We start from the raw sequence: 142,810 nt of genomic DNA, 5'->3' as shown, positions 1-142,810 counted from the left end.
TGTGCATCTCCAGCAGCTTCCTGCCCACCCTGCAGATGGGGATGGACACACAATCTCCACGAGGCAGGACACATGCTTGAACACAAGAAATACCTATTTTGAGATGATTGCAAAGAGATGGCTACATGATAGCAGGAGGGAAGAGAGAGTTCTGCCTCGCACCAGCATTAACTGTAATTTGCCCATCCCTCAACCAGCACTATTTCAAGGCAGTCTGATTCTGCCACAACCCTTCACTTAATTAAGAAATACAAGATGCAATACATGTAGTACAGGCGCAAACCTACCCATCACCTTATTTTCCTTCCCTTCTTCCTCCTAATCCTAGCTCGTGCTAAAGTCAACCCAAGCTTTAAGGCGGACATTAGCGGGAGTTGGGTCAGGCCTCAGCTCTGCCAAACCTAGGAGAGATTCGGCGCTCAAGAGAACCCCTTCACGCACATTAGCTGACGTGGTTGGGTCAGCCCAATCGTGTGGGATGCTGGTGGGCACCAGCGCCCTTCGCCGGGCTGTCCTCGCACGCTGCATCACTTCTGCATCCGCAGCCTTGTCACCCGGTCCCCAGCACCCGCCTGCAGCTGTAAAGCAGCATCGCTCAGGGCAGGGCTGGTCCAAACCTCACTCTGGGCATCAGGGGGAGAGCTGAGCCCGTTCAAAGCTCCCCGATATTCTGCTCAAAATGCAGAAGTGGTGCTGGTTTGAGTCCCGCCTGGTGACTAAGGAAACGCTCGATCAGGCTCTGACTGAGATACGGCAGCTCCTCACATGCCTAAAATTCCACGTGGCCCTGAAAAATAAAGAAATATTGGAGTATATAACAATAATTTTTAAAAAGCAGCACAGCCACCTGTAAAATATTAATAACAATAAAATAAAAATTATTAATCATAAAAAATAATTAATAATAATAATAATTAATAATAATTAAACCCCCAAACACCACACCTCTTCCGCTAAAGGGAGGAGGAGGAAGCTCAAGCTTACAACTCTAGCACGTTTTATTTTGTGTAAATTTATAAAGACAACAATCCTAGTCACGATTGTCACATTGTACAGCACATACCAATACAGTTGCAAACAGAACTCCACACAAAACTAAGCGCTAACAGTAGCTTGGATCACTCTTCCTGCGATTGTCGTATCTAGACTAACAGTATTACGCTAACACTGAAGAAAAAATAGTTCACTATAAAACAGTGATAGAACGTTTTTATAAAATATATTCCATTCCAATAGCTTTTCTACATACTGTATACTATAAAACTCTCCCACAAAAATTAGTGTCTTTAAATATACATATTTAATCTGAACTGCACCAAGATTAAAAACAATTAAAAATATCAATGAATTTTTTTTTTTTTACATTAACTTCACAGTATTTGTTTGTAGCAGAAGACAAATCCAGTGTTTAAAATGCAGAGCAGGACTGTCCCCTACAGACAGTAACCACCCCACAGTGAAATAGTTTATGAAGACACAAGCGTAAGTGTGCAATGTTTTTAGTACTTCTCTGTAGAGTCATGAGCCATTTTGAAAACATGCTCCGAGCTACTGCAACTTAAAAATGAGAGAGACACACAGATAGCCAAAAAAAAGTCACCTTAAGAACAAAAATAAGTGCAAACATTTTTTTACTTTAGAAATTCAAGCTATGAGGAGTGGGAACACAAATACCAGACTACGAGAACAGCATGTTCATGATGTAGTAAAGAATGAGAAAGTCTTTTTTTTTTATCTTTTTTTTTTTAAAAAAAAAAAAAAACAACCAAACTTTCGCCCCATATTCACTGCAGTACAGAGCATGCTCATAGCATCAGTTTAATGAGTTTTTTCTATACTAAGATCAGACACAAACTTGTTTCAACTTTTCCCTGCTCCATACGCTAATAATGTTCTTATGGCACATCCTATTTTATGAACTCCTAAAAAAAAAGAAACGGTAACTGAAGACTGAAATGCAAAAAAAAAGTGTCACAAGAATGCAAAATTAAGATTACCAGCTTCAGTAACGCTGACTCTACATTAAACTCTTTACATGTTGTTCAACATGCAAAACCCATGGTTATAAAATTTAAAGTGAAGTGTAAATTAACTAGTTCTGAAATAGATTAACAGTAATAATTCCACTTCAAAAAAAACCAAACTAATAAATACTATATCAAGTATCTTCAGGAGAAAAAAAATAACTTAATTTTAGTAGAAAGAAAAATAACTTAATTTTAGTAGATTTTGTTCAGTGCTATTTCCAATCACAGCAAAAAGGAAAAAAAAAGGAAGATAAAACTGATTAAGTAGAATAAGACCACAGTACCAAAGCTACTTATGTTCAAGATACAGTACTCTCCCACAACTTTCATATGTAACAGGTTCAGCAAAATATTTTACAGTCAAGAAATTAGACTGAAAACAAAAAAATCCAAAACTATAAATATAAGCAAAATTTCACATTACATGTACATTCATAGTTTAAGAGATGAATAACAAGAGGAGGCTGTAACAAGCAGATCTTGATTTTCTTTAAAAGAGGAAGTACTTATTTAAAAAAAAAATAAAAAAAATAATAAATCCCATACTATTTATGTAGGTAGTGCTCAGTTTTTGGACCAGAGGGGGAAGGCATTGGGAAATTTTTTCTTCATCTTGCTAATGCAGCAGAACGACATTCAAAACCCTCAGATATTATTATTATTATATTTCAGTCCCGTGTACATGTACCTTGAATGGGTAATTTGACTGGAAGGGAATAATCTGGTATTTACCAACATGCACAGACCAAAGGATGCTCTATTAGGCAAGTAATTGAGTTATTTGGAGTAAAACTGGTTATAGTTACAGGCAGCCTCAGTTCACAAACTAAAAAAAAAACCCCACCTAAAAATACCCCAAAAGCCTCCCGTGAAAAGGTGGGACGTGGGGGCAAAAGTTGGGCCATGTCTTCCCTCCAGCGGTTTATCTTCATCCTGCCCCTTCAGAACACCGGTGATTGCACAGAATTTGGCCCAGAGAGAATCACCAACTTCCAAAAAAAAAAAATTAAATAACATCCTGAGCTGCTGATTTTAGCGTAGCAGCAAACTTTTCGGACCAGATAGCAGGGCACCTCCTAACACACGTGGTATGAGTTACCTCGGACCAAGACACCCCAGGAGCCTGATACCGATGCGGGTTATTTAGCTGCTTGAAGGCTGCTGTCCCCCGCCAAGGGGGACAGGATCAGCCCCTGGGTGTTGATACAGGAACGAAAATATTCACGTATCATATGATTTTTCCTACGTCCTACTGTGCATCCTTCAATATTTTGGGAGTGAATACGCTGCAGACAGAAAGAGTTTTTCCGTCAACGTTTTATGCTCAAAAGCAGCTTTTCAATAGGTCAGTCCACGGAGGAGGATGGGAGGAAAGGAAAATTTAAGTCAAGTCGCGAGGCAAAAACTTCACATTCAGATTTTAGGACCGATTGCAGAACTATTCTAATACCATAAAGAGAATAAAAAATGACCAGTACCAAAGACACAGCCAGGAATCCTCAACTCCCTTTCTAATTGGGGCCAATCTAAAGTCTCATCCAGCTCTATTAGAGTACGGCCGCTTCCTCTGCGATAGGCAGACAAGTTTCTCAACACTGAAATGTATTTAAATCATAGTTCATCTCTTCGGATGTTTCTACACAACACGCAGCGAGCATTAGGGGAGCTTAAACGAATCCAAATTTTTCTCCAGAATTTGCTGATAATCTTTTTTGAAACTAAAAAAAAAAAAAAAACAAAAAAAACCCTGACCACGAAGCAAGTACTTCAGCATGAAAACGGATGCTAAATCATTGCAGAATTACTTAGATCACTTCACATTAATAATGTAACATGGGTGCGCAAGAGAAGACCTAAAGGACAGGGCTGGGAGTGTGGCAGGGGAGGGGGGGAGGGAGATGGAGAGGTCGAAGGATTGCATTAAAAGGCCTCTGGAGTGTACACCTCTCTGCATCTTTTAAAGATCATATACCTGAAGTGAATATCACCAAAATAAAATAAAGGAAGGGGGAAAAAAAAATAAAATACAGATGCTGCCTTTTTTTTTCCCCGTTTTGTTTTAAAAGGGTGGGAGGAAAAAAAAATTAAAAAAAAAAAAAAATCACGCATCTCAAACAACCAAGGACTTTACAAGGCCACAATGAAATTTGCGGATATGTCTGTACAAATCCCCAGACTGCGTGAACCGTCTCTCGCACCACTTGCACCCGTGGGGCTTCTCCCTGGTGTGCACCACTGCGTGGCGGCTGAGGTTGTGGGAATACTGGAAGCTCTTTCCGCACTGGCCGCAGGTGTAGGGCTTCTCCCCGGAGTGAGTCCTCTCGTGCCTCTTTAATGTGTACATGCAAGAAAAAGTCTTTCCGCAGAGGGTACAAGTGGGGACGGAGCCGTCGGGGGACAAGCGGGTCCGGGAGCAGTCCTTGTCACGGAAGTGAGAGCTCAGGTGCAGCTGAAGGATGTGCGGGCTCGGGAACACCTTGCTACAGAGGGGGCAAATGCAGATATGCCCGGGAGGCACGAGGACGCCCGAGGAGATGTCCGACGAATCCATGTCGTCCTCGCTCTCGTCTCGCTCTTGATCTATATCCTCCTCTCGGGCATGAGAGCTGCCATTCCCCGCAAACATGTGTCCTAACCCTGTCACTAGGCTTTTGGCTGAATTCCCAAAATGCTGACTCTCCGGACTCCTGGCTTCACCGTCCTCCTGATCTGACAGGAAGTCTTGTTCATCTTTAACAAGTGGCTCGGTACCCTGCTGCTGGCTGTCGGAAGCCAGCTGTCCAAAGACATAGGAGGGGTGTAAGGAATCTCTCCCCGGCACGGGCTTGAAAGACAAATCCAGCGCGCAGTCCACATCGCTCGAAGCCAGGGGATGGTTAACAGACCTTTGGGACAAAGGTCCCGTGGAACTATTGACATTAGCCTTTGTTTTTCCAGCTGCTGCGGCGCACGGTTCTGCCTCTGTCGGCACAGAGCTGCCACTTAGATGATCAGAGGACCAGGCGGGGTGACTGCTGACCTTTTCTTTGCCTGCTGCTCTCTCGTATTCTGCAACGCTGAATTTTTGTTTGTTTCCTGGGTCAAACTCGTGGACCAGGGGCACTCCGGCATCTAGAAAATGCTCCGCTTTCTCCAAACTAGCCGCCTCATCATTAATCTTCTCTTCCGAACATAATTCTTTATCTTTCAACTTGCCCTTGCAGACTTTCACAATGTCATACATGTGAAGGTAGCTAGCTGCAGCCAGCACATCTTCGACCGGGAGACTGTTGAATTCCAGCTTCCCCTCGTACATGAATTCGAGCAGCAGGCTGAAGGCAGGGGCTGTGACAATGTCACTGTTCAGATGCACAATATCCCTTTTGTCTAACTGGTCCCTGTAGAAAAGATGGAAGTACATACTGCAAGAGGCAAGAACGGCTCTGTGAGCTCTGAATTGAGCTTCTCCAACTAAAACAGTACAGTCACACAGGAAGCCCTGGTGACGCTGCTGACTCAGACACTGCAGCAACTGGCGGCTATGGTCTGGAAACTCCATTCTTCCTTCATAACCTGTTCAAAACAGGAAAAACTTGAATGCTACTGTAAACTAAAGCCTCCTAGCAGCTGTAACAAACAGATCGGCTTTTTGGTAACACAAGCCAAAGAAACAGCCTCGGAGATAACGTTTACTGTTAATTGTCTGTAATAGTTTTATTAAGGGAGGGGGAGAGAGGAAAAAAAAACAACACAACATGCTTCTCATCTTTTCGCACCTGCTCCAAACAGGAAAAACTTGATTGTAAGTAAACAAAAGCTAGTAAAGAAGCAGCAGCCCCTCCAACCTTTGTTTCTCCCACTAAGCACTTTAATAAAATTAAGAGAAGGAAAGCGCACACACACACAAAAAGCATAAACTCCCAGGCTGTCTTCCCAGCAACGCTAACTCGGGGCATCTTTTAATAAAGCGTATTACCCACGTCACGCACATCCACACACGCACATTTAAACTTTATCCTCAGTCGTTATGCACCGAATCACAACAAAACAGCGGCGGCTGGCGCCGGGGGAGCGGCGTTTGTGCAGGGACGGAGCCGGGGGGGGGACACGGGGCAGGGTGGGGAGAAGCGGCCCCGGCCCCCGCATGCGGAAAGCGGAGCGGGGGGATAAAGGGAAAAAGTTTCCCTTGAAGTTATTAAAAGCCAAGGAGGAAAATAAGCGGCGTTAAAGATAGCGAGAGGGCAGGGTGCAGCCGGCTACCTGCGGCGGGAGGGCGCTTACCTTCCCGCGGGGCGCGGCGGAGCCGGCCGCGGGCGCGGAGCCGGGCGGGCAGGAGGGAGCGCGGGTGCGTGCGCGGGTGCGAGCGAGGCGCGGCGGGAGGGAGGGAGGGAGGCGGGAGGGAGAGAGGGAGGGAGGGAAGGAGGAGTGCTCGGTTTGCTAATTACACCGCAAGCTGGAGAGTCAGCTGCTCTGACTTCACTGCGATGGAAATGCTACCTCCAGCTGTGCGCCTTTTAATGCCATATGTTACTCCAAATCTCGCTACCAGCCAACCACAGCTTGCTGCCTTTTAAAGTTCCAGCAGCCCCATTTATAGCCCGCGATTAAATCCCACAAACTTGCCCCGAGCCCACCCCCCCCCAACATACTCTCCCCCCCCACACCACCACCCCGGACCCCACCTCCCGCCGCAAAGTTGCTCCCCGCAGCCCGCCGCGGTGACCTTCGCCAGCGCCCAGCTCCGCGCAGTGCGGGGCGGGGGGGGAGGGCACCGCGGAGCCGCTTTTCGGAGCCTCCCCCTTTGCAGCCGCGCTCCCCAACTTTGCAGGGAGGACTTTCCCTGGGGGGGGGGGGAGGTGGGTTTCGCCCTCCCTCCCGGTCGGCTCACCGCGTACTTACCGTCGTGCGGCGGCGGGGCTCGGCGTCCGCATGTGCGCGGCGCTCCGCGGGTGCGGCGCGGGGCCGGCAGCGCGGCGGTGTTGTGGAGCAGGTTGTTAGCCGGCCGCTCTCGCGATACTTTCCCTCCGAGCCGCGGGTGTGTGTGGAGTGTGTGTGTGTGCGTGTGTCCCCGTCTGGTGCACACAATAGCCCCCGCCGCCCCGGCCAGCCCCGCCGGCGGCGGCCGGTGCGCGCTGCCGGCTGCGCCCTCCCCCCCTCTCCTCCTCCCTTTCCTCCTCCTCCTCCCTTCCCCTCCCCTCCCGGCCGCTGCATTGGCAGTGCTGCCGTCCCGCTCCCAACTCCGCTGCGCCGCCGCGCAGAGGGCGCGCACGCCCGCTGCAGCCCGACGTGCCGCGGAGGGCAGCGGGATGGGCTACCCGGAGGAGAGCAGAGCCGCCTCCGCGCCCGCGGAGGAACGGGGGGGGCGGGAGTGCGGCAGCGGGAGTTGCGCGGTGCCTGCCCCGCGGCGGGGATGGGGCGAGCGGTGAGGCTCTCTCCACCCCCCCCCGGATTTATCTTTAGTTGCGCGTCAGCTGATAAATACCAGATGCCTACGGATTTTTCAAGATGACCTTTTCGATAGTTGATTTGAATTTTAAATTTTAATTAGCTGTAATCCCATCAAAAGTGAGCGCTTTCAGAGGGAGAGAGCGCAGCAGCGCAGGGCCGGCGCCCGGCCGCGGTTCCCTCCGCAGCGCCCGGGGTCACACCGGGCCGACGCCGAAATCCGCCGCCGAACTCGGGTTGCCGGAGCCCCGGGTGCCTCCCCCGTCCCGCTGGAAGCCGGAGCGGGGCGGCGGGGCCGGGATATCGCTGCCGGGGGTCGTCCCGGGAGGCTCCGGGCTGCAGCGGCGCCGGGAGGGGAGGCAGAGGTGGGTGCAGACGTGAAGCATTGGATTTGGGCTTGAGGTTGATGTTTAGGGGTTTTGCTGCCCTTGTAAAGAAAAAGGGATGAGTCTGAGAGTTCTGTTAGGGTCGGGTGAGTGGAGAGGGGAGCGGGGCACTGGGGTCACTCCAGAGCTCCCCTGCAAACACCCTGCGTGGTGCCAGTCGGAGCCTCCAGCCCGTGCTTTAGCCTCCGACAAGTAAAGCTGGGAAACTCCTTTCCCTTCCTTCCCCAGGTTGCCTTGTCTAGGTTATAATATCTGCAGGATAGCAACTTTTTAATTTTTTTAATGTATGTCTTTTCTAATGCACAATGATAGCGTTAACACCTTAAAACACCGGTGTTATTGGTTGGTATATTTGTTCCTAATTTAATCCTCTCCTTTGACATCTGTCACAGAAGTCAGGGTCTACATCGCCGACACCACTTTTCTCTCACAGACCTCAGCTATTTAATTCCATTGGCAGTGAATGCCAGGATATTTGGGTGGTTTTGGGGCATTAATAACTGCATCATCACAAAGCTCTTCTCAGGTATTTGGTAATACTATCATCCAGAGTGTTGAAACTGGGAAACTCCAGCCCAGAATATGGAGGTGCCCAGCTCCAGTGAAAGAGTTAAAGGTCCTGGGGTTAAATCTGTCACCGTTCTGTAAAGCCAAGAGCTTTATCTATTTGTCCACAATCTGGGAATGGGAGCTCTCCGTCCTTTTAAAGACGGTGTTACCCCACAGCCACAGCCACATAATACAGCCTCTACCAAAAGTGGAGCAATTTCTTCCCCCAAGCGCAAGTGCAGTTTCCATTAAGTTACTCTGTGGGTTTGTCAACTTGTAGGGTTTTGCTGTCTTTGTACACTGGAAATGTTAGGTAGTCTCTTGTATTCATATGAATTATGCTGCTTGGCAGAAGTCCCTTATTTTGTGTAATTCATTGTTCGTTTTTTCCTTTAATAATAAGGGGAGAAAAAATAAGATAAAAAAAATAGCCAAGGTTTTAATTCCTGTTTGGGTGCTGTAAGCTAGGAATAATTGTCTACAATCTAGCAGTGTCTTATTTTTAGTAAACCAATTACAATTTCACAGTAAGTCTGCGGTCATTAACCGAGTTTGAAATGTCAGAAAACACAACAGCGTTCCCATTTTCTCTAGGTATCCATTTTGCACGTTGTTGGCTTGCTTTTTCAGGACGCAGAAATACTATACTCACCTTCACACCGAGGCAATGATAGATACAATACAGGTGTTGTACTGATTTAACTACAGTTGTATAAAATACTGGTAGTACAATTCTCTAATGTAAACAAGCCCAAAGTGATTACTGGAGACAAGGCAACAGGAAGAACTGCCCCAGAAACTTTATTCTGAGAGCTCCTGCGTTCCTGAAGGCCCCCGTGAAAGCACGACATGGTAAGCAAACTGTCTGCTCTCATCTCCCTGGCCCGAGCCCTTTGCAAGCTGAAGGCTCCCCGACCACGAAGCCGAGAAGAGGCTCCGTTTTCAGTCCTTCCCCAAGGGAATGGAGCCAGGCAGCAGCTGCTCGGCTGATATGAAACTCTCCAACCGGCATCCACGCTCAGGGGACATCACGACCATCGTGCCACCGATCATGAGGACAGCTGAGCGTGAACGGGGACTGGTGGAAGACATCGGGAGCCACCATGTTAGATATCCTTGTGCGGCCATGTGCGTTCCTGGGTCCGGCTAAAACGCTCTGGGTGCCAGCAAGCCTTTTGCTGCTTACAGAGCCTTCTAGAGTTGAACAGAAAGCCCAGGTTTAGGGCAGAGAGAGTAAAAATCAGTGGTTCTGGCAGGGCTCTCATTTGCCAAGCAAGGCTAGCCCTGCTCCTGGTTGTTTATGCTGCTTGGACACCAGCCAAAGCCCACAGAAATTAGTAGAAAAACCAACTGGATCAGGTCCATGAAGCCTGAGGACTCACTTCCATTCTTACCCCTTTGATCCAACAAAAGTATATATTTACCAAGTGGGGCCTCTCTAGCCTTCTTTGTTGGCCAAATGCAGAGGTGGTAGCAACAGGTTTTTCATGCAATTTAATTGTTTTCTCTCTCACCACATTGGGCAAAAGCCTCTTTGTGTTTGTTTCTACATGATTTCAGTGCTTTTATGTTCTTTTTTTTTTTTTGTAGGGCACCTTCTTTGTGGTAGTCCAGTTGCATTTCAGAGGGAGAGTCAGGGCCTGAGATTGTTTGATACTTGCAGAGACTGAAGATATTTTCAGTGCATTGGTCATAGCAAGGTTTATTTGCAGAACTTCTTCCAAACTTTTCCAAAGGTTGATTTATCCTATGCAGACAGCAGCGGGCATTAGAAGGACCAAATGCTTCATTCCCTCCTCTGAAACAGGGAGGACTTTGACCCCAAAGGAAGCTGAGCCCTGTGGCATTAAGAGAAGGAGCTGCCATTGGCGTCCACGGATCTTCCCCCATTTGCAATCTACTCCAGCACTTACCCTGCACTGAAATCCAAGGTCAGCATTCGGGGGGTTGCTCCATTGGCAGTCAAATCATAAAAGTGGGCATGACCTTCCCAAAGACATTTTCAAGTACGTCATCTAAGACTCAAGGAAGCATTAACTTGCACTATTGCCATTCCAGACATTAATCAGAGCATATATTGCAGACAGTCTCCTGAGCAGTGTGCTTATGTGAGTTGTATTTGTTTTATGGCTGTCCTGCTGATTTCTCCCTGATAATGAGACCCTGTGTGTGCACTGGAATATTTGTGAGTATGTATTGTAGCAGCTAGGGCCCTACATCTCCATTGTCAAATCATCCTACCAAATGGACAGGCTCATAGCACTATGCTGCATATATAAATTACATATTAACTTGTATTTGCTGTAACACGGCTATCAATAAGGATACACCAACTTAGTGATATGCATTGAGCGCAAAGGATTCTGCAGTGGTGCTGCTGGCGCGGGTCACGTTTGACTCCACGGCAAGAGCTTGCAACGTCCCCGTCCGAACCAGCCAGGCATTTAATATCACACCTGGACTTCAGCTCCCTTGTCAGCAGCTGGGAGACGCCTTCCTCTCGGTTATCCATCTTTCATAGTTTCACTCATCTTGCCTAACCCTCAGCTCCTGGTTGTTTTTGTTACAATCTGCCATGTTCTGGATTTCTACAGATGGTAGTAAATGAAGGTACTTTTTCAGCCTTTAAAAATACATTGTTTTTTTTTTTTTCCATAAAGGGAGCACACTTCTTGGTTTGCAGTGGTGAAGGAAATTTGTGTGGCATTGATAAGGCACACTCTCCTCTTTGAGAGGGTTTTTTTTCCTCTTTCACCCTTGCTAATCCCCCTGGCAGCTGTATTTTAATGTTGCTTGGGTTTTCTTTGGCACATTCAGAATATAACATACATTTACTTTAAAAAATCTAATGCAATTAAGCAAGTTATTTCCTTTTTAATACTTGTTTTATTTATTTATCTACCTGTCCATCCCCAGGAAGAAAATCTGAGAGCCTGTGTTATAAATTAACAGGTGTATAGAAGTTTGTAGCAGGATATATAGAGAATGACAATGAAAGGCCATAAATAACAGTGGACACTAAGAGACAAAATTGGTGTCTGCTTTGGGACCAGGCATAAGATTTATCTTATGGCCCAGACAAAGGTCTTTAAATCAGAAGCTGATGTATTCTCAGATAAGCTGAGCAGCACTGGTAGGGTCCAGTGCAGAGTTACTAATTTCTTATTAAAGGAGAGGTTCTTCATTGAAATTGCTCTATTTGTAAGCAAATAATACACCATGTTAACAATGCACTTTATTTTAGTAACTCCCAGAAGAAACGAGGGCTAAATGCTGCAGAAGTGTTTTGCTAGATTAGGACTGAGAAATCTCGCAGTGGAAATCCTCGCTAAGCAAAAATATATCCTAGAATAAAGGGCTTAGTACTAGCTATGTGCTGGTGCCAGGTTAGCAGCAGTTCCTCAGAAGATGTTTTGTCCCAGGATAAACCAATTTTACCTCCAGCTATTACCCTGAGCTTTGTAAGGTGGAGAGTTAGTGTACTTATCTGCCTGTAAAAGGTCTCTTAAGCAGGATCCTCTCTTGGGGCTTGTGGGGTTGGTCAAACATATTCTTAGACCAAGCGTTGTGATCCTCATTAGATAAATCTGCAATCTCAGGGCATAAAAGACTCTGTCTTTTCCCATGTGTGTGGCCTATAATCTCGGTCGTCTCTTGATTTTTGCTTTTCCACGGGGTTTCCGAATCAACCCAGCCTGTGCAAATACAAACAAGCACAAGCACCCCAGATGTGAGTTAAAAAAATAAAATCCCGAACATCTCACTTTTCTCCGTTCCCCATACTAAAACCTTCATGTGCTACACAGTTCATACCATCATTGCTACAATCCCTTTGTTTTTGGCCTTAGTCATGTCCACTTCTGCCCTCTCAAACCCATCCAGACAGCTACAGCAATCACCTCTAGTATTTCTTTATCCTTCAAAACCAAGCTCCTTGTTCCCACCTCCAAGACCCTCTGTAATTTGGAGCACTCACAGTGGCATCATCTTCCAGCCCCCTTCCCTACGCTCCCTGGACATTTTCTTCTTCCCTCACCCCTGTATCCTTTGTGTACTGTCCTTTGGGACTAGAACTGCTTCTCTGGCTCAAGGAGCCGCACTTCTTCCATTATAAACACTATTTCTGTCTCCAGATACATAAACTACCAATTTTTAAACATAGTGGGTCCCTTTAGCATGAGCATCTGTCCCCCACTTCGCCATGCCTCAATCTTTCTTTGGTGACGTTCTCCTCAGTCTACTCAGAGGAGCTGCGATGCGGATTTTGGGAGAGGCAGCTCTGGATGGGAAGGATTTTGGGGTGAGTCTGGGAGCTCTGTGCAGAGAGAAACTGGTCTCGGCGTGCTCCCAGCCTCTGCTTGATTCCTTTGGTAGCCTGGGTGCCAAACCCGCATCTCTGAGAGCAGTCCAGCCCCCAGGAATGGAGAGAGAAATGGGAGGCTGGGCATGGGGAGAGCAAAGCAGAACATTTTTTCTAGTCAAAAATAGCTGCTGTTGTCTCAGGGCTGTATAGTAGCCATCACACTGGTCGCTCCACTTGCCTCTGATGTATTCCAGGTGGAGGGGAGGTCCAGAGAATGTCATGTAAGAAATGCAAATAAAAATATCTTTCTAGACTTCCTTCTCTTATGCACTGTCTGCCAAAACCTTCACTCCCCTCCTTTATTGTTTTGCCTATGGATGCGTTTTATGCTTTTTGTCTTGCTCTTCTGGTAAAAGAAGAAGTACTTGCTGCAAGTTTACATAACTTGCCTTTTACTGCTCTGGAAATGAATGTGGAACTTTGGTCTTAATTAGACTCTCAGTGTAAGTCCTGTTTTAATGAATCACCGAAATATGTGAATAACATTAAGCTTAAGAATATGGCTGCAGAGTCGGATACTTAAAGCTGGTTGCACGACTGGGTCTATGGGGAGACAGGCGCTTAGCACCCAGGTGAAGGTGTAGTAAGGGGGAAGCGACTGCCTGAAACTAGGGCATAGGTTTGAATTTAGCTGCAGGTAGACCTCTCTGCCTGTGGAAGAGTTCTGATTTCAGAGCCGGTGCTTGTGTACTGAACACTGTTCCTGCATCACAGCTTCATCGTGCAACCAAGTGACAGACTTCACAACATCAGGGGTGCAGGCTGCAGTTTGAGATCCAGGCTATTATGTTACTGACTTCCTCTTGCAACACGGCAAAGAGCCTGAGCTCCACGTGCACCCATGGAGAAGAAGGTTTTTAGTAGTTTGCTCTTAGAGATTAAATGCCCCAGAATATGAGATGGTGGAGGTGCCAGCAAACGTGAAAAACCTTGTGAAAAAATACCAGCTCATTAAGACGCACTCCTGATGCTTTTGAAAAGTGTTGGTCTTGTCTGGCAAATCTGGTGACACTTATTAAAGAGCATTTGGAAAAAAGGCTTCCAGAAGACACTCAGCACCGGAGTGTCTGGAGGTCAGCCTGTAGCAGTTAATAAGTGAAAGGAGACAACCTGGAATGGCAATCACCTGCCGGGGAGCTGTGGGCGTCACTGGTAGGATGTCTCCTGGTCAAAGCAGGACAGCATGAATGGACCACTGTCATGGAAAGGGTGCTGGTGACAGTATTTTCTGTTTGGTATACAAAGGGGTTTTGCAGAAGTTGGCACGACGGTGAAATATTCATTTGCAGAAAACAAAAAAAGGACTAAACTAAAACTAAACAGACTAGGAGAGTTGCAGAAGTAGCAGTGGGCCAAAACCCCATGGGTTTTACATCTCCCTTAGTTTGGCTGACCTTCAAGACCCAGACTCGAGGATGTGCCTAGATGGTCCATTTGGCTGTGTGACTGTAGGACCTTAGTTTGCGTAGCCAGCAGCATACACAGAGTGATGTGCTGCTGATCGTGTCTGCCTTTAATTCCATAGTCCAAAAGGCTAAGTACGTGTTTTCAGCCGAGTGAAGCAGAGATAGCCTCCAGCTCAAGTCCAGAGCAATGTCCAAACTACACCTTTGTAATCACGATACTCTCAGGCTCTCTGCTGCATCTTGGGGATGACTATGGGGGAGGATTTGTGACTGCATATATTTAGACCAGACTTGTAAGAAGGCAGGGAAAGAAAAGGAAAGCAGATGTCCTTTTAAGATCACTTATGGTAAAAAAACCCTGGAATTCATTTTTTTGTTTAGTTATTGGGAGTTACACCTGAACTCTTGCAGGTCTTCCAGCATTTGATGCAGAATCAATACCAAGAAGACCAGTTCTCATGCAGAAACTGAAATCCAAACAATCTCTCCTAACTAGGAGATCAAACTGCCGATTTAACTCAAGTCTACAGGTAAGGTGGGCAAATGTAGAGAGATTTATATAGAGGAGAGATTGGAAAGAAAGAAATTGCAAGTTAAATGGTGTTTGAAGTGATAGGGAACTCTGGGGAAATAGGCAAAACCTGAAGAGCAGCGAAAGGATAAAAATCATGAAGTTCTCTAGAGAGGCTGAAAAAAGTACATTTTATTTACTGGAAAAATAAGATGGGTAAAGGCTAAATCCCACAATCCCTTACTCATGCAAGGAATCCTGTTGACTTCAATACTTGTGTCAAAGTATTTCTGTGGGTAAAGGATTTGTTGGACTGCATCCAAAACCAGGTTAAGGTTGATGTTTTCATAGAGACGTCAGTCTTTCGTATGCCACCCTGAGTAGTAAACGGCAATCATGGGACATGTTTTACAGGACGCACCAAATAAACAAATAAAAAAAACCCCTTTGCTTAAGTGCGTGGGAGGTTCAGGGTGGCAGGGGCTACGAGGAAGGGGACTCGGTAACCTGGGAGGCAGGGACAGTGGTTATGACTGTGCCACGGCCGAGCGCGGACCCTCTGCTGCAGAACGCTGCTGCCAGCACAAACTCACACAAGTTGTTTTGGCGCCTGGCCTGGAACAACACCGGACTGTTTTTTCCCTTTTGTGCTCGACTCCGTTGCACTGGGACAATGTGAGATTTTTAATTTTATACACAGAAGGAAGAAAGAATACAACCTTTTTCTTTCCCTTTTCTTTTTCTCCACTGTACTTTGTGTGTGGCAATGTTACAAAGCCAGGTCAGCAAATATTTTATTCCGGTGACAAGTTCTCATGCAAAGGGCACAAGGGAGGGACCCGGTGAGGGACCAGGGCACCTGTGATAGTCACAGACAGAAGAGAAACCCCAGGATGTGCTGCCCCTACCTTTAACTTTCTGCAGTGGGTTCTTCAGCTGCGGGCTGCCAGGTCAACTGATGGAGAAAGGGGGAGAGACCAACAAGCAGAGCAGGAGAAGAGAGGTTTTAGGTGCTTAAAGCCTGGCAGACAAATGAGAATAAAAGCCCTGTCTCCCCCATGCCTTGCTCTTAGCTCCAAAGACTCGGGGAGCCAAGTTGCAAATCTTGCACTTGTCCAGGTGTGCCTGGATGAAGATGTGCCTGGCCATGAACAACTCGTCCCACGTCTTCAATGCAACCGGCGGGTGACCCTTGTGCATACCTGCCCCGCAGCACCAGAAAGGGCTCCACTCTGCCTATGTGAGCTCAGTCTGAGGAAGCCAGAGGAAGACTTGCTCATCGTCCTTATCCTCCTCCAGGACGTTGCAGAAGGTGCCGTGAACGTGCACAGCTCCAGTGTCATTGAGGCTTAGCGCTAGGCAGGTGCTCCCCGGACCAGGACATAAATGGTTAATTTTCAAGTGGCTTCTTAGAGCAGATGTTCCCATGTGTATCCCCTCCTTCCCTCTTCTGACACATTTCCTACACAAGCAGCAGATTGCATTGCTGCTGTCCTTTTGATCTGCGGGAGGGGGAGGAAAATCCCACACAAATGATATTAGTTCTCTTTTCAGGCAGGCTGGTGACGGTGCGTATGGGCACGTGCCTCCTTCCCACCTCTCCCTGCCCAGGTGTCTTTTCTGGGACTTTCTTCTTCAGCTTCTGCCCACTTCAGGAGCTGCTTTTAAGGTTGCTTACCTTAAAGCCTGGAAGGAAAGAGGAGGTAAGGTTGGGCAAATTGTGGAAAAATTGTGATTCCAAAACATTGCCGTCTGCCTAAACACATACAGAGGCTGGGGAACAGGCTGATCTGTCTGCTGCCATGCTGCTGGCACTCGTGTGGTGCCTCACACTTGTGTACCCGCACTCCTTGCGGGAGCTGATGAATTAAGCCACACTGCCTGGGTGAGGCTTAAGATCTTACCAGAGAGGAGACTGTCTTTGAGCTTGTGTCCGAGACCATTCTCAATCTGGAACTTGCTGTCCAGGCTGGTGGGATGTCCACCCGCATGCCCACCTAGCCCTGTCATAGGGGGACGGCTCTTGCAGCCTCGGTGCGAGGCGGCTCAGGGAGGGATGACAGGAGCCTGCAGGAATGGATCAGTCTGGGGACATCAGTCCTTCCCTCTTTCTTCCAGGATAAGAACCAGGGACAGCAGATAAACTTGGCAAGACAGCATGTTCAGGATGAACTAAAGGAGGTGATTCTTTTTAGGATTGTAGTTAAGGTCTAGGTCTCCTTGGTACAGCACCTTCAAGGTGCCAAGACTGCATGGGTTTGGAGGACCATGAGAAAATTTCATGGTCAATAAATTCACCAAAAGGCATTAAACACATTGCACTGGTTTTGGCTTAGAAAGCCACATGGTGTTGAGAGTGCAAAGAATATTCTGGGGAAGTATCACTGATTGCTCACCCTGTTCTCACATTCATCCTTCCATATCACTGCTGTTCTTTGCTGGAGAGAAGACACTAGACTAGGTATACCTTTGATCTGCCCCAGGATGGTCTTTTTTATGTTATTATCTCTAGATCAAGATCGGGGAGAAAGCTTGCTTCCACTCTGCTACTGGCAGCAGTTGCAGAAGCCCTCCAGACGTATGGTGGAGATGATGGAGGTGGGTGTGGTGGTCACCAGTTTTTCTAGCATCCTCCTCCTAATTCCTTCCTGTGACTTGTCTGGTGTGAAAAAGGCAAACAGTTCTGCCTGAGCTCCTTCCTAAAAAGACCAGACATTGTTGTTCAGGAAGGGCCTTTGGGATGGCTGGGATGTTTAAAGCTGCCGGTATGGCTGGCCTCGCCACAGCAGCTGGGTGGATGCACCGACACAGGGCAGGACACGTGCATGAACCAGCCTAACTCTGAGCTGGCTGCCACTGAGAAATCTAAATGTAGCCAGTGGAGTTTCGGAAATGGGATCTTTTTCTTTATTTAATTTTGTCTTCTTTCCCTGCTTTAGCATCATCCTCATTTCTAACCCCCAGCAGTAGGCTTATAGTATCAGGGCTCTCTCCTGTTGTCTTTGGAGGCTTCTATAACAAACACCTGATTATTATGAGAATGATGTTTCTTGAGGCAGGGGATGGGAAGGCTCAAACGTGACACTGTGACCAGCCAAAGCAGCAAGCCCGGGAGTGACTGATTGAAATGCTCTAAATAACAAATTCTTTTAAACCAAAAACAATTCCAAAGAGACTCAGCATATTTGCAGATGTTATTCATATAGAGGGAGAGTCAAATATCATCAAATAACCCACTAAGCCTGACTTGCTCACTGGCTTAGAGAGGATACACTGAGCTTTGTGCTTGATTTCACTTGGTTTCTTGGGCTTGTAACCAGAACCAGGCAGTTTGCAGCAGTCAGCCCGCATGTTCAATTCAGCTCCTTCTCCTGTAGTTAAAATTGTTAAAATTGCTCAAGAGTATGTAAGGTACCCGTGGCTGTGTGGCTGTTCACCAGCATTTCTGCACGGGCTTAAAGTACCCGTGGATGCTGGGGGGGTCTGTGCGGTTGTGTGTTATTGGGGAGGGTGCGTGCAGCGATGCAGTGACACCTCCCCTGTCCCAGCGCCAGAACATCTGCCCTGGCACAGGGCATCGGCAGTGAGCAGTGCTGCTCTGGGGGTGAGCCCAGCCCTTTGCAGCAGTCGGGCAAAAAATACACATAGCAGCAACCAGCCGCAGTGGGGAAAGGAAAGAAAGGACTTGTCACACTCCTGGAAAGAAAAGTGCAGGTTGTTTTACTTTCGTGGTGTTTCAATTGTTGCAGCTTTTCCAGGAATGTCCAAGATATTTCTTAGATGGTGATTTTCTGTTATCCTTGGATTTAGCAAATTTCTGATGTTTAGTGTTTCACCTTGACTCCAGGGGAAAAAAAGAAACCTGCCCAGTTCTTTGTCTTCCCCATTTAGATTTTGTCATTATTCCTCCATTGCAACCCATCAAGTGAGCCCTCATTTCAAAAAGTATGAGGGCAGGAAAGCTAGAGTTTGCTGTACTTTCATTTCCCTGTAAATTTTCCAAAGCTGATGAAATGATGAGAAGTTAGAGACTAAAAAGAAAAGCAGTCAGGAAAATGGCGACAAATGAATCCCTCCCACTCCTCACCCTGGCATCTCCCCAACATCTTCCATTTTATTTTGTTCAGCAATAACAACAGTAAGAAACAAGAATTATTTGTCAAGTAATCAAATGTCCTTTGTGAATGCTCAAAAAAGTGATCTTTAGGTTCATTTCCATAAGTATTGGGCTTCGCTGCTATACATTCTCAGGGCTATTTAAAAGGGAGGTTGTTTTTTGGGAGAGCACATTTCATTGAAAGGACACCAGAGATGCCTGAAGCAAATTCATTTCAAATTCAGATGAAATAAGGTGAGGGAAGAGGAAAAATGGGAAAAGTTAAAAATAAAAGCTTTGGAGAAAAGCAGGTTATGGTAGGTGCACCCCAGGGCACCAGGAGCTCAGGCTGAATATTGGAGATGAGGATTCGCCCAGAAGCATGGGAAGAGCAGAGTCTCCACAGACCATGCAGGTACACTTGCTCTTACATATTATTCTGTCCATCAGATCATATTCTTTGTATTCTGTTGCCTCTTCTCCCGGGCAACTAGCATTAGGACAAGAGGACACAGCCTCAAGCTTCGCTGGGGGAGGTTCAGGTTGGACATTAGGAAGAATTTCTTCTCAGAAAGGGTTATTAGACATTGGAATGGGCTGCCCAGGGAGGTGGTGGAGTCACCATCTCTGGATGTGTTTAAGAAAAGACTGTACATGGCACTTAGTGCCATGGTCTAGTTGACATGGTGGTGTCAGGGCAACGGTTGGACTCGATGATCCCAGAGGTCTCTTCCAACCTGGTTGACTCTGTGATTCTGTGATTCTGTGATTCTGTATTATATCAGTAAAACCTAAAAGCAATTTCATTGTTTGTGCCTTTCCCAAAGTTACTGGCATCCCTCGTTCCCACCTCGCAGTTGGCCCATCATGTGGTACCATCTCTCCTTCCCAGCTGCTTTTAGAGGTCATCTGGGAATGTTACCAGAGCTCAGGGCTTAGATGTTTGCTGGTCACGTCAGGAGACTACGATGCATTTCAGCATTTAAAAAGATAATTTTATCAGTTCCATTGCCCTGTGTGTAATATGTATTTATGAAGTGTGTGTCCATATGATTTCTACCCCTGAGCTTCTAACCCTGTGGCAGCCCTAAGGCTTAGTAGCCTTACACACAGAGAGACTCAAATTCTTTCCTTTTAACATCAAATCGTTCGTTACTGTGTGATTTATTCAAAGGCTACAGCATGGAAAGTAAGAAATGCCCATTGTTGCCAATAATATAATCACATGTGGGGCTTAATCCTGTAAACATGCACAAGTCAAGTTACTTACATATCTCAGTCCTTGGTGCATGCAGCCATTTGAATGTAAACTCCTCAGCCTGAACGTGCATCTGTACAGTATTTAACGCGAAGGGTTTGAGCCAGCCTGGGGTCTTTGTGCTAAATATATAATAATTATTATAATGAGGGTATTAATGATTTGTTTGTGTGCTGTTCTTACATCTAGTGCCAAATATTCTATAGAATGTGTATCTGGGAAGAATTCAGCCCTTCGTATTTTATATCTGTAATAATCCATGACTGAGTTGCTGGATTCCATCTCATTTGTATATGCCATATTTTTTTCCAGAACATCTGTTTAAACCCACACTGGATAGCTGCCAGATTAGTGGAAAGAATACGGTATAAAGAAGACTTTTGTTTCCTCCAAGCAAGGAGAAAAAATAAGTTACAAGTCAGTGCATATTGCCGAGAAGAAGCAACTTTTTCTCTCCAGAAGCAGATGTCCTGTAGTGTTTGAAAATGAAATGTTTTTGTGTCTCGCAGGCAAAGGTTCTGCGCTTCAACAATATTGATTGTCAGTTAGTACAGGCTGTCAGCCTGCCGTGGTTAACCTACCAGTTGTTGGAGAGACAATCACGAGCAATTAAGAATCACATTTCGCAGTTTCAAATGCATCCATATTGCCACTTTATTCAAAATCCTTTTTTTCATGTTGGAAAGTACATTGGTGAGAGAGAAGGAGTTTTCTTTTTTTCCCCCTGCCAACCATATTTTCATTGCTGGCCAAATTAAGAGAGAGATCTATTGCTCATAAACTTACTGCAGTTTCTTGATTAAAATCTTACATGCAGCACTCCTTTCAACATCAGTGAGTAATAATAAGGAGGGAGCACGTTGCATTGCATGTCTTTGTGTTGTGCCTTAGATGCAAAGCACCAGGGAAGCATCAGGGAAAAATTCATCTGCAGAATGTGCTACAAGCAGTAGCACAATGAGAAAAGGACAGTTCTTTGCAAGGACGGACCTTGGCGGTTTGAAATGGGGAAAAAGATAGGAATATTAAAACCACAAAGGGCTGAAGTCTTAGCAGCTGAAGTTACAAGGGTGCTGGCTATGTGGTGATTATGGGAATGGCTGATGGAAGCAAGGTAGCAAAGTGCTGAAATCAACCTGTTATGCCAAGAAAATCAGCCCACAGGAGAGGAAGCACGGAGTGGTATGCAACCCCCAAATCAGCAGTGCCTGGAAAGCTTGTGGCTCTTGTCACCTCTTTGCCAAGCACCTTTCAAGGCTTTGGTAGCTGGTGACCTATTAGAGGTAAGTATCAGAGACACTGGGTCTGGGCACTCTCTCAGTATAACTCAATGTGTTACAGCACCTGTGCCAGGCACTATGCACATTATGTTGTCACAAACTGCATGCATAGAGTCACCTTGGCTGGTGGTTTTGGTCCAAATACCTGGGAACCATCTCAGAATCATGAGCCAACATGACTTAGAAGGACTTTAGGCAAAGACAAATCCTGCCTCCTTTTCCAGAACTTTTCCAAACCAAATGATTGCCTAAAAGCAACAAAAATCCATCAGTTCTTCCAAGAGAGCACACCACTCACTGCCTCAGAAGAGATCTCTGACCATCCGATGACTCCCTCCATGGGGTTTCTCAGCATTCTGAACCTCAGAAGCCCTTCCCACGCCTCTGCCACCCACCTCTCATGACATCCATGCATGGTCTGGGTCCATAATGCTCAGGGGAATGGGAAGGGGCAGGTTTCGCTGGTGGGAATATGCCCCTTGCAGAACAGATGAGGTTCTGCCTTATATACAGGGAAGGCAAATAAATGTCAAGTCCTAAACAAAACCATATACATCATTCAGAAATTGTCAAGAGCAACTAGTAGAAACTGTCAGCACACACTTCACTATTAAGAGGCTCAGAAAGGCAAGTTGTCTGTGAACCTGTCCATGGAAAGGATTTCTTTCCCACCATGCATTCCCCTCCATCCCATCATCATTACAAAAACCCTCAAACCCTGAGCAACATCAAGACAGACCAAGCCAGCAACGGACCTGAGCCAAGGCCTTGGCATTGCAGCGCTGATGGATTAACCAAGTGAAATCTTCATGAACTAGGATCTCAGCAGAAGTACTTCAGAAATAATCGACAATTTGGGGCAGCATTACCAACAAATGAAAGGTGCTGAAAATGGGGAATCACAAGAAAAAAAGGGAAATTAGGTAGCTGAATAATATTGAGAAATCATCTCCTACGCACAAATGTACACAGGTTCTGATACCAAGGCTGGTATGCGTATAAAAGTGAAGAGTTTCATATTTAGTAAGACTTTGTCAATTCAAAACTTAGGTTAAAGGGATTTCTGCACAGTACCTCTCTCTGACCATCTTCTCTTCTGTACAAAACACAAGTTCGTGGTTTCACAATCACGTTTTCCTATTTTTAAAATATGTTTTCCCTGCCGTCTTGCTTTGCGAGAAAGACACTGAAACTGCAAGAGAAACTGTCTTGACAGAGGAAACTGAAATGTCTTCGTGTATGACATGTGAACAATGGAACAAAGTAAACACTGACAAAAATAGAAAGCAGTGCTTTATTTTCTCTCTGATCTTTCATTTTTAGGGGATATTTGTGCTTATGAAGAACTTGCAATATTTCAGGCAAATGGGAAATTTTTAAACAACTGATGTAATAGAGAGTTTAGGTGTTAGCATGCAATGAAACAATATCTTATTCTTACTGACAGCAGGACACACAGATTTCATGTATTTAGGACTCTTCCTGAAACTAGCAAGAATAATGGATAAAGGTCTTTAAATGGACTGCAGATCACACTCAATCACTAAATGCTCTCTCTCTTTGGTTCTTCTATGATTAAACATTCGAGAAAACTAAACGTGCTTTTCCCCCCTCTCATATGTTTGCCTTTGACTTGAGGAAAAGTTTTCTGTCAAGCAATTCAAGCTGTGGAAAATGTCAAGTACCCCGAGCCCCTTACTGTGACGTATGATCCCCCAGATTTTGATCCTGATACCAGAGATGAGAAACTTGGGTCTGCTTTGAGAAAATTATTTGATCTTATGCTAATCTCGATCAAACTGTTGACACTGACATTAAGCAAACATAGTAGGGTGTAATTACATTTTACACTGATCCATGAAATATTCATGTAATAATAACGAGTCCATACATGCAATCATACGATATCACCATCATAAACTGTGGTCAAATACATACGATATTTGCAATGCTTATACCTCGTTCATATAAATAAATATTCATTAGAACTGAAACTAATTACTGCGTGGTCGATGACAGCTGAGAATATTAAGCACCACTACTGAACTATGCCTTCAAAGGCAATTTTGAAATGACATTCCTTTTCAAGTTGTGGGTCAGTTTATTTGTCCAGCTATGATAATGGTTTTTTCCAATGGAAAGAATAATGTTTATACTAATTGTCATGAGAATGTCTAAGCATTTTCTGTGACTAGTAGTCAAATTAGGGAGTTGCGAGTGTCTGTAAGTACACCAATGTTAGTCTATTTTCAAATTTAAAGTTGGCCTTTCCCACAGCTCATTCAAGTTTATGTTCTAGCCACATGTCCCACAGATAAATAAACAGATGCTCTATATAAAGAGTTAGATCATATTCCGAATGAGTGAGGAACATATGTCATCATTAAGGGAAGCTTCGGTGCCAACGCTGGCATTAAGGTAGAGAAAAGAAAACAAGGAAGAACTTGAAATAGAGCAACATAATCCCAAGGAAGTTGTCAAAATCAGAAGAGAGGTTATTTGCACTAGAGTTGGCAAGAAAATGTTGTTCGGCAGTTTTTGCTGAAAAACAAAACAATAGCAAAAGGAATTTTTGATTTTTAATTTAAAAACATCCTCTGTTGTTGGCAGCTTTGGGCTGCAACAAAAAATTACGGGTTTTTACCTCAACATGTCAAACCCCTATGTTTTGTTTGAACAGAATTTTTTGCGAGGGATTTAAGGTGCCCAGTTTTCCAACGAAAACAACAACAAGTCAAGTAAAACTGAAATTTCCCAAGAATATTTGCCTTTGTTGGAAATCTAATTTTTTTTTTCAGAAATTTTCATGGAAGTTTTTTTCACATGCCACTGATGAAAGGAAGATATCCAGATATAGCTGATAATAGATCTTTACTGTCTGAATGCAACTAGATGAGATTGTTTTTACTGTTACTATTGTGTTGTGTGCTTCATAAATAGAGACTGGAAAGACGCTTCATGCCCAAGAGATCATTGTAATCTAAATATAAGTCTAGAGGCTTTATTTATAAAATGTACAGAATCAGGGCTTTTAACTGCATGCAGAAATATTGTTCAGAGAAAAATACTGTGCACTGTGCACACATAAAAAGAGTTTTAGTTCCTAGGATTTGGGAAAATCATAAATGAAAAATCATGCTATAAGTGAAAAAAAAAAAAAAAAAAAGGAAAAAGTTGTCTGCAAATGCCTTCACCAATTTATCTGCAATTTGACCATAGCAGATGAGCAGAGGACTAACATAGGAATTGCTCCTTGAAATACCAGAAAAGGGAGGGGAATCTATGATGGGCAGAGGAGAGATCATTGATGCAATTAGAGGGTTTATGTAGGATGTTGTTTCAGGTGGCAGTTGATTTCCTAAATCACAAACTTCCTAAGATACACCTGAAGGTGCAGTGAATAATAATGCGCAAAGCACTGGAAGGACAGAGCTGCTGTTGCACCAACTTTTATCTCTAAATTCCCTAAAAAAGAGTTTAGTTCTTGGATGAAATCCACAAGAACTGGGGGATCCAAGGGTGGGAAGGGAGAGACTGTCTTGAGGAAAGGAAAAGACCCGTTTCCCTGCTATCGATGTAGCACGATGGGATCAGGAAATCGGGGGCGAGGCTGGGGAGCCTCTGGCCGGTGGTTGGCAGGGGTGATGGGACATTCTGCATCTGCACATCGTGCACCAGCTCTGGAGGAGGTTGCTGGATTTAGCAAGCCACTTTTGGCTGCTGGTTGCGCTGGCCAGTGGCAGTGTGTAAAGATTTGGCAGTACGTGGCCAGATCTGTGTGAGACTTGGCTGCCTGCACCATCTCTTTATGCACTTAATTTGAGAAATGAGTACACGACTGAAATCTCTGATGGCCTGATGCGACAGAAAACATCCAGTGCTCTGTAAGCTGAGAATGTCCTATAAGGCCCCAGATTCAGGTGTAGTCCTATCTGAAGGAAACACCCTCCTAGCACTCCGCATTTGGAAGAAAAACTACTGGGGATTTGTCAGAAGATTTTTTGGAGCAGGACCATTCACACCAACAAGCTTCAGGCTATTTCTTGTCCACGATTGTGCAACTGCCCTTCTGCCCAGGTCTTCAGCACTGCCACTGAACAAGTCCCACACCAACCAGCCCTTGCCAAGGGGTCCCAAATGTTTGGGAGTGAGGGAAAAGGGCAGCCTGGTCCAGGGTGGCCACTTAAATTGTCTTCTCCCAGTCATTGTGGCTGTCACCACCTGCTCTGGGTCTCTTGGATGGGCAGGTCTTCTGAGGTTGACTGGAAGGAGGGCAGAGCTGTGGTTTGGCGAACGCAGTCAGTGGGTGCTGGCAGCTGGTTGGCAATCGGGTATGTTCCTACCTCACTCCAGCTATTTCATTTATGTGACAGTTTGTGGGAAACATCTGGCACTGCATCTGACTGACACGTCTCCAGCTACAGAAAGCTGAGAAAAATCAAAGCAGCCACCAGGGACAACAAAATGCAGTTTTATGCATCTTAAACCTCATTTTCTTCTCTTAGCCACCAGACCTGAGCTGGGGTAATTCCACTAAAGTCACTGAGGGACAGGCTAAAGATAGCATGAACTTTGGTTGAAGTGTTCCTGCCTGATGAGATAATCCTTGAACCAGGCCATCCAGGTTCCCTTACTTGCACCATCACTGATTGTGTGTACGGCCCTGGGCAAGTCATTTTTCTTTCCCTCACCTCAGTGTGTCTCCCTGAATGAGGGAAATAAGAGACTGCTTTGGTCATGCATGTTTATATCTGCTGGTGCAGTCTAGAAGAGTTAAACATAATTACAGCCATTCTGGCTCCATCGATGATCATACGTAACTTCTGGTAATCATCCAACAGCCAAAGGTAAAACAGGGCCAGGAGCTGGAGGGTGAAACTTTTTCAGTTCATCCTGAATGTGTACAGCACGTTTTTAGGGCAGATGATGAACCACTGCAACAGCTTACTAGTGACCATGGTGGATTCTCCATGCACAGTATCTACAGGCGGTCTAGGGGGTTTTCTGACATTAAAAATCAAGGTTCTAGAGGACTAGAAATGTGTTTTAACATTGAGTTTTCCTTCATCCTACACCTGATGTTATTGTTACTATAAATTAAAGATTATACTATTATTTGAGGGAAACCCAGGTCTCTACAGGACTCGGATGCATGATCCAGTTACTGCGAGTGAACAAGCTACCTCACGTCAGCTGAGATGTGGTAACTCTGCGGGTACTTGCTCCTACAAGCAGCAACAATAGCTCCCTACAGCAACTGTGCGCTATTTCAGTTTTGCTTTCCCCACCACAAGAAGTGCCATTCCACTGCCTTTACAAGAGACAAAGTGTGCACACAGTTATAACAGTTGCCCAGCTCAGTTGGGCTGACAAGCGCTAGCTTGTCAAATGGCAGTAACTCGATCGAATGTCTGAGCACTAGTATTGAAACTCCACTGAAAATGAGAAGACCTTTTTGGAGATGCGTTCATTCTTAAGACGTGGTAAAAGTGGATGTCGTTGTACGGCGGCGAAGTTCAAACAGGTAGCCCGCAATCTTCTCCCCGGGTCTACGTGAAGCTCTGCAGCTTCGTAACCAGTCACTGCTGCTGCTATCCAAAGTCACTGCGTAAAACACTCTCTGCTGTTGGAATACACCAGAACAGCCCTCCTCCCACATCCAGCCCCCATACAGAACAATCTAAATGTGAAAGAAATTACAAAAAGAGTGTTTTTGGAAATAATTAGGTCAATTAGAATGTAAAAAGGAGAGTGGTCTAGACATAGATGGCATTTAAATTAGCAACAAACTGCTCCATTTGGGTTCTTCACCTATTTAATCATCAATTCATCTATGCTAATTCCTAGCAAATTAGAGAATTTGCTAATTTAACATACCCTGAAGGTTGTGACTAAATTATGTATCAATGTCACTGATGCCTGCTCTGTCTACAGAGTAAGAGAAATGCATCCAGGCTCTTCAGAGAGGGGCTTTGGTGTCACACGCTCTCCAAGGATCACACAAAATGCTGTGGTTTAGAAAGGTCCATAAGGTTAAATAAGTCACTTTAGTTCTGCATTAGCCAGTCTGAATTTCGTTTAAACTTTCCTCGCTGCAACCTGAAGCCCAAGCACAAAGCTGCTGATAAAAGTGAGGGAACTGAAATAAATTTCACTCTCAACATGTCCTGTACTCCAAAGTTGCAGGTCGCCATTTTTGAAGCCAAAGGTAATGAACAATAATCACTTTTGTAAGTGATGCAATATAAGCAGATCTAAAAGTGGGAGATGATACAGGAAACCGTAGCGTCCTTTTATATGATATGCTGAGAAACTAATCCTGTGGCTTGTATAGCGCTTCTCGCAGGCCATACAAGAAGCCATGAGTCTCTCCTAGTGAGGCTAACCCTTACCTGGGGTGAAACTGGCCCCTGTGGAAAGCCTTCACAAGAGTTATTCATCACTCAGGTCACTCCTCTAATTGCAGGTGGCACATAAAAAAAAAAAATCTGTTCTGGCTTTATAATCTGCCCCGCCAGAAGCCTAAGTGTCCTTGCTCCGGGGCCCAGACGTGATCCTCTCACGTCCTTCTTGCGGACCGACCCGGACCTTAGTGGGATTGAAATCAAGCGCTGAAGAAAGCAAGTGTACAGTGCATCTCCAAAAGGGATCTTTGCAGAAAACATGGGTGGGGAGGGAATGGAAGATGAGGAAGCTGGATGGGGAACATACCTGGGAGGAAAACAAAACTGGAATTTTTGAAAAGTCTAATTTTATGCTGCACAACCTACATGTTTTACCCTCTTTCCCATTCACTTTCATTTTTGACTCAGTAGTTTGAGGAAGCCCCTGCTGTGTAGTCAGTAACAGATTGAGGATTCAATCTTGGGCTCTGCCTAGAGCAAAAAAGATGATATTATTTGTCACGCACAGTAGCTCTGCTTAAACATTCCCTAGAAAAGGGCATAATCCTGTCTGGTGAGACCAGGCTGACAGTCCCAGAGATCCTTTCAGATATGGTGGATGGAGTGGTACCTCTACAGGTAAGAGGCAGCATCGTTCCAAGGTGAGGTGCGCTTTGTCAGCACACTATCATCTCCAGGGGTTTCTGAGAGGTTACGTGGTGACTTTAAAACAGGCCTGCCGTCAAAGGGTTCAGATGCTTCTTGAGTGGTATTCAAACGCCTAGAGATATAGGGATGGGTGCAGCCTTGGCAAGATTTTAAAAGCAAGATAAGGAGAAATGAATAATTAGGCATCTGACTGGAGCTGAAAATTCACATCTCTCTTCAGGATTGGTGAACTGCTTTGGGTAAAATAAGATGCAATTTGAATCTTTGCCAGTTGCCTGTATTAAACCGAATCCATTTTTTTTTTCCCCTTAAGATCAGAGATTGCTTTGTTCAATGTTGGAGCACGTCAGAAATTCTTCTGTGATCCTTGGAAGTCTAAGTGAGGGGGGATGGAGAAGAAAGAGTTACCATATTGCCGCATCTGGCACCGGGTGCAACCGAGTGAATGCTGCCTCCAGGTCTGGGTCTGTGGTTCAGCAGGGATTTTGATAAATTAAAGAGGCTGCACTGATGCAGGTACCCACCTTGCTGCCTCTCCATGCCTGTTTTAGGACATTTGGCTTGGTTAAATATAGAGTCCAAAGAGAGGGTCCCTCTGCTCACCCCGGGGCTGGCTGTTTTCGGAGAGATTTGCCCTTCAGCCCAGGACCTTGCGCAGAGACCAGCTTTCTTCCATAGCAACTTGCTGGCTGTAAAATGACTTGTTCCCTTCCCAGATGGGCCCAATAACAGCAGGGAGCTGGCTGGCCCCAGGCCTGTGGGGTTGTAGCAGGTTGCAAGCACCACCACTGCAGCCCAGAGCAGAACCAGGTGAGGGATTACAGCAAAAACTCCCTTTGACTTCAGCAGAAAGTGAGATTATTTGGGCAATAAATGAATACAGCAAATATATGCTAACATGGCCAGATCTGAAATGAAAATAAAGGCAATTTTATAATTCCTTTACAGTGCCTGATTGAAGAATTTGGTCACATGGCAGGAAAGAAGGTCACTGAAGAGAGCTCTTTTAACAGAAGCTCATTCGTATTTCAAAAACTGGTCACATGCCTTTTCATTTGTGTCTTCTCTGACGTGAGTCTCCTCTTCCTTTATCTTCATTTACATTGATCTGTTTTCATATTTTGCTTTGAATTGCAAGCAGACTTTTATCTACTAGCCAGTTTGAAAGGGTGGCAGAGCCATCCCCACTCAGCTCCTGTTCGCCCCGTGTCTGAGAGGAATCATTTTTCCTAATGGCAATCGCATCGACAGGATGCATTTTATGCTGACTGGCCAAGATCAATCCCAGAAACAAACTGTAGCACGTGAGTGTTTCTGCTCTTCCATTTGTCTCCGCAGTCAGGCACACGTCAAATACATTCCACGTCACGTCGCGGACCAGAACAAAAGGTTTGCATCTCAAGCTGTGGAACTCGTAGCTAACGTTACCAGAAGTGTTATATAGTGATGCCACTGTAGCAAAACACAGATTTCTATGGGAGAAACATCTATCATGCTCAGGAGGATAGCGGTGTTTGTAAAAGTATGCAGTACATAACGAGGAGAATTTCATCATGCAGAGCAAGGAGACGTGTCAGTGGCTACAAAGCAACAGATTTAATTCATACCTGAGAACAATTTGATCTTCAGTTTTCCCCCACACTACTTACTATGCCCAAACAGCTTGTACGAGCTATTGATGGGCAGAAATTGTTGGGGAGTTATGGCTTTTTAAGATCTGACTTTCTCAGCAGTTGCAAATGCAAGAGCAGAACGCTGATTAGCTCTAAGATGACATATGCATAAAAAAAAGGACCCCAAGAATATAATAATTCAAGGCTACTTAAAATGAAGTGTATTACGCAAATAGCGATTTGGGGTATCTGAGCCCTGAGCCGAAAGCCAGGCTGGATGCATTTCCAGGGAATGCACAGTTAGTACCTCGACTGTGATAAGATTACAATGAGCATTTTCGACTATTGCTAACTATAAACAGAAACTGGAGCGGTGTCTGTAAACGTGGTGAGTCAGCAACCAAAGTTACTTCGTCCTGCTGCAGTCAGAGGACTGCAGTTTGGTTTGCAGCACCACGTTTAGGATTTCCAGGGGGAACAGGAGATGAGTCAGGGAATTAGAGCAACCTTGCATTACTTAACTAGTGCTTGTGGCTTGATCAATGGCACTGGGAAGGCTCTGGTGTAGGGAACCCCTGCAACAGTGTCGCAGTGTGCTCGCTGTTACAGAGCGCTGTGGAGGCTGCCAGTGCTGTCAGATGTGGGGGGGGGAAACAGGGGAGAGAAGGAAAAAAATATATAGTCAGCAAATAATGTGAGAATTTACTGTAGCATCACATGGCAGATAATATTTACCCTATTGTACACAAACTGACACATACCATATCCCAGCTGTGATGCAGGGAGATGCAAAATTTTATATCCCATGGCTCAAAAATGCTGTTATTTTCAAGGTACAGCAAATCACCAGTAAACTGGAACGCACACAGAACCCATAATGCTCCTAGAGCAGGAGCGCGTCCTCACCAGTCAGCTGCAGCGTCAGGCAGGTAATTAACAAATGCCTGGATAAAATGAGCAAGGTCTTGTTTATCAATCAACATACTATTAATTAGCTCACGTGTCAATTTTAATTGAAGTGATTTGTATTAATAATGGTCGTCTGTGCAAGTTGTATGGCATACTTGCAGGGATCTATGCTTGCTCCTGGGCTTATTTTTTGGCAGATATTTTAACCTAGGAAATAACTTCATGATTTCAAAAATGATAATTTTTTGAGAGACAACTAGCTGTGTAATTGATGGCTATTTATTAATACAACAACACATGGAAAACCATCACCTAACAAATAACTATGTCTGAAATAAAAACAGAATAGCATTGTTATGTAAGAAAATGTGTAGCTGAAGACGTCATTAAAAAGCTCCAATGACACACATAAAGGGGGTAACATTATTTGCAAATTATAATAATAGCTTTCCACATCTGTTCTCATGACGAGGGAAAACTGTGTGGCTGATGGTATTTTATTTAAGGTTTGAATCCATCCATTCTGCTTTACATTTTGTAAAAAATCTGACTCTCTTCATTTTACCTTTTCTTACTTTGCTATAGGCAACGCTGTAGCTCAGGTTACTCTGGGGTTGTCGTCATCCCAGGATCAGGCTGAGCCTCTTCTGGAACTGAATCCTCCCAGGTGTGCTTTCAATTTAAAAATGACACTATGAGGACAAATATTAGGGCAACCACAGCTGCTTCTGTGCTACTGAACATGATCATTATTTTATCATTTATAGGATTGCCAGAGCTCCCTGGTGCTGTGCAGTGTCCCGGCACCCCACAAGAGGCAACGTCTGCCCCAGGGAACCTGTAATCAAAAACCAGAGAAGGGGCTGGGGGAAGGGAATTAATCAATGATTGACTTTCTCTGCATTAAATACAGGAGTGTCTGAGGTATGGAGATTAAATGACTTGGCTAGGTTATGCAGAGAGTCTATAAAAGAATTGGGAATTGAAAGTAGCCCTCTTCCATCTAAATTCAGACGTGTTGAGTCATCAGTCAATAACAAGACTGATTTCCATGGCAGTAGCGTTTGGAGGCTTTAATCAGGTCTCATGTCCTATAATGCTGGGTACTGTGTAAATATAGAATAACAGATACTCTCTGCAGGCATGTCCTTAAACAGATCCCCGCTGATTTCAGTGGAACTCTACACGTCCAGAAGGGTACCCTGGGGTAGATCTGATTTTCTAAATAGGGATGAGATGCAGTAAGTGGGAGTAAAACCTGCAGGATTTATGGGGAGCAGATTACGAGTAATGGGATCACAGGGGTGCCTGTGTACGGTATGCAGTGTTGCAACTTTGTTGATCACTTATTTTATTTTGGAAGAGGTTAAATGAACAAGGGAAAATCATAAACTTTTTCAGTGGAAGTCTGGTACCTATATGCTTTGAAGTATCTGACTACTGTTGTTTTACTGAATTGCAAGGTTTTCCTGCCCAAGAACAAATCAAAAACACTTAAAACAACTGCAGCAAAGCTCTTTTCCATTTTTTCACATAAATAGTCTTTAACAAAGAGTAACCTCTTTGCTAACTTAAAAGGTGGGATGGTGATAGGTAAATGGAAAATAAAGATGCTATAATGGGAAGAACCGTGAGCACATTTGGAGGACATCTGCTGAGATGTTATCGGTGGCAAAGAAGCCCTGCCCATTTGGTGACATCATTTTCTACAACTTCCAGCGTGTCCTGGCAGGCTCAGGGGCTGCAGCAGGAACGCTGTGTGAAAGCCAGGCTGGATGCGGCAGAAAAATACAGTGGACCTGATTCCCTCCAGGCTGGCAACGAGTATCTGGCCGAGGAGCAGCTAGTTCTCCAGCCAAAGGCAGATGACAAGGCTGAGGGCAGTGAAGACCGCAAGGCAGGTCAACAGGTTGATTTCTTTCACAGTTGCCTTTATTATTTTAATATTTAGCATGTATGTTAGACAAGCACCAAGAAGCTCCTGCAGAGCCTGTGCTCGGCACTGGACATGGACATGCCAAGAGGTAGGTCCTGTCCCACCCAGTCCCAAAGGGATGGCCCTGTTATGCACAGGCTCTTAGTGGTCCCAGCTTAATGCGTGAGCTGTTCTGTCCAAGGCTGGGATGGGAAGTTCAGCAGACAGGCAATGTTTACAGTCTTGAGGTCCAAAAAGCCAGTGTCGTGCTGAGCGAGGTGAGGAGTGGGGAGAGAAGCAAATAGGTGCTTGTTGTATCAGCGCACGTGCAGGGTTTTTTAGCCTGAATTTTGCAGTGTTTGTGCATATGCCTGATTCTTATCCCTAATATCTTCTTAAACAACTTCTTCTTCATAGTATCTTCTTAACTTCTGGATACCATCAGCTCATGTGGCAGCAATGTTTTCAATGCCTGCCTCTACATTAGCATGTTTGAATCAGGAGTGTGCTTTTGAAGCGAATCTCCTGATCGTGCTGATTTACTGTGCTTCGGTTTGTATCATGGACCAGTTTGCATGAACTGGGCTCCCTCCCAGCGAACCTAAAGCAGTGACGTCCTCCAGACCCGTTCACGTGAACACTGGGCACCACTAGGCATGCAGTCCAAGGAACCCCATCACAGCTAGCCCAAAGCACCCCCACTTCACTGAAACACCTTTGGTGTGGAGACAGGGTCCTCAACACCAACCGAATCACCCCAGAAAACCACTCCTCTAGGACCCTACTGCTCACACAGACCGAGCACATGTCGGCTTGTTGCCCACAGGAAACTTCAGGCTGGGGGGGAGAGGAAGAGGGTTGGGACTTGGAGAGGAGCCCTGCCCCTCCAAGCAGGATGGACATAACTCTGGCCACAGGGTGCAACCGCCACAAACCTATGTGTAGGCACAGCAAACAAAACCAGCGTAGATGTAGCCAAAGGCTAGTAAAAGCACTCGGAAGTTTTGTGACAGTAAGAAGTCAGGCAGAAAAGGAGACCTCCGTGATTTCACTGAGGGCAAGCGGTAGTATGAGCTCAAACCTGAGTATGAGCTCAAAGAACTACAGGAAAGAGATGCTCTAACAGCAAAAAAAAAATTGTATGTATATATTTTAAACATATATATTTTATATATATTTATATAAAATATAAATTATTACCTATGAAAGCTCTCCTTTCATAGGGCTGCTTCTTGTACTATAAATAAAGCAGGAACTCCTCTCTCTCGTTGCTTCATAATCCATTGTTTTTTGGTTGGTGCCTGATCGGCATGACTGCAGAAACGCAGATGCAGCAGGGCTCTGAAGTAAAGAGAGCACCAAAGATACGAGTTTATCTTTCCTCTCTTTTCCTGCTTTTATTCATGGTAGAGTCATCTCTTTTACCTATGAGGTGTGAATACAGATGAAGACATCACTAAAAGTGCAATTTTATGGCTGCAGTAGCCAGAGGGGCAGACAAGAATGATGTTGAAATGGTCACTTCTGCCCTTAAAAGTTTCCAAACTATACAATTTTGAGTAGGTAATTCAAAGGGGAGCAGATTTTTGCATGCACGTAGATGCCATTAAAAATGCACTGAAGAAATTAAAAGCAACCCCTTCTCTTCTAGCAGTAATATAGAAATAATAAAAAACCCTGCCAGTTCGCTGGATGTCATACGTATATACACTTAAAGGATCTAGGAAGCCCCTGTCACCATAATGCCTAAAACTTTTAACAGCTCAGTTACAGCTCTTGATCTCAAGGAAACTGAAGATGTCATGAGGAAGACTGATCTGCTCTGCACTGGCTTTCACCTGGAGCTCAATGCAGCCAGAACCAGTGCCCCCAAAACCCATTGCTGTGCCCTTGCTGATGTTCAGCCATGCAGCTGCTGCTCCTTCCATGTTTCCATGTGAGGATCTGCAGGGGTCATCAGCCACTGATACTGCACCCAAGTTAATATGCCCACATTATGCTTAACTCTGCAATTTTAGTTGAAGAGCATAATCAGCGTCAGGTGTGTGAGTTGGAAATGCAACAGGAACCTGAAAGTTTTTACTTTTGTTTTAATACGTGTATACAACTTCAGTGTTCCAATCTCGGACGATTTGCCTTTCTGACTGTAGTTACGATCCTGATGTTTCCTCACACAGATCATTGGAATTTCAGCACTTTCAGGTATCTTCCCAGAATTAAGAACTCATGACATGTTACTTTATAAGCAAGGAGGAAAAGCAGTGGTTTGAAGCAGACTTCAGTCCCTTCAGATCAAAGACTGTGTCTTCTGATGTGTCTCTACAGTGTCTAATGGTGCCTGGTCCAGACTGGGACTTGTGGTTATTGCTGTAACAACAAAAGCAGCTGTGGTGGCGTATGGGACAGAACTGATATCTTTGCTATTTTTGTACGTTCTATATCTAACTAGCGCATTTTCTATACAAACCAATTCGGTTCCTGTTTATATACCAAATTCCCCATAGGGTGTTTGCCGCCCCATGTCACAGCTATCATTTTTCCTGGTGAAGAGGACTGTACAGCTCTCACTTCGGAGTTTGTCAACACCATTCGTGACTCAGCCAGAAAAGCTCTTTGCAGGACTGTGAAGGATGGCTTCTTCCTCCTGCTACAGCTGGAGAAAACACACTGCCATCCCAGGGCTGTCCAGCTTTATCACCCCGGTGACCAGGAACATAAACTGGAAACCAGACCTAGGTCTCCTGTTCAATCTCTCCCAGGGCTTTCAGTGAGCCATCGGGAAGAGCTCCCAAAAATGCTTCAGCAAACAGGCACCATTCAGTTCGCTGCTCCTTAGCTGACACTTAGTCTTGTAGGAAATTCATTGGAGAAGTACAAACGAAATCATACATTTATTTATTCACAAGACGAATTTCTAAAAAGAAAAATGACAATGTTTCAGTATGACTATATTTATTATTTTTTCCAGATAGCCTGCTATTCTTTTGCTATTAAGACATACACCTTCAAACATTGGATTTGTTCAATTTTAGAAGCACAACTATGTTTATTATATTTGGGACTGTGAAATGCACTTTTAATTTGTATTTTTATTGAGATAGATTTTTCTCTGAGATCAAACCTGAGTTGTTTAAAAGCTGTTAATGTCTAGACCGAGATGCTAGCTCTGTAATTCTAACAGGATGTCATATAGTCTCTTCTTTTGAGTACCTCTGAGTACAGCCCACCTTTTAAAAAGGGAGGAAGAAATTTACTGTTGGCCCATAAAGGTGCTGTCATTACTTGCAGTCATGGAACAGAACTTGTTCTACTCAGGGTTAACTCAATAATTCCACTTCATCTTACTGTGCTAGTCTTTCTTTTTACGCCTGACTGGATAAAAAACATTTTTATTCAAAGCTGCAGAATTTCAACATTTAAAAATAACATTAAAAAGTTACATCAAATGATATGTTACCTACATATTTGTTAAAAATGGATGAGAACAGGAGTGGTTGCTCTTCTGGTGTGGTATTGATACACTGGCAATCAACCATTCTTTGGCACTAACCCCTACTTTCAGTATTTTCGGGTAATATAATACCAAGGAACAGTTGATGCACCTTATCCTGAAGCACTTAATAAACTAGAGTCAACAGATGTGAAATTTGAGGAAGCGCTCTGGGAAATCTAGGGACTTCCCTGAAAATTAGGGTTTATAGACTATAATCCCATTGATGATAACTGAGTGACAAAACCCACATTGTTTGCATTTATAACAATTCCTGAGTGATTTCATTGTTCTCAAAGAAAAAAAAAAAAGCTGCTTTTGTTCATTGTTGATACAAAGTCACTCTTGTTGCAGACCAGACACTTCCTACTTTACCTGGGTATTTTTATCCACAGTACTTTGCTGTGTTCAAGAGATAAGCCCTTACTCCAGACTCCGAATCGCACTTTCCCCTCAAATTTGGGGAATGTCAGATCCAGATTGGAATCCAGACTTTCTAGTTTGGGCCTGTCTTTCATCAAGGTAAATCAACTGTCGGCAAATCTAAACAATCTGTTCGTGTTGAAATTTTGGGTTTTTTTAATTGTACTTCCTTTCTAGCAAACAACGGAGGTTTAGTTTCTTGTCTTCAGGACAGAAAACTGTTTACTGTATGACCTTATTTTTTAACCTGCTGCTTCGTTTGCAGGGGGAAGTCCTAACGACCTTGCTCACCACGCAGCCTGGGAGCTTATCAATCAGTACAGGGTTTGGCAGGAAGGCAAGAAAGCTCTCCTGCAATCAGATCTGTTACCAGAGATCCCCCTGCCTGGACAGAAGTGTCTTACAGCCAGTGAACTCCTGTACTTACACACACTCTTTATTGCTAAGTGTGACTGCAGTCTGAAGACTCAAAATTAGTTCATAAATGGATTTTCTTCTTTCTTTTGTTAAGTTCTATACATGTCCTCTGAGCTGCCTGCAAACTTTGCACACTGATGATTAATTTAATTTTATCTTTAATGCCTACCTACATTTTAATCTACACTAAATATTCTGAACATAATGCACGGTAGGTTGAAATGTGATCACAAACCCAGATTTTTCCTTTCTGTTACCTTTACGTCTTAGAAAGTTCTCACAGTCATTTCATTCTGCCCTGGTATCAACAGAAATCTTTCCACTGACTGCAGCGGATGAGGATCTGACCCTAAACTGGGTAACTGGGCCTGTACCACGGAGTCTGCTTATTCCACTAAGTTGCCCGAATGGTACATTTTTAAAACTGTGCTGAAACATGTCCCAGTAAACCTAAAGGGGAGCCACAGAAAATTACCACGCTGGTGTAGCAGCTCTGCCAGGAGGAACTGGTATGTTCCTTGGTGGGAAAGGAGGTCTTGCTCTGTCTCCCTCCACCATGAAGAAGAGTGTAGTCTTTCCTCCTCTGTCTCATCGTTGGCTCCTCTAGCACACTGGTGTACCCCAAATCCAGCGATCCATGTGACACTCAGGAACCCTTGTGACAGATGTGATTAGACAGACCTAGATGATCAAAAATGGAAGAAGAAAGTTTATTTCACTAAACGTGTACAATCATTCAAATGGTGTGGCAGAAAAATCTCTTATTATATCGAATAGGTTTGCTACCAGTGTAAATGGAGTCATTTACTGCTGTAAATGCATTTTATGCACCTTTATGTTGTTAACAGTGCAAAGCTGTGGGAAGATGTGTTGTTTTCAAAATTCCAGCTAGCTTCCCATTGCAGAAATGCCATCATCAGTGGTTGCACGTTTCTATACAAATCCAATCAATTCTTACAGCCCAGTTAACGTTTATGGCACTGTCAATTAGAAAATAAACAAAATCTCTTAATGACCAAAGAGGGCAAATTTTGACACTGGAAGTGTGGAGAAATAATAAATCTGTCAAAGGCATTTCCACAACATCGTTTTTCAGAGCAGAACAGCTCTTAAAAATCTTACAAAATATTGCTGCCCTGTAAGCAACAGTTCAAGTAATTTGTGCTGTTTTGAGCCATTCCTGCTGTGAGAGCACGACGGTGCGGAGCACAGCATCCAGCCTGACGGCCGCGGCCCCTCCGCCACCCCGAGTCCCCGGGCAATCGCTTAACCTTTCCGTGCCTCACAGCCAGCCTGCTGTGGAAAGGGATATTGAAATACCCTCCAACGTACCGTGATACCTCATTATTTAATCAATCGGTATTTCGCGGGCACAAGGTAAAGCTCGGAGCACAGGGTTTGCGGACTGGCACCCCATGCTTTCAGGGAAGCTTGCTGGGGGCACCCCAACAAGTTTATGGGTGCTTGGCCCTTCCCAGAGGTTGAAATGCCGGTGACCGCCCGGGCCACTGCCCTACGGCGGCGGCGGGCCCCAGCTTTTTGGGGTAAATTGTCCACATTCCGGGCACAAGGCTCCTAACGCCGGCGGCTTCCCGCAGGGCCGACTCAGGAGAGGCCACATCACCTCGCGGGGTATGGCGTCCCGAACGCCCGGGTCAAGGGCCGGGGCAGTCCCGCAGAAGAGGGGGGGGGTGACCCGGGTCGGGCCGCCCGGGGCCAGGCCACGCCGGGGGCCCGGAAACACCGCCCTCGGGGCCTGGGGCCGGCCTGGCGGGTGGGCGGAGGTGGGCGGCGGGAGGGCCGGGCCGGCGGGCGCTGCCCCGCCGCGCTGAGGGGAGCTCCGAGGGCAGCTCCGAGGGCGGCGAGGCCCGGCGACTGCGGACCCCTTCCCCGGGGAGCGGCGCGGCCCCTCGGCACGGCGGGCCGGGCGGGAAGCGGCGTGGCGGCGGTAGGACTCGGCAGCCGCTCCCCGGAGGACGTGAGCGAGCGCCGCGGAGACGCGTGTGGGACGAGCTCGGCCCCGGCTGCGGGAGCTCGGCCCGGTGGCGCGGGGTGAAGCGGCGGCGGCGGGGAGGCGGCTGCTGAGCGGGGCGAGGGGCGGCCTCCCCCTCCCGGCCGGAGGCAGGGCGGGGGCGAGGCGGAGCGGCGCGGAAGGCAGGCCGGCAGCCGGAGCGGGCGTGTGAGCCCCATGGGCCGAGCGCCTGTGAGAGGGGGAGGAGGAGCCGCCCCGCCGCCCGCCGCCCGGGGATGGTGAGGAGGCGGCGGCTGCTGCCGGGAGCCCAGTGAGGCCTTCGCTCGGCACCCGCCGGAGAGCCCGCCTCGCCAGCCTCCCCTTTCCCCCCGCTCGCTGGCTCGCTCCCCCCTTCCCTCCCCTTCCCCTGCCTCCCTCCCCGGCTCCCTTCCCCTGCCGCCGCCACCCTCCCATCACCTCCTCCCCGGGCTCCAGCCATGTAAGTGACCCGCTCCCCCGGCTGGGAAGGGCTGGGGGAAGGAAGGGCCGGGGCCGGGGCCTGCACCGCTCGACCGCGCCGTGCCCGCCGCATTGTGCGGGGCCGGCAGGGCAGGGGAGGGGAGGGGAAGGGAAGGGGGGCGGCCGCCCTCTACCTTCCCCGGGCGGCGGCCGCTGACCCGCCTAGGCCGCGGCGGCGGGCGGGGGGCTGCCCTGCTGCCCCCCCCCGGGCACGGCCGGGCTGCGGCGCCCCAGGGCGGGCGGGGGACGAGGGGGGCCGGGCTGCGGGCGGCCCCCGGCCGGCGTCCTGCCGGCGGGCCCGGGGCGGACAGGAAGCTGTTGGCTCCCCCAGGATGCGGTGGATGGGGGGGCGGGCGGGGGGCCTCCCCCGGCGGCCCTCGGGCCTGCCCCAGCACCCTGGGAGCCGCGGCCGTCCAGCGCCGGCCGGGGCTGGGGCCGCCCGGGACCTGCCCGAGCATCCCCCCAGGGAAAGCGGGGTGGCGGGGGGGTTATTTCTAAAACTGTGGAAAATAAAGTCGCCAGGTGCCCCCCGCTTCTCCCACCTCACCCGTCCCCATTTTCTCCCCTTGTCTTCTGTAGCCGCGTTGTTCAGCCCAGCTCCGCTTTGCGGACCAGTAAGTGTTTGCCGACGGGGGTGTGATTGCCTCCGTGGGCGTTTGGCGTGTGTAGGTGGCTGTGCCGCGTTGGTGGACTTGATTTTTTTTTTTTTTTTTTTTGCAGTCGTGTTTTGCAGAGCTGTAGGGAGCTGTCTGCAGATGCCCCCCGCCCCCCCCAGGTGAAACTCTGCTGTTGCCAAAATGTTCTTGGAGACTTCTAGGAGTTTTGCTTCTGTTTCTTTGTAAAACATAATTATAATCAAGTATATGAATATGCTTTTTATATATTTTACTAACAGTATGCTACTGACGCTAATGCAGCTTGCACCTTATCAGTACCCCCACCCCCCTGGGGAAAATATTTAACTGTTTTTCTTTTTGCTTTGTTTTCCTACCACCTCTAACATGTAAGAAGCAAATCCCTGATTTGCTCTTGTTTGTTTTATTTATACCGCAGGAGGGATGTGCATTTCAAAATGCAGTTATAAAGGGGAGTTACTAACACTTAATTCAGAAGAATATTTGTTTACAGGTAAATAAATTTGTCATACTGCATGACTAGTAATTACTTTTATGTAGTAGTTAATTTAGTGATGACAGCCACAACATTTGTCTGAGTTAACAGATTTAAAGACACTGTGGAGCTACCTTTGATTTTTTAAATAGGAGAGTTTTTGTTGCGTGTGATGTTTATAGAACTGTTTTTGGTGTGCAGCAGTGGTAAATCAAATTTAAGAATTGATCCAATGTCCACAAGTAACTTGTAGCTCCAGCATTCACTTGCTGGCTTATAAAAATGTCCTGTAAGTGGTTACATTAAGAATTAATTAGGTTCATGACTGACTTGATTTGTTTGGGGACAGAACAAAACTTCTGTTATACATACTTTAAAATGGAATTTGATTAAATGCATCTCAGGTTGGTACAGAAGTTCTGAGCAGCACAGTTCTTAAATTATATGAGCATAAACTGTAAAAGGACTTGTTCTTGTTTGGGAACATAAAGAGGATTTTGTCTGGGCTGTGTCTTTGACAGAGAGGGTATGAAGAAGTCTCTTTTCTGCCATCAGTCAGTTTTGAAATAGGCAGCTTAGTTTGTCCTGTCAAACTATAGTTGTGGTTGCAGCTTGGACAGCTGGATGTCGTAACTCTGGCCCCTCACCTGAACAATATTAACCTCCTGGCAAAGGGCATGATCAGCAAAGGCATGAGGGCACAAGTATTTCAAATTACAGTTTTGTAAACCTAGATCAGGCTGAGAGATTGAAAGAAAAGTGGATGTGGCTTTAGAGATTTTTATTTTCACTTACCATTTTCTCTATATCTCTTAGTATCAGAGAAGCCTTTCTGAACCTTGTGATAAGCTGCACGTGCTGCCGTGAAATACCAGTTTAGATGTGGTGTCATTCGACACAGAACATATAGTAGCAAATACTAGTGGTCACACCTAACTCGTGGCCCACAATGCGTTTTTGTAAAGTAAGCTAAGATGCTGGAACAAGCTGGTCCTTCTAAGCTTTCTTGAAAGCTGTCTGCCCAGATTTGGTAACTGGGTCATGGTGCAAAGCTACTAGTGTGCTTACAGGGCCTTGAGCGCGTTGGAACCGCTGCCACTCCTGCGAAACACCCCAGACAGGATTTGCATAACGCAGGAGATGTACTTCACTGGTCAAAGCCTGGTGGGGACACCTATCTGTACGGTCTGCTTGAAATGTTGGCTGGAGCCCAACTTTGTTGTGTCTGTGCTGTTCAGGTGCAATTGGCTGTCAGCTCTGAGCTTACGCTGGGATCTGGGATCTACTGTGGGAAGAAAGCTTAGGTTGCTCATGATATCCCATGTAATGGGCCTAAACACACACCCCTCTGCCCCCCTCCAGTTGCTGGTGATGGTGCCCAGGGGCAGCTGGATCCTTTTTTGCCTGGTCCTGCTGTTGTGCCTTATAAGAACATGTAAGGATGTGTAGCACATTAGGGCTCAGGATGTCCTGGGAGCATCAGGACTGTGCCACAGCGGGGCAGTGGGCATCGGTAAGTGGTGGTGTGATGGGCAAAGTGTTAGCCCAGGAGTATGTTTTCCTGTAACCTGCTTTCTGATTTGGGCTAACTAGTGCAGCCTGGACACCGTCTAACATGCCAGGTGAGGCAGCAGCAGGACCAAGGTTGATGGATCTGATCCTCCCTCAGTCCTTGCTTACTCTCCCTCATAGATGAGGTAGTTACCATAGATGCTCCTGCATCCCATAAGCTTAGGTTTCATCTTCAGCGTTATGGAATAATTCCTTTTCTTCCTGCTCTGCTTTAGGGTGTGAGTAGAAACAAATATAAAGTTCCATCTTGGAAACAGAAGGACAATTCATCTCTCAATCTGTAGAGACAAAAGAAGGTGAGCATAGTAAGTGGGACAGAATGAGAGAAGGAGCTCTAACACGACTCTCCCAAATACGGAAAAGATGGTTCTGCTCCACCTTCTGTTGGACGGTTGGTTTGACTGACTCCTTAAAGCAGGTTTCACTGCTGCAGTGCCTAGGGAAGAGAGTTATCTCATTATTTATGTAGAAGTTAATAACCTTTAAGGAATTAATATATGCGTAAAAACAGCGTCACTGTGATATGACGCTAATGTCATGCCATTCATGATTTACTGCACTTCAGCCACGTGAGGAATACTTTGGTGTTGAAAAAGGTATTACAGAAATGCATATTGAAAAACAGGCAAACAGAAGGCTGAGAGAAAGACGGAGTTGTTTAGCTTTTGACAGTATTCAGTCATGTGCAGACACAGGCTGGAGTAGCCAGGTCATACTTACCTCAGATGCCCTCTGTTCACTGGGAACCGTTCCTAGATGGCCATAAATGAGGACTGTAATCATTCTTTTTTTTTTTTTTTCCCCTCTAAGGATTTTATGGAAAAGGAACTTTCTCTGGTTTACGCATCTTCAGTAGTACGTTGACCTGTAGTTAACTTGCTCTTCTATTCCAAGGAATTACTCTTACTCGCTGCCACTATCTTTAATAGCGGCTTTTACTAAAATAGATACATGAGGCACAGCTTGAATGTGTGTTTTAAAATATAGCAGATAGAACAGGTTTGCTGCTGTTGGAGCTGTGTCTACGGACATCTTGTTGGACAGGGAGAAGGAATCCCCAGCTCTTCACAGTGTGAAGAAAAAATAGCTTGAGTTCCCCCTTACAAAATAAGTGCTTTGGCATAGCTGACTGAAGGTCTGAGATGGAGCCCGTGCTGCAGGTTGGTGTCAGGGAATGTTTAGTGTTTTCCTACTTTGTTGTGCTGTGCTACCCAATCTTCTGTGCATGGCTCCTTTATAATACTCCCTACGCCCTTCACCATCCCTCTCCCCTTGAAGGAGACGGGCAGGTAAAGACACATCCCTGATAAGAGGGCTGCAGTAGCAGGTGGAGAATGTTTCTTGGGTAGAAATTGTAGGGAAAAGGCAATCCAAACATTTTGGACATCACAAAGATTAGAAAAAGTAGTTCCTCTGAACTTTGGATTTCTTTGTTGATCTGCTTTTTTGGGCTGTATTGTCATTGAAATTCAGATTATGAGATGACAGTTTAGCTGATGACAAGCAGGAGGTTGCCAAGTGGTAATCTTGGCAAGCATTAACCCAAAAAAACCTGGAGTAAGTTAGCTGCAGTTTGCAGAATTTTGGGCCTTTGCACTTTTTTCTGTTTTTAATAATAGGATTGTCCTTTCTACAGACTAGTTTGGCTCGTAGCTTCCTTTTTTACATGTGGTTATTGGAAAGGATATTGATCGTTCGATGCAGCTAAATTGTTGAATTCAGGACGCGGAGGTAGGTTGCACAGTCTCTGTGTTCTGTTATGGCACAATGTTAGAAGCGTTAACTTTCACACCTGGGTGTTGCATTTCCAGACGTAAGCTGTGATAATCTTAGGGGTTTTGTTCAACACTCTGCAAATTGCTCGATGCTTAAACGAAGCCTATAAACAAGGTCTAGTCTCCTCTTGGCATCAACAAGTAAGCCTAGCTCGCATGATTGTTGCGCAGGCAATTTTGAAAGGAGAACGAAAGCCTGCTGTGTTTGTCAGGTTCTATTCTAATTGCTCTGGATCTAAAGGAGTTTGTACCAAGATAACTCTGGCAGCTGTGTGTTACTGGTCCCTATTCTGCAGCATATGGTATTCTCATATTTATTTATGAAATTAAGGAATTTTTACATGTCTCTTGTTCCAGTGTCATTTTTTGTGTGTTTTCTCTCCCTCAGGCTAACGTCTTATCTGTTTCTTGGAGTTGATAATTATAACCAGTGAGAGATGGCAGATTCGTAATTTGGAGAAAACAAACAAAACAAAACAACTTGTTTCTGGGAAAAAACTAGAAAATAAAGTGTTACTGGAAAAGCTGAGGAATAGTGATAAACCGTGAAAGTTCATAGGCAAAGTATCAGGGGAGTAACCTCCTTTCTCCCAGTCCATATCTGCTTGCAGTGATGGAATTTGTTCAAGTTTGACCTCCTTGCTTTGAAGGCTGCCCGTTCTGAGCACTGGTGATGTACGGTACAGAGCCCTCTGTCTCTGCTGGGGTTTCAGTTCTAGGCTGGATTCATTTTAACCACCTGTTTCTTCCACCCAGAGCTGTGTCTTAGTGAGTTATGGGGAATTAGTTGCTTTTTAATCTAGTTTCTGATGGATGGCTATCACCTGCATGCGCAGAGATAATTGATGCACGCGTGCCAAATGCATGCAGAGACAGTATGTATTTGTTAGGTGGGAATGTGATGTCTCTGTGGTTGGAGAGAGACTGCAGTAAAAGCCAGGTCTTTGGTGGCGGGTTACAAATGCTTCTGGGTTTTGTTTTATTAAAATTCTTGGTTACTGCTGGGAATTTGTCACCAGTTACATTTTTTGATCACCCAAGCAATACCAAATTGAATGGCAGTATGGACACTTTGGAGAGCACAGAAGTCATTAAAGAAAAACAAACAGCGAACATTTGTACCACAAGCAGAAAAATAATCAGATTCAATTTAGAAAAATAATAAAAGCTAATGCATTTGGGAAAAGATTAGTTTCAATGAGGGAGAGAAACGCAAAGAATGTTTCTGTGGTAGTCAGCCACGAGCTAAACACATTTTCAATAAGATATGTCAGTTTTGAGCTATGTGGGCAGGGACTTCAACTCAGAAGGCAGATGGGTAAAAATCGTGAGTTGCACTTAGGTGTGTTCATTGCGAGAGAGACAGTGGCAAACCGCAGTGCGTTCAGGGAAGGGCAGTAAAACTGATCAGTCTATAAGGGCAGATTTAGGATAACAGAAAAGTATGTGAGCTTATCTGAGATGTTTTTTGTACCTCTAGGAGAGGTAGGAGTTATAAATGTCAAAGGTAGAGAAGACACTTTTTGGGGGAGTTGAGGAGATCTGAGTGGGATTAACAGGATGATGCTGAAGGTAGGAAAATTTGAAGCAGAGTATTACGAGTTTTTACTCAGAGGTTTATATCTCTAAGATATACTGGGTGCTAGTTGATAGACTGGTATACATCAGGCTGTAAAGAAACCTTCCAGAAGAGGTTCTGGAAGTCTTCTTACTGGGAAATATTTAAAACTGAACTTTGTGAAATCTCAGAATTCGTTGTTGTGGAGAGTGAGATGGTGTTGGAGAGATGGAGGTCTACTGGGCAAGGTCTTGCATCCACCTCTAATCCAGGAAGCGTCTGGTGATGTTGTGAGTCTGCCCACAATCAACCTGCTCAGTGAAGAAGCAGGACTTCAGCAGACACATATTTTGGCACCTCTACCCACCAAGATATAAAAATCCTTGTGAAGAGCTAAGCCCTTGTTTTGATTTTGTAATAATAATAAAAAAAAAAAACCCAAACCAATAACCCAGCAATGAAAGCTACTCCCTGTTGTATTCCTTACTGTACATATGTGACATGCTTCAAAATGATGGTGCGCTCTTCTTTTGATCCTTTTAGAAATAGCTGAGAAGGAGAAAAACAGCAAAAAAATCCCCATCCTTTGTGTGGAGCCTTCTGCGGGAGTTCAGGAATTTCAACAGAGTGATCTTTCGGCATAAACTGTTTTTTCAAGAGACATTCCTGCCATTATGAATGAAGTAGCAATAGTGAAGGAAGGGTGGCTTCACAAACGAGGTAAGTGTCACTTCCCTCCAGGACAGTAGATTGGCTTTCTCTTGCACAGCGATGTGTCCTTTAGCAGCATATCTTCAAATAGTCTGTTATTTTCCTGTTTATCCTAATGGTAAGTGGCATATAAGGAGCGTGCGTGATGTTCTCTCAAGTTTGAGAAAACACACATATAAGGGGTTTTTTTTTTTGGGTGTGTGGATGTGTGCGTGTTCACCAAAAACTGCGTCGACTGCTTTGAAAATAAAGATAGGAATTGAAGGAGATGCTACTTAGAGTGTTAAAGGTTAAACTGCAGCAAATTATTTTGTTTTATATATAGGTCTGTAGCTTTTCTTTGTGTTAGAATGTAGAATTGTCTTCAGGTGAATCTTCATTTGAACAGTGAAAAATATGCCTGTATTTTGCGAGCAATGCTGTGCTCTTGCAGAGACTTGCTAGAGAATGTGCTGTTTTGTTTGTGTCTGAACTGCTCTTGGTACCAGTGTCCTAGATGGGAAGAACAGCCTTGAGTTTGTGCACTCTGTGCATTTCTGTTGTACCACTAATGGAATTTGATTTTTATAAAAAGTTTTTAGTCCTGACTGGGTGGCAAAACTGAAATAACATAATCACGTGTACTGTTATGCTTTTCGCATTCTTAAATGTTTTATTCCCAAAACAATGGGTTTGTTCTTTTTTTAGGGGTAGAGGGGCGTTTGTTTTCAAGTACTACAGCATTGCTCCTATAAGGTACTTGACTGACCTGTTTCTTTGTATTCTACTGTTGTTTCTTGGAAAGGAGAGAGTGGTGTTAGGTACTTTCCTTAATACCGTCATTTTTTTGGACCAAAAACAGAATCTGTGTGCTCCAGCAGTAGGGAAGCTCACATGGTTCTGCAGACTCAGGATTTTCTAAAGGATTTGCAACAGCTTGCCTGAAGGTGCAAAAGTGTAGTAAAATTATTTCTGGAAGAAAATGGAAATACTTTATCATAACCTTGATAAAGGCTGATGGTTCTTCTGCAACAATAAGAAGTTTTTAAGAATTTAGAAAACGTTGATAATCCATGTTTTAAAAGGGTAGAAACATAAATTTCTAGATATACAGCTTAGTTTAGCAAATTGTCTGAAGCTTGATGTAAAAATGTTTTGATAAAGTTTTTTGCGTTTCGTTTTGTTTTGTTTTGTTTTTTATTGTTCTGATTTATTTCAGTTAGAAATGCCTTTCCACTCTTTATCTTAAATAACTCATTTGATAATTCTGGTGTACCCAGACTACCTTGTTCTGATAAAGTATTTGAGAATTATGCTGTGTTTGGAAAAAACAGAAAAATGAAACACAGAATTATGCTTCCCATTGCATTTATGAATCTAGAAACTCTTCAAATCAAATAGATATGTTTTTAGTTTTAGATGATGTTTGTAGGCTGAGTTTTTTTTTTTTAACCATTTATTGTTACAATTCTTTCCGCACTTACCTGTAACTTTTAAAAAAAAAAAAAAAGAGTTGTGTTATTTTGAGGAGCACTGTACAAAAATCTGGGGGAGAAACATTTATTTTAAATAGTATGAAAATGGAATTTTATTGTCAGGATGATTCGGAGGCAGATGTGTCTGAAACTTTAAAACAATCATGTTGTATTTCAAGCTTGTCTGTGTTTACTCTTGAGAATTGAATTTTCATTGTTTCTAGGATTACAGTAAAACTACTTTCAAGTAAGGAGACCCCAGAGGTCCTAGTAAAAGATACCTGGATCTCCTGATCTGACTTTTTTTTTTTTTTTTAAATTACCTTAGAGAAACAGATTATTATCTCTGATGGTTTGCTGATAATATTATGATGAGATTATCTGCTGAACACATTTCCATTTCCAAGATGTTACTCTGCATGTTCTGTATATTTGAGACTGCAAATTTGTGCCCAAACACACAAACTGTTAAACGTATCTTGGCGTTTTTGGATGCCAGATTTCCTCATCTTTTTAACCTGTTCCCCAATGCCTTTTTGCCTTCTCGGTATGTGTGGTGACACCTATTTCATTCCACTTTATTGACTTTGCAACTGTTAATTTGGCATTGTCCATGTGAGGAGGGTTTTAGAAAGAAGGGCTATCTGTCCTTCTCAGCTTGCCAGCGTGTCAGCTCCGTTACTCTCTTGGTTTTTGTAGCTGTTTTGGGATCAGTTGACGTTCAGTTCTTTTGGCTGGGGGTGCATGTGGGGGGAGCTGATCCACTCGTGTGCGTGTGTTTTGTAAAGGATTTTTTTTTTTTAAATCATCTACATTTATTGCCAGACCGTATCGGTTTGCTGGCTCTGCAAGATCAAGTGCTTCAACCACAGGATGTTTCCAAAACTGATGTCTGATACAGTGAGCTTCTGAAGTTAAGGCATAAACAGTAATTACTGCAGGGAGGGACTGCTAAAGGAGAATTTTAGATATAGGAAATGTATATTGTTTGTCTTTTGTATCATTTATAAACCCAAAAATTTCACTGTGTGTGTTCTTTAAAGATCCTAAGGCTTTCCACATGCAAATATTTTAAGTAATAACTGGCTGAAATCCATATTGGGCAATGATGTTCTCTCTACCTAACGTTCCCCCGTAGCTTCGGTTGGACATGGTGTCTGTCAGTTCACGTCCTGAGCAGTTGAACAGCATGGCTCTGTGCAGTTAAACACTTGCTACATCTCACCCAGCAGTGGCTTAATTTTGGTGGTTTTAATGATTTGTGTACGTATAAATCAGGCTGCAAAGTGCTCTGGAGCCCTTCTGGATGGCAGGTGTATGTAAGCATAAAGCTGTCATTAGCAGTAGCAGGTGTTTTGGCCTGGCAGGGAAATAGCAGGGCTTTCTAGAATTGTGGGGTTGTTTTCTTCTGTCAGCGTGCTTTACATTTCTGTTTTTGTTTCCAAGATTAAAAATACAAATGGAGAAATGAAATTAAACATCGCTGCCTGGCCGAGAGCTCTTGGTAGTTCTGTCAGTCAGTCGCTTAAAGGAAGCTCTACTTCCAGTAGCGCAGATGTTTATGCAGAGGCCAGAGTCATCTCCATGACACGTCAAACCTCAACCAGGCAGAAACAGAAGAATTCATGAATGAACTTTTTTTTTCCCCTTTTCCTCACTGTCAGCCCTTGATGCTGTTACTGTAATCACAGTGAGGCGATAGACTCTTGCATGAAGACAGAAGCAGTAGTTAAAATACTGACCACTCTTCGCCTAACTGCGTGGCTGAAGTGTTCCCACGCACACGTAGAAAACGTGAAGAAACCCAGATTTGGGGTTGGTCCAGAATATGTGGTTCTTGGTTGTATTACATTGAAGGTTTGTTTAGTGGGAAAGAATGGGGAAAATGGGTCGATGCAGAGGTGCTATAATTGTGATTGAATATGAGGGGGAAAGGAGAAAATTATCTGCCCAAATTGCTGCTTGTTGAGTTCTGAGATTACTGGTTTTCTGGATGTATGTCATGAGTATCCTTAATTTTGGTTGTGTGTTGTGGAACTTTTTGGATGAGAGGTATGTCTGAGTGTATTTTATTTACTTATCCATTTTAAAGGTCTTAGTGGATTTCTTGCATCTTTCTGCTCTGGTCCCTGTTTATAAAGGTCCTTCTATTGTCTTCAGTCTTCATCCTGTTTTGTTTTGGTTTTTTTTTTAAAGTCTTTCTGCAAGGCTAACAAAGAGGGGGATTGTGCGTTTTGATACTCTGTCATCTCTGTCTTCCCTAGTATGTCCGGTTTTCTTATTAGGGCATAAACTCATATGGAAAAAGGAGTCTTTTGGAGGCAGGGAAAGAGGGGGGAGGGAAAAATGTACACTGACATTTAGAAAAGGAAATAGAAATCTTGATTTCTCACTCTGAGACTCTGAAGCAATTATAAGCAGCAGGAGAGACCTGTGTATTCGTCCATTAATATTTAGCAGTAAATATGGAGCTACTTTTTGCTTTTGTTTTTAAATAGTATATGAACACCGCACGTTAATTTTAACTGTGAAAACCAGAACGTGTCCTCCAAATATCAATTTATGTAGACTTCAGGCAGGTAAAACTGTTTGACTGGGTGGGAGTCTGGTTGCAAAGCTGATCAAAATTACTAGAGGTCCTTAAATGAGAAATTATACAAAAGGTACTTATTCCACTTATGGAAATACTACTGATTTTTTTTGTTAAAGAATTGTTTCTGTAATGAAATGGAGTGATACGGATGTCCTAATAAATAACCAGTAGTCCATGGTAATTTGTCTTCCTATAGCTTCATTGCATAAAATGAATGCAGGATCCATATGGAAAATACAAGCCAGGAATTAAACGCTGATTGTTGCTCTTTTAACTTTCTCTAGCAGAATAGCACAGACGGTGAACTTTAGCCTTGTTATTTTGAGCACAGGTTCGTACTTTCAGTGTTCTGTTAGTATGAATCAAAACAGGATCTTGCGAGGTATGACCAGAAGTTAACTTTTTTTAAGCCAGTGGGTATCTCGTGTTGCTGTTTTTCTTCACCTCTTCTTTCTTCTCTCTTTTCTGTTCTCACCATGTTCCCTACCTCTTTTTGTATACGTGTGTGTGTTTTATTTTGGGGTGTTTTTTATTTTTTTACCTTGGCTTCTGACTCCCTGGTATGTAGCAGTGCACTTTCTTGATGACCTGTGTAACCAGAACCTTTGAGGTTCAGATTAGTAGAAGGATCGTCTGGCTTTCACGGTATTTCGGAGTGGCTGTGGCACTTGATACAAAGGATCCTAAGACACACCTGAACTCTGAAGATACCAGCTATAGAGGGCACAGCTGCTTCAGAGGAAAAGCTGAGGGGAAGAGGAAAGGTAAGAAACAACATAGGGGCTGAACGGAGCGGGGAGTTTGTAACAGAGGGAAAGAAGCTGATGCTGCTTCCAGAGCTGAAGAGCTGGGTTTATAGGGAAATCTGTTGTTGCTCTTATTGGAAACAAAAGATAAGCTGTGTCAGTTTGTGGTTTTCCTTGTGTGTGTCTTTTTCAACATAAGGGGCAATAGTTTTGCAATGCTCGCTCTCGGTTGCTTTCATTTTGCTTGCCCTGTTCTGGGAAAAGGGGATTGGGGAGGAACCAGGAAATCGTCAACCAATAAATCTGACCTTGGTGGTAGGCAAGATGCTAGAGACATTAAGAAACGATGAGATCACAAAACATCTGGAGAAATATGAGCTGATAATGGCTAGTCAGCTAGACTTTTGGAGGGTAAATCTCATCTGATGGAATTATTTGTGGAGAGATCATAGAAAACAGGCTGGATCCAGTGTACTGTAAAAAGGCTGCTTTGGATGATAGGGAAGTCAGATGCTGAGATTACCTAGTACAGTGTAACTATACTGTACTACATCTTTGAAAGAGCTAGCGTAGCCTAGAGATTGCTCATCTTCCTTCCACTGAGCAGACTGCTTAAGTCTTTGACCATCTTTGTTACTTTCCAGTGTCCTTTTAGAAAAGTCTTTCTCCCAGAACATTTTTTTGTGTAGGAAAACCTGTTCTTTAGCCACAGCTTCACGTTTTTGAAGGATGAAGTCCAAATGTTTCTTTTTTCATTAAAAATTACTTCCAAAAAATCTTTATTCCAACATTTCTGCCCATGTTTTTTGCTAAATACTTTTCAGTTCTTCAGAGAAGTCATGCTAGGTTAAATGTTTTTCTCTGTTTGTAAACTGACTGTCTGGAACTTACATGCGAGTGACACCAACCACTCTCGCTTTGAATGGCAAAGAGGAAGAGCTCAGATGTTGATGCCCATGTTATTTATGTCAGTCCTGGAAGTTTGCTTTCATATTCTGTTTTATTGTACATCAGAAGCGAAACAAACTAGGTCTCAATTTTATCTCTAAAAGTCGGGTAGCGTCATAACTTACCGTTACTTGTCATTAAAAGAGATTTGAGAATGAGGGATCTAGGATGTTGCAAGCCCTGTTAAAGCGAGCCTGGGAATGCTTGATACAGTTGATCACGCAGGGACTGCCTGCATTGGCTTTGACCTTCTCTTTCATGGTTCCTTGATTTTTGAGAAGGAAAAGGTAGGCCTGTGCAAAAGAAAAAAAAAAAGTTGTCCACGTGTGGTTTTCTGTTTTTTTTTTTCTCTCAGTAGGCGTATTGAGAAGTCATCAAATTTGGATTTAGGAAGAAAGAAGTATTAAGCGAGTATGCTATTTTGAGGTAAAGAGAGCAAGACCGTAAAGCTTGCTCGTTGTTGCACAAGTGATTTTAGCCAAGGTGCTGTGCCATGCATTTTAAATTTGGCGCCTTGTCCTCAGTTGAAAATGCAGCCCCTGTGTGGATGCCAGAAGGTTCCTTCCCTTCCAGAAGTCCCTGCTGGGCTGCCCCTGCCTCAGCACCATCAGTTGCACTCCTTGCCTGTGCCCCCAGCTTCCCCTGCCTAAACTTGCTCTGTGTTAGCACTTTTAGCCCTAGGCTTTACCATCTGAAAAAGCCAGTGAGGACTTTGATGCTCTTAGGGCAGTACACGGTGACATGTAGTGTATCTCCTTTTATCCACTTTTTGTGTGACTAATAACTCTCTTAAAAAATTAGGGTTGTTGTTGGTCTCAGACTCATTCAGAAAACAAACCTTAATATGTGTTGGAAAGAGGGATTTGCTTGACTTTTGAACATTTACTTTAACGCATTTTAAAAGACAGAGCATTGTAAAAAAACAAACAACTGTCAGCCTTGTGGGGTTTTTTTCCCTTTTACATATTGAAGTAACTGATTTACTAAGAAAAAAAAATGAGTTAAATCTTGTTTTAAAAGTCATCTCTCATGGGGGGAAGACAGAGGATGGATTATTATTTTCAGATGCATTATGTTGCAGGTACAATGTGCCTCTTAAAGAGGGAACAAAAACCAGGAAACTATGTGAGGAAAGAGGAAGAAAAAGAATTGAGAAAGAATAGCACCATATTAGGTGTGAAGTAGTGTGCTTCTGTGAGAAATATTTACTGCAACTGAAAGGAGGAAATAATGGAGACTGACTTTGAGTGCAGTTGGAAAACGTGTTGTAGAACTCTGGGATTATTCTCCCATCTCTTCAAGTTGAACCAAAAATGTGAAAAAGATAGCTGGTCAAACAATATTGTGAAATTTGTCAATTTATTCAAAAGTGCATGGTCATATTTGAGGACAGCCGAGGTAAACAATCATCGCAGACTGCAGGCAATCAGTTACTGTTTTCCTGAGTCTCCTGGGTAAGGTGGGAGAACGTGTTTTGAAGTGCTGTCCAAAGCCCAGGCCTTTGGTGAACTGCATATAGGAACACTTTGGAGTCAGTGGTTCTGTGCATGACTGTAGTAGTATTTTGTGCTAACATGGAGGCTGAGCGCAGCATCTGAATCATTTACGGGGCTAAAAATCAGTCTCCTCTGCTTGTGCTTTACTAGTGTACTCGTAACGAAGACCACAGAACATGCACGCCAGAGAAGTGGGTTTTGTGTTGATTGTGAACCACGGCTTTCATAGGAGGTACCTGTTCTGGGAGGGAGCTACAGTCTTAGAATGGTTTGGGTTGGAAGAGACCTTTAAAGATCATCTAGTCAACCCCCCTTGCCTTGTGCAGGGACATCTTCATAGGAGATAACTGTTCTGGGAGGGAGCTACAGTCTTAGAATGGTTTGGGTTGGAAGAGACCTTTAAAGAACACCTAGTCAACCCCCCTTGCCTTGCGCAGGGACATCTTTCTCTAGACCAGGTTGCTCAAAGCCCCATCCAACCTGACCGTGAACACTTCCAATGATAGGGAATCCATAATTTCTCTAGGCAACCTCTTCGAGTGTCTCACCACCCTTATAGTAAATACTTATTTCTTTTTATATGTGTAGTCTAAATCTACTCTCCTATAGTTTAAAACTGTTACCCCTTGTCCTGTCACTATAGGCGCTGGTAAAAAGCCTCTCTCAGTTGTTCCTATAAGCCCCTGTTACGTATTGAAAGGCCGCAGTAATAAGGTCTCCCCGGAGCCTTCTCTTCTCCAGGCTGAACAGCCTTTCTTCATAGGAGAGGTGTTCAAGACAAGTGTTATTATGCTGATATGAAACTCCTAACTCATGAGGCTGACACTGGTGTTACTTGAGCAGACTTCAGGTGCTGATGGAGGTCAGGGCTGCTAATTCTCAAATTTTAAGTGCAGCCCTTATGTTTGTGGTGGCTTTATAAATCAGTTCCCACCTGTAGAAGTCACAAGATTTTGTAAGTTTTGTCCTTTTTTCTTTCTGAAGCAGAGGAGCTTGCTAATCCTCATGGTGTAGAGAAAAACTGGAAAACATAACCTGAGTGCCTTCTTCGCAGTTCCAATTAAGGAGAAGAAGAAGGGCTATTTAATTACTTTTAATGAAAAATCTCAAAAAATAGAGGATTTAAAATAATTTATAATGTGTGTGTTTATTTTTCTGAACTCTTAGCCTTAGCAGTATACCCTACTGTTTCTGCAGCTGTGTCAAAGGATTTGGGGATCAAGAAATGCATCCTGATTACACTTCACAAAGCAAGTGATATGAAAGAAAAACTTTCTCATTTTCTGCAAGAGGCTCGACAAGTCAAATGGCTAATAGAAAGATACAAATGAAACTGTATTTTGACCTGCTTTTTTATCCCATCAAACTCCAGTTAAACTAGATCTCTAGATTTAAGAGAAAAAAATACCTATTGAAAAATTTTTGCTGTGTGTTTCCATATGAGCCTTTGTACATGCCATATTACAGCTGCCAACATAATGCCGTCTTGTTGAGAATGGTGTAGTTACACTGATGTGGAGAATACTTGCACTAAGTAGGGTTTATGCCCTGAAATACAAGGGTATACACTATTTTGTATATTCTTGCCATTATGCCTAAGTTGGAGCTTCGCAGCTGGAGTATCAGTAAAAAGTTCCAGCCTTCAACAAACCTGTGAAGCAGTTCAAAATCTATTGTCAGGCCTCTTTGTAGCTGCATCGTGGCAATACTATGCTTTATTTGCTGGTTGCTTTTCAGGGGCTTCCAGGCATGGATTGTCTGGACTGGTGTTTTTTTTGTCTATCCTACATACCCCTGCGCCTGTCTGTGGTCTGTAAACCTTCTATAAATAGCAGTCAGTTAACTAAATGAAAGTGTTTTCTCTGTAATGCAGATTTTTGAGGGTTTTGGCTTTTTTTTTTTTTTTTAAATTTTTAACTTCCGATCATGCAATCTCTTTCCCCTCCTATCCTCTTTAAGCAGAAATGAAATTTTGGGAATACCAAAAGAAGAGAAGGCATTTATTTCTTAATTCAAGACTTGACTTAGATGTGTAGTTGCATAGGTTTAGCTATATTGTATGTTTATTATTCTACTTCAAGTTTATGCATGGAGCAGACTAGAATCCAGTTGTGATAATCTATGGTGACAGTTCTGGTTGTGGGGCTTGGAAGTAGTTTTATAGGTGGAAATTGATTTCTGGACATAGGATATGAATCCTTTGCCACTACAAATTCAGTAATCACGTCGTTCCTCTGATAAGCATTCTTTGTGCTGCTCTGGCAGTGGCTTGAGAAGACCATGCTTCAGATTGGGAGGTTAAACAGCACTAATCATCATGGCTTTTTCTTCAGTAATTTTTTAAAAAAAGAAATCTTGCCTTTTCATGGAGTTCTTAATAGAAAAATGGTTTCACCGCTTTAATGCGGCCTTTGGTGATATGTTTCAGCCAGTGAAGGAGCAGGATAGCAGTTGACTTTTTCAGCTTGAAATTTTCTTTGCATCAGAGATCATTGTAGTTCGAGGTCTTATTTTCTGGTACAGATACATTTTTGCTATAGCACGAACATTTGAAGGTGTATAGCTGATGTATCTCTTGGTGTGGAAGCTGAAGTTGCCTTGTTACTTGCATGATAGAAAGAGTATTTATTCTAAATAAGAATTATGGAAAAATTACTTTTTCATACATGGAAAACCACTGCAAACTTGCCAGCAACAGCCTTCAGCTGACTTGCAGAGATATTGCCTATTGAACACTATTGTGACAGCTTGTTTCTGTCGTTTTTGCTGAAGTTTAGCCTGTAAAGTCAAGAATCTTGATCCGAGAGATGGAGAGATAGTTAAATTACATCATCATGGAAGAATACCAGCATACTTCGCTTTAAAGCCATTCAAGACTACATTGGCACCCCTTTGTTATACAGTGTAGCTGAAAACGAACTGCAGCAGTAATGAACCAATCCATCTAAATCACAGCAGCTGAACAACTGACTGTTCTATCTCGAAATGCAAATGCCTTGTACAGAATGGATTTAATTGTAAATGTTTGCTTAGTAGGGAATATGAGCCTTTTAGTTTGCGACAATAATTGTGAATACAAAGACCCACAAAATTTTAGGGTTTACATAGCTTGTTCCTGTTCTCATAACAATATTTCAAAGTCAGTTTTTTAAAATGTACCATTTGGCTCTTTTCTAGCCAGTGAGTAGGACTCTAAATGTCCAATCTCTAAGGGGTGTTTCAAAAACTGAAAGATAAATTTAGCTTTATGTATTTAGATCAGGCAGGATTTTCTGTTGTATTTCTTTGAAATCTATGTTAGGGTCTTTATATGGTTTCAGATAATAAGAGGAAAAAGTGCTGACTTTCAGAGCTTGGATTTATTTTTGCAGTGCAGAAATGTGAGTGTAACTTAGAGTATTAGCATCTTCTTTGAGTTTCTAGTAAGGTGCCTCTCAAACAATTAAAAGGTTACTGTTAGGAATTTCTATTCTAGTAAAAAAACCCAACCAAACAAAAAAAACCTCTCCGTATTAAAATCTTCATTCTTTGTTAAATTCTTGAAACCTGACTGCTGAATGCAACTCATGAGGATGAATCTCTGTCACCAATTTGAATAAATTAAAATAAAATAGCATTGCCATTTTATGGCAAGGAAAGGAAAAAGCTTTCAGAGCTTCACTAGTAAAAAGAGAGAAAGCAGAAATACCTGCCTCCAGGCTGTTCCTAGGTACCTTTGTGTGTAAGGAAAGACAGGTAAAACTACGAAACACACACATGCACAAGAAGTGTGCATGTTTATGCTTCTGTTGGCATTTTGTGTGTTCTTTAATAGCCTTCACATGTGGATTAGTCCTGAAAAAAAAGGCAACCAAGCCCCCTGAAGAATAGGCCTTTGTGACACTGGAGAAGTTTACTGCGCCAAAGTTATGGTAAGAATTTGTAAATTTTGGCTGCTGGAGTACTTCCTTCCCCTGCTATGTTTTTAATGTTGGAAGCTTGTAAGGGTGGAATAGAGGGTGTTTTTTGGTTTGTGTGTGTGGTTTTTTTTTTTTTAAATTGACAATGCAAACATTCATTTCACAAACTAAACCGCCCGTTCACATGACGCTGCTGGCTGTATATAAACACCCTGTTGATCTTGTTCTGCAGAAGTCTTCGTTGGGCTTCCTGAGTCATACAGAAATGCTCCTCTGCTCTTTTTGGGGCTGTGCTGTGGACTTAGGTTGTATCTGCTCAGATTTAGTTTGCCAAATTAATGTCCCTGAAAAAAATGTTTTTACTTGGAACAGGGCCCTCAAAGCTGAGTTGTTTTTCTATGTCTCTTTTTCTCTGTGTGTTTAAAATATTTCATTCTGCTATCTTGGGAATGGTTTTTGTTTTGCCTGTATTCCTCAGATAAAGCTGAACCTGTCGGAGAGATATTTAGCGTTTCTTAGTTGCAAAACCATCTTCCACTTACATACAATGTTGTTTCTTCTCACTGATCTTATGTTGAATGTTTTAGTTTGTGGGGAGGCAAAGTAGCTTGGGATGAGAGAGCCCTGCAGAGCACAGAGGGCTGAGAGGACGCCGGTGGCTGCACTGCCAGGTGAGCCTTCCTGGCGGGCTGGGACACGGGGACGAGCTGTGCAACACAGTTGACTTCACAGGGGTTTTCTGGAGGAACCAAGGGCAGAATTCAAGTCCAAGGCTAGACTGTCATGGTGACAAAATATTTAGAAAACATTTTCTTGCTTGAAACAAAAGCTTGGATTGTGCAACACGAAGTACCGTCCCAGTGTAATAAACGACGTTGTGTATTTTTAAACGGTTCTGTGTGTTCCCTGACTGTCGGCTCTTGCCAGATTCAGCATGTTCAGGTAAAACGAGGCATTTTTCCTCTGGACTGTTGCCTTTACAAGCTGGGTTAATTCTCTCCCTTTGCACGGTGGGGTTGCAAAGATGTAGCAGCCAAATGTAGCCTTACGTTTTGAACATAGTGGACAGCCCTGTCAGAGACAGATGCAATGGAGCAGCTTCTTCTCTTCAGCTGTGGTGGCTCAGCTGCTTTAAGAGCAGTTGCTTAAAACTTACACCTTGTCGTTGGCATAGACTGATCTGCTTCCGAGTGAGCTCTAGGACTAGGCTTGGTGATTGCTTTTATTGGGTTAGAACATGCTGTTCTTGCTGCAGTAGGAACCTTTTGTACTGCAGGTGTTTCATCCTTCCATAATAACTGCTATAACTTTTATTTTTTGAATGCCTGAGGTTTTGAGATGCCCTAGCCTTACTGATGCCTACCCTCTGACTTGAAAGGAAGCCAGAGGTCTGAAGTGGCTGTAGTAGATTGTTCATCAGGGATAATATAAAATGATTTTAAGATGAGCAAACCTGTGACAACTGAGTGAAGACTACTAGCCAGCCGTATGCAATTCAGTTCAGCATAACTGCGCCATTTAGAGTTAATGCATTTTTTCCCAGTCTAGTCTGTCTTCCTGGGTAATATCAGTGGTAATTTTGGAGAAGAGCATGATTTCACATGTATACTGCCTTCTCTGCTTAGAGCAGCAGGTGGCCAGATTTCTTTCTGAAATAATGGCTTGTCTCGGCTCTACAGCAACTGTAACCAGATTGTCTGCAGAGGCTGTATTTTTTGATCTTCAAAGAAGTTGGTGTTTTCAAAGTTGCAGTAGTTGTTGGAGTATACTGTTATTCATGAAAATGGAAAACAAAAGCAAAACATGGAGTGGGGGGAATATACTTTTCTAAGGTTTGCATCATCTTGCATCTTTGTATGCTTGGCATGTATCCTTGTCCCATTCAGGGTGCTGCTCTGAACAGGGCAGAGCTCGTTCTTTGGGCTGCTGCTTTGTTACTGTCTACTAGTTCCTCTGTTGCATTGAGCTGCGAAACCAGCTGCTTTTGCTTTTCATACCTATTTTTACCATCTCTAATTTGCTATTAAGATGTTAACTTCTGCCTCCAGTTAGCCTAGCGCGTCTCTATACTGAGACTACAACGTGGGGGCAAGCAACCACTTCTGTGCTTTCTCTTGTGCTACCCTTTCACGCTTGGGAACTGGTCCCTGTAAACAGCTGCAGTGCTGCTTTATTATCCTCTTTAAAAGCTCTCGCTCCTTGTGTGGCTTATAAAAGGCCTTGACGAACTTGCAGGGCATGTGTACTGAGACTGCTGTTCACTGTGATGCCCAGTATTGGTCCCCCTTTTTTTTTTTTTTGTGACTGTCTGTCTGTCCTTCCATGGTCCCTGTCCTATGGCAGTAAACTGCAGAACAGGGACTGTCTCGTGGATTTATTTGTGCAGCAGGTGGCTTGGCTGCAGATGTGTACCTGAAGTTGCAGTGTACTTCAGTAATACAAATCATTATGGTATAGAAAGCTCGATCTAAAATAGGAAAGAAAGAAAAAAAAAAAAGATAGATCAGATTTACTGTGATTAGTTTTGTGCATTTTTAAGGGGTTTTTTGGGTGTTTTTTTGTGCATAGTTTGGATTTTTTGGGTTTTTTTTTGTGTGTTAATCCTCTGACAGATTACTGGCAGGAATGTGCAAGAATCAGTATACATGAAGATTTCTTCCCACTTTAGGGAATCCTCCTCCCTACAGCCAGAGGAAAGCTTTCTTCTCAGCAGCAGCAGCTCCAGTCTACTAGGGACAGACCACTTCAGAACAGCTCTTGTTGGTGTCTTGGAGAGGTTTGTTTGCTCCCTTGCCTAGACTGGGTGTGCTTATGGCAAAACCTCATGTTTCTGGAGACTTTTCTCTTTTCAGGCACCATTTTAGAAGCGGAATGACACACAACAGGATGTGTGGTTGTAGATACACGTTCACGCTTTGGAGGCCGTGCGTACCTTTTTGACAGTCCTGTGCTATTTCTCTCACGATTCATGTGGTGAAATAAAACACAGAGGAACACAGAATTAATTTCTCCTTTTTATGCCTGGTACACACAGAGAATATATATTGATATTAGTCTTTCTGCTGACTCTTACAATCCTCAAACCAGTTACTGGAGGCAGGGAGATTAAAATGAGGGGAAATGGCCAAGCAGACTTGAGGTTTTTGTTGTCAAATTTGATTTGAAAGTTGCAGTTTGAGAAAGTTGCATTCATTCTGGTTTTTGCCTTTATATTTTTATAGTTCTCCTGAATTATCTATGTGTACTATTAGCATTAGGATTTCTTTTGTAGCGTTTTGAATGGCTCTGCTTTGAGTGGACCAGATCGCCTCTAATGGCTCCTTTCAACGTAAAGTATTCTGTGATTCTTGACCAGTTTGATATTGGGAATCTCATGCAAAGCCCAGCCTGATTTTGAAGGAGAATAACAACCCCATTTGTAGAGGTGTTTGGTTTTAGTTTTGATATTCCTTGTGATGGCTGTCAAACAGAAAATAAATAGCAGTTCCTCGGTTGTCGACAGGCCTGTTCATTTTTCAGTGTTGGCTGGTCTGTTCTAATACAGAAGTTGGGATTTTTCAAGGAAAAGGTTCAAATCATGGAATAATAAACAAACCTCGCTAAGTTACTGTTTGTTGTTAGTGTTGTGGGTCTGTGCTTTGGAACCAAAAGTTGCTTTTTGCTTTAATTACTAGAATGTTTGGTTTACTAAGATTGCTATGTAGTTGTGAAGCTGCTGGGAGTTTTGCTTTCGTTTGTTTGTTTGGTTGGTTATTGTTGCTGTGAGGCTCGCTGTCAGAAAGTATAAATGTTTCTAACCTCATCCCAGCGGCTCTCCTTCACCCTTTTGTAGTCCTGGTGTAAAAGAAGGGGGAAAAATAGGGGTAGCAGGATGTGTGATGGGGCTGGTTCTGTTCTTTCTGGTTCTCTCCTAGCAAGGCTTCAGGTATTTTATGTCACTGATGGAAGTTAAATTAGGTGCCTTGAAGGTCACCTTCAGCAATAGCTGGTTGGCTGCAGCTCCTTTAGATTCTGACCATGGCAGAGGAGGTGTGCCCTAGACTCACATTGTGTTGCTGGTTGTTGAAGTTTACAGCAACAGCTTATTATAAAAGTAGAGGCCTGGGCCGTAAGGTCCAGCTTCTCAGCAGAGATTGACAGAACAGTCTACTGATAGCAGAGGTGGCCTGGAAGCCGCGCATGGCTGATCTGGTGCCCTCAGATAGCACTAACACACAAACTTCTTCCTTTCTCCCAGTCAGAATAGTGACCGTGTCCCTCATCAAGGTCTGTTCGTGATGGCATAGTAGCAGTCTGTCATCCTTTGGCCATTATGATGAGCGGCCACCTTTTGGAGTCAGACTCAATAAATCAGGTGATCCATAGGGTGATGGATCACTGCTGTTTGTAGCAGGGTAATAGTCACCTCAAACAGTTGACATTAAATGCTGCTTTGTGAATGCCCTTAAGTTGTAGAAGCTTGTTTCACAACTGGTGCTCTGGATGGCTGCAACTGGAGTCCCAAAGGACAGAGTAAATTTTGGACCTGAAGTGCCATTTTACTCAAAAAAGAGAGCCTTTGAGGGCAGGGTTGAAGTCTTGCTCAGCCAGAAATGGGAAACCGTGAGCAGTCTCTAGCCTCTGGAACTCGTCTCTCTGAGACAAGATTGTTGTGTGAAGTCTGGAGCCAGGGACCCCATATGAAGCTACATCAGATCTGCCTTTAGATCTGTGTCTGAAACGAGATAGCTGTAGTCCCAAAGGGATTGTTTTTGTTTCTTACTGCTTTATAACCTCAAATGTCCAGAACATGGAGCTTCTTGAAGGGTACATGTCTAATACCAGCCTCCTATTAAACCTTTCACTAATTATTTTAAAATTGTACTTATGACTTGCCATGGATTTTTTTTTTTATTTTTCTACTTTGAAAACATGATACGTCTTCCTTCCTTTTCCCACAATACCAGGATAGTGCTGACTGTTTTGGAAATTGTTTTCTTTGTTCGGATTTGGACTTTTGAATGCAAACAATGCCTGCATCTGATACCCTCTTCCATTTTTGCTGGGCTGGAAATGCTGTTAATAAAAGGTGTATAGGCATTCCCCATTTCTTGTTGCCCAGGGGAGATAGGTAGGTAGATCAAACTGAAGGCAGAGCATCTAGAAGCTGAAGAGGTGGCTGGTGTATTAGAGTACTGTCCTGGAACTGAGAATCGAAGCCAGTCTTCCCCTGCTCTGCCACAAACTTCCTCCTATATGATCATCTCGGATAAGGTTATTTTTATTTCTCTGTGCCCCAGTTCCCTATCTGTAAAATGGTGATAACAGCACTTCCCTACTTCACAGGGATGTTGTGAGGACAAATGCAGCTCAGGCTGTGGGGCTCTTGGATACTGTGGTAACTGGGGGCACAGATGGAAGAAGGGAAATGTTCCGCATAAAAGCTTTCTGTTCTTTTAAGCCCAGCAGTAGGTTACAGTACTAATGTGAGTGTGGTTTCCACTGAAGTCGCTGGTGCTGTGGTTTCCACTGGTGCCATGTCTTTTCCCTGAATGTTTCCTTACTCTACTACTGTGTACATACCAGCAAAGCACTTAACGTCCTTGCTAAACGCTATTGTTTGCATCCTTGGCTGCAGGCTCTGAGAGCCCGAGAGCCTGGGTGAGACTTCCTACTCCTGTGTTTGCTGGTGTGGGCTGCTCGCAGTGACTCAACGGAGTACGTGCTTCTGGCAACAGCCTCCCCATGCATTTCAGACTCACTCAGATCCTGGAAGGAGTTAAAAATATTTATGAATGGATTTTCACTTATGAAATACAGGCTACTGTAGCAGTTACTCTGAGCAAGCCGTGGACTGCAATCTGACCAGAAGAAAGCAGTTGTCCTTGACATAACTGGTTAAATTTCATAGAAACCACATCCTTTGTGTTGTCACTGACAACATAACATTCCTTAACGTTTGATTTCAAGTGGTGCTTTATTACCCAGCTGTACATGCAAACATACTTTCTTTGGAAGAATTTCTGTCCAAAGACACCACAGAGGAGTGCAAACCTCTTTCCGTTTTAATGTGGACTTTGTTGTGCTTGTTTATATATAGTACAAGCAGGTGAGAGACAGGAAACCTATCTGCTTAACATTTGCATTGTCACATGTCCAAAGGGAAGGCTGTGGTGAGTTAAATATTTGTTCAATCAAATCTCGCTCATGCAAATTGAAGTGTGTTTTTGGGGAGCTTTTTGGGCCAGAAGGTAGGAGTGTACTTCGTTTATTGCTTGCTCCTTGTAACATGCGGCTCATGTCATCTTCCTTGTTCACCTGCTTTGATAAATTCTATATTTAGTTGTCTCTGCCCATCCACTTGAACAGGACAAAAATAACTTCAATGTAATCCATCCTCTCTGTCCTTTCCTCTCCACCCCTTCCCTCTCCTTTCCTGCCACTGGGTTTAGGGCATTCAGTTGTTTGGGAAGTGGTGGATTTTTTGTTTGTTTTGCTTTGTTTCCTTACGAGAAGGGTTGGGGGGCAGGAGAAAACATTTATACCCTGCAATAAAATTGTTGTGAAGAGTATGCAAACTGTCAGAAACACTTCCTCCTCTACTATAACATTTGCTGAGGGGTCAGAGTGTGTGCAGAGTGCGTGGAAGGAGGTGGAGTAGAGAGGTTGGGAAATGACTTGCATGTGGCATACATCTGTCTGTCAAAAAGCCAACTGTGCCAGGGGATAAATGGACAAACAAATAGTGTTTCAGTTCTGAACTCGGAGGTTGAACCTAAAGTTTGCGCAGGAGCAACTCTTCAGATAAGTTTCTGATGGACCTTGACTCTTGTTGTGCAAACGTGTGTAGTAGCTAGCACGGAGGAGACTGTCCTCTAAATCCCTGCTCGGGAGAGGATCTACGCACAGCCTGTGCTTTGCGTGGCTTCTCCTCTGTCCCATGATGGGCATATATATTTATTGTCATAGAATCTGACACAAATCAATGCTGGCCCAAACCCCCAGAAGTATTTAAGCGCCTAACCCCTTAGCTGTAGCATGAATTAAGCACCAAATTAGTTAAGCACTTGTTAATCTAGCTGTGGATGTTGACTGTTTTTATCTGCGAATTGGATAAAGATGTCCACTGAACTTACAAAATGTTTGCTGCCTATGTTATCTGGAATATTAGTGTCTTCCACTATTAAGGTGATAGGGATTTGAGGAAAACTGTATTGTTTTGGTGAAACTGCTTTGAGATATAACCTGCCAAGCTGTTCTGTCTTGAGCTGAGTGTTGGGTGTGCTGTTGTTCCTGATGGACACATTGTCTGGAGATGTAGGGGAACGGTTGTTCTCACAAAAAAATTCTCACTTTTTGTAACTGAAGTGATGTTAGGTTGTGTTAAAGGTGGAGATGAGGAGCAGAAAGACTGAGGGAAAACTTCTTAATTGATGCACAGAAATTCAAGTTGTTTCTTGATGAAATTTTGGATTTAGTATTTACTTTTCAAAAGAAAGTGGGAGTTTTATTTTTGCTTTCATAGAATTACTGCAGGACAGGAAGAAGAATGAATTGGTTTTGAAAACTGGTCATAATTTTGAAGATTAAAATTTTCCTTCCTTCCTCCCCTTTTGCCTACGTGCTGATGAAAGCCCGAGCCCTGTTGCAGTGGCAGGGTGGCAGTGCTGCCCCTTTTTGTCACCCAGGGTGACACAGCCATGGAGGACAACTAACTGGAGGACACCAGATCACATAGGGACTTCTGAGACGTGAAGCATGCTGAGCGGTATGGTGGAACTGCTAACCAAACCTGGCTTTCACTTAGGAGCCTACATCACAGTTTGAACCCCCAGGCTATGCATTTGTAATGGGACTCACTACCCACGCCTGCCTTGCCACCTCACCTCTGTGGGGTGGCATCTGAGTGCCTTGCCCCCCATGCTCCGTCCTGCTTTTAAAGCAAAGGGTCTTCAGTTTTTAGGAATGTTAATTCTTTACTTTGTAAGCACAACTACACGCTCTGGGTGTTTGAAAAGGAGCGGGCCCTGAATTGAGAGCACGCTTCTTGTGCTTCCACCATGGTGTAATCCTGTTAGTAGTCTGGGTTGCTGCGATCGTACCGGGCGGGCCAGGCTGCCTCACAGGCATCTGCTTCTCTGCCTATTGAGTCAAGTCAGTATCCTCAAAACTGTAATTTTCACGGTAATGATGGATTACGCTTGTCACAGTTTACAGAAATTTGTCTTGCGTGTTTAATAAAAGAAAACAGATTCTAATGCTTATTATTTCTGAAGTCCAATACATCTGAACTAAAGCTCAGCGTATGTAAGACAAACTACACTTTAATTTTACAATTGTCTGATGGGACTTTGCGATTTATTTGTTGTTACTTCCTTAATGATGTTGCAGTCAGAGGCACTGTTTTGCTAAATGTTGTGTAAAAAGTAAATTGTAGCACAGCAGATGTTGGTATTTGGATGGATGTCGGTGCAATGGGGGGACAGCAACAGTCATCTCTGTCAGCTGTCTTCAGGCTCGGCAGGCCTGCTGCGTGGTTACTTTGGTGTGTAAAAACAGCTCGTTTTGCAACTGGGAAGTTTGGCATTACATTTGGCACCGAGCCATGTAACTGGGTTAACACAAGTGTTTATCCAGCGATTTTCTCAAAATTGGTAACTTGGAGAAAATGTTTATTAAACTTCAGTACAAAGAAAGGGGGAAATACGGCTGGATCGCTTCTTTTTAAAAGGTATCAACGTTTGTGATATGGTCTAGGCAATCCTGCCCCGGCAGGGGGATTGGACTAGATGATCTTTCGAGGTCCCTTCCAATCCCTAACATTCTGTGATTCTGTGTGATTCTGTTTGTAATGTTGAAAACCTTTTTCATTTTATTTTTATTTCCCCCACCCCATCTGTCTTTGCTGTTTTATCATCAGTGTTTTTGCAGCTTACTGTTTATAATTTCCTTTTTAAAGATTGAAACAGAGAAGCGTACCTGATGAAATAGAAAGTATATAGAGTGTCGTGACTACCTTTCTCTCCATCCTGTGAGCTGTCATGAATTAGGTGCAAAGAATTGAGGACTGCAAATGAAGCTATTTAATTACCACCACCCCCCATTTGGTACAAATTCCAACAGCAGCATGGAATGGGAGCCCCGATCTGCAGAGCAGTTGATTTTTGAGTGATAAATTACTGTAGATTTTACCTTTGGGTTAAGTACAAGAATCTCTGCAGGCCATCAAGAATTTTTTGTAGAACTCCTGTCAATATCGGACATATTTCTTTATGGAAATAGCAATTTGGACTGCATTTTTAGTAAGGAGCGGGGGCAGGAGAAGGCAGTAGTTTTGCAAATCAGCAGCAGTTTCAATCAGATTTTATACCTGAAATTGTGAACCTGTTGATTTAAGGCTCAGGAGCCTTTATCATTTAGTTTGATATTTAGTTTGGATTAATTTTTCTAATTAATTTTAATCCCTGTGATTAAATAACTAGGTGTCTTTATTGCTTAAAAAGGCTCCCATTTCTTTTGGAAAAGGGAAGATGATTAAACTAGGAAATTTGGATTCTCAGGCTAGTGGAAAAAAGTGCGTAGAAAAACATATTCTCAAACCAGTGATGGTGACCCAGTAGTGGTCTTCTGCTTAGTTAATTTTGTAGTTGAACTGCAATTTTATCACCAAATATAATATCAGGACAGTAATTTTCATGGGGGTCCTTTGTTCTCTGTTTTGTTTTGTTTTTATTTTAAAGGGGTGTTACCTATACCTTCTAATTTCTGTACCCAAGTGTGGCTTCATTTAGAAAACTGTAATTTGCAAGAAGGTCTGCCCACTAGAAAGATTCATTTAGTGTGATGTGGGTAAATGAAAATTGCAGATTAGCCACTGCAAGGGTGCAGTGACTGCTTTTTGGAAACTTTCTTTTGTCTCTTGATACTGAAACTGTAATCCTGATGTTAAAATGGTTTTCTCACAGTACGGAGGAAGGTGTGTGGAATAAATACATGAAAGCATTAATTTGGGAACAATCTAAACTTTATAGCTTCCCCAGACCACAGGGTGGGCTGAGGCTTCGTGGCCAGCCTGACTTTTGGAAGGTTTCACTGTGAGCGTTGGCCCTGCCTGCGCTTGCCTGTGAAGGAGCAGGGTCAGTTCAGCGGTGTGTACTCAGGGCCAGGCTCTACGTTAGCTCTGTATGATGCACGTACATGTGTGTGTGTGTATTTAAAGGCTGTAGCTTTGCTATTTAAACTTGCTCGGATTTGGCCATGTTTCAAGACCAAGGTCCTGAACTGGGGAGCAGTACTCTCCCCATGGGCTGGGCACAACCTGCCCTTCCAGCTGCCCCTGTTGCTGCTGGGACGGGACTGGGACCAGGACTGGTGATGGCCACAGGCACAGCTGGTGTGGCCTGGGGTGAGGGTCAGTCTGTCACCTCTCTCTGCCCTGCCTGTGCTCTCAGCAGCCCAGCGCCATTGCCTCTGCTCAGCAGAGACCCAGCGCCGGGGACACCCCAGCTTGTCCCTTTGTCAGCATCCTCCTCTCTGATGCAGCAGACTCCAGCCAGAATTGTGGTAGCCACATCTTGGCTTATCTCTACCACACTATTCTCCTTCCATGAGGTGCCTCTGTCCTCCCCCTTTCTCTTCTTGCTTCCCTCCTTCCTTGCTGGCAACAGCAGCAGGGTTTTCAGGGTGGCTGGCCTTGCTTGGCTTGACCCCTGGGGCAGCAGAGGAGCCCCTAGCAGCTGCTGCCTGAGCTGACAGCATCAGATCAGGGACCAGTGGAAGAAAATGCTGTAACCAGAGTGTGCACTAAGCATCGAATGACAAAGCAGGGTTTGCATGCAGGGTTTTCTGTACGTGTGCATGTACCTTCCTTTGCAGAAGTCCCTGAGGCACGAGTATGGCTCCAGATGATCTTCTTCAGGAATGCTACCTCTGGTGACCTGTAGATTTTTTCCTCTATTTTTTAAAAAATATTTTATAAATGAGACAAAGCAAAAAAAAACCCTCATATGAGTGTAAAGCTTTATTTATGGCTTTCTGATGTTCTCACACTTAAAATGTGGGAATCTAACTTTCCTGGACAGCTGCTGTAGTTGTTGCAAGATCTTCTACAAACCTGAAGGGTAGCTGTGACCCAGCTGGTCGAGGGATGTGCTTTGGTGTTTGCTTTGCTTCTGTCTTTGGGGGCTTGCTAGTAAGAGTGGGAAGATGGACTACAGTGTGTGGACTGTGCTTAGTTATGGGACGGGGCTTTTAGGGTTCAGGTGATAAAGGGGATGTGCGCGGCGAGGAGCAGTCACATGGTGCGCTGTGCTTGGAAAATTGGGTGCAGAGAAGAGGTGGGGCTGATGCGGCGGTCCCTGACCTCTGAAATCCAGTGGGGCAAGTGCCAGGTTTGATGCCCATGGAAACTGGTATGAGTCTGGGGGTAGGGGGTGATGTTTGTTTTTCCCCTGGGAATAGGAGTAGTTTTAAAAGAGGAGACCGGAATTTTTGCCGTGTCTTCCCAAAACAACAGTATAGGGCACTGCAGTCTGGAAAGTGTAATTCAAGCTCCCATCTTCTTGTGCCCATCTGGTTTTTGCTTCTGAGCAGTATATACCTTTCATTTTTTTATGCTTTTTTTTTTAAAAATGAAAAGTGGCTTTAACATACCAAAATGCTGTTGCAACATGAAAATTCATGGTAACAATGTCAAGGTAGGTGGGTCTTTATTCAGGTGGGTCTTTATTTCATTCCTCCTTGAGTAAGAAACAGATTTCCATGTGACTGACTGGCATGCATCTCAGTTGGAGCTGTTAGGGATAGGTACGATGAGCTTACTATAATAGATGACTTTGGGGTTCAAAAGATAATAGTCACGATTATGTGTATGTGTGTTTAGTAGTACGCATGTGTATTTCAGTGTTACAAGACTAAATTGTGGTAGCACTGAAATCCAGCAGGAATTTTGCTGTTTGATTATATTGAGACTCAATATTTTTACTGTGTATTGTAAAAATAAATGAATTTTAATAGTGGTTAAGGTGACAGGAGTGTGTCTAGCTGAGCCTGTGAGCCTGTTGAGGCAGCAGTGTGGATTGTGCTCCACTTTACGGTGATGACACACCTCAGCTGAAGGCATAAAAATCCTTGGCAAAGTTTCTTTTGCCTGTGTTACTTGGCTAAGCTTAGCACCAGAGCTATGGTGCCTGTTTGCTCTCACGTTACCCAGTGGTGAAGTTGCTTTAATAAATTCTCTGTATGCGATTAAGTTACTTTGCAAAATTCCTCTGAACTGAGGCAGGCACTCCTCTTATCTGGAGGAGACTTCCATTGCTGAGTTTGGTGTAGTGACTCAGTAAAAGTTATCTGTGGAATACTAAATTTGGAGGCGTAACCAAGAGGTTGCCATGATAACAAATATTAGAACTTGCTTTCTGGGAAGTCCTTCTAATTTTTCCATTGATGGCCATCAAATGGCTCGAGATAAATGAAACTTTTTATTAGAACTAACATGGTCTCCGTGTGCTCCTTCAGGGTTTTGCAGACTTGCTAGTGACGAAACGAAGAAGGGAAATCCAAATTAGCCCTAGCCATGTAAACAGCACACCCCTTTTTTTATGTTGAATCTTATTTTTGCCATTGAAATATCTGCTTGACTTTGCTTTTATGCATCTTTCTATGAAATATGTACCCAGTAATAGTTTGTATAAACATGTTTAAAATTCTGCATTGATTTTTTTTGTTGTCACTTTTAAGAAATTTCCTGACGCACAGCATGGGCACACAATTACTGGGAGAGCTTTTATTGTAAGTGGCCTAAAACAACTCTGTGTATTTATGTTGAAAATTAGGACTCAAACCCAGAAGCTAAAGGATAACAATATGATGTGTTAATTTCTTACCCTCCATAAATTGCTCATTTGTGAAAGTCCATGTTCTGCAGCTTAGTTTTTACAAATAGAGCTGCTGCTTTTTTTTTTTTGTTTGTTTCAAACCACCTCTGAAGTTGGTCCATATCATCTGTTTTAGAAAAGCTGCTGTTCCCATAAATCTCCCCTAATGTCCCTTAGCCTTTTTTCCACCATTTCTTTACAATTCCCCAAGGTTTTGATTGGCTTTGTGAGTGACACAATGATCTAGTAATGGGAGCCTAGAAGAGTGAGCCGGGGACTTGTGAGTCCTCACCGCGGCTGTTTCATGCTTTTTCCCTCCCCTGCTCTCACTTTCCCATGTGCACCCACCCCGGCAAGTTCCCAGCTCACCTCTCGGCTTCACCAACTTTGGAGTTTTAATGGGGAGCCTCTGCTGAGAACTTTTCAGGTTTAATGTTCATGAAGCAAATAAATGCATCAAAAATGACTCTCGCCTGAGTCTTTGGCTATCCTAATTTTTTTTTTAATGGGGCAGAGTGGGGGAAGTGACCTACAATCAAATTTTATTCAATTAATGATGCTTTTCCTGAACATCCTACAACCTAAAACTGAACTTTCAGACTTACTTTGTTTAATTTCTAGAAGAGCTTTGGCTTGTGTGCATTCCTTTGCTTTGTCCTCTCTTTATCCCCCACTGTCGGTCTCTAGACAGGATTTACCGAAGAACAAAACTGGGTATGTAATATTCAAATAAGGTGTGTGTTCAGATAGGCACAAGAGTCATGGCTAAGGATGCGTATGCTAAGAGGTAAAATAATTAAATCAGCTTTTAGATGATGTCTAGAAAAGCCCTTCCCTGTTCAAATACACTGGGGTGTGGTGTATTTGGTGGTTTTGGTTTGTTTTTTTTTCTTTGTATTTTTAGTAGAGATCATAAAATCTGTGGAGGATTAAGTCACGCCCTTTATATAAATACATGCAGTGCATTTAAGAGCCTGATTTGCAGAAATACTGATTGCATTAACTCCAGATTGAGCTCAAGGAATAGTTGTAGGTATGTCCCTCTTCTAAGGAAAGATACTTAAAAAGTTGCAGAGACTTATTAGCTTAAGTGCCTTGTTAGCTGCTTGTGCTGTTTTCCATCATAGTGTCAAGGTAAAAATTACTTGGAGAGAAATAATTGTTCCAAGCATTCTTAATTCAGTTCAGTGAATCTGACACCTACTCTGTCATTTTTATTTATTTATAAAAATGAGAGAGAGTTGGGCACCTGTCAAAAGCAGAGGAATACGTGATGGCACTTTCTGTTACAGGAATGTTTTATTTTGTTAAAATGCTCTAGCTGCTTGCGAGCATATTGCAGAAAAGGTTTTTCCAGTTGTGTTGGATACCTCCTGGTAGTTTTAAGTCCTTTTTTCTCCCACTGTGAGGTAGCAGAGACGCGATTTACCCTGAGATCGTTTTCAGCATAGCTTAAGAAATCACTTTATACTTTCCTGTAATTTATGTAGCTATCCTTAAAACTGCTGTTTTTAATGAAACTTCATTTACATCTTCTCCCACTGGAGACAGCTGTAGGTTAGGACTAGCCTGACTAAGCTGTGCCAAAGGTAGGAGTAAGGAGTTTTTTACATGCTGATTAATTCTCTTTCGCTCCTTTGGGAATATCTGGTATTGCTTAAATTGATTGCTGTAAGCAATATGGCAACATTTTTGACCTTCTAAACTGAAATTCAGAGAAAAAAAAAAAAAAGAAAAAAGGTGAACCTCTGTGTTTTGGTTTTACATAACCATACAGTTGAAATACAGTGATGAAAAATACAGAGGTGTCATCCTCTGTAGTGGTGGTGTTGGCTGGTGATCTCAAACCCTTTGACAGAGATGGAATCAAAGTACGTGGTAGCTGTCCATCCCCTGCATGGAGAAAGTATTGGGTGAGAATCTAGTTTTCGTTCTCCGTAATCTGACTTCTGATCTCTCCCATGGCCGAGCTTTGTGAATCAGAGCACCCATTCCTTGCCTTCCTCAGGTGTTTCCCATCTGCCCTGTTGTGTAACTAAAGACAGAGGTAGCTTCCAGTACGCTTATTTTTCTGCGCAGCGTGCTCGCAGAGCTTTGTGGGAAGCGCTAAGCCAAGGCTGTTTGTTGCTTTCTGAAGCTAATGTACAAATGTGGGGTGCCAGGTGACCAGGAGTAGTCCTCATGGGACTCCCTTTGTCACTCGAAGGCCAGACCGCTCCGCCATCCCCCTTCGCCCCACCTCCAGCTCCCCTCTGCCTCCCCTCCCTCCCCAAATTCCCCCAAGATATGATAATGAAGCAGGTGCCCTGTATTGCAGCTTTGTGTGAGCGTGAGAAACCGCAGTAGGTTTAGAAAAGCCGGAGCCGGGCTGGAGGAGGAGGAGGAGGCATTTCTTCTCAACCTGTTGGCAGTCACGTCAGTCACGGCCACGCGGGCCGCCGGCACACCGTGCGCCCGTCCAGCTGCCCGAGGGAGAATAAAGCGGGGAGCGGATTTGCTGTGCCCCAAATTAGCCCGTTGCGACCGTGGGACCCCGCGTTAGGGCCATGAAAGGCGCGGAGGAGCCGGGCTGCGAACTGGGGAGCCTTGGCCTGGCGCAGGCTGGCTGCGGGCTGCGGGCCGACCTCCCCGCCTGGGAGCAGCCCCGGCGGCGGGCACAGCCGCCTCATTGAGATTCAGGGCACAGGCGCTGTCTCCGCAGCTGTACGCTGGAGGTGGCGGCCGAGGAGGCATCCAGAGAGGGGCCAAAAAAAAAAAAAAATCATCAAAGAACCGGCCCCCTTCGCTGCGCCTCTGAATAGGCAGTCAAACCAGAGGTCCTTCTCTCTCCGCGAGCGTGTTGGGAAAGACATTAGCATAACCTTTCTTTTCTTTCCCCTTTCTTTTTCTTTTTCCTTTCCCCAAGCTGCCGAAAACCTGGCACTGTGTTTAAATATCTTGTTTTGACAGTTTGTTGATGGAAGGGAAGAGTGCTGCACCAGCCTGGTGGGTGTCTGTGCAGCTATTTTTAAAAAAAAAAACAAACCATATTCGAACTGAGAGGTTTCATTCGGGTCACCCTAGACTTCTTTAATTGTTTGGTGTCAAGTCGTTAAGATCCAGAATAAGCTCCTGGAGTTTGGAAAGAGCTTCCTTCCGAGGGCTTTAGCAATGCAAAGGCGAGTTTTCAAGCCCCACTTTCTTTTTTCCAAATCTGTTTTGATTTCAGCTGGTTTTGAAGTGAGCGGACACGTACCCTATTTACCCAAGCAGCAGAAACTAACTGTAAAACCCCATCCCGCTCTTCAGGGCGCGTGAGATGGCAGCTCCTGAAAGCTTCACGTCTTTGAGGAAGCTGGCATCTGTTTTGCCGAAACCTTATTAGGCCGACAGGATGCAGACCACTGCTCGCAGCCATTGAAGGCTCCGAAATGAGTCATTTGCCTTTCACTGGTGACACGTTAGCGCTGCGATTGGCATAACTTTCATGTTTGCCTGGGACGGACGGTTCAGGGCCGTACAATCGAGGAATGTCGTACGTCTTCGGAGTGCGTGGGAACGTAGCGAAGGCTTGCGTAACTCAAAAGCGCTAATAATTTGAGTGTTAACCTTAATTGTAATTAATGGTGCTGCTTCTGATGCTCAGAGCAGAAAGTTTAATGCATTATTTATCCATAGATTTGTGGTAGCCACTTGAGTGCATTTAATGTAACTGAGACCTTGTTTTCAGTCGGTGCTCTGGGCTTGTTCTGGTTACTTTGGGGCATAAGAAAGTTAATAGTTGGTCCGGTGCTTTTGTAAATATCAAGGGTATCATTGGATGCTGACTTGGTTAACCTAATGTTTTTTTTTCAAACCATTGGTATATATGAGTTGATTAAAAAAAAAAAAGCAGAGGCTTCTTAAATATAGTCTGTTCTGAATTAAAGGGTGTGGTGTTGGCTTTGAATGAGCTTGATGCAGCAACAAGCATGCAGCAGTTGGTAAATAAAGATGGATTTTCTTTTGTTCTGCTGGTGCTTGCTGCTCATTATTCTCCACTTACCCCATGAGCTTCCCAGGGAGTGGCAGCTGTTTCTGATGTTAGACACTCTATCAGTGGTAGACAGCTCCAGATTCGGTGAGATACTGTTGTGGGAGAGGAGAGGAAAATAACCTAACCCTGCATTATTGTAAATCCTCAGTAGAATTAACTTTTCATGAACCAAAAGAGTTTTGTGTTTAACTTTTTCTGAAATATTCAGGCATAAGCGTGCTTTGCAGTACGTGTTACTGTGAAAAAGCTTTTCTGGCATAAGATGGATTTACATTCTAAGTGTGTCTTAAGTATTTTAATGTGCAGTGTGTGGGGGCAGACACAAGGCAATAAAGGGAAATCGGTCTATAACAATCTTGGTGTATATTTCCAGATATATACAGTTTGGGAATCTTTGCAATTTGGAAATTGCTTGGAGTAAACAGAATGGTACATAAAGATTTTAAATAATAAAGCTAGCAAGCTACAGAGGAGTCTGTTTGGTTCCAGGATTTTATGTGTAGGATTTATAACCCATGCTTTTGCTTTCCTGTCTCTGCAGTGTTAGCATTCTGTTACTGAAAACAAAGAAGGCTCTGCCAGAGCATTACACAAGCAATGAATCACAGAGGAAAAAATGTTTTGCTTTGTAAATTGTTCACTTTTCCATGGTGGATCATTATTATTTTTTTTAGTGTTGTCTGATAGAATTTGCCACACATGCTTGCATTTACTGTATTTGGTACAATTCTTCTAGTGTGACTAAATAACTATTAATATTAGTGACTTCAAGTAACTTCTTGCTTATGATTCTTAAAAACAAAACCACAACGGGAACAAAAAACACAGGGCAAAAATTGAAACAGCTCGGTTCACCCTTCAGGCATGTCAGCTTACTGAGTATATCAGAGGAAGGAAAAGGTGTTAATGTTTTTCAGTCAGCTTTGTCCCAGCGGTTCCACATAATTATTTTTTGTCTGTGTTGACAAACTCCTTTTCTGCCTAAAATACTTGGATTTGCTGTCGTGATCACCGTGGTCCTTCTCACAGGTTGTAGGAAGTTTATAGTGTTTTAGCTGATCATAAAAATATAAACTTGTTTCTTAAGAATATGCACTTTGTACATTTTCTTGATGATTGTGTTGGTGTATTTGTGTTTCCAAATTTCTGTAGAGGAACAATAGTTTATGTAAACTTGAATGTAAAATTCTACTTACAGATTATCTGATTGGGAAGTCACACACCAGGCAATATCTTGCCACTTTGCTGCAAGATGCAGAAGTATAACCTCAGTGTGTTATATAATAAAATTTATACCACAGATGCTGCAGAGTGCCTCATACTGTCCTTGGCAAGACCAATAATTAATAATATGTATGCTTGCCGTATTACAGGATTCATTAAGCTCCAGATGTGTGGAAGAAAAAGTTTAAAATCATGTTACTTATTTGCAAATTCAAAAGGTGGATCAGGAACCAGGACCAGCTAAAGCAATGGATAAGGGAAGGTCCAAATAGAATGGTCTTTGCAAAATGCCTGGCAGTAATGAAATCCTTGATTTTTTTCACACAGGAAGAGTGAAGAAAGAGTGAGTGTGGAGGAGGATGCTATATATGCCTGGAATACACCATTTTAAAGACTGTGTGATTAATCCTATTAGATGATGTGTTTCTAACAGAGAAACAGATCAGTGGAATAAAGCTGTAAGAAAGTGTGAGAGCCAAACATAAGCATCTAATCGAAGAGGAAGACTCTCTTGTGACAGTACAGTGTAATTTTGTATAAAATTATGCATACTTCACTGAAAATAACCAGATAATAATTTCAGAATCTGCAAAAAATAAATGTCTTCTCTGTAAATACTGACGGGGAAGACGTGTGGCATATATTAGGGAGTAAGGGAAATGGAAACTCTCTGTCTTGTCCCTTTTCAGTTATTTTTCATCCCACCCAATCTGGATTTAGTCCTAAACGCAGGTATGATAAGGGGTATGTGATGGTTCCTAGGTCTCCTGGATCTGCTTTATGCAAGAGAAGAAAATACCAACAAGTCAGGTACGTAATAGTGCATTCCAAAATCGTGATAGTCCAGGCAGCCGCCTTCACAACCTGCTTACCTGGCAAACCTCTCGGCAAGAGCTAGGCTGAGCGCGCCGTGTATCTTCTTGTCCCTGTAGTCACATCTGTGATGTAATAGTAATGAGATTGGAGTAATCTCACTGATCTGGGCTGAGTTGGACTGATAATTTAAATGTGAAAGGCTTCATAATCTCCTGCTGATCCCAGAAAGTTTGCGGCTTTTAATTAAGGTCAGAATTAAAAAGATGACGACAACAAAACCTTCTACATTTACTGCCTTGCTTATAAATGTTAAGCCATGCCAGCTATAGGTGAGTTCTTCTGAAATGCCTAAAGCGACAATGACATTTTTGTAAACCCCTTATAGGTTAGTATAACACTTGCAGCTGTAACAGATGTATCTAAAGAAAGACTGAGAAGGTTTGTGCTCATTCCTTTTCCTCTCATCTTCCTTGCCCCATGCCCTGTTTCATCAGTGCAAATGGATGTTTTCTGCAGGCATGGCCGCTGTTGGAAATATAGCTCTGTGTGATGCTCTCCTCCGCTTTGGTAACTCTTAGTTTTTTGCTTTAGATGAGAAAATTAAAAGCCTAACGAGGGCTAAACAGGTGAAAGCATTAGCCAGGGGTGCACATGCCCATGGCCGTGTGGCGTGGGCATTGGGATTGCATGTGCTTCTGTGTGCGGGAGAGAAAAGTATGAGTCTGAATGGAGAAGAAATGACACAGCTGATGCCTGAAGCAGGTTGAAACTGCACTGCAGAAGGAGAGGAGGTCTGTGGGGAGAGGAAGGAGGCAAAGCAGCTGCAGGGGAGTTCCTGGGGCAGGGTGCACCTCTCTGGGAGAGAAACTACTGGCGAAGGAGAGCCGAGCAGCAGGAAGAGAGGGTGTGAGTGGAGCCTGGGAGAATGGGAGAGCAGCAGAAGGTTGCCAGAGCCAATAAATCTGGGGAGGCTTTTCTTGCTGCTCTCGGTGGTGGTTTGAAGAGCTCGCCAGCAAATGAAACTGTGGGCACTGGGTACCAGCTGCTGCAGGGGCGGGCTCATGGGGTGAGCAGGTGTGCTCCTGCTGCGGCAGACCAGAAAGAAGCTTGGCTCCTAGTCTGCTCCATCATCCTCTCCCTGATGTTGAACAAACAAGTGAGACACCATACTGGAGGGAGGAGGGTATAGCTGCTGCCCAGCTGTGCGTGCTTTGTAGTGACCGCTTCAGTGCTTATAAAATTTTTTAAATTAGTTGTTGGAGTGACCAGAGTTGGAGAAGTGTGGCTGGTACACTGATTTGAATAGCACCTTGAGTGAGGCTTTTGTGATTTGTCCAAATAGAAACATTACTGCAGGATCTTGTAGGACCTAGAAGCCCAGCTTGACACCTATTCGAGGCTCTGGAGAGGCTGCCTGAGAAAATGATAACGTGGACAATGAGCAAGGGGGGAAACTGAGGCACACATTGACAGTGTTACCCAGAAGAGTCACAGGTGGAATCTCTATTTTCCTTTCCTGAAGCCCAGTTGAGTAAATCCAGTAAATAACTGAGGTTTTGATCAACTCTTTACTTTTTATTCTACTGCTAGAGATTTTGAGCATGGCTGTATGCAGTTAAGTGACTATTACCTGTGCAGGTTACTCGGATGAGCAGTAGTATGGTGTAAGCAAGCGCTGTTTTCTCTGACAAAGAAAGGTGCAATATCTTTCAGAATAGATGTTTGTTTTCTTCTTTGTGGTGCCTATACATCATCCAGTGTTTTCCCCTTCATATTGTGATATATCATCTCATGTTTCATGCTTGAGATGTTATGAGAGGAGTGAGTGATGTTATGTAACTTAAGCAGAGAATTATCTTCTTATATTCTAGAAGTGACTGTTGGTTTGATAAAGCAGTTGACTAATTAGTAAATTACCCATTGTTGTTTAAAATACTTGCGCTGCAAAATGTAAATGAAAAAAATTTCTCCACTTGTCAGTATGAAAAATGACAGTAGCAAAAATAATACATAGGACATCTGCTCTGATTTTTTTAAAATTTAAAATGCATTTAAGGCAGATGTTGCAGAATTTGAATGGGAAGCGGAGTAGATGGAAGAACAAAACATAGCTGTTTACCTTTTATGAAGTCCCAATTTATGGTTAACATCGCTCGCAATATCTGACTCAGTGCCTGTATTTTTCCCCTGTTTGTATCAGAATGAACTGAATGTTCTTAAAACTGCTGCTATGTCAGGATGACACATGGTTTCAATATTAAAAAAAAAAAAATTATTGGTGAATCAGTATTTTGGGGTGTTTTCTGATGTTCTCTCCCATTGCCCATCTTTTCTTTCCAGGAGAATACATAAAAACATGGAGGCCACGGTATTTTCTTTTAAAGAACGATGGCACATTCATTGGCTACAAGGAGCGACCGCAGGATGTCGACCAGCGGGAATCACCTTTAAATAACTTCTCAGTAGCTCGTAAGTGTTTTTACATGCTCCCTCATCCAGTTTGGGGGTTGATGTCTTCTTGTAATCATAGCGCCAGTAAGTTGCATCAGTAACATTCAAATCTGCCCAGACAAGTGCACGTAAACGCTAAATGTGTTTATTTGATTAAAAAACCCTTCTATTTCTTCAGTAATGACTGTGATGTGGAGGTTTGGTACTTAGCTTTTTTTTCAGTTTTCAACTAATTTACCATTTCTGGTTGTAGAATAAAACAGGTTTATTTGTTAATGTTTTGTATGTCTGTTATTCAGCAAGTTGCTTTACAGTGAAAATTAACCCAGGCACGTGTCTCGGTACTTGGCAGGTAGGCACAGCTGAGGCGTTTCAGCCTCTGTTCTGCCACCAGATCTGGATTCAAGTGGCATTGACATAGGTCAAAGTTATATGATTGTTAGCATAAGAGACCATGGAGTGAGCACCACTTTTAATGAAAGACACTCAGTTTTTCTTAATTTTGAACACAAAACCATATTTCTTCTATTAGAGCCAACAAAAAGGTTTGGAAATCATAACATCTCCTAACCTCTGCATTCTGTCCTATGCAAACATTTCCGACTTTGCTCAGGTGTTGCAGCACAGGGTGTGATGGAAGACTCTGAAGATGATTTCATTTTCTTGCTCATGTTTTTAACCTTTCTTTGTATACTGCCAGCTTTTCTCCCATTCTTGATCTTTCCTGTCTTATAATCTGCCTCTGTCTCGTTCCACCATTTAAAAATAGATCATTGTGGCACCTGTTAATAACAGTGATCTGTTCCGTGTTCCTGGTGACTAGTGGAAGTGAAGTTCTGCAGAGAGAAGGGTAGGGGCTTTCCCTCTTTGTTACAGGGTAGCTTGAAATATATGGGGTTCATCTTTATAGTTGACCTTTAAGTAGGCAGATTTATTTTGGAACACCCTGGGCCCAGAAGAGGGCTGGGCAGCACTAGGAATTAATGCAAATGTTCATTTTTTTCCACTGGTAGCAACATATACCTGTTCTGACTGATGATGGAAATAAATAATGGACATGCTGTTGCCTGGTGCCTCTGTGCAGGATGCCAAGAGTGCTTTGGGGTTTTTTTGTCTTCTTTGGGAGAGGAAATTGTTGTAGTGTTTTCATTTTGGTAACGACGTGGTACTTTCCTCTTTAGACTAGTGTCTCCTTATGGATCAAGAAGGTAAAGAAAAGCAGCAGAAAGCCACTAATTCATAAATTAGTTCAGTACTTGGTTTATAGCCAGAGGCTTTTAACAAATGCACTTTTTGCAGAACACTCCATCCTGTTGCTGCTAACTGCATTACTTACGATAATTATTTGCTACAGCTCAGTGCTAAGGAGTAAAAAAGGATGTGTCCATTGCCTTCTGTTTATCCAAGTTGCCTCCAAAAAGTGTTACCTTAAATCAGTTTTCACAATAGGAGTATGGTGCGCTTTTTTGGTAGATTGAGCCCCTCAGTCCTGGAATTTACAGACAAGTTTGTTACCATGGTATCAGAGCATGGTCAAAAAGATGTGACGCATATAGAGTAAGGTGTAGCCCCCGTAAGAGGGATTGCGGGGACGGCGGTGGGTGGGAGGATGTTCCTAGCAGTGGCTCTTGCCTGGTGAACCAGTGGCAGGTTGCAAAGCCCTTGATGATTATGGGGAGGCCTCCTTGCTGGGAGACGTTATTGTGGTTTTGGGCTCACTAAGGCAGCTGTTGCCCCACCAGGATTTAATTTCTCATGTAGGCACTGGCATGCAGTGCTGCCAGCACCTGGTGTGCGGTTCCCTTCTGGGTACCCTCCACTCTTATATCATTTGGATGTGTTCTGCACCACAAGTTTTCCCTTTGAACCTGCTTGCCTGGTACTTTCATTTGGGTTAACCTGTTGAGGTAGTGTGAGTGAACTCCAGCTGCCTCTGGAGGAAGGCTCAGGCCCAGGACACAGCCTCGCGCCGCAGAGGCAGCCTGCAGAAGCCTCCTGCCAGTGAAATGTGGAGAGAATTTAGCTTAAATGTTTTGTAAGAATTCATCCTCTTTTTTTTTTTTTTTGAGACACCATGATAGTCCTGACTTCTTTGTTAATTAGTGAACTAGATTTTTTATTTTTTTTTTTTTTAATGAGATGGCAGGCTGTCCCTGTCAGTCTGTTCGTTGGAAGTGGCCCCATGTTTCTGATTAAAATCTTTACCCTCTTCTACTGTAAAATAATGCAGGGGTTTTTATCTTGGCAAGTAAAAGGTTTTTCATTGCTAGGGGACTCTTCTTACTTGTAGTGTAAAATACATATTACGTGATTTTGTCAACCCATGAGAGGTAGGAAATATTCAATTCAGGAGAAAACGGTGAAAGAAGATAACATCTAATGATGATTTGTCTTTTTCCTTAACAGATATGAAGAAACTATTAGCAATAAATACAGAGTGTGCTTTCCATGTGCTTAACAATCTCTTCTTTCTCCTACATTAGCCTTTTCCTTTCAGTCTGTGAGGGTTTTGATCGTACATCTTTGAAAACTTATTTATAAGGCCCTCCATGGGTAAAGAGAGGCTCACTTTTTTATTTAAGTACCTTTTTCTCCACTAATTTTCCATTTAAAATAGCCATGTCTATGTTTGTAATTTAGTGATATGTTTAAGGAGTTTAGTTTCCCTGGAAGTTACCTGTTGGTGATTTATTTAAAAAAAACCCAAACAAACACAAAACCAAACAAACAAAAACAACAAAGCAAAACTTCTGAAAGATGGTCCCTGAGCATTTAACTGTGATTTTTGAGTTATATTTGTGTTCATGTTCTGTACTTCACCACTATTAAGATAGAAGGAATAAAAAAGCCTGTACCTAAATAGTTCTGTTCCAGAGACCCTGCAGATAAATAACCAATAGAGCCTGTGTTGTAAATCTGCGAGATAAGTAGCCTTCATACCGATTGTAATCTCGGATTATCATGTATGTCTGCTTATTAGGTTATAAGCCTTTAAAACCATATAGCTGAGAAGAGCAGTATATTATGCAAAACCACATGGAGAGAGAGGCTATTCCTGTTAGAAAGAAGGGATTATTTCTCCGACTGTCAAAAAGGAGGGTGGGCTGTGGTGGTTACGTTGCATAGGTGAAAACACAAATGCTCAACAGTATGAGTGCTCGTTTTGGGACAGGACTGTGTCTGCAGTCAAGCGTTTATCTCAGGGCACGGGATGAACAGATAGGGGACAGGTTTTCTGTGTCTGCTGTTACTAGGGGCCACCTTAATCCAGGTCTGTGACTTGGGGCTCCCAGCTCCCTGGCTTTTGCCATGCTGAGCGGTTTGGGGGCGAATTTATCCAGTGGTGCTACCTGAAAAGGAGCACTTCAACATAATATTCCTGTTTGCCTTTCCAGAGTTTTATTTATTCATCATTCTTCTTGCCTGATTTACTTTTTTTTGTTCTCCCCCCACCCCCAAAGAAACCAAAGCAGGAATGGGAAGGATTCTGCCTTGACATTATTGTTTTAAAGTGTGATGTCATTATATAGGGAGAAGAGTTTGACACTTTCATCGCAAGTAGTCTGCCTTTTAGTTTAAGTGCTGGGGAAGCAAATATTGTGACATTTTAGAAAGTCACTGGGATAATACTAAGTGTCTTTCAAATACAAAATGGTAATTTACATTTGAATGCCTTGGTGTCTATTCCTGTTAGGAACAATTTCTCTGTCCTCCTTATTTTAAAAGACCAAATGCCAGGAAAGAATCAAGAGGTTCTTTAGAGCAATTTAAACCATTTTTAACAGGCTGCTGTTTATAGTAGTTACTTTGTTGCAAATGAGGAATACTAACATTGGCCTGTTTGACAGAAAAACCTGTCTTCAAAGTGGGTAAGTGACCCTCAGCCCCTATTTGAAATGTGAATGTTTTTATAGCAGAACCCCCAAACGTGCCATGAATCAGACCTAATATTATACAGCACCTGTGTCTGTGCTCTGCTGTAGTGGTGCATGTTGCGGTACATGATTATAGAAGGCAAGTTTGGTGCTTCTCTGGCTTGCCAACTACATTAAAGAGCACAAAGCCAGTTTCAAAAGTAAGAAAAAAACCTACTGCTTCATCGTTCTGTTGATAAAATCCATGCGATTGTCGTATATGGGGAGAACTAAGTGGTAGCTTTAAACTTTCTGAAACCTATGTGGTACAGCACTTTGGTAAAGCAATTTGAAAATAAAGCCTTCTGTATTTCTTGATATGTGCTGTTATGATTGAGCAGGGTAATTAGACAGCATATTGTTCACTAAACAAAACACTTCTATGTGACATACTTGAATTATAGTGGTTATTAACTGACAAATCTCTATTATTCATCTTGCTGTATGCCTTAAAGATTGCTGGATCAGCAAGCTTAACAAATATCAATGGGCAGTGCTGATTTAGGGGGGAAAGTGGTGATGCTTAATTGGTCCCCTTCTATGACAGAAAATGCCTTGTGTGGTTTATTACGCTGGAATTAAATGGTTAAAGTTTAGTGTTCATGTCTAGTTTAAATATCTCTGCTGCTACTTCAGAATACTTAATCTGAGGAACTAAATGTGAATTTAAAGGCTGTTTTAAAAAAGTAAGCAAAACCTTTCGGTTTATTTCTTCCTCGTGTTGCGTTCTGGATAAGTAAAGGAGAACAGCTCGGGATTTGCATGAGGTTAGAAAGAGCCTGATTTTCTTCTTCAAGTCTTTAGCCAAATTCGGTATCTGATAGGGCTGCATTGTATAGGCTCATAGAGGAGAACCCCAGCCTTCATCTGGTCACGTTAGGGAGACAAACATGGGAGGCAGAACAAACAAACAGCAAAAAAAAGAAGAGCAGCTCAGCTAAGGTGCATGATCCAGGAGCAGGAATGAGATCTCTTGAGTTGAATTTATTGGAACCGAGCTTACCGGGCTGCTCCAGCTCGTGCAGTTGTGTTCAACCTTTACTGCCATTCTGCAAAAGAGGATGTGGAGGTAGCTGGGAGGCTAAACACGGCGCTCTGCAAGCATGGCTGCATCGCCCCGTTGAAGTTCTTTAATCTCAGTGAATGAAGGAGTGCCGTTTATCACACTAAAACCTTTTCATGACTCATTAATAAACTTTCTTTTATCTAATTGCAGTGCTTTAGTAGGATGCAGTATAACCTCAGCGTGCTATTAAAGAAAAATTAGATTTTCTTGTCATGAAAAATGCAAAGTTATTCATTGAAAAGCTTATAATTCCAGTCGCAAATGAGGCATGAAATATATTGCCAAAAATACGGCACCCAAAAACACTGGCGGTAAATATTTTATCTTGGTGCTAATTAAGAGCTTGAATTTAAAACTGAGCATTCTAAATTTTCACAATAATAAAATTAACGTAACGATACCAGTGTAGCCTTAGTAACGTGCACTGTTACTCTGGCTGGATTCTGTCCCCGACTTGCACATTGCTGATAGTAGAGGATGTTCATAGCTCTAGTAGTAAGCTGAAATTTCTCCTTGTTTTCATAGTGCCTTTTTATTTACTTGGAAGTTGATTTAGAACCTGAAGACCAAATAATAGCGAGCTTGTGGTTTCAATAACTGCAAGGAAAAGTGTTCAGTGTAAGGAAAAAAAAAAAAGTTATCCCTTCCCCTGCTCACTTAGTTTCTTAATTTTACTTTCCTTTAACAGGAGCTGTTCAATTAGCATTAGAGTTTCTATTAATATAAATCTGAAAAATGTGGTGTTTTGGCTTCTGTTGTTATTGCATTGATTTTCTCTTTTTTCAGAGCCTCTCATTTAGTATAGCTAGCACACCTTTAATCAGGTGCCTGTTTCAGGCCCAAATTTGAAGGACAAATACTTGTAACATCCTGTGAAGCTTAAAATAGTAGGTGTGATTTTAAAAAAAAAAAATAATGCTCACCTTGAGAGAGGGCATTTTTATGAAGTGATGTTTTTGCATGTGGCTGTACTTCTGTAGTCTTTTTGGGTTGTGCTTAAATACTGGCAGTGATGGAAGCTGTTAGCTGCGTGTCCGTACAGCGTCCGACTCTGCGGCAGCTGTCCCGGAGGCATTTTGAATGGGGTCTTTTCCGGGGGTGCCTCTGCAGTTTGATGTTCCCTCTAGTGTTTGAGGACTGGAAATGCTGAGTCTAATCTTCATCAGGTCGCTGCAAAATAACCAAACACGTTCTCTAGCAACTCCTTGAAAGCCAAGGACGGGGTTTTATGTCGGAGGAAATCAAAGGGAGGCAATGTGGGGGTTTGGCTTTAGTTTCAGTGGATGTAATTGCTGCATTATCAGCTGACTTTGTCCGTGTGCTCTGCTCTGGATGACCTTTGGAGTGTAGGACCTGAGTCTGAATGGCTTCTGTGTCATCACACCACATTTCTTCTTACCTTTCTGGGCAGACCAAACGTGGAGCCTGTCTAAGCAAAATTTGATTGCCTAGATGACTATCTCCCAAGCTATTTATTGGTTTCATCAGCACAGTAAATTGTCTCAAGTCTCCAAAAGTAGTACTTACAGAGATTTCTATGGCTGATTAATCGCAACAGTTTGCTAGATAAAAATAAAGACAAATGATTATTTAAACCTGCTTATGTACCATGACTCTTTCTTCCTTGATTGTGGTAGAGTGCCAGCTGATGAAGACAGAACGACCTAAACCAAACACATTTATCATTAGATGCCTCCAGTGGACCACAGTAATTGAAAGAACATTTCATGTGGAGACTCCAGAGGAGCGGTATGTCTCATTCATATTTAATACATAAACTACTTGCAAAAGCAGATGCAAGTGTTCAGCATTAATAGCGAGTCCTTTGCTGAAACTCTTATTTATCAGATGATGTATGTCTGGACTGAAAAGCGACAAATAATTTTTGAGTGCCTCAGTTTTGGTGTGTGCTCCAGTATAAAAGATACCTTAAAGGGTGTTTCAGAGAGTGGATTTTGAGTAGTATTTGTAAATGAAACATTGCTAGGTTGGGTATCCAAAACGGACAGGTGCAGGTGTGTACCAGCACACAGGTAGTTATTTCTGGAACCTCAGGGTTCATTTCTCACTGGAAATGTTGTGGTATATGAAATGAAGGGTTTCTGACCTGGGAGTTTCTGGAAGGATGAGTGCAAGTGAAACAGAGATTCAGGCAAAGTTAAGTTGTATCAAAATACCAACCTTGTCTTTTTAGACGTCCTTGTTTTTAAAGGAAAAAAAGATAGTCGTATCATCGCTGATTGCTAATGTTTTATGCAAAACAGATAATAAAGGTGATAGTTATCTGCTGCAGGTGCAGATTTCTGTTTCAGCTGTTAGGAAACAAAGCTAAGAGCATGCATCCTGTGCTCTCATCATTGGAGAATTGATCTCTTACCTCCCAAGAGAACAGTTTTCCAGCACAGCTATTCTACAACTATAGAGTATTTAAATATTTACTTGCTCTTCAGGAACCGAGCTTAAATTATGCCGGTACCATTGCCCTAAGGGAAGGAGTATTTTAAAACCCTTGTCCTCCTTAGATATGATACTGGCACATGTTTTTTTTAAGATCAGCAAATTGTACCTAAGATTGTTTGCTTTTTTCTTTCGTAGCCTTTGCATGCACTGATTTAAAGAATGTTCCTGTTTGTTGCTTTTGATTCTATTACAATGATCAGAAAAAGGTGAAATTAAATTAAAAGCAAAAAAAATATAAACTGATCCTTTTTTCTTTTAGTAGCTTTGTGGTCAGTGACCCTAAAGGGAGTGAATAACAGTTTCCACTTGGGGGAAGATTGTGTTTCAGTCTTGTTTTGTTCCCTCCTAGCCAATTAAGTCAGCTTTGTGACACTTCAGGGCTTGGAGTGTTAGTCACCTCTGTTGTGTACGCTTGAGACATAAAAGCTGAGGGTGAAATTCTGGTTTCCCAGAAATCAAAGATATTCACTTCAGGAGGGCCGAGACCTCAACCAAGTCAGTAACAAATCTCAACAGAGATGTGACGGTAGATATGCCTTTAGCTTTCTGTATGCCTTTAAAACCAACATTTGTTTTTTGAAAGAGATGGAGAGATAAAAATACAGAAGAAAAAGTTCTTTTTGTAGTAGTTCTGAATATGAAAAATGACTAGTAAATAAAGGAATGTGTTTGTGATGGTGAATGAAGTAGTCTGGTGGGAGCATAGGGAGAATGTTTGGAATGCTTAGCATTACCTTGCTGCCCCAGACAGGGCTGGGTAGTGCACGTTCAGATAAAATCCAAAATAAAAAATGCACAGGCCGGGAAAGACCTTATGTGTAATCGGTGCAGTTTTTATTAGAATCTTGTGCTGGGTACTTTTTCCCATGGACTTTGCTTCCTCTGGGGAATGATTTGCCTCTTCCACCCATCACAAACTGAAATTCATGTGTTCAGATATGATTTTTTTTTTTTAATAATTTCATAGAACCAGTGAAAAATTTGACATTGATTAGGATGACATGGCTTCGCTGCAGATTGTGCATGTTGTTCATCATTGTCTCCTGTTCCTGCTGTACTAGCAAAGTATTTTACCTGGGGTGTCCTTACAAGAAGAATTTAGCCAGTGCCCCAAAAATACCAACTAAACCACTACATCCTGTTCCCTACAGGTACAAAAGATAGTAAAACATGGTAAATTCATATACTCCACTGAACATTTCTTCAGCCCCTGTATATCTTAATGCCCATCCCAAAACCCTGTAAGCCCTTAAGAGTTGTAGGCTTTGTGTTCAATAAATTTGCAGTGAAATCAAGTGAAGGCAAAAAACTTTCACTTTAGTAGTTCCTAAAGGTGTGAAATTTCCCAAAGGACACTGGAGTGGAAGTGGTCTCCATAGGAGTTGGAGGGGTCAGTATTAGAGCACCTACTGCTGAAACAGCTGTGGAACCTTTATCGTAACCAAGACCTGTGCCTAAGATAAAATGTCACTTCATTTGCTGACATTCGGCTAAATTTACACAGGAATAGTTGTAGTTCTGTCATTGTCTTTACAACAGAGGAATAATCTAAGTATCCTGGGCTTTAATATCTTCTCCTAGAACACTCCTTGCCATTAAAATTCAGGATATGTGTGCGAAGAGGTGGCGTAGTGCCCCCAGCAGTTGGGTATATGTGTTTTGGTGCCCCATAGGAATGGAGGAGCTGTGTTTAATTGCTTTGTGCTGCGTGGGAGCCTTTTGCTTTTTGGTTTTGGAAAGTCTGGTTTTGTTACGTAAATCTCTGTATCACCAGGTCATACTTTGAGCTGCTGACTGAATGCCTGTTAGAAATTCTGTTGTCTGAAAAGCCTTATATTGTATCCAGACTGGGAGGACTTCAGTTGTCTGTTGTTTCTAGGATGATTAATAAATACATGCATTAAAAGTGCTGTTAAAAATGCATTTTTACAGTGCTTGAAAATGCATGTAATTCATTGTATGTTTCATTGATTCATCAGAGAGCGTTAGTTGCTCTGTATTCCTTGGTGACCCTTGCCGTGGCAGACAGTAATCTAAAGTCACAGATAACGAATGTCTTTGCTTATATTTTGCCAGGGAAGAATGGACAAAAGCCATCCAAACAGTAGCAGACAGCCTCAAGAAACAAGAGGAAGAAATGATGGATTTTAGATCTGGTTCTCCTAGTGATAATTCAGGTGCTGAAGAAATGGAAGTTTCTATGACAAAGCCAAAACACAAAGTGGTAAGTGAGCCTAGCAGGAATAACAATATTTTTTAGGTCTTCTCGAATGTAGACAAGAAATAGCCATCAAGACACATGTATTCCCATAACAATTACACAGTTGGTTGTGGGTGCAGCTTCTGGAGGAAACAATTGTCTGAGCTGAGCACGTACCAGGCAAAGCCTGACTGAGTCCACCAGATTCTGAGTTCAGATGTCCTTGCTGTATGGCTTTCAAAGCCAGCTCAGGTCTGGAATTGGTTTGCCTATTTTCCTGTGGTACAGAGCCTGAAATCATAGCTCCTGCTGGACTGGATGATGGTGTAAACTCTTTGCAGGCTGGCGCAAAGATATTCCGGTGGATTTGCAGGATTTAGGGTGGGTCCAGATTAATTGCTCCGGATTAAGGGTTTAGGTTTACTCCTAGACAGCTGCTGTGGTGTCTGTCCATAGTGTTCCTAGAGCTCGGGTTTTTGCATCAGGCACAGCATTGTCTGTATGCACAGGGCTGGCTCAGTAATGGCCTTCCATGAAAGGGGCATGTGCCAGGGGAGATCTTTGCCCTGTGGAGCCCTTTTAGGTATCTGTCTTCAACCTCCGTTCACTTCTTTCTATCCCCTTGTGGTCTCCTGTTTGGGTTTCTGTTTTCCAAACTGTTCCCATTTGCTCTAGTAAGATAATTGATAGAATCTTCTCCCATGCAAATGCTAGGTCTGTGGATTGTACCAAGGCACTTCTTTGTGTCCTTGTCTCACCATTGTCATCCCCACTTACTTTCATTAGTTTATTTCACTTTTGGGAAAACAGATGAAGTTTTTAAAGAAAAAAGATAGCCATCCACCGGTGTCATCACTAAGTATGTGTGCCAGCCTTGTGTCATGTCAGTTGTTTTAGACTGATGTGGGTGGCTACTTACATGTCACTCTGAATTATAGCTGCCATTAGGCTTCTGTGTCCTTGACTGAACAGATACTGCTCTTGCCAAGTGGCTCTTCACAGAAATGCAAGAACCACCTCGCTGGTCAAATATACACGTTCTTCTGAGACAGTGACTCTCTCACGTGTTAGTGAGGATAACCAAAATGATTATTGGGGTCCTGGCATCAACTGTATTGAACAATCAGCAGAAAGTCTCTTCCTCAGCCAGCTCTAGGAAAGAATATGGAGGAAGTTTGCTATTGGGAGCATCTTGAAATTTTTCCCCAACCAAGGCTGCAGTGTAAGTGTTACTGTTGCCATGTTGGCAATGGTCATTGCTATGACAGTACAGAGACTATCCTCGGCCTGCAACAGATTCTGATTTTCCCCAGCATTTTTCCTAATGGTGAAACAAATAAGAGCAAGTGGCTAATCTGTGAGGCAGTCCTTTTGTCTGTGGATTTGGTGCTGTTTAATGAAGCACAAGAAAGCTTGTCCCCTAGAGAGGTGGGGCACATCAGAAAAAAAGGTATGGGTTTAATCCCTGGAATCAGAGCACCATGTGCCTCTTAGTGAATGTCTGCACTGACAAAGTGGTTGAAATGTCTATGTATTAATAATAATCTCTTGAGTGGTATTTGCACAATGGAGTGTTGAGTCATGTGAAAGAGCGTTCTGTTAATGGAAAGCTTATGTTTTTCCCTAAATAGTTTGATTGATTATCTTGGGAAGTGCACTGGTATTCATTTTTATGGAAGAATCATTTCTGCTCTTGAATTCTACTAAGCAAAAGGATTAAAAAAACCACATATGCAACATATGCCATGTATTCTTGCGTGAATAAGAAATTCTACCTGAGAATTATGTACTTGTTAGTTCATGTAATTCAGTTCTTTTTTATCTATATCATTAACAGACCATGAACGAGTTTGAATACCTTAAACTACTGGGAAAAGGCACTTTTGGAAAGGTCATTTTAGTTAAAGAAAAAGCAACTGGACGGTATTATGCTATGAAAATTCTGAAGAAGGAAGTTATTGTAGCAAAGGTGAGTAGGTGGGAAACTTGGGAATGTGGATCACCCTTGATACAGCCTTTGGGAAAGTCATACCAAGGATTCTCTGAGTGCTTGTAAATAATTGCTCTGTTAGTGTTTGAAATGGATCCCTGATCTGGGGAATCACTTTGCTGATTTCCTTCTGCTTGTGTTTCAGGATGAAGTAGCGCACACGCTGACAGAAAACCGTGTTTTACAGAACTCGCGGCATCCGTTCTTAACAGTAAGCATTTCTCCCTCTTCTGAGTGTAACTTGACATTATGACAACCAAGACTTTTCCTTATTTTTTTGTTATTTGTATAATACATCCGAGATCTGTGTTTTCAGAGCAACTGTGTATTTTTGTACTCTTCCAGTTTTGGGAAGCACAAATTAAAATGCTTTTTTAAGTCGTCTGATTCTTGCAGAGCAGGTCCTCAGTACCTCTTGAAGACAGTGTTTCAGGGTGTGGTTTGACTTTATGGCTCACCCATTTAATGGCTTGCTATCTCTGAGGGAAGTATCTGCTTTCCTTGTCCTCCAAATGCTTGGTCTCCTCTTTGTAGAAGAGATCAGGGTGACCCTGATCTTGTGACAAACAAGTTCAGGAAGACATAGCTGGGGAAAAACCCTTTAATTTTGTCTTTCTTTGTTGTTTTTTTAAGCTCTCAGTAGCAGCTCACTGTGGAATCAGAGCACTGGTAATGCCAGCCAAAGGATAGTGGTGGGAGTGTGTGGGATGGGATAGGGAAGAGCAGGACCATGCTTTATCCGCTGCTTTCCTTTTGGATTTGCTTCGCTGTAAAATCAAACCATACTCTCAGTTTAGAACTCCCAACACCAGCAGTGTGGGTTGAGTTCAGATACCCAAGTTCCACCTCAAGATTTTGTTTCTAGTGTTTATTGCAAGTTGGCTCTGAATTGTTTCCAACCACTTAAGCCCTCTAGGAGACCTGTGTAGGATCCCAGTTGTTTCCTTTGCCCAGGTACACGAGGGCTTAGCTGGAATTTAGACTTCTAAGCATGGCCTCTGGAAGTAAATATTGGCTGTATTGGGTATAATCAGTAAATGTTTGTTGACATGACTAAAACCTGATCCTCTCTCTCTGCAAAAATATGACTGGCTTAAAAATGTCACCCCAAGTAATGAAGACGATGATATCATATGCGGTATTTTCTTTTTAATGCTCTCATAAACCCAAATATCTAAAACAAGGGCTGTCTTGAGAAGTCGGCTACAAGACTGGGTTATGACCAAGAAACGTAAGACTGTGGCAAACAAGTAGATGTTACTCTTGCCACAGGAATACATGTGACAGGACTGTACAAAGGCACCTTGTGGTGCTCCATCACACCCTCCATCCGGTCTGTTTTTGTGAATTGCTCACAAATTGATATCGACAGCGTTGCTCAATCCTCTGGCAGGCTGTCAACGGGGAGCAGTTGCAGGCAGCAGGGCAGAGACCAGGGGGCTGGCGTGTGTAAATATATGTGTTTCATATAAGAAGGCTTGTAGCCAGTGCGGTAAAACCTTGTGCACTGGGGTTTGGTTGTGGCCTCTTGTCTGTGAGCTGAGACTGTGGGAGCTTGTGGCCTGGGGAGGAAGCTTCAGAGTCACTGTCGGTATGTTTTGTGTCACTGTTAGTGGGCCAGGACTTTGTTTCACAGCATTATAGGCATTACTGATAGCTTCTGCAAGGGACTGTTTTAATGTTTTATTAAATATATTTAATGAAGTAAGTTGGTGGTGGATCAGTCCTCAGCTGCAACAGGAAAGTGTAAGTATTATGTAAGAACCAGGGACAAAAAGTCCACTAAAATAGAAAATTTCATGTCTATTTGTTTCTGAAAAATCTATTAAAAATGCTTTTATAACTGTGAGTGTGATCTGTCTTCTAAATTTTGGTTTAAATCTGTTCCAGGCTTTAAAGTATTCCTTTCAGACACATGATCGCTTGTGTTTTGTTATGGAGTATGCTAATGGAGGGGAGGTAAGGGAAATGTAATAATGTTTAATACTTTAGGATTTTCCTGTACTACTACTAATTCTGCTTGACATTATTTAGCAAATGTCCATGTTTGCAATTCTAATTAAACAAAGTTGTCCTGATTAAACAGAGCTGTTTGCAGGTTTAACTAATATTAAGAATTAAGGCTCTTAATTTTCTTAACTTCATGTTTGGAGAATAGAGGGTTGAGTGTAGGTTCATATTTTACATGACAGCAACATATTGTAATCTGACATTTAGTAGTTCAAGAGGGCAAGGTTGCTTTCTAGTTGCTCTTCAGACAGCTTTTAACACTTACTAATGAATACTGTGAGCAAGTGTTACATTGGAGGGGGAACTAGAAACATCGCAAACCACAGTTAGTTAAGAAGGAAAAGTTGGAATATCAGCATGTCTCTAAGTCATGCATTAAGCTGTAGTTTTGATATATAATTGTAGTTCAATCAAAATGTGTTTTTCTAATTTTCTGTGCATACAAGAATGTGCAGCACACAAACTGGTTATCAGTGTACATCTGTGAATATGAGATATAATTGTCTAGTCATTTAATGTATGATGCTTTTTAACACATTTGGCAACACAGCTGGGTGAGGATGGGAAGGGGTTTTGTCTTAGGTAATGCTGCATTCCAAGCAGGATGGCCTGCGAAGTGTGAGACATAACTCAGAAACATGTACAATCTAAAGGCAACAAATTATTGTTCTTGTAGTTGTTTTTCCATCTGTCAAGAGAGCGTGTCTTTTCTGAAGACCGGGCTCGGTTTTATGGAGCTGAGATTGTGTCAGCACTGGATTACCTGCATTCAGAGAAGAATGTGGTTTATAGAGATTTGAAGGTATGTAGAAAAATAATTTCATAGGCTTTTTGGTTTTGGGCTTTTTGTTTGTTAGTCACAAAAGCAAATGAGCCTGAACTATAAGCAAGCCTTTCCTGACTGAACTTTAACGTAACAGTTATTGCAGCTGTTGGACTTTACAGGATGTCTAAACACTTTCATAGTCTTAAGAGGTTGTATAATGCATTTATCAGGACCCTGGCAGTGTTTCAGAGAATATGAAGGGGTACTGAGCTACTTGGGTTTCATATTCACTTGCTTGTTTATGTTCTAAGAAACCTTGCTGGCTCTTCTACATGGTGGAACATAATCCTGGGCTCTTCATCCCAGGTCTTACAAGACAGATGCAAATTCATACTGTGTGGATGTCGTGCTTCCTTGCCATGTGCTGCGCAGCACTGTCTTCATAGGACCTTCTTGCAGTTAGAACATTCAGTAAGCTTCAACTTGCTTATTTGTTTGCAGAGAAGAAAAAAAAAAACCAACCAAACAAGAAATCTCAGGGCAAACAAACTTAGGAAATTCTTGAGGAAAATGTAACAATAGCCTTTTTTTCTTTCCTGAGAAGTGTTTTCAGGAGAGGATGAGGGATACTGGTAGTTCATTTAGGAGCAATATAAAATGAAGCGTGCTATGTAATGTTTTCAGGCTACGTCAAAGTCATTTTGGGATTCCTGCTGGGATTTTGTCCTCCATATGGTCATGATTCCTTTGAAAGTGCACTTTATTTAATACACAGTGGAAACTGTCCTGAAATCTGGATGGCTTTATCAAAAATGAATGGCGTAGGCTAGGATGGATACCAAGTGCTGAGTAAATGTATAAAGTGATTCTCACGTAAAGGGTCTCTTTGGAAGTGGTTCCTTAGCCTTGCATTTGATTTTTGTTTCATTTTCTGTCCTTTACTGGTATAGAATATTTCATAAAATCACGTAGAGTAAAAGCAGGGGTGAAGTTGTGAGAGGGGGAATACTTAATATATTTTTAAAAGATCTGGTGTTCTATTGGTGATAATATTGTAGCAGCATAAATACAATGTCTGCATTCTGTGTTCTTTCTGTTTATATGATCACTGTCCTGCAGATTACCCAAAGACTGCAGATTAGTTACCTAACATTCCCTAAAGAACTAAGGAAAGTGATATAAATGTATATTTACATCACACGTGCTTTGGCAGCTACCATGGTTCTGACCCCAGTGAGAACGAGGTTGAAAACTGATCTGCAGAAATTAATCTCTTTCATTGACTTGCTCAGAAGCAGTGTAAGTTATACATAATAATGTCTTTCATTTGGATTTTCTTCTCAGTTAGAAAATCTTATGCTGGATAAAGACGGACACATAAAAATAACAGACTTTGGACTATGTAAAGAAGGCATAAAGGATGGAGCAACAATGAAGACTTTCTGTGGCACTCCAGAGTATCTTGCACCAGAGGTATGTTTATGTTGGCTGTTGTACTAAGTTACATCCTTAAATGCCATCCGTGATAGCAGTAGTGATACTGAATAATTCCTGTGCCATAATGTGTTCATACAGTAACTACTGCTATATAACAACACGTACTGAGAATCCTTTCTTTACCTGGCTGAACACAGTAACTTAAGGCATAGGGGGCAATGGCAATGCCTGGCACAGCAGATGCGTCTCCTCTGTGGCTACCCCGCCTTCCCAGGTGCCCTTGTGTAATAGGTATGAGGCTCTGCATGTAGAACCAAACAATGACGAGGACAATGGTTCATCTAGCTTGGAGGTGTCATCAAGGTTAAGTTGGCCTACGCCCTGCATCAAAACTGATTCCATAAAGAGAAAAAGACAGGTCATTGTTGTGGGAGACTCCCTTCTGAAGGGAGGAACAGAAAGCCCGATATGCAGACCGGACCCACCTCCCAGGGAAGTCTGCTGCCTCCCTGGGGCCTGGGTTAAAGATGTGAAGAGGAAGCTTCCTACCCTGGTACAGCCCTCAGATTATTATCCATTATTGATCTTTCAGGTAGGCAGCGATGAAGTTGCTACAAGAAGTCCAAGGGCAGTCAAGAGAGACTTCAGGGCCTTGGGACGACTGGTTAAGGGGTCAGCAGCACACGTAGTGTTCTCCTTTATCCCTCCAGTTGCAGGGAATGATGAGGGAAGAAACAAGAAGAGCCAGGAGATCAGCACCTGGCTCCGAGCCTGGTGTCACCGGCAGAATTCGAGGTTTTTTTTGATCGTGGGTCAGCCTACATGACACCAGGCCTGCTGGCCGTAGGTGGGGTACGCCTGTCTCAAAGGGGGAAAAGGATCTTTGCACAGGAGTTAGGAGGGCTCATCAAAAGAGCTTTAAACTAGATTTGAAGGGGGAAAGGGGTAAAACCAGGCTCACTAGGGATAAGTCTGGGGGTGGCACGCCAATGTTTGTGAGACAGTGTGCTAGCGAGGTCCTTTGGTCTACTGTCTCAGTGGGGGCAGGGGATGGAGAGCTATGCGACAGTAAAGACACAAGGATTATTGATGGGTTAGAAACTGCGGAAGTGCCTGAGAACGGTCATGTAGGAATTAGGGCTTCTCACCTCAAAAAAGGTGGTGGGATCAATAGCCCAAATGAAGTGCATCTACACCAATACACACAGCATGGGCAACAAACAGAAGGAGCTGGAAGCCATTGCGCAGCAGGAAAACTATGATATAGTTGCCATCACAGAAGCATGGTGGGATGACTCCCACAACTGGAGTGCTGCAGTGGATGGTTATAAACTCTTCAGAAGGGATAGGCAAGGTAGGAGAGGCGGTGGGATGGCCCTGTATGTTAGGGATTATTTTGACTGTCTAGAACTTGGTGATGGTGACAATAGGATTGAGTGTTAATGGGTAAGAATCAGGGGGAAGGCCAACGAGGCAGATGTCATGGTGGAAGACTTCTATAGACCACCCAATGAAGATGAAGAGGGAGATTAAATATTCTATAAGCAGCTGCGAGAAGTCTCACGATCGCTAGCCCTTGTTCTTGTGGGGGACTTAAACCTACCGAATGTCTGCTGGAAATACAATACAGCAGAGAGGGAACAGTCTAAGATGTTCTTGGTGCGTGTGGAGGATAACTTCCTGACACAGTTGGTGAGTGAGCCAACTAGGGAAGGCGCCCTGCTGGACCTGTTGTTTGTGAACAGAGAAGGATGTGTGGGTGATGTGATGGTTGGAGGCCATCTTGGGCATAGCAGTCACGAAATGATAAGAGTTTTCGATTCTTGGAGAAGTAAGGAAGGGGGTTAGCAGAACTGCCACCTTGGACTTTCGGAGGGCAGACTTTGGCCTGGTTAGGAGCCTGGTGGACAGAGTCCCTTGGGGGTCAGTCCTGAAGAGCAAAGGAGTCCAGGAAGGCTGGTCACTCTTCAAGAAGGAAGTCTTAAAGACGCAGGATCAGGCTGTTCCCATGTGCCGAAAGATGAGCCGTTGGGGAAGACCAGCCTGGCTGAACAGAGAGCTTTGGCTGGAACTCAGGAAAAAAAGGAGAATTTATGATCTTTGGGAGAAGGGGCAGGCGACTCAGGAGGACTACAAAGATGTCGTGAGGCTATGCAGGGAGAAAATGAGAAGGGCCAGAGCCCAACTAGAACTTAATCTGGCTTCTGCTGTAAAAGACAAAAATGTTTCTATAAATACATTAGCAACAAAAGGAGGACTAAGGAGAATCACCATCCTTTATTGGATGTGGGGGGAAACATAGTGTCAAAGGATGAGGAAGAGGCTGAGGTGCTTAATACCTTCTTTGCCTCAGTCTTTAGTAGTAAAACCAGTTGTTCTCTGAGTACCCAGCCCCCTGAGCTGGAGGACGGGGACGGGGAGCAGAACGAAGCCCCCATAATCCAAGGTGAAATGGTTAGTGACCTGCTACACCACTTAGACACACACAAGTCTATGGGGCTGGATAGGATCAACCTAAGGGTTCTGAGGAAGCTGGCAGAAGTGCTCACCAAGCCACTTTCCATCATTTATCATCAGTCCTGACTAACCAGGGAGGTCCCAGGTGACTGGAGGTTAGCAAATGTGACACCCATCTACAAGAAGGGCCAGAAGGAGGATCTGGGGAACTACAGTCTGACCTCAGTGCCAGGGAAGGTTATGAAGCATATCGTCTTGAGTGCCATCCTGTGGCACGTACAGGACAACCAGGCGATCAGGCCCAGTCAGTATGGGTTTATGAAACGCAGGTCCTGCTTGACTAACCTTATCTCCTTCAATGACAAGGTTACCTGCTTAAGTGGATGAGGGAAAGGCTGTGGATGTTGTCTACCTAGACTTCAGTAAAGTCTTTGACACCATTTCCCACAGCAGTCTCCTGGAGAAACTGTCTGCTCATGGCTTGGACAGGTATACACTTCTCTGGGGAAAAAAAAATGGCTGGATGGCCAGGCCCAAAGAGTTGTGGTGAATGGAGTTAAATCCAGTTGGTGGCCGGTCACAAGTGGTGTTCCCCAGGGCTCAGTGTTGGGGCCAGTTCTCTTTAATGTCTTTATCAATGATCTGGACGAGGGGATCGAGTGCACCCTCAGTAAGTTCACAGACGACACCAAGTTGGGCAGGAGTGTTGATCTGCTTGAAGGTAGGAAGGCTCTGCAGAGGGACCTCAACAGGCTGGATCGATGGGCTGAGGCGTATTGTATGAGGTTCAACGAGTCAGGTCCTGCACTTGGATCACAACAACCCCATGCACCGCTACAGGCTTGGGGAAGAGTGGCTGGAAAGCTGCCTGGCGGAAAAGGACCTGGGGGTGTTGATTGATGGCTGGCTGAATATAAGCCAGCAGTGTGCCCAGGTGGCCAAGAAGGCCAACAGCATCCTGGCTTGTATCAGAAATAGTGTGGCCAGCAGGGCAAGGGAAGTGATTGTCCCCCTGTACTCGGCACTGGTGAGGCCGCACCTTGAATATTGTGTTCAGTTTTGGGCCACTCACTACAAGAAAGACATTGAGGTGCTGGAGCGAGTCCAGAGGAGGGCAACGAAGCTGGTGAAGGATCTGGAGCAGAAGTCTTAATGAGGAGTGGCTGAGGGAACTGGGGTTGTTTAGTCTGGAGAAGAGGAGGCTCAGGGGAGACCTTATCAACTACCTGAAAGGAGGTTGTAGTGAGGTGGGTGCCAGTCTCTTCCCCCAAGTAACAAGTGACAGGACAAGTGGAAACAGCCTCAGGTTGTGCCAGGGGAGCTTTAGATTGGATATTGGGAAAAATTTCTTCACCAAAAGGGTTGTCAAGCAGTGGAACAGGCTGCCCAGGGAAGCGGTGGAGTCACCATCCCTGGAGGTATTTAAAAGACTTGCAGATGTGGTGCTGAGGGACATGGTTTAGTGGTGGGCTTGGTAGTGCTAGATTAATGGTTGGACTTGATGATCTTAAAGGTCTTTTCCAACCAAAATGATTCTGTGATTCTTTTATTCATCATGTTCTGGGACATATATTTAGCATAATGACGTGTGCTAGTTTTCGGGCAGGGGTAGTATCTTCCTTTCGCTTTAGGGAGTATTTACATTTTACTGGAACAGTGCTTCCTTCTTGTGTCAGAAATCTAATTTTTAAAAAACTTTTAAATTACTTAAAATACTACTTGATGGTTCGGTGATTGTTTTGCAATTTGTTTGGTGTGTGTTGGCCTATTTGAAAGCTATCAACAGGACTGTGGTTAAGAAGTAAAAAGTATTGACCAATTCTTTTACTCTTTGAAGACGTTATATGGCGACATGTTTTCAGAAACAGGACAGACCAAGCTTTTTCTGCAGCATTTAGCATGGTATGCGTTAAAAGTGACGACTGTTTTGTGATGAGATGTTTCTCAATGTTAATTTGAACTTTTCGGTTTCAGAGGAAATAAATCCAAGCAGGGGATCTCAGTCCCCAAACTGTATGTTCTGGGGATTTTTTTGTGCTAATTTTTTTTTTGAAGTGTAAGACCTATATGTATGCTTCCCACTTTCATCCTGGAAATACTCCTTCTGAGGGTTGTGCAACACAGGTGGTGTTTTAGCCGTGAGTTAGTTACAGGCAGATCAAAAGTGAAACGGTGCTATAGAGGATATGTGTGTACATGGTATTTTGCAGGCAGATGCTAGTTTTCCCTGCCCACACTCTGAGCTGTCTGGAAGCAGACTCGCGGTGTTAGTAGGGCACAGAGCCTGAGCTGACGCGGTGTGCCTCGCAGAGGGCTGGTTGCCTTGCAGTGGGTGCTTCGCTACCCGTGGCGTTAAGGCTTCCATCCAGCTCGGAGCACAGGCAGAAGCAAGTCTTGGGCTGCCGGCAGATAATATATTGTTGGCACAGCCAGGATGTAGCCTTTCTCTGGGGTGGGAGACTTGGGCATTGCAAACCTTCCTTGAGTTGAAGTATGCAGAAGTCCAAAGTATGGAAAACCAAAGTGGAGGAGGAATATTTTTACTGAGAGCTGATGTCTTTGCTGGTCAGCACTTCTGCGCTCTCTGCTTGCACAGCCATAGCAGCGTGCTCTTGTTTGTTTGTTTGTTTGTTTGTATTTTTAACTTGCAGCTGCTTTCAGGGGCCTCCAGTCTCTTCCTAATACTGAAGAATGTGGGCACCTGTCGAAGTAGCTTGCAGCAAGGAGGTGGAGCCAGTCTCATGATAGCTGCCAGCTCTCCATGGATCACCAGAAGTCTTCAGTGAATCTAAATTGGGGTCCGTGCACCACAATTTGAGATTTACTGATGCAAGGAGTAATTAGCAGCATGACTGAGTGTTTATTATTCATAACGATGGCTTTTATTTTAACTTCCCTCTTGAAATCAATTGCTGAACTTCAGTTTCTCATTAAGGATTTTATGAGGAGTCTAAAAATATTTATTGTTTTGGGTTTGTTTTTTCTATCTTGGAATGTGGGGATTCCCTGTGCAGGCGTTCTGCTGTTCTTTCTGTTATTTTGTTATTATTTCTTTTTATAATATTTATGATGAATTGGCTCATCCAAAACCCTGAAGGACAAGTCCTTTTGATTAACCCAGCTCTCTCCCTTACTTGCAAATCCCATCTGCGAGTTTAGGTGTTAAATTCTGGAGGCTTTTGTCATCTGGTCGATAGCATGCAAAAAATGTGGAAATTGTGCATGAGCGATATTCCGTGCATTTTAAGGTCATACATCCTTAAAAGCAGGGGTCTCGTTCTTCTGCTCTGCATTTGTAACTTGAATCTGGCATAGCGGCGTGTTTGTACAGTTGTTGCATCGTTGTTTTTAGGTTCTTACTGGAATCTCATGCATGGATGGCAGGGACTGAGCCATGTCAACTTTGATGTGTCAGATGCATCGATGGCTGTGGTGTTTACAGCTGTTGCACCTTCTCTTTCAAATTCCATCTCAGAGCAGTCTAGAGCTGCTCGTTAGGAAATGATCAACCTTTAAGTGAAATGACCTTGTTACTTTAGTGCTCCCCAGCTCTCCTGCATGTTGCAATAAATCACGGATGTGTGCAATACCTTTTTTGGTACGGTGTATTTTTGATACTAACACCATTGATCTGTCTTGTGCAGTCACTAACATGACTGCGTGCTCGTTGCGATAAAGCACTTTGAAGAAATAAGCATTTTATATTCTGTTTAGAATTAATGGAGGTGAAGGAAAGAGTTGTAGTTAGTAATCTAGATTATTAGATTAGTAATCTAGAATACTTTAAAAAATGAATACCCTATTAATATGCTTACTAAAGTAACATTTGAAGCATTTGCTGCATTTTGAAAGTACCTGTAGCATTTATTAAGTACACAACAAAGGCCTATGTGGTTTTGTTTTTCTTTTAGTCCTGTCCTATTGCATCTCTTGCAGCAGTTTAAAAAATAAAAATCTGAGGCCCTGTGACTTTTATTTTAGGTAACCCAAGTGTAGGGGAGTGTGAACAGGAAGCACTTCGTGAACGGGGTGACTCAGAGAGCAGTAACTGCATTGTCACACAATATCTCCTGTGAGCCGAAGGGCTGCGATGCCTCGGGAAGGACGGGGACGGCTCCTGGAATCCTGTCCGGCCGGCAGCTGTGTCGGCCGTATACATATATGGGGCAGCTGCAGAGCCAGCTGTCGTTTGGTGTGAATCATACGGCAGGGGATGCCGTAAATAGACCAACGTGGGGTAATCTAATACCTGGCAGCCTTGTGAATTTTACTGCAGGCCCTTTCCCCTGTTTAGATAATTAAGGGGAATAATTAGTGAATAAGGAGAGGCAGAGTGCAAACAGTTGTTCTGTGGAGTGTCTCAATGCTGCTTTTTTGTGTTCAAAACCTTTATCAAGGTTTGTAAGAGGTTCGGATCCTGCTTTTGTTGAACTTGTGTCAACTTCGTTTGGCTCTTTCACCCTTTTAATTTTGAGTGTAAAGTATTCTGAATTGTAGCAATGTAAAGCTCACACAGACACCATGCAACAAGAAAACACAATGGTGGTGCGGTCGTGGTTTGTGCTCTTAGCAAGAGGAAGCAGTTTAGTGCAGACCCGTGTAAAGATGACAACTAAAACCTGAGGACAGGGTCTGGAACATGAGACTGTTGGCGTCAGCTACAGACAACTGCGCAGGAGACACAAAGTCTAGAGAAGTCCTTGTAACATCCACTCCGCAGGCCACAAACCATTCCCCACTCCCTTCAGCAACCTTCAGTGAAGAAGATCAGAGATCTAGGTAATCCTGCTCCGGCAGGGGGATTGGACTAGATGATCTTTCGAGGTCCCTTCCAATCCCTAACATTCTGTGATTCTGTGTGAAATGCATTGCGACAGGGCTTCTCCGGAGCAAGCAGGAGAGATGGAGGGTGCTGCTGGGTCCAGAGTCCCTGCACCAGCTGGGGCTTTGTTAGGTAGAAGCGCCCAGGGGAAGGCAAAAATGAACTATGCTGGACGACTCCTGCCGTGAGACCTGGCAGAAGCCCACCCCACTGACAATTTCTGTGTTTGCAGCCCTCTAAGCAGAGGGAGGAGTGTTAGAGCTAGTGAGCGAGTGCCTTTGTAGGGGGCAATGGAGAGGAGGGGGGAAACATTTCCAGACAATTTGGCTGCCGCTTTATGGCCTTAAAGCTGGTCAAATGTTAGGAGTGGCATTCTGGCTCTTAGTGTTTAATGTAGGTTAGTCATTTAGTATTTGTGGATGGTCTTTCAGGATGTGCAGAGCCACCCTTTGGGGCGTGCAGGTTGATATGAAGATGATGGGGATGTTTGGCTTGTCGCTTGTGAGGTAACAGTTTGACAGTCTTTTCTCCCCATATTGGCTTCTTGGTGGTTTGTTTTTTTTTTAAAAAAAATGGGATCCCATTTGGAGCAGTTTGTGATGAATAAGTGAGAATTTAGCAGCTGGCTTTGTAATGTGAGAACAGTTCTCAGCCTTTGGGCTTTCAAAGGTTGTGCTTATCTTGGTTGTAATGTGAGGAAGGGTGGGAGGAAGAGGAAAAGGAAGCTGCCGTAACGTACCCGCTGCCTCCTTTTCCCCCTCCTGCTCACCTAGCATGGTGAATGTGGATGCTAGTTCTTTTCAAATGGATCTTCTGCAAATACTCTGCTGGTAGATTTGGCTGTGACATGTGAAAAGATGAGCTTTCTGGGGTAAATTATGCCTCTTGAGTTGTGTGTTCATGCCTGGTTTGGGAATGTCTTCTAAAGCCTTTTCCTTACTTTTCTGCAGGTGCTGGAAGATAATGACTATGGTCGTGCAGTGGACTGGTGGGGTTTAGGAGTTGTGATGTATGAAATGATGTGTGGCCGGCTCCCTTTCTACAATCAGGACCACGAAAAGCTCTTTGAACTCATCCTTATGGAGGAGATTAGATTTCCACGCACTTTGTCACCTGAAGCAAAATCTCTCTTATCAGGTTTGCTGAAGAAAGATCCTAAGCAAAGGTGAGACTGTTGCTTAGTATAGTTGCATTTGTAAGCACTTGTGCCCTCAGAAATGCTAAAATAAAAACAAATCGAGAAAAAAAACCACTGTGCTAAAGCCTTTGCAAAGAAGTTAATAGTTGTGCTATGCAGAGTTGTGCCTATGAAAGGGAACTGTCTTCAAACCAGGTGACTTAAAAGTGACTGTTTCTACACTGTAGTATGAAAGGCCCATGTCGCCATCCTTCAAAAACAATTGAAAATGATACTGCACAAAGGGCTATTGAATGCACACATGCCAGCCATTTTTCTTTATTTAAAGTTGAGGAAGGTATTTAAGACAAAATTGTAGTTTTGTTTCTTTTCCATTCAAAATGATCGTCCACCAAGATATGGCAAGTGGACCTGATCATTTTTGTTTTAACTTTCGACATGAGCTGACACTGCAAATAACGACATGAAGCAGCTTTGGTGATCAGAAGGCTGAACTTCAGAATACGATGGCTGCCATTAATGCAAAAGTATAGCCTGGGACACAGCGAGTTAACCCTGCCTTCGGTCATAACGAATCCGATGGCTGCTGTGGATTATAAGCTGCTCTACACAGAATGGTTTCACCTTCTGGCCCAGTTTAGGCTGCTGTCCGGTTTCTGAATTTTCGGTTAAATCTGTGCCAGTGATTTAGCATCCTGCTTTGGACAGTAGGTGGTGGTGTTTGTACCATGTTTGTGGTGGAGTTTATACCATGCTTAGTCTACTTTTCCTGTTTCCTCCTTTTGTTGTTTTTTGTTGTTTGGTTTTTGGTTGGTTTTTTTTTTGCTATGCTGTGTTATTTAAAATGTAACCCTTGATTTAAAAACAGAAAAAAAAAAAACAAAAAAAACCCAAGCCCTAAATGGCTAACAAACAGAAACTAGGACAAGATCCAAAAAGGATGTTGACCTTCACACAAAGATAAACATCAGTTTAAAAACCTGCCATCTTGTCAACCCAGACATTTTTAAAACAAATAATATTGTCACTCTCCCCCTGATCTCCTGTCCTGAACCTTCCACCATAAATGGGCCCCAAACAGGAACTCTTTCATGGGAGGTGCGAGCAGAGTATTCTGGTTTGCTTTCTGATGTTTGTTTAGTCTGTGTGTGTGCGTGCACAAAGCAAATGGTTCTTGCCAGTACATGGATACTTGTAGCGAGGATTTTTGTCATCACTGTAGGCTATTTCCATCACTGTTTTTGATGGAAAATCCTGTTGAGAGATCTTGTAATGCAAATCCACAATTTGTACTACTGGAGGATTTAACTTAGCGGTGACATGGGGAACCGGGAACAGTTGTAGTCAGGATCATGGCCACAGCTGCACCTTCTGAACCTGGCGGGAGCAGCAAGGGGACCTCCAGGAGAAGGTTGTGTAATTGATTAGCAGCCCCCCCAGGCACTGTGCTCTGTAAGCGTGGTTGCAGCCCCTGCCAACAGAATTCCTGTCCAGGAAAGTGCTGGGTTAAATACAATTGTGACCCTTTTGTAGCTTATTCAGGTGGGGCCTTTCAATCACTGGAAACAAGCAGCATCTGCTGTAATTTGTTCTTAAAGGAGCATCTCTGATGAACCAAAATGCAATTTGTTTACAAACAAAGAACGCCTACTTGTTTCTAATTACAAGGTTTTTCCAATGCCAATAATTACTCCACAATATGCTCATTTTATACAAATAGCCACTTCTTCACACGTATCTTCTGCAGGCTTGGAACCAACGATGCTCTGATCTGTTGGACAGATGATTTTCATGCTGCTGATAGAAATAACTATGGACTAGACAAGCCTGCACACATACCCGCAGCTTGCTAATTATACTGGTGCTTCCCAAACTTTCTGGATTATGGACCATTCTTAAATACTGGTTTCTCACCAATCACCGTTCACCCAGCTTTTTAACTGAAGTTGTGATTCTGCAAATCCCCTGCGCTTCGTGGTGTTTCAGGCAGTATGGAGAACTGAGCTGGAAGCACTAGGGGTAGAAGTCCTGAGTCCTGGCCTTGTAGTTTTATTTTCTTTTTACTGTGTGGTCTGTGTGCTGGGGAGGGCACCTGGGATACTTGGAAGTTGACTCATAGTGAGTTCATGGAGCCATACTGAAGAAAAACAGCCAGATAGCTAAGAAAATACATTCGGTGAAAAGTTAAATAACATGCGATAGTCTGGTTGACATTAGCCCATTGATGATGCTTTGCGGAACCACTGCGTAATTCAACAGAAATCCCCTTTTCCACAAAGCTCGGTGGTGGACAGAAGTTGGTGTCATTGTAACACTGTGGCAGAAAACATCAGAATTGGAAGCATTTAGTAACTGCTGATGAACTTCAGAATGGGATGGAGGAGACAGCCAAAACCATGCGAAAAGTTAAACTGGGAGATGTCCCTTCCTGTAAAATCCTCAAAAAAAAAACCAACAAAAAGGGTTGATATAGGGAAGCTCAGTGATGAGGATATTTTAAGTTAAATATGAAGGCGCTAGGGAATTGTGACCTGCGTCAGGGAATTAAACCTTAAAAATTACCTGTTGTACCTGAGCTGGGTATATAGAAGCAGTCTTAGCACTCTGCATTCAGTAATACCAGTTCAGTCTCAAACTCACAGGCATATGGGAAAAATGTGAAGAACAATAAATTGCATTCTGCTTTTAATCATGGCTGTTTTCTAAATTTGGTCATATAAAATCCATTTGGTAAGAGAAAAGGAATTTTGAAGTTTCTTTTGGGATTGATATAAGTTTATTAATCTTGTAATGTGAGCCCTAATTTTCCTAAGAAGGAAAAAATCTATTCTGTAAATATTTCCTTTTAATGTGACCTGAAATTCTCCTTTGCTGCTTTGTGACATGTATCAAGTGGAAGGAGGTAATCAGAGCATTTTTTCACACATAAAACGGCAAAGTTTTTAACTCCTATTATTCTTTCTCTGGCTGTGGAGACTGCAACCTGTGAAAGTGGGTGTGGATCAGAGCGCTCCATGTGAATGGGCTGAGTTTAGACGGGTGGGTGGGCTTGTAATCAGCAGAGTGTCTCGCAAGCTCTGAATCTTGGCAGGTTTTAAGCTTGAGAGAACTTCAGGGTGGTTTCATCTCTGAATTTTGATCACGTGTTTTCACTACCTGCCATAGTGCTCCTGTCATGGGTCTGAGTTGTTCAGCCTCTTTCAGATGGGGTTTGTCATAAGCTGCTTCATCTACTTCTGTCTTCTGTGGTGCTGTTGGACCTTGCCATTCAGGAAGAATGAGCGGAAGAAGATGCAGCATTTCACAAAACACCTGTTAAAAGATTTAATGAGTTCACAGAGTTGTAGTTGTGGCTTTGGAGAGCTGAAGCTGGTCAGTGGGAACTGGTGATCAGTCCTTGCAGCAACACAGAGATCTGGCAGTTTGTTCTTTCTAGTGGTGGTGGTTCTTTGCACATCCAGAGTGCAACTTTGGGCACAGATGCTCAGGAAGATCAGGGTCAATCAAGCCTTTACCTGCATGAAAACCAAACTCTTTGTTTTTTTTCCTTGTGAAAAGAGGCAATTTGTAGTTAAGGTGTATGTTTGTGTCCTCTGTTTATGGTGGTCTGCTATGGGATGGGTAGATGGCTTGAGCAAACTTGCTCTCAGACACAGCTACGTCTGCAGCCCACGCAGCTGCTGCTGAAGTTGGAAGAGGTAGAGGTGATAGTCATGGGGACTGCAGGGGCCTGGAGGTGGTCCCAGCTAGCTGGTGGCAGGCAGGAGGAGGTAACCTTGAAGAGCTGGTCCTCTTAGGCAGCAGACTTCATGCCTTGTGGGCATCCAGAGTTTTGAAACCACAAATGACAAGGGTCTTATGTTTGCTCTGAAATGTGTGTGTCTTGAGTACAAAAGTGTTTCTATCGCCAGACAGCTCCAGTGTCCTGGGTATCACTGGAACTGCAGAGTGCTCATCAAGGCTTCATACATGTTTTACCAGGTGCTTGGAGGTAGACTGAGATTTAGCTGTTGTGTATGATAATTTTAGTCTAAATCTCTTCAGTCCAAAGCTATTCAGAACTAGTTTGGACAAACTCAAAGAGTTCACCCATAAGAAATCTAAGTTGAACCTGAGGAAAACATAAAAGGCAAATTTAAAGATATTTTTTTCCAACTTTCTAGAAGTCGGTAGTTTAGTGACTTCCCAAGCCTCAGTATCCTCAAACACGACTCCTTTGTAGTTACTAATGTTGGGGGGTGGGAGTTTTTCCAGTGTTACTGGATCCGCTGTATTTGTCCTATGTATGTGATTAATGAAGAAGTGGGGAAGTAAAGATCAGCAGAGAGCTGGGAGTTGCATTAGGCTTTCCAAAAGCCATAATCCCTGAGCGGGAAAGCCTCCAAAGACTGTGTGTACAGGGCTTTGGGAAGAATGTGGCCTTTTCCTTCCAAATCTGGAGTCATCAAATCGTACTGTTCCCAAAGCCAGCCAGAGCTTCTCTGTGCTGCTGGTGCTGGTCACAGAAAAGCAATGTAGGTGCAGTTCCTAAATCCTTCCATGTGGCTATGAGAGGCCTCTGAGGGTGAGGACCACAGTAAAAGAAGTTACTAGTCTCCATCCTGACTGTATCAGAGAAGGAGAAATACACATCTGTGTGCTCTGAGCTGGTGAACACCAGTAGCTTTTGCTGAGCTGATTTGCTTGAGCCTGATGGGTATATATGCACTGTTGTAGAACCAGGTTTGGGGGCAGGGGGGAGCCAGAGAAATCATGCAAAGACAGAACGGCAACAGCAGTGGTGCCTAAAACTGTCTGTCTTCTCGGATGAGGATGGTGCACCTGCAAATGTGTAAACAACGGAAATCTGTCACCTAAAAGCATGACAGTCTCTTTAGATGAGGATTCGCCCACAGTCAGGATCTGTATTGTGGCTCCTGGTACGGTGAAGCACGAGCGTATGAATGGGATTATTTGGCAGGGCAGAGTGAAGGCGGTTGCTGCCCGCTGTCCTGCGTTGGAGCCTGGCGGTCCTTCCTGTGGAAACTTTTAACTGTAAAACTGGAAGTTTGTGTGTTTCTTCTTAAAGTGTTGGGAATGGACCTGGGTGCTGGGCACTGTTTACTTTGACGGGGACAAGTAGAGAAAAAATATTTTTCCTGTGATCCACTAATTGCAATCTTCTGGCCTGTGATAATACTACTCTCACTGTTGACTGTGTGTTTACACACAATATATTTTTATGTATATATATATAAAATTACAGTAGACACATTTCTAAAACTGTTTGCATGATTTCTTTGTGGAATGAAAGCTGATGGTGCTTGACACATGGAGCACAGACAATAAATGTCATTAAATGATTAAAGGAACTTGCAAGCAATACACAGTTTCATAAAAATGTAGAAATGGTTTCAGTTTAATATTGATGTTGCACTTTATCAATATTTTTCTCCTTGGGATTTACCTGAAACATAGAGACAAAGGCTCTCAGATATAGATGGAACTTAAATGAATAACCAGAATAGTTTGGCAGGTGTTTTTTCAGGAGACTAATTTAGACAGAAGTTTGGATTTTGAGGGTTTTTTTGGTTTTGTGTTTGTTTTTTTTTTTAAAATTGCTTTTTTGGCCTCTATGCTTTCTGTTATATTTCCTTGTATATGAAAATCTCAGTAGCTTTTTCTTTTTAAGTCCTATTTATACTGTTTTTGGTCCTGTGTGAAGACTTAAATGCAACAGAATTTAACTTTATTGTACAAGGATCTTTTCAAGACTTCAATTCCTGCTGTATTTTTCTTCAATGTTACATGTCCTTACAAAAGACAAGCCTGCTGCTCTTTCAGTTCTCATTGAGGCTTAACCATGATTTTTGTTAGGTGCTGATTTAATTTTGTTCTCCTTGAGAGGGGCTTTTCATAATTCTGAAAAACAAGGGTGTATTTTGGAATAAGTCCATATCCAAAATAGGAGGTTTCTGTCATTTCCCCATTTTCTTTGAATGGATTTGTTTAATAGTAGAGATTTTTAAAAGGTAAGTAAAATATCTGGGGTTTTTCTTGGCGTTTCCCTGAGTATGTATTTGCCCTTTGTGGAACAAAGGCTCGTATTAGATAACATGTTCTCCAAAGCACTTGTACGTGGCTGCAGCCAGCCAGCCTTCCTGCATGCTTCTGCAAAACACGATTCGGGTTCTTCTTAGCTCATAGTCATTCCTGAACTTCTGTTGACATTTGTGGATAAAGAGGATCGACTCCACCTTCTATTTCACGGGCCATTGTCATCTGCGCTTGGGAAGCGACAAGCGAGCCCGGTAGAGACTTGTCAAAGCCTCTAGACCTGCGAGGAACCACCCAAGAGATGATTACTCACAGAGTTTGTCTCTGTTCCCAGGCTGCCCTGGGGTTTGTCTCCATGCCATGCTTCTCTGCAGCTGTATAATGTGCTGCCAGGCAGATGGGAGAGCCATTGTCCAGCTTGGTTTGGCCTATGGGGCTCTGGGGTGAACTAAGGCTTGGTCTTAGAGCTTACCTGGGGAAGGAGAGCATCACCCAACACTTGGCTACTGGAAGACTGGGGACCCCTTCCATCTTCCACTGCAGATTTCTTGAAGGAATGTGAAGGAGCAAACCCCTTAGGTTGCTGTGCCCCTAAATGGAAGAGGGCCGGGAAGCAAGCATGGACTGTGAGCTGCCAGGCACCTCTGTTGCTTGGTCTCTCTGGTACAGCTGTGGCCTCTGCCAGCTTGCGCTCTCTGAAGACAGTGCTCAGACATGACTGAGAAGATTGCATGCGCCAGGATCCATTCCTAGTCTGCAGTATGGACAAAATGTCACCATACTTGACGCCTCCTCACTAAACAATCATCCAACACTGTTTCAATAGCATTGTGCCTTCAAACTGTGTCCCAGAGCATGCAGTACAGTCTCAAGCTGTCAAAATACCACTTCAGTGGGCTGTAGCACAGCCTTCACATTATCTCTGATATTCTGAACCAAAACCCTTCCCTCCAACCCCAAATAGTTCTGTATTAGGGCCACAGGGTTACTGCATGTGGCCCGGAGGAGATTCAGGGCCAACTGCTGGGCAGCTTGGCTTCAGGTTCAGAGAACAGTCCTTGGCCCGTTTTTCTGTAGCGATGTAGCTCTGGCCATGGTCACGTAGAGCCGTTGTTCCAAGCTCTTAAAATTGGGATAATATCTCAGTTTGCCAGTGGCACCAAGAATCAGAGAACAGGCAGATACTGGAGGTCAGCCTGGACGAACATGGTGACACCTCTTGTACTTAACATCCTGAACATCTTCTTAACCTTGTTACCTGGAAGTAAGTCTCCTGGTGATTACTCAGTATGTGTTTTGTTTTCTCAGTGCATGCCTTTCCTTGCAGGTGTGGTTCAGTCTTTTAGAGAACATTTTAACCTCCACAGCAAAATTTAACCATCTGTTAGCTCGAGACTGCAACTAAACTGATGGCATCTGTAAGCTGTGTGTAGACACTTTTATTTTGGAATAAAAGTGCTTTATCTTGATATACCTTAAGTCAATAAAACACCCTTTGTGCTTTTGTGAAGCCAAGGAGGAGGAAAGATTTGCATACAACACGATATTATCACTGCAGTTGTCAACTGTTTTCTTTAATGGAAATTTAAATCAGGTTGCATAAATCAGTTTGTCTTAAAAATCCTTGCCTCTCTTACACTTCAAAATCAATTTCAGTTTTACTGCTAACATCGCTCTGCTCTAGAATCTAAATTGTAAGGGGTACTCACTTGTTAATTTAGAAAGAGAGAAGGGTGTGTGGCTCAGACCTTTTACTTGCAGGATCTGCTGTGGTCCCTAGGACAGCATCTGTCCTGAAGGGCAGGTCTTTTGCACTGTGATTGTTATTTTTGTCTGTTTGTTTAAGAGAGACCTTTATTCTAATTCTATTTCTTAGCATGTTTTCAGATCTTTTAGTGGAACTGTGTTGAAGCCTAAAATAGGCTATCCTGCAGCCTCTGCACAAAAAAACAAATATGAAGCAAGTGCTAGAACTGGTCCCAAATGTATTATATAAACTCAGAATCTCTTCACTACCGTTTAATAAAAATTGTGTGAGAAAAATAACTGTACTCAAACATTTAATTACTTGTTTTGCCCCAAACAGGTTAGGTGGCGGTCCTGATGATGCCAAGGAGATTATGCAGCACAAATTCTTTGCTGGCATTGTTTGGCAAGATGTATACGAGAAAAAGGTACTTATACAACTGTTCTCCTAAGGGGAACTGTAGCTGTGGATATACTGAATGTTTCAAATCCTGTAGCCCTCTGTAAGGTACATAGAAGCCCTCCACAGAAGAGGTTTGCAATTGTTTCTAAGAATGCTAAATTGCTTCATGTTTCTTAAAATACTGCAGTCGGATTACTTCTGAACGAAAGCTTTTATTCGCAATGAGAAGTATCTCTCAATGAGATACTTGTTTCTGTGACTGAATAAATAGGATGTAGCCAAAATCGCTTCCAAATTTAGACATTATATAAGCTTTTAAAATGGCTTTTCCTGTGAATTCTTGTTGCCGTTCCTTGCTATCAACTGACGTATCCCTTGCGAGCCCAGGAGTTTATTGTTGGTTCCTGGGCATCTGAAGCAAAACTTCCTAGAAGCGGTAGTTGAAAATGGGCTGTTTGTTCCCTTTGCATTTTTCCTGTCTTGAATGATGAAATTAGATTGAATAGGCAAGTGCAGAGAAGTGTAGGCTTTTACATCAATCCAAGCCTAATATTTCTTTTTTTTGGTGACAGAGGGCTGATGGGAAGTATCTGCACTTCATGGTGTTTCTCATTGGTTTTCCTTGAGACCCACTGAGCTTGTAGGCTTTCCAGTGGGAGCCACTGAAGTCAGAGAGCCCAGCCCTTCCCCTATGAGTGCGTTTCATCAGTTGTCTATGCCTCACTGTCCCTTCATTCACAGATAACTTATTCCACCGCACCAAGATGCCCTGCTTCGTGCTCTCAGGGCAATCTGCTGTTGTCCTCTCCCATTTGATTCTCACCGGCCACATTTTCCGTAACGCTCATGTGAAATGCAGCTAACTAAAACATGGGTCTGGGGATTCAAGGCTCCCATCTGCTGGTGCCACATGATCTCACTCAATCCCAGCCTTTCCTGATTTCCCTCCTTCCCCCTGCAGCCCCTCATGATATCAGATCTCGTTTGATCTCTAAATACAGTTCAGTTCTCCATCCGGTCGGTGGGAGCAGGTAAAAAACTTAGCAGAAACTGAGTTTCAATTCTTTGGATTCTTTCAGTAAAACTACTACAGTGATCTATTAGCACTGTGTGTATTCTTAAAAAACTAGAGCATAACACCCCTGGTTTCCATACCATAGTGGGAGAATTGTCCAGTGCCTGTATACAATTACAAAGAGTGCTCTGTTTCCTTCTCTTCTTCCACTTCCTCACAGATTTTTGTGGCTAAAGGGAATTGAAAAATCATAAAATAAGTTTTTGTGCCTTGAAAGTGTAGACAGAGTTTAGACCTCTTCTTTCAAAGCATCCCTTGAGAGTGAGCTGCATGTGGTCATGAGGGCAGGAGGGAATTGCGTGGAGTTTGTTCAGTATAATGTAAAAAGTATATCTGGATTACAGTTCTAAATGGGTCTAAATGGGAGGTTATCCCCATTTTCACAAGCTGAATACTTGGGGTTTTGCTATATTTTTTCAGTTTAAGGTAAAAAAATTGATAATGGGGCTCAAATGTCTTCAGTCAAGTTGTTTGTTATTTGATGGTAGTCCTGCTTCCCTGAATGGAGGAGAAATCACACAAGCTGGAGGCAATTTATTTATCCATAGGACTGAGAAAGCCTTCATAAATTGTCCCATAGTAGTACTGACTCAGATTGTTGTGGAAACTACCAGGAAATTCCAAATGTTACATATTTTGGAGAAAACAGTGTGCTAATTGAGACTGTTTCTGACCTTGGCATATCCAAGGAAGCTGGATTCTGGTTTTGCTCCTGTTCCGTTAGCATGTGCATCTGAAATTGGATGTAAACCATTACCTACTATAGAAATAGCTATGCTGTGCAAATGAAGAGGTTTCAGAAAGCCTGTGAGTAATTGCTGCCTACGCTCTGGGTGGTCCAAAGAATCTTGCAGCATTTACCTGAAATGCAGTCTCACGGATAAAAGCTGAATTTTATCAGCTGCCTAGAGGTGTTTATGTGCTAAGCTTGGTTACCCACTATCTTCAGATAATGGTGAGTATGTTTATGAATATAGGCTTGGGGTGATCGAGAACACTTAATTTGTAATTAAGCTTTTTGGAAGCATAGCTCTGCTTTGAATTATAAGGAGTTTTGAATAACTGAGATTGTCCCAAATATTTAAAATACTCATTAGACTCTCCTGAAAGAGTGTTGTTATTTGTCCCTGGTGCAAAGAAAGGTGCGATTTAATTTGCAGTATTTTGCCCACCTATAAGCGAAACATACATAATGGATTTTAATCACATGGGCTTTTTTCTGGTCTTCTTTGTTTCTTAAACCAACCTAAGCTTGCAGGTATCATGCTGGTCTGCAGCAGTGGGAGGCTACAGGTGGCACCTCTCTGCCAGTTGAACTGCAGAGCTATTGCGGTGACAGCTTGTCAGTACAGCAACGTGTTTGCTTGGTAAAGCCAGCGTTAGAGCTTTCTGCGGCTTCCCCTCTGTTTCCAGCTTAATGTTCTGAATTTGACAGCTAGGGGGGAAAAAAAATTGTCTTGTGGGTGCATCATAATCTGTCTCAAATTGCTTTTAACAGATACTAAAATAAAAAGGAAAGCGATACAGGCAGCGCTTGCCCATTACACGTGTGTTCTGACTTAGGATTGCTGCTCCGAGTCATTCTGATGTGCGTAGTTCAGGTGTCTGCTGCTGTGCCCAAGTCCTAAATCACTCTGTGCTGCGCACAGCAAGCTAGAGCAACTGGGAGCACTGTGAGTGCCAAAACCACCATTAGCTTAAAAGGACAGATAGAACTTCACACACGTGTGCACGCACAGCTTGTCAAAAACAAACCCAGGTTCGCTTTAATGAACAGGCAGACAACTGCTATAAGGAGAAAGAATACAGTTAAAATGTGAAAGAAAGAATGCTCATCCTCGGCAGGGTTTATATACATAATATGCTGGTTTGACTTGATTGAGAATAGCATTATTAACATTACAACGTGAAGCATTCCCTCTTCAGTAGCTTCAGGAGGACTGTAAGGCTCAGAGGGACTTGTGGGTTTGGGTTATTCTGTTTCCTTTTCGTTTTTAAATTCAGGACATTAAGACCACTTGTAAGGACTTAATTTTTTTTTCACAGGAACACTTGCCAGGCTCCTTTAAGCCATCCTTGGGCACAGATCATTCAATGATTCAAAAAAATTATGATGAATATATACTGTAATTGTGCTCTCTTACAAGAAACAGAATTTTTATGTCCCTTAATTTTTAAAGATTGGTTTTAAACTGTAGAATGTTTATTTGTATTTGGAAATATCACCTTATGTGTAGATTACACTTCTTAAAGTCTTTATATTGAAAATGAAGGCGCTTCATTGGATTGGTGTTTGTAAGACAGGACAACGCTCTGTTAGGTGCTCTCAGATCAGAAAGATGATCCTGGGGATAGGGAGCTTGAAGCTAGTGCTTTTCTTATTAACCCACTTGCCAAGCAAATGATTCTTCAGATCTAAGCTGGAGGAAAAGTTGGGGGTGGGGAAGAGGTGTTTTGTACATGGAAGATTTGCTGTTGTTTTCCAGGTAGTGATTTCTGTCGGTGTCGTTCTTATTTCTGTAAGAGCAGAAGTGCAAGTCTCGAGGTCACTCCTTAATTCCAGTTGGAATAATTTACCATTTGCCTTAATAAACCTTTCCCTGCAGTTTCAAATTGGAAGCCGTATACTTCCTCAATCACGCTCCTAAATTGTTGCCTGGTGCAGCTCTGTGCTATTAAAAGATGGCCATGCTTAACCCCAGTGGTGGGCGAACTGAAGGCCAGCGCTGAGAGCTATTACATGTCCTTTGTGGGAGGGCTAAGAACAGTGTTTACGTCCTGTTTCTACCGTGTCGTTCAGCGGGGAGGTGAGCGAGGTCTGAATCCCAGCTCCCTTGCCCTCCAAACTTGTACGTGTTCCAACTCTGTGCATCTGTACGCAGCCAGCTCCGCCACCCCGCCTCCCAGGCGCACTCCTCCTCCAGCCCCAGTCAAGCAGCTCCGCTCCATCTGGAGTTCCTCTTGCCAGAGCTTGCCTAGGTACACATGGATGATTTCTACGCTGTCTGTCCAAGCGAGCGTCAAGAATAAAACCCAAACGGCGCAACTCATGGTGTACCAAGAGGAGGATGTTCACCACTAAGCGTGCTTGTTTTTTTGTAAACACTCCATATTTTCTAAGCTCAGAGTTGATACCAAACTGCTTTTGGGTGCTGGGAGTATAAATCCTTAATGTTGCTGCTGCCTTGTCCTAAATTCTTCCGGGTTGGTCCAACCTACAGCACAGTTGCAGTCAGAGCTGCATGAGCACAGTAGCTCTGTAGCTGAAACTTCTCTGTGAACGTTACAACCCTTGAGGTGACACGCAGGTCTAGCTGATCACTTTGGTATCACTGAGCATCTTTCTTATTCATTTCCATCCTCCTCAAGCGTAAATCTGACTAGATGCAGTTGACAATTTCCATATAATTAGGTGGGGAACCAGTATATACTGTTATTTTAAAAATTTGTTAGCATGTTATTTATTACTTGAAGAAATGTTAGGATTCTCAGGTTTTCTTTGTGCGATTAAATCCTAGAGGCAAAATGCCTTAAATGCCCAGAAAGAGGAAGTGCACACCTAAATAAATACTTTTTACTCTATATTGTTCCTTCTTTATGAACTGATTTTTTTAAAACTTATTTTAGGAATGTAGGTAAAGGCACTATAGCTTGTAACTCTTACTTCAAATTCCCCCTGTTTCAAACAGTACTGCAAGAACCTAAATGGACAGTATTTTTTTTGCTTTTCATAGCTTGTACCTCCGTTTAAGCCACAAGTTACATCTGAAACAGATACAAGATACTTCGATGAAGAATTTACAGCACAGATGATAACAATCACTCCTCCTGACCAAGGTGAGGTTTTCCCAAGTGTTTCCCGCTGTGTTCTCCAGACCACCAGAAATTAATTTGCTGTAACCTGGTCTCTTTAGACCATGTGAAAAACCATCAGTTTAAACTTACTCGTTGTCCATATATGTATTTGATCAAGAAGCTGGTAAAGTGATGTGAAACTTTCCACATCTTTCCAGTTTGGGAAATGAAAAACCTGGTTTAGAGGATAGTGAAATTATTTGTACTCTTGTCTTTTCAAAATCTCCATGTTCCCACTGGAAAATAATTCTGTTTATTAGTTCTGCATGTGTACATCTGCACACACTGTATATGCAAGCAGTCAATTGAGTGTGGGCTAATGCCCATATCCAATAAAAATATATTTTATTTTCATGGTAACTGAGCATGTTTGATGCTCTGAAATAGCAACTGCCAGAAATTCAGAACACTGAATATGGATTTAAGCAGTGCAGCTCCTAGCAATTTTAAATGGACATCCGAACAACTGTTTACATACAACAACCAGGATCTTCTGTGATGCCCATTTAATGGGGTGAGATTTAAGACTTCCTGTTTCTTTGTCCTTTCAAGTTGTGGAAGAAAAAGGCAACAGTGAAATTTCCTGAAATAGCTTTATTGTGCATTATCTTGTTGTTTGTTTACTTAAAAAGGTAGCAAATGTTGTCTAATGGGTTTTTTTTGTTCATTTTTCAGATGACAGCATGGATTGTGTAGATAACGAGAGAAGACCTCATTTTCCTCAGTTCTCCTATTCAGCCAGTGGAACCGCTTAACGTTTTGCAATGTTTTCCCATTCAGAAACAAAACAGACTGCATTTTGGGGACCTTACTTCAATGGACACTAGAGAACTTTCTATATTATCTGAATTACAAACTGTGTTTGTATTACGATTTAGATGAATTTCTAGGAAGCCTCACAGATTCTGTATTTAAAACAATTCTTTGATGCATTTTTGAGAAGGAAAACAAATCCGTTCTTAAAGTATTACGTCAAGGCTTTTATGCTGAATGACCATAGGTTTTTAAGAATATACACCAAAACTGTTTACTTTAGAAATAATTAAGGTATTCAACATATCAGCAACTCTGACCAGAAAAATCCCCTTATTTTATTTATTTCATACAGTTCATTATCTAAATATAGAATCTGCACTCTGAACAATTAGATTTATATAGGAAGATAAAAGACTTTAGTAGCTAGTGCAATAATATAAGCAACAAAGTGAACAAACTCTGGAGGGTTAAGGTTCAAACTCATTTTGGACAGCAGTGAAGTGTCATCCAACTCCAGAAAACCAGCTATAGGAACAGCATTAATGGCCTCAGTGAGGTAAATCAAAAAGCAAAAGTTATTTTTGTTATAACATCTGCTACAAGACATTACATATCAAACTGAATCCAGTGGAATTGCCACGTCGTACAGATGAGTATTCCATTTTAGACAGTGCATTTAATTGTACCATTTGTGTAGAGTTTAGGAATACTTCATAGGATTGGCTTCTCAGAACCTAGAAGACTCTTTGATTTACCAATCTAACATGAAATACAACAATGCAAAATCACCCACTTTCACCACTGTATAAAAATACCATACAGGTCTAAGTGAGAAATCATCTTAATGAGCGAGTCAACCAGACAAAAGTACATTTTGGCACTGAAGTAATGACTTGTTGCCGCTTTTTTTTTTTTTTATGAAAAGATATATGAATATATATAAACACTTAATGATTTTTTGCATCATGCCAGATCATTTCTTCTTTCTTGAGTGTGCATTAAAGGTATCAGCCAACAGTTCGTGGTGCCTTCTCACTCTTGAAGATTCACTTTAACAGTGTTTCCCGTGTATAAGAAAAAAAACTAGGTTGAAACTTCATATGTTTGAATAATAATGGTGTTCAAAAAGTGAATTTTTTTTTTTGTTTTTCATTTTTAATCTTAGTGGAAAATTTCCCACACCCTATTTTTGTTGTATCATGTTTCTTTGTAATTTTCATAAAAGCAGTCTTATTCTGTCTCTGCTGCGAATGAATTTATTCCATTGTAGGTTGCGTTCTCTTAAAATTGCTTTTTTTTGTTTTTCATTCTGTTGACTGTATAAAAAATGCTGACGTGTACTGCAGTTAACTAGCATTTAATTTTTTTATCTGAAAGGGAGTATGTTATGAAAACCCTTGCTTCCCCTTTCCATCAGAAACTGCTGTGTTTGCACAGCGACCCCATCATCTTGGCTTTTTTTTTCTTAACAACGTTCAACTTTAGTATTTTTACTCATGATATGAAAGTTTCCCTCCAAATACTTAAATAAAAATTGCTGTAACAAGTTAGGTTCTTATTTCTTCTGGTAGGAGCCTTCTGAATTTGTAGAGATGGCAACAACTGCTCCAGTTTCTCGAGTCTGATGTGCACATTGCTGAAGGATTTAGGCTTTTCTGCCCTTCCTCAGTTTCATCTCTGTGCTGATCATTATGCAAAGATAATTTTGGAAAAATGCTTGTTAAAAGAGATACACCCTGTGCCAGAAATAGTTTGTCTTGAGGTGGGTGAGGACAGGCCTCATTTTGCTGCCCTCCTGTTGCCAGTGAGATTGCGTTACTGAGGCCCAAGTCTTCAAAGGTGTTCCTGTTCCGGTCACCTGGGCCAGTGCACAATATATAATACTGCGTTTCCTTTCTAGGGACTAATATTAATCCCTTCTAGCAGGTAGTTGTACAAGGCTGGAATGTCCTTTTTCAAACAAGAACACAGAGAAAAACACAAGAACATCCAAGAACAACTGCAGTATGCTTCAAACTAAGCACGGAAGTTGCAACTGTAGTAAGCCATTAAACAGCCAAAACATCTTTTCGTTCAAGGCTGTAAGTCCCAGTAGAATTTACTGGACATTGTATGCAAGGAGGGAAGGTGAAAGAAGGGATCTGTGTCTCAGTAGAGGATACCTTGCACTGATGCTGGACAGCCTATCCCCTTCTGCAAGTCTGATCTCCTAACTGCTCTCCTTCCTTTGCTTCCAAGTCTTCCTCCAAGTTCGCAGCCAGCCCAGGGATGAAGTCCAAAGAACTCTTCTGCAAGTCTACAAGCCCTGACAAGTTCTGAACTAACACACTTCGTGCATCCAAATATAGGCAACATGAATGAGCAAAGGTTACCGTAATCTGCCCCAGGAAAATCTGGTCTTCCAAATGCAGGAACAGATAGGGGTCGGGTTGTTCTGCTGAGGCTGATTATGTCTCAGAACAGTATTTTTCTGCCAGTTATCCCTAATGGATTTTTGGTTTAGTTCCCATATATAAAATGGAACTTAAAAAAGGTGCCAGAAAAGTCTGGGAATCTTAGTACAGTTAACAACTGATCTGTGAGGGCCACACCTGAATGCAGGGTCTTCTGGATGTTTTGCCTGTGATTATTCAGAACGCCTTGCCTGTCATCTGTAATTGAATGATTACTGGCATTGCAGCTGTCTACCTGCAAATGTAACGTGTGTTCTTTAAATTTTGATTTAGCACAAAAAATGAGTAGTAGCATATCTATCACAGTTATTAGCTTTCCCTACCTATCACAAGTCTGTGACCTGAGTGCTCTTCACCTCAGATTGCTTTTGTACCATATATGCAAAGACCGCTTAGAGCTTTTTTATTTGAAAACCCCAAACTTTTCTATTTGTACAGCCAAAACCTCCTCATTCTTCCTTCTGGCATTGACAAACGTCATCTTGCTCTGGTGTCACATATTGCAGCAAAGATGCATCGCAAGTGCTACAGCAGGACAAATGCTAAAACTCCTATCTGTAGAGCACGGCTGGTATACATATATGACAGCCCAGGAACTTGGTTGTAAACTCAGGTTGGGAGAAAAATAGGAAAAAAAACCCCAACCTTTGCAACTGCAAATAAGTAACGTGGTTCTCTATGAGAACTGCGGACAGGAGACAAGGTCAGCCGAGCACTGGTTGAAACAGTGATATGCTGGTGCTTGTGCTGTTTGGGATTAAGAGATGTTGGCAGAAGCCAGGTAATTCTGCAAATTCCATTTTGTATTTTCCATGTAACTAAAACATCCACTACAATCCTATTAGGATATAGCAGCCTGTTCTCCCTTTAGACTAAGTGAAGATCACCGTGGTTTATAGCATACCTAACTCTGCACAAACTGTGACCTCTCACTCCCCACAGTAAAACAAACTGCTCTGTCTTCATTTTTCTTTCTACACCATGCCCTCTCCAGCAGGTAACCTCCACGTGCTCTCTCCAGCTGCTGCATCGCTCTTGTGCAGGCCTCGAGTATCTCAGCTGCTATTTGAATTTGTTCCCAGTTTTCCACCTGAGAAACAATTTACAATAGTTTTTGGAGGCTTGAGGGTAAAAATTTTCCTTGATTGTTTGAATTTCGTGATCTTTGCTTTAACTGGTGGTGAATTTTCTTGTCTGCTACTTTGGATTGCTTATGTGCATTTAAATGTTCAGTACCAGAGTACTGTATTCTTTATTCTTCATACTCTTAAGTGTTTGTGTTTTTTTTAAATCTTTGTCAGAGAAAATACCCTTTGCTTTTTAGAGAGGATATGCTAAGTCAGATTTTTATCTCCAGTAGCAGGATTTAGGATGGTGGTCCCAAATTAGAGGTCACAACCTATACCGGGAATGCAGACTCCAAGAAGATGGAGTTGCAAAAGAGAAGCCCACACAGGTAAAGTGCCTGTGAGAGTTGCATGGGTTTTCTGCCTGAGAAGTTTGGGAAATTACAAGTTAGGAGGAAGGTTTGACTTGTTTCACTGTATCCAGAAAAACTTCAGAGGTAAAAAAAAACACATTTGAAGAAATGGGTGGATGTAAAGGGATCTTGTTTCTTCAGTGTTGCAAATCAATGTGCGTGTCTTCCACTTTTAGCTCAATTTTCTTAATAACAGGGAGGTTAATTGCCACTAGAAGTAAAACGAAAAGAACACACAGTGCCTATAGCAAATGGGAGCTTATTATCCCAATGCAGCTGAGTGTACAGACGTTTGGTAGCTCTGTCTAATGGAACATATGTTGCATTCTAATCAGGTGATGACTAGTTGCTCTGTGTCTGAAATCATTTTAAACAAAAACATTTTATTACAGTAGTTCCTGCATGCCGCTTTTTTTCCTTTTTTTTTCTTAATTTTAATTTTTGTAACTGCTGGTCACCATCCTGGCTTTGTGACCATGGTGGGGTTCTTTCTTGAGGACCAGATCAAGGACTTTGTATGTGAAAACACTACTTCCCTCTCTGTTTTTTCAGCGCGCTTGTAGCTCGGTTCTGTATCTCCTTTACCAAAGCACTGCTTCACGTGCTTGTCTGCCTGTCACTGCTCACTACCTGTTTCCTCAGAGATGGACTTTGAGAACTTCTTCCTGTGTTAAATGTAACCCTGGTCTACGCTAAGATTCCATTTTTATGAATTTTTCACAGTTTCTGGATGTCTTCTCTCATATTGCCGCAACTGCTTGTATTTTGCATCTTCATCAGGTCTTTTGAGTTTGTTTCAAGAAGATAATGACTGCACAGGCAGCGGTTGCTGTATTTTCTGAATTCTGAGGGTCTCTCAAATTCTGCACACTTTTTAAATAATACATACTTTCACCCCACAAAAGATACTGTAATTATTCTGAGTACAAGAGTGAGATTCTTCACAGAAACAGAAGAGACACAATCCCTACCCCAAATGTTGCGATCTTTAGTTATTTGTAAACTACCATATCTATTTCCTTGCACTATTGTGTTCTTACAGTGTGGATGCTGTTAGCCAGAAAGCTGTTGTTAACTACTGAGAAAACCCATATCTGAATGAAAAATAGTGATTGTGATCTTCAGCCCAGTGCCTGGGAATTCACTGAAATTTGATTAAAATTGTGAGAAAATATGTGCTTAAACTTTATATTGTTCTGGAAGAAAGCCAAACCAGTAATGCTGTTCTTCCTTCAGGTTATTGAAGTACAGCGATTGCAACAAGTTGGACTTCTTTGGGGAAGTCTTGCTGAGCATGCTTGCCATGGAGGCACTGGGCTAGAGGATCTCCAGAAGTCCTTGCCAACCTCAACTAGTCTGGGACTGTTTAATGGTTTAGGTCCTGGATTTGAGAGCGTGTGCTTTAGTGAGGGAGGTTCTTCATGTGCCTTTTCTGTCTGCCATCATCTCTGGTATGTGTTTATACATCCAAGACTGACAGGACCTGCCTACTACTTTCATACAATGTATGTGAATCAGCACCAGCCTTGCTTTGAGATGCTTCCAGCAGTACAAATCCCACATTTTTGTCGTTTTGTTTTTTTATGTCATTGGCCCTCGTCATCCCAAGCTCACTGTACTTATTGTTTTAAGCAAAGACTGTATCTTTGTTAAATTGTAAGTGATGTTCGCAGGGATACGAAGAGTGCATTGTATTCTAGTGTATTGTCACCTGCTGCACTGGTGGTGTCAGCGCATTGCTCTAACGCAGGACCGCCAGCACTTGCCCTTGCATTGCTTGAGATGGGTGCAGGCAGGCTGGACGCTCTAGGTTTCTGCCTGGCGTGACCAGGGAAGTAACTAGGAGAGAAAACCCTGAGTGATATTTACTTTCAAGTGAAGGATGATGTCTGCTTTGCATTAGGGTTTGCACTCCAACAGGCTCCTTTGGCTGTTTCTGAAAGGCTGCGTTAAGAGCAGCACCACCAGGCACTTTCACCTTGGCTTGGTTTTGGTGGTTGGAGCTTTTCCTTCCCCCAGTGTCGTGCCCCGAATAGATTCATGGTCTTTTCACCTGTCTGAGACAGGTCACTCAGAAATTGTTTCTAGTGCAGGCTGGAGCTACCAGCTCCCTCAAGGTAGCTTGCATGTGGAGCTGTGCAGCTGTACCCAGTGGGTTTACATAGGCTTCCAGTTTGCCCACTGCTGTTGACGAGGCCAGTTTGACTTCGGTCTCCTGATAGAATTGGATCCAGCAGCTCGCCATGTGTCAGCAGCACCTCAGTCAGGAGACCCAGCATGGCAGAGAGCAAGGGCTGCGCTGTAGAGGCTCCTCAGCTGGAAATTGGCTTCTTATTTTTAATTCAGTGAAGTGCAAATCTGACTTTGAAGAACAATTGCAACACCTTTTCCCACACACAGGCCTGGCACGTGGGGACGACACAGCATTTGAGTGACATTTTTTTTCCTTTAATAGCTGATGAACTTTTCTAATGTATTTGATAAATTGCTCCAATGATTTTTAAAGGCTTTATGGATGTGCAGAAAGATCAAAATATAAGCCCTTTAATAACTTTAATAAAAATGGAGTGCGCTGTTGTTAAGATGGTTGCAGCGTGTAGTAAGCTTTCCATACAATATGTTCAGCTGCTGCAGTTGTTCCTTATTCTGATATGATTGGGGGAAATTAAACTAAAACAGGAAGACGGGAATACCTGCCAACAGTCCAGTAATGAGTGTAAAATGAAACTGAATAAAAACAAAGTGGAAAGAGCAAGGTCACTTGGTGCAACTGCAGACTGGAAAGTTGCAGAGGAAGAGAAGTGTAAGAAAGCAGAACAACATGTACTTATTTACACAGGTGAGGTTGTCATAAATTTAATGTATAACTAAGATAAAGGGATAAACTTAGTATCTCCCTCTACTCGATTGTAAAACTTGAAATCACGCTACCTTTCCTGAGTTTTACTTTCTGTGCTCATTTGCTCAGCTGTTAAGGGAGAGGAGATCAGAGGTGACTGCTTGTTATTTAAAATAGATTTTTTTTTTTTTTTTTTTTTTTTTTTTTTTAATTCTAGTAAGCAGCTCACTCAGTTGTGATGAGGGTGATGATGCTTCCTGGGCTGCCCAGTCATTTTCCGGGTAACTTTGAGAAACTTGTCACGTCTGTGCTTTGTCAGAGGTAGAGATGTCCTACCATTACAGGAAAGCCCTGAGATTGACTGATGAGGTCGGTCTGTGCGCGAGGCAGTGGTGTCTGTGGTTCTGCTGTGCAAAACAAGTCATGTCAACTTTCTTTTCAGGTCAGTGCTGCTGGCCCAGTTTTTATTAGCAGTCTCTTGATAATGAAAAAACACAGGCATACGTTACAAGAAAGGAAAAGTCAACAAGGATACTTTTCAAACATGGAGAAAACCCTAGATACAAATACACTTATTTTTCTAACTGATTCAGCTGAAATGTTCACAGCACCGAGATGCATGTGTGCACATGTCTGAGTACCACATGACAGGGGTACGCAGACGGGTGGAGCCCCCGAGCACTTGAGGGCTGCTGGAGAGGAAGGCTGTGGCAGCACAAAGCAGCTTCCAACTTCCCATCTGGAAAAAATCCCCCACAGGAGCCCGGGCAACGGCAATGCCATCTGTCTGTCTTCTGCAGAGCAGATCTCCTCTCCTGGGAGCAGGGAAAAGGCTGGCACATGGAGGTGGGCTTTCACTTCCCTGCTGCACAGAGGTTGGAGGCAGACTGCTGGGTGTTACCTGTAGAGACCAGGCTCCTCTGTTCTGTCCCCTCTCCCTTTTTTAGTCAGTTTTGTCTGAATTCCAGTTCTCTTTATTTTGCCTTTTGACTTTTTCCTTATGACACCTCCCTCCTTCCCCTGGCTCTTCCCAGCAGACAAGAAACAATGGATTTGCTCCTCATCTTCTCCCCTGCCTTCTCTCATTCTTTTTATGCCACCTTAGCCTGTTTCTGATCTTCTGCAGTTCCTTCTAGCAAGTGTGCTATGAACCAACATCTCTCTTACTTTAAATAATTATTTTCTCTTGGGCAGTGTCCTGATGCTGGATGCTCCTTGGGTCGCTGTGGAGACTTCAGAGACCCAATATACAGCTAAGCTCCCTTGTAAATGGTAAAAGGAAGCTGCAAGACCCTCTTTCCTTGGTCTCTTCAGATAAGTGCAGATTTAATGAGCAAAAGGAGGCATAGTAGTTAAAGCTATAGTGTAGTCCTTCCTTCTCCCATCAGCACTATCTGGTGTGGCACACGGACTGGGAGAAAGTCCTGGCCACAGCCCCCAGTGTGGGTCAGGACTGTGCCTGCTGCTGGTCTGGGTGTGGTAGCTTTCCTAGAAGATAAAAAACACTGAAGACAATTGAGTGTTTGACTTTAGGGATGGACACATTAGCTGTATTCTATCAATCAATGAAATCTTGTTTTGGATACTATGGTTCCTTACTGTAGCGAAGCTGGGCAAGTTGAATTTTGTCATCTGACCCAAACCTATGTGACCACTTCACACTGTCTGTATAAACCTGCATCCTCAGGTTTCCTGTAGAATCTTGACTGATGTATTTTGGCATGAAATACTGGCCTAACCAAAGAAAAAAGCATGTCTCCCATTGAGTTTTAAAGTTACTTCCTATTCCTGTTGACATTTTTAACATCCTTTCTGCTGCAGAAGCACAACTAGAAATCACTAGGGTAAGAAGAGGAGGTAACTGCCCAGCACTCCTATTTCTTTCACAGAGTTAGGAGTCAGTTGCTTTAAAAAAAAAAAGAAAAAAAATCTGTTCATCCTTCACTGTCTAGCATCCATTTCTGTTCCAGGGAACCCCTAAATTTTTGTGGTTTTCCAGCTGGTAAATGTAAGAAACCTGGGGAAAGCAAAACAGACCATTTCTCTACCCTTTATCGAGCTGATCTTTTCATTGTGGTATGAGCTATCAAGTTTAACCTATCTAGAGTTCTCTATAAAAATACAGTTAAATCCCTGGTAAGACATTGACTGGAAATCGCCAATGGAAGACAATTACCTATTTTGTGTAACTCTTATAAACTCTTAAGAACTCTTTACAATCTGCGAAACTAGCACCAACCTTTTTCAGCATCCTCAAGTTCACTGCCTCAGTCTGCAGCCTGTACATCCTGAGACCTATTTAATCCACTTCTCTAGCAGTGGGAAAGGCTTGCGGTTCGACTCAACAAAATTGGTTGCACTCCTGGACACAAGATTAGTCATGTCCTTTCCCATCCTACTTCTGCACTACCACTGAGGCTTTCTGCCTCTGGCACCCATCCCTCGTTCTCCCCTGGGAACCCACCTAAGAGGAACTGGGGGAAGTCCTGCCAGGCAGCTCTGTGGAGGTTGTCCAAGAAGTTTCAACACTCTATTCCTGGATGATTCCGTCCCATCCTATAGTTACCCTGCTTGGCTCCAGCTAGTCTGCAGATGCAGCTTCAAAATAAAATCAAGACAATATAACCTCCGTATTGCTCCCTCCCCGCCTTATTTAGGCAGATAAATGAAATACAAACATATGGACTCCATAAATTCTTTTGTGAATGGCCTTGTGTGTTAAATACTCCGCCAAAGCAATGGTTATCATTAAACAAATAATGACAACACTAGAGCATAACACAAATTATATGCAGGATGAGATCCTCAGCTGTGTAGCTCAGTTTGCCTGATGACACAAGGCTGATTTACACCAGTCCTTTAGGCTTGGTGTTAGTGCAATGAGCTAACTGCTACGAAACCAACAAGGAATCCACACTATCCTCTTGCAAACCTTAAAGAAATGCTTTTGCAGCTTGCTAAACTCTGAATGAAATGAGGTTTTGTAGTGTTTGCAGAAGAACAGTACATGAGAGCAAATCTTTCAATAAACGTACAGCATAATCACGAATGTATCCACAGCTAAGCAAACCAGACTAAAACAACTGCAATAAAATACTGCTGGAGACAGGTTTAAATATAGACTGACTCAAAAGCATGTGGAGAGCAGTTCTGCTGGGGCAAACTGTCTCTCAGTAATATGAAATGGCATAGGGAATGTGTCAGAATACTTGCTGTAACAAATAAACACACATGCACACACACACACCATACCCCAGCCTACTGAAATTTTTTTGTAATTAATGGTAAATTCTTATGCACAATCTAGGTATTCCCAAAGCTTTCTGAACAGTAATGAAACTTTAGAGCACGTTACATTAAAATAAGTGTCAAAATAATGATCTTAAATTTATGTCACACCTTCCAAAGGAGCTCAGTTCATAGCACTTTTGCTTGTGTGGCATCTGACCAGACTGTCAAAACCCATTCTTACAGGGTGTTGCGGGGTACTATAACTTCAGTGATTCATGCATGCAGCTGTTGGAACTGGTTGTTGGGTTGTGAAAAAGCTCACCGTGCCAAGTGCTGAACTAAGAGAACTCAGATCTCCATCAGCCGTCTTGGCTCTGAGTAGTTACTGAACAACAGATGGTAACAGGAGTTAAGCAAACTAAGAAAATATTCTGAGTGAAGGAATAAAGTTAAAAGCCTCACAAGAACTGAAATTCTCGAGAAAATACAGAGAACACGTGTCGGGGTGTGAACTAGTTTTCAAGTCCAAGTGATGTACGCCACTAACCGTTAAAGGGTAGTCTCCTTCCTGACAGCGTTTCTGAGGCATGAAAGTTTTCATTTAACTTGGGCAGAAGACACTACCTGTGAAATTAATATTACAGACACTTCAGATACAGCTCAAAGCCACAGCTCTTGCATATTAAGCTATAGTCGCACTGTAAAAAAAAAAAAAAAAAAAACAACAAAAGACTATCTGGCACTAAGGAAAAGATGAAAGACCCCCAAATCACCTCATTTTGCAGTAGATTACAAGCACCAGCAGCAACGAAGGGACAGCACGGTGAGCTTCGATGATCTCAGCAGAGCAAGGACAGGATTACACTTCCACAAATGGAAAACCTCTTAGCGTTAAGGTGAACAGAAATGCACAAGCTCTTGCTGTACCCATCAGTAGCATCAGCACAGAAGGGACTAAGTCCGTACAAGATGATGTAAGAAAAAAGGTTATAGTAATGATCCTAAGCACAAACACATGGATATATGAAAGTGCATGGAGTAAACAAAGAGTGAAAGACTTGTACCAGTGAAGAGGGAAAGTCCCTCTGACTTGGTTTACAGTAACTTCTAGTTCTTGGTCTCACTAAGACAGTGCACTCCCATTTTGGACAAGTGAGGAACAGAAGATATTTTCAGGACTTCTAGATGTTTGTGTTGAACAGTGCTGGTATGAACTCACATGAAAGAAGCCGTTTGCTATAGAACTTCTTTACTCCACACGATGGCTAAGAAAGCTCTTGCATTCATGGGAACATCTGACCCCTCTAAATACACAGGTACCTTAAACCAGCTATGTGAAGTAGCAATACACGTGACTACACCCAACTGAGACCAAGTTCTCTCATTTTCAGAGCAGTGAGGACTTCCAGAACAACATGGAGTTAAACCACTCAGCAGAATATGAAACAAGGTATGAAGGAAGTATTTGAGCTGGCTTTCTTCTTTCAACATTTTTGTGAGACTGTGAAAATTTGCACATTGACTGTGTATTTTCAGCCTTACATTTTACTATGCTTTAATTCCTTATACTGTTCATCCAAAATGACTACAGTCCCAGGTTTCTCAGCTTGTTTTTACTGGGTTTAAAAATATTTTAAAATCTAGTTTAAGGCAGTAAATAATCTTGCTATCATGGAAAGAGAAATCAGAACAATCAGATTACTCATTTAGCGAGGTATTATTCAGTGCAAGAAAGCGTGGGAGAATCATGCTCCTAAAATGAAACTTGCTGGGACTGAGATATGTAAAAGTGCATTAATTTTTGTATGTAAACTACTTGGTTGAAAATATAATTATTTCTTTGGGCTCAGGAATCTATATTCTGCAAAGTGCTGCACTCTACAGCACAGCCCACCAAAACACTGAAGGATATGAGTAAGTTTCATCATCTCAGTAGTTCTAACAGAGTAAACAGGATGTAAGAGTGGACATACTCGGAGCACATATCCTTTTACCAGCTCCTCATCTCTGACAGCCAGCAGTAATCAATGCTTAGGAGAACAGAGGAAGAATGCAGCAGGTCTAACAGTGCTGAGGAGTTTCAACAGTAGTATAAATTCCTAAGTGTATTCAAAAGCACCATAAATGAATACACAGCCTTGGAATCCCAAGAAAAAAAATCATACAATACTTGTGCTTCCAATTGATAGACTCTGAAGGCCACAGACGTGCCCTCCCTGTGAACTAGAAGTCGCCAGCCTTACAGTCTGTTAGTGTTGTCTCTCTGCACTGTAGGGTCTTCTGGACAACTAAAGCCCCCATGTGCCACAGTAACACCTCTGGATCTCACGCACAAGGGGAACCATGCTGCCTCTGCTCTTGTGAACGCAGCCCAACATGGCTTACCTTTACCATGGCAAGGACACACTGTGACTTGGGTGTCAACGTGTCCCCCAGGACACCCAGGTTCTTCTCTGCAAAGCTGTTTTCCAGTCAGTCAGCACCCAGCTGGGCCATGGATGGCATGACTGTCCCCAGGGCAGGGCTTTGCACTTACCCTCACTGAATCCAGGAGGCCCCTGCCAGCCCACTTCTATGGCTTGCTGAGGGTCCTGTGCTGCCCCCCCGTCAGGTACTGACCACTGCCCCCAACCCAGTGTCATCCAGGGACTGGCTGAGGGTCTGCTCCATCCCATCGTCCAGGTCATTAGCAAAGACATCCAACAGCATCAGCTCCAGTAACAACCCTCGAGGAACACTACTGGTCATCAGCTGCTGGTTGGGTTTGCCCTGCCTGTCACAGCCCTTTGTATCTGACAGCCAGCAAAGCTTCTACCCACCTTATGGTTTGCCTGCCCAAACCAGACCTCTCCAACAGAGCTGCTACAACAGTACTTTGAGGGACTGTGTTGAAAGCCTTGCTAATGTCAAGGTGAATGACATCAGTTTCTTTCATCTGGTGATGCTCAGTTAGCTTGGTCAGACATAATTTGCCCTTGATCAATCTGTGTTGACTATTCCCAATTATGTTCTTGCCCTTCATTGTCTGGTTGTAGTGCTGGACACAGCTTTTGTGAGGACTCACATTACAATCTTCCTGCGGACTGATCTCAGACTGATCAGCCCGTAATTCCTCAAATTGTTCTCTTCAGAGAATGCCATCACCCTCACCTTTACTCAACCATCTGAGCCACCCCCCCAGTTGCCACTGCCATTCAAAAGTGATGATGGACAGCAGCCTTCCAGTGATGTTAGCCTGCTCCCTCAGCACCCTCCGGTCCATTGCAAAATCCAGCTTGACAGTCCTGCTATTGGCACAGCACTCACCACACTCTTTCACATCTTTATGAGAAGCAACTTGTATGTGATATGTTAATTTAATGCAACAAAACATGGAATGTGACATAAGGTGTTTGGGTTTGGGTTTTTTTTTTTTGGTTGGTTGGGGTTTTTTTGGGTTTTTTTTGTTAAGAAAAGAGTGATATAACATATATTGTCTGGCATATAAATACCCTTGTTTATGACACTAATACCTTAAAATTCAAATAAAAAATGTGATCAGTTTATGTTTATGCACATGATTTACATTTTGCTTTTGTCTTTGTAGACAGCAAAATGGTCCGTTTTGAATTTCAGGCTATATTTTATGAATGGTACAAAGTATTTTTGAATAAAAAAAAAATTCTGTTTTGGAAGCATTTGTTTTGGACCTACAGATTTCTGAGGGCGATATTTTAAAACACTCCCCTGGCCACAAACTAGCAGTCCAATTGTAACAGTATCAATCAAGCTATGAGGACTCAAGAAAAAACTAAGAACTCGGGTAACAATCTACACAAAAACTAACATAGTGATGCCGCCCTGTGGCTGTAACATGAAACTTCTACTGAAAAGGTAGGACAACGATTATGTTTTATCTGAAGTCTCTAACCAGATTAAAGTGGATTCCTGCACAAGGAGCTGCTGGCAGCTTTCAGAATCTCAGTGCAAGTTTAAGGGCGCATGTATGTAGAATAGATCAAGTGAACACCTGGCCCCGCGACCTACAGCTGTATTTGTCAGGGAAAGAGACAGAAAAACATCCCTATCTTACAGGGTAAGTGACAACAGAACAAATGAGAAGGGGATCATGATTTCATCTATTACATTTGAGTAAAACAATGTAACAAAATACAATTAAATAAATCCTAAACTTTAAAGCAAATCCTACAACTACAAAATGTTTAAGCAATAATAACCTCTGCAAGAGATAAGTAATATAACATCTATCATCAGGTTTTAATGGAAGTCACAACCACGAGAACTAAAAACTTGTAATAAAAGTGCAAGCTATTATCATTTGATTCCAGCTGAGGCTTCTCCTTAAGGAATAAAGAAAATAACAGAAGCCCAGAATACACAACACTAGCAAATATCATTAAAACTTGTATTACAATGGTAGCAGTTCAAAATGCAATCAACTACAAAAAGTAAGATATTTCAATATCTTTAGAAATAAAGTATCTATACAAAAGAAAAAGATAGAAGAGTTATGTATATAACTGTGATAGTCATTAAAATATTATAAAATATATACTTTCACTATTGCAATTTTATTAACGTAAAATAGAAAGTAAGACTTAGAATAATTTTCTTCCAATTTTCTATCCACAAGCAGTGTTGGTCTTTGAATTACATAGCTCCTATTTATTTTTTAAAGAAGCATTAACATTTTCTGAAGCCTCTTGGCTGCTTTTAATAGGTTAACCAATTTGCTTAAATATGAACAAAACACAACGTTCAAAGCTTTGCCACCTTCCCCTGTAAGGTTCAGTAATGAAAAACCCTAGAGTGGAAGAAACAGCACAAGGAATACTTGTACTCCTAGCTCACCTGATGACTTAAGATGTTTGTTTGTTTTGGGGATGGGGACAAGATACATTTACATTTGCTCAAAATCACAACTGGCGTAAGAACTAGTAAACTCTCCCATTTTAACCAGCTACAAAGCATGCAGAACAGGGAAACAAGTGACAGTCATCAGCCAGACTATGCCAGCACACAGATGGTTGACCTAGCAATGAAGTGAGCCCCCGCCACCCCGAGATACCCTAAAGGGCACAAACGCTTTTCAAGTGTCTCTGCGTAGTTATACAAGGTATTACACTGGGGCGAGAATGTCATCTTGCACCTCGTTGTGGCCGATACATCCGAAGCCATGCAATGTGCAGACATGACGAAGTAGTGCTCTTCAGCAACAGCTATCTCTCTGCCCTTCACCAGAGCATTTACTGTTCTGTTTGGTTAGTTGCAGTATTCTGAAATGTAAAAATACCCAGTATGCTTTCAACAGCCGTTCCCACAAGAGAAGTAAGTCTCTCAACTTGCACTGCAAAGGCCTTTCAACTTCTTCAAATAGAAATGGCTAGAGTGGAGGGGAAGAGGTAAAAAAAGTTACTCCAGGCAAAACATACTAATTGCACTTGAGAAGACTAGAAAGCATGAGTGGCAGACTTTGCTTTGGGAATTCAGGGCAAATAATTTGGGAAACAGAGCAGTAGCCATGAGTGCCATGAGAGGCACTTTTTTTTTTTAAAAAAAAAAGAGGCACTTTGAGCCTCTTTTTTCTCTCAAATCTGTTCCTTTTTTCTTAGTCTGAAGTCAGCCACTTAAGTCATCATTTTCCTGAAGCAAAGACCACTGTAGTTTTGTCTTATATATGGTTGGTTTGCAAAGATGAAAAGTCTGGTGTTTTTATTTTTAAAAACATAGCAAAAACGGTAAAAGAAAATTACTTTGAGGGGCTTTCCAGTAGTATTTAATGATAGTCTCACTCCTACTGCACAAACAATACTAAGCAAACAGGTCTCTGCAGTGATATGAAAGGAAAATGAGGAATGAGCTAGTTAGTGAAGATGCACACTTGAGTGCTGACCATTTTTCAGATCACTTCATGAGCTATTTTTGAGTGGGTATTCAGGAGGATAGGAAGTTTGCAGTGTAGATGATCAACTTATACAAACAAGCCGCTTTCCAAGAAAGACCTTGCAATGATGGTACAGGAAAATAAGTCTTTGACACTTCACTATTAAGAAAAGCTTTCTTGCTCCAAGTCTGGTGTACCGTTGTTCTTTCTATCAAAGTTAGCACAGAAAGAACAATTAAAACCATTCAAGCTGTCAGTAATCGTAAGATGTTTGTGACAATTTAAAAACATTTAACCAGAAATCAGCAAATTCTCTATTTGGGAAAACGTTTAGGCCTGGCTGATTTTTCTAGTTAGCTCACAAAGAAAATGTTGTGTGTCCAGAATAGATTAACGCTCACCTGAAAGCACACAACAAGCCACTGATTTCTATTCTGATCCCACAAAAGCGTGTCCTAACATGAGCAACAAGTGGATAGGCACTGAATGAATATTCTGAATTCTATATCACATAAGGAACACCAGGTAAGAGCACAAAGTGGCCCCTTCTAGATATATCACAGCTAGGGAAAAGAAGAAAGCTGACTCAAAATAATTTAGAAATCCTTAAAATACAAAAGTTTATTTAGCTACAATATTAAAAAGTACAATATAAAGATATAAAACATAGAAATTCCATAATTAATTCACATGCTAAAAGGATTAATTGACCAGCCGTAAGCAGGAGACTTCATGAAATTTACGGACATCTTGGCCATAAAGTCTATTTCATCAAGTTTCAGACTTGAAATATTGAACAACCATTGCAGAGAACTTGCTCTCCCACATCACCATAACTAGGAAAAAAACCAAAGAAAACCAAAAGAAACAAAGTCAGTGTGTCTGCTGTTTCTGGAACATACAAAGAAAGCCATCCTATTCCATTATCAGTGGTAACCATGGGACTCCCACACAACATATTCAGCATTTCTGTATATCATATAACTGTTCACAATGATGGCAAAAACTTAGGATTACTCCTTGAGAATGTATTCATTCATCACTGGCCAGCATACTATATTGCTGTCAGGAAAGCAAGGGGATTTTTTGCCTCCTAGAACATTTAAATGAGAAGCTAACCTGGACTTGCACTGAGACTGATTAGACTTCATAGCATCATAGAATCTTAGACCAGGTTGCTCAAAGCCCCATCCAACCTGGCCTTAAACACTGCCAGGGAGAGGACAGCCACAGCTTCTCTGGGCAACCTGTTCTAGTGTCTCACCACCATCACAGTAAAGAATTTCTTCCTAATATCTAATCTAAATCTCCACTCTTTCAGTTTAAAACCAATTTCCCCTCATCCTTTCACTACTTGTCCTTGTAAAAAGCCCCTCTCCCACTTTCCTGTAGGCCCCCTTCAGGTACTGGAAGGCTGCTATTTTATTCTCTGTGTTTCAGACAGTTCTACCACTGCTAAAGCAACACGAGTAGAGTTCCAAGTCCATCATGCGGATAAGCTAGACATCTTCTTGGGTCTTCATATGCTACAGCCAATTTTCAGGGCACAAATAATTAAAATACGCTTAAAAATTCAAAAGGCACTTACTCAATAGTGGAGCACAAAGAACAGGTAACTGTGTTACAGCAGCTGCAGAGCCTGCTGCAGTTCTGGCAGACGAACTGGTCGCACTGCGTGCACGCTTCCTTGACATCAGCAGTTCTTACGCACGACGAACAGGCTTTGGAAACTCCCACGGGTGGAACTGCTTGGAAGAGACGCGATTAAGAAGAGATGCACTTTACAGCAACACAGAGAAAGCACCTGGAAGTTCTGAGGACGGCAGAGCGGGGTATCTCCCCTCAGCGTTACAGCTACAGGTGGCAGCACCTGGCAGAACACACTTGGAGGCACCAGCACAGAACCAGCAAAGCTGTCAGCGGCGGGGCCCTGCTTCCATTCAGTGGCGAGACCGCCAAGGGGTTCTCTAGCGGAACACACATGCAACAGCTCCTAAATCCGCCCGTGCAGCTCAAATCTAACCCTGCCTTTAAACAAAAAAAACAGAGAAGAACTACGGAGGGACACAGACACCCGCCCAAGATGTGCCGGGAAGCCCGGGGGACGGCGAGCCGCGCCCGCAGCCCGCGGCGGGGCCACTCACCCTCCTCCGCGGCGGCCGGGCGCCGCAGCAGTTTCCCGTCGTTGCCGATGAGCAGCTGCCCGCTCCAGCGGCGCCCCGCGCTGCCCTCCCGGGCCTCCCCGCCCGGCTCCGGCGAGCGGGCGGCCGCGCAGGTGGCGGCGGGGCTGGCGGGCCAGGCGCTCTCCATGTAGGCCTGGGCGCCCCTGAAGAGCAGCCGCCGGGTCCTCTCTGCCGGCGGGAGGGGAGAGCAGAGTTAGGGGCAGCCTCAACCCCCGCCGCCAGCCCCGGGGGGAGGCCGAGGCGGCCGGGGAGGCCTGCGGGCACAGGCCGGGCCCGGCGGGGCGCTAACCCCGGCTTCCCCCCGCGCCCCCCGCCTCACCGAACACCTGCCGGCGGTACTCCTCGCCCCGCACGCCGCGGCTCAGCTCCCGCAGCCCCACGCGGGTTTTCCGCTGGAGCGGGACCCCCTCCCCGAAGGGGCAGGAGCGCTTCGGCATGGCGGGCCCGGCCAGGCCCCGCCCGCAACGCCACGCCCCTTCCCGTGGCGTCATCGCCGCGCCTGGCCAATGGCGGGGCGGCAGGGGGGAAGGGCGAGGGGGTGGGCGGGGCGAGGCGAGCGTCGCCGTCGCCTCAGGCGCGGCCGCGGGGAGCCGAGCCCTCCGCTCCCGCCCCGCCCCGCCCCGCCGGGGGTGTCTCGGAGCCGGCATCCCCCGGGTCTGTTCTCAGGGAAGCGATCGCTTCGTCTGCAGGAAGTTTTCGGCCCGCTGCCGCCCGCCGGGGCTCTGTGCGCCGCCCGGCCGGCCCTGCCGCTTCGCACGCCGCCCCTCACGCGTCCCGGCGGCGGGCAGCCGCCCCCCCGCGCGCCGGGCCCCCCGTACGAAGGGCTCTGCGGGGCAAAGCGAAACCAGGTGCTGGAGCTCGGGTTTGTCGGTAAACCCCCCTTCCCCTGAGCGTTTCCGGGCTCGGCTCCCTTTCTGCGGGTCCTGGGGGTTACGCTTGCGCTCGGGCTCACCCAGTTCTCCCTACAACCCAGACCGCCCGCCGCGTTCAGCTGCGGAACCATCGGCGATGAGCACAACGGCGAGAATTCACTTTATTTTTTTGAAACAACAAGGAGGTTGGAGAACCTCCTCGGCCAGGGGTGCTCCTCCGCACCTGCTGTTTCTCTGTTTTTTCTACTTGCTGCTGCTTCAGTAATTTACCATTGGTGTATGAACCTGGATAAAGAGCAGGAGCCCTGCAGCAAGAGGCACGTCCCTGGGCTCGGGCTCTAGCCTCTTTGAGCGTTGCCTGTGCTCTACCTTGTCTGGGTGGTGCAGGAGCCGTACTCTGTGGGTGCAGCACTGTGCCTGAGCACATATGCGGCATCATGGCTGAGACGTAGCAGGTGCATATAGTTATCTAACTTTAGGTCTGGCGCTGCTTCATGCCTTGCCAGGTTGGAGCAGATAGCCCTTGCTCTGGAGAGTGGCAGCCAGTGTGGAAAACTGCACACAGCTGGGTGACCCGACAGCTAAGATTCAAAAGATGTGTAGGTGTGGAGCAGCGACACGGTTTAGTGGTGGACTTGGCAGTGTTTCGTTAACGGTTGGACTTGATGATCTTAAAGGTCTTTTCCAACCAGAACAATTCTATGGTTCTATGGTTCCCTGTGCAACGTGCTCTGGGTGAACGTGCTTTGGCAGGGGTTGGACTAGATGATCTCCAGAGGTCCCTTCCAACCCCAACCCCTCTGTGACTCTGTGATTCTGTAACGAGCAGATTCGCCACTCACGGCACGCAGTGGGGTTTCAGGGACTGACCCTCGGTTTCAGCTCAACCACTGAGCTCCCTGGGGCTTCCTGCTGTCATTGTGTGTGACAAAGAATTACTACAATTAATTTCTTGTTTATAGGTTAAGCTGTTTATAGCAGTCTAGGTATCGTTTTACAGATTAAAAGTGTCATGTTCAAGTTCAAGTAGCAATTAGTGTGGTTACTATGTATATTTTGAAAATACATTGTTTTTCTTAAGGCAAACAAGATCTTTAAAACTGGTGTTGCTGTTCCTGGTGCGATGTTTTGCATCATTTGAAGAATGTAATCGGTCACAAAAGTTTTTCCAGAGAGGTTTCTGAACTCAAACCTTCACCTGTACGTGTGCTAGGATTCTGGACAAAATCACAACCAAGTATAGGAATGATTTTTCAATCAATGAACACCAAAACCATCCTTCCACTTCTGCTGAACTGCTACTAGTTTGCAGGTACAATCACAATGATTTCATAAAAGTTACTGTGATTGTTTTTCTTTCTTGTAGAACTGATCAGCCCAGCCTTGTCTGTGGAGTGGAAGCTAGAGTTGTAATGCACAGTAATACACAAAAATCTGTTCTGAGCTGCAAAGTCTGACTCTTGCCACGCGCCATGAAGATTTCTGCTTCAGCTTTTTCTGCGTGTACTTGCAAATGCACACTTAAAGATGTTAAGCAGACAATTTTCCACTGCTCATTGAAAACTCATGGTCTTTTCTTTTGCTCTAAGGAAATGTCTTTGTAAATATTCATTAGATAGATAGACACTCTGATGTCCCTGAAGCTCTCTGGGAAATATGGGTGAATCAGAATGAAATCCCAGTTAGATGGAGCCCTGTCAGGACAGAGGGCAGCAGATCACACGTTTCGTTAAAAAGGCATAGGGTAAGTGTGGAAGGAACTCGACTGTCTGAGAACTGGATGAAATACAAAGAACAAAGTTAAAAGCGTTGTTCTGCTTGTGAAGAAGGAGTGTTCTGAAACGCCAGTCTCAGAAAATGAATTAGATTTGAAGGTGAGGAGCGTGTGCTGCAGCAGTGCTGCTGGTGCTGTCACCAAAGGGGAAATTTAAGGGCGCTTTCCCTGAGGGCTGATTACATTTGACGTGTGCCACTGCCACCCCGCTGCAGGGCAGATGCAGAAATCTTCTGTTGCGGCTCCCTGAGTCAGCCTCAGGTGGTGACATCTTAAAATTGCTTTGCAAGCCTCAACCTTAACAACATCTGTTACTGATCAGCTATTTCCTATTTGTCAGCTACGAAGGCAAAACAATTCTGTGTGGTTTGCACCACCATACCTTAGCATCTCCAGGGAGGGAACTGGTTCATCTGCCAGCCTGTTGACTTGTCGCTCAATAGAATGATTACGAGTATTTTATTAGTTTCATAGCAGTAAGCTTTGAGGAAGATCCACTGGTGATTTGGAAGTAGAAGAAAGGCTGAGATCTGAGCTGGCAAAGCTTGCTGGCATTGAGCAGTCATGAAAATTAACGCTGATGATTTCCCAGGTTAGTTAATGAGATTGTGTGTTACGTTATGCAGCTTCTGAATATGAAAAAGCAACCCAAACAAATCCCAAGCCACTAATGGTAGTTGTCAAATATGATGATTTTGGTTTCTCCTTGAAAACGTGTTTGTGAAAAAAAAGCAGAGAATAAAAATTACAGTCTTTTTCTTGCAATTTTGCTTCTCCTCTGCCTCTGTCAATATTACAGACAAATTGCCTGGTTGATAGCTTTGTCATTTACAGAAAAAGAAAAATTGCATTTCGTTTTTTTTTTTTCAATAGTTTCCATTTCCAGGAAGCAAATTTAAAGAGCAGAATGGACTGTGCTCACTAAGCCTGTCTTTCCTAATATTCTATTTCTACGGGTGCTTCAAGAAAGTCAGGGCAGACACAGAAGGACCCTGGCTATAGTTCACCTTCATCACTTCTAGCAGTTCAGAGCTCAGAAATTTTCTGAGCCAAAATTTTCATCTGGATCTTTACGTTCAATGGTTGTCTGTAGGCCCAGTCTTCATGAATTTGTCCAGTCCCTTATTTTGTCTAGCAAGGTTTATAACTTAGCAATACATTATTTTTAAAAAATGCTTCACCTGGTTTGTTCTTAGTTTGCTGCCTGTTAATTTCCTTGAGTGTCTCCTATGTCTTTTTTTTTAAACAACAACAAATAACCATTCCCTACTGACTCCCTGCATAACATCCATGACTATAAAGATATCTGCTGTATCATCCTCCTTCATCTTTTATTCAAGCCAAAATACTTCATCACATTGAAGCACTGCTTTGCAGTGTGTCCGGGTCCACATCACCTGTGCCACATCCCAGTGCACAGTACAGGAAGCCTCAAACGTGCACCGTTGCTCTGGAAAGGGATTCGGCTGTGTGGGAAGGGAGGGAGGGAGGGAGCCCCGGGTGCCCCAAGAGCCCCTCTGCTCCCGGTAGCAGGAGACTGGGTGGCTGAGTGCACCCGACATACTAAGCTGCAGGGTACACACAGCTGCACATGTCCTTTTCCGTACCTCTCATAGTCTCTAGCGTCCTTCCAGAAGCTGGGTGGCCAGTGTGCCAGCTGCGGGCATGCTGTGCACCTCGACAGCATAAATCTAAAGATATTTCCTTCTTGGTCCCTTCCCTAATAATTCCTAACATCTGATTCATCATTTTGATTACTACTGAAGTACCCAACTGATGCTTTCGGGGAACTATTCATAAATGGCTCGCAGCATCACTCCCCTGAGTGCTAATCACTTCGTTCAGGACCCACCACTAGGTATATCACCGAGGTTATTTTCCCTCACATGTGTTACTGTGTACTTACTGCCAATTTATTGCCTGTTTGGTACAGTGAGAACCTGGAAAATACACAGCTGTAGCTCTTCCTAGTTGGTTTTTGGATTTGACTTTTAACAAGAATGCAGCGAACCTGGTACCTCACTGCTCATCTCCCTTCCTCAGAGTACTTATAAATACCTTGAATTGCCAGAACGTTCCTCAGGTTTACCGCTATACAGTCCTCAGGATCACACTGATCCCTTTGTAAGAACTGGCATCAAATCCCTTTTGCACTGAGAACAAATTAATGAAATATATCAGATTCAGACCTGAACTACAATAAATTTTGCCTACAAAATGTGTAGACATAGATCTTAAATACTCCAGTAAGCAATGACAGATTTTAAGATTTTTGTTTCAGATCCATCTGATCCATCTGTAAGACAATAATGACAAATGTTTGCCTGTCAGCCAATGCTTCCAACTACTCCAAAATACAATTAGAAATAAACAGGTAGACGGAAATAAAAATCACAGTGTAAATCACAGACATTGCAAATGAAGACTGAATGCTTTCTCAAAAGGAAAAGAACTTACAAAGTTGGAAAAGAGCAAATTGAGGAAAATTCTGCCTTCTGTTTTAGGCAGGGTCAGACAGAATATCCACAACGGCTGACTTGGCTTTGTGAATCTAACTATTCATCAGTCTTACTTTTTCCTGTCTATGCCTTGCAAGCAACTTTTACCCATGTACTGTAACCAGTTTTCCATTTTAGGAACAAGTGTCAGATAAATAGCAATCCAGTGAATTACAGCAGCTTTTAAACTGTTCCAAATGCCTAATAGTAGGTTCCCATAAGCATCTGAGGCCTTAAAAATATTTTACCCTTCTCTCCAGCTTTGTTTATACCAAAGCCCTCCCCTCCACGCACTTGTAGTAGAAATTCCTTATTTATTCTATTCTTTCATTGTTAGGCCATTTAGAAAGAAATTGAAACACAATACTTAGAGGCAGGACTCTTTAAACCAAAAAACTTTACATCAAGAGTTTCGTTAATGATTTCTCTCAATTTGTATTGGTATAAAAAGAATGGATTTTGGCCAACTCACTGATTCTTTTCTAACGTTTTCATGATAAAATGGTGAAAGGAATATTCTGGAAATGCTTTTAAGTGGAATATGTATTATAGTAGCTGATGTAGTTGGCCGTGTGCCAGCGTGCTGCCTGTGTTGAGTTGGCCAGAGTATCAGGATGCACACACAACCCCTGTTAGGACTGGAGTAAAGCACTGCACCCCATGTACCCAGTCCCACCATACTCTTCTTTCTGTGCTCTACAACATGGGTTTGAAGATTAAAAAACCCTCCTTGAATAAACCTGCTTTTACTGGAATGGCCCAGGGCCGTTTCCTTCTGGACCCTTTTCGTATCATATCGTACTATGTCAGCCTTAACAGACAACATGTTTACAACTCGGATCCAAGGGCTACACACGGTTCAGACATTATCAGTGTGCAACTGCATGTCATTTTACTACGACTCGTTAGCAACAGAGTTTGTGCCCTCACCTTGATGAGTTGGTTCGCGCATAAAAAACGCTTGATAAGCCAGTGATGTGCAGGATTAAGGGCTGGCTCTTGAAGTATGCTGCTGTTAAGCCAAGGTTCTGCCATCTTGGCATGGCAGCCGGTACTCGCTCCTAAATTAGCATGGCATGGTTGGATTTCATAGCATGTTACTGTTCTGCCAGCTATGAGATACACTAGTTCTGCTCAGTCGATCAAAACACTCGAAGGTCCCACTTACACTAGAGGGCAACCTCAAGACTCTAAATGGTTATTGCTGTTGCAAGGATGTTACTGTTCTGCTGACAGCAACATGCAGGGTTTACAAAGGGGCTGCTTTCTCCAGGGTTTTTTTTTGTGCTGGTTGTTCCTGGCCTTTCCAGTTGTCTGCCTTCATTTCTGCTGCACACGGTTTCTGTCACGGTTTAAAGCTGGGCCAGCTATTAACCCGGTGGCAGACGTTCTCTGTTAACCCTCTCCCCCCCCCACCCTAAGGGAAAGGGAAAAGGGAGAGAGACTTACGGGTTGGAAAGTTAAAACAGTTTTAATAAACTATAATAATGAAAAAGAGTATAATAAGAATAATAGAAATAATCAAATATATACAAATATATATAAAACCAAGATCGAGAACTTAGAAATCCTCCTCAGGCAGAGTTGCTCCCCCCAGCATGGGCAGAGGGGAGAAATGCAGTATCTTCCCCTGCCATCACACCTGCAGGCTTTTAACTGGAGAACTGGCAAAGCTGGTACCAATCAGTGGGAGACAGGAGGGCCCCTCCCTCCTGGGCCCCACCTCCAGGAGGCAGTGGGTTAGTGATAAATAGGAAAGTGAGAATGACGTGTATGGGATGGAATACCTCGTTGGTCAATCTTGGGCCACCTGCCCTGTCTGCTCCTCCCTGCAGGTGCGACCCCCCTTCGGCTCTTCACTCGTAAGCAGTGAGGAATTTAGCAGTGACCTTGGTTTCTCTAAGACTAATTGGCCTGGTTTGGGCCAAACCAGGACAGTTTCCTTGCATTTTGCCTCTTTCCGGATTGTTTTAATCTATCAAGAAAATAGGAGATCGAGCTCTGACGGTGATAACTGCCATTCCTGACCTAACGTGGTGCCACGGTGTTCTGATTTCTTCCTCTGCAGGTGACAATGTTTTTCATTTAATTCTAGGTGGTTGTCCTAAGAATTCTTTAAATCTGTGTCCAAAAGGCGCTATTCCATTATTCAATGTGGATTTACCTGGGAGAGGCTACAGGTACCTCTGCCCTTTCAATAGCCCCACACAGTACAAAACATCCTCTCCCTCACACGGCATGGGAAGGGCTGGCAAAAACCTTCCTCCCTCCTCGCTGCAGCTGCATCCCACCCTTGTCATTTTGTTTTGGAAATGAATCCTTGCTTCGCGAGAGCTTTGCACGTTGTGCTTTGCATGCTCGCCTTCCCCACTCCCTAAAGCAGCCGTTTAGCTGCAATAACCCCGAGTACATCCGTTCAGGTCGAAGGGACTACGTCAGCACATGCTGGCAAAGAACCTGGCTCTCTGCACTCACCACGTCTAACCAAGGATTCTCCAGCAGCAGCCCACGAAGTGTTTTTATTTTAAGTATGTGTGGCTGTATTGTCACTCCCAGATAGAGAAGATCTCTGTCCAGAAAAGAGAAGCTGCACAGAGTCAAAGCAAGTCCCTGAACGCTGCCAGGATAACATGCCACAGCTACAGGGACCATCA

General features: G+C 43.3%; 3 protein-coding genes and 1 long non-coding RNA gene across 15 annotated transcripts; 2 read left to right on the top strand and 2 right to left on the bottom strand.

The window, feature by feature from the left end:
- Positions 1-980: 980 nt before the first annotated feature.
- On the bottom strand, positions 981-7,129 carry ZBTB42 (zinc finger and BTB domain containing 42). Its single transcript, XM_068398592.1, has 2 exons — positions 6,906-7,129; positions 981-5,579 (listed from the first exon to the last, which is right to left on the bottom strand). Exon 2 carries the CDS (start codon positions 5,563-5,565, stop codon positions 4,138-4,140), a length of 1,428 nt encoding a protein of 475 aa, XP_068254693.1. The 5' UTR covers positions 5,566-5,579; positions 6,906-7,129; the 3' UTR covers positions 981-4,137.
- Positions 7,130-38,919: 31,790 nt separating this feature from the next.
- Positions 38,920-118,488, top strand: AKT1 (AKT serine/threonine kinase 1). Of its 10 annotated transcripts, none has more exons than XM_068400153.1 (17): positions 38,920-39,067; positions 40,310-40,364; positions 40,643-40,717; positions 46,148-46,324; positions 50,931-51,126; positions 78,701-78,829; positions 85,429-85,540; positions 88,328-88,475; positions 90,289-90,420; positions 90,587-90,652; positions 92,332-92,400; positions 93,128-93,253; positions 94,562-94,690; positions 102,884-103,098; positions 111,194-111,281; positions 116,066-116,168; positions 116,862-118,488. In XM_068400153.1, the coding sequence occupies exons 5-17, from the start codon at positions 50,946-50,948 to the stop codon at positions 116,939-116,941; spliced, it is 1,578 nt and encodes a 525-aa protein (XP_068256254.1). In that variant the 5' UTR covers positions 38,920-39,067; positions 40,310-40,364; positions 40,643-40,717; positions 46,148-46,324; positions 50,931-50,945; the 3' UTR covers positions 116,942-118,488. The 10 variants fall into 10 exon arrangements, with proteins under 10 accessions (XP_068256254.1, XP_068256250.1, XP_068256249.1 ...); XM_068400149.1 differs by having other exon boundaries at positions 38,920-39,097; XM_068400148.1 differs by having other exon boundaries at positions 38,920-39,569.
- Positions 99,504-100,651, top strand: LOC137663212 (uncharacterized). Its single transcript, XR_011048149.1, has 3 exons — positions 99,504-99,676; positions 99,773-99,909; positions 100,464-100,651. It is a non-coding gene; the product is annotated as an uncharacterized lncRNA (long non-coding RNA).
- A 12,882-nt stretch (positions 118,489-131,370) lies between the features above and the next one.
- Positions 131,371-135,466, bottom strand: SIVA1 (SIVA1 apoptosis inducing factor). 3 transcript variants are annotated; one of them, XM_068400159.1, is made up of 4 exons: positions 135,332-135,466; positions 134,974-135,180; positions 134,418-134,577; positions 131,371-132,328 (listed from the first exon to the last, which is right to left on the bottom strand). In XM_068400159.1, exons 1-4 carry the CDS (start codon positions 135,447-135,449, stop codon positions 132,283-132,285), a joined length of 531 nt encoding a protein of 176 aa, XP_068256260.1. In that variant the 5' UTR covers positions 135,450-135,466; the 3' UTR covers positions 131,371-132,282. The 3 variants fall into 3 exon arrangements, with proteins under 3 accessions (XP_068256260.1, XP_068256258.1, XP_068256259.1); XM_068400157.1 differs by lacking the exon at positions 131,371-132,328 and adding an exon at positions 133,425-133,665; XM_068400158.1 differs by lacking the exon at positions 131,371-132,328 and adding an exon at positions 133,425-133,665 and having other exon boundaries at positions 134,418-134,574.
- Between the last annotated feature and the right edge of the window lie 7,344 nt (positions 135,467-142,810).

The sequence above is a fragment of the Nyctibius grandis genome, chromosome 4, assembly GCF_013368605.1.
Source record: "Nyctibius grandis isolate bNycGra1 chromosome 4, bNycGra1.pri, whole genome shotgun sequence".
Taxonomy (NCBI): Eukaryota; Metazoa; Chordata; class Aves; order Nyctibiiformes; family Nyctibiidae; genus Nyctibius; species Nyctibius grandis.
This window is presented reverse-complemented; position numbering and strand designations above follow the sequence as displayed.

What these genes read in the sequence shown, in the direction of transcription:
- AKT1 (XM_068400153.1), top strand. Translation starts at nt 50,946, where the DNA reads ATGACCTGTGTAACCAGAACCTTTGAGGTTCAGATTAGTAGAAGGATC. An exon ending in CAGAGTATCTTGCACCAGAG is followed by an intron (nt 94,691 to 102,883) that starts GTATGTTTATGT and finishes ACTTTTCTGCAG; the next exon opens with GTGCTGGAAGATAATGACTA. An exon ending in AAGAAAGATCCTAAGCAAAG is followed by an intron (nt 103,099 to 111,193) that starts GTGAGACTGTTG and finishes TGCCCCAAACAG; the next exon opens with GTTAGGTGGCGGTCCTGATG.
- ZBTB42 (XM_068398592.1), bottom strand. Translation starts at nt 5,565, where the DNA reads ATGGAGTTTCCAGACCATAGCCGCCAGTTGCTGCAGTGTCTGAGTCAG.
- SIVA1 (XM_068400157.1), bottom strand. Translation starts at nt 135,449, where the DNA reads ATGCCGAAGCGCTCCTGCCCCTTCGGGGAGGGGGTCCCGCTCCAGCGG. An exon ending in GTACCGCCGGCAGGTGTTCG is followed by an intron (nt 135,181 to 135,331) that starts GTGAGGCGGGGG and finishes TCCCGCCGGCAG; the next exon opens with AGAGGACCCGGCGGCTGCTC. An exon ending in TCTTTGTGCTCCACTATTGA is followed by an intron (nt 133,666 to 134,417) that starts GTAAGTGCCTTT and finishes TTTTTTTCCTAG; the next exon opens with TTATGGTGATGTGGGAGAGC.